This window comes from Eubalaena glacialis, chromosome 9, assembly GCF_028564815.1.
Source record: "Eubalaena glacialis isolate mEubGla1 chromosome 9, mEubGla1.1.hap2.+ XY, whole genome shotgun sequence".
NCBI classification, from domain to species: domain Eukaryota; kingdom Metazoa; phylum Chordata; class Mammalia; order Artiodactyla; family Balaenidae; genus Eubalaena; species Eubalaena glacialis.
Window position 1 is genome coordinate 56,929,836 of NC_083724.1, and position 124,298 is coordinate 57,054,133.

The 124,298-nt window shown below is 40.4% G+C and overlaps 1 protein-coding gene, 2 non-coding genes and 1 pseudogene across 3 annotated transcripts; 3 read left to right on the forward strand and 1 right to left on the reverse strand.

Moving 5' to 3' along the window:
* Positions 1 to 8,358: 8,358 nt before the first annotated feature.
* On the reverse strand, positions 8,359 to 9,506 carry LOC133097331 (thyroid transcription factor 1-associated protein 26-like; annotated as a pseudogene).
* Positions 9,507 to 11,677: 2,171 nt separating this feature from the next.
* Positions 11,678 to 11,784, forward strand: LOC133098471 (U6 spliceosomal RNA). Its single transcript, XR_009702172.1, has one exon. It is a non-coding gene; the product is annotated as a U6 spliceosomal RNA (small nuclear RNA).
* A 12,791-nt stretch (positions 11,785 to 24,575) lies between these two features.
* PDCD1LG2 (programmed cell death 1 ligand 2) lies at positions 24,576 to 120,898 on the forward strand. The gene is made up of 7 exons (XM_061199046.1): positions 24,576 to 24,599; positions 37,207 to 37,278; positions 45,708 to 46,013; positions 62,708 to 62,974; positions 70,605 to 70,742; positions 75,317 to 75,366; positions 120,767 to 120,898. Exons 2-7 carry the CDS (start codon positions 37,221 to 37,223, stop codon positions 120,896 to 120,898), a joined length of 951 nt encoding a protein of 316 aa, XP_061055029.1. The 5' UTR covers positions 24,576 to 24,599; positions 37,207 to 37,220.
* Positions 96,627 to 96,733, forward strand: LOC133098497 (U6 spliceosomal RNA). The gene has a single exon (XR_009702195.1). It is a non-coding gene; the product is annotated as a U6 spliceosomal RNA (small nuclear RNA).
* Positions 120,899 to 124,298: the final 3,400 nt, after the last annotated feature.

The following is a 124,298-nucleotide window of genomic DNA, read 5'->3' on the forward strand; positions in this document are numbered from 1 at the left end:
AGGCCTGGAGGGGCTCCATCGAATCTTCTTTTATTTATTAGCCTTTGATTAATCTAGAGGTTTCACTTTGACTAACAGGCTCAAGAACTCCCATTAGCTTCTCTAAGGTTACCCCTGATATGTATGTATGGTGTATATATGTATATTTTTTCTGATTATTTTGGGAGTGTCTGGTTGAACATAGAATCATAGATACCCATTCTTACAATAATGAAGAGAAGCAATAGTAAATAAAGGAACCCCGGAATTAGACATGAAGGTTAAACCTCAATTCTGCCATTTACCTGATGTGTGACCTTCAGCAAATTGTCTAGCTCCTCTGGCCCTCAGTTTCCCTATTTATAAAATGGGATCCACGAGAGTACCTACCTCCTGGGGTTGCTGTGAGAGTTAAATGGGTTAACACACATAAAGTTCTTGGAACTGCCCTGGCAATATTTAGGCTTCTGTGAATGTTAGCCTGTGTTACTGCGTTCCACTTCAGTTAGGAATTACTAAAAGTCGTAGCAGACCACACGCTCCACTAATTCCTCCTGATCACTCCTCACCCACACCAAGCCTGTGTGTTAGAATGTCCACGCTAGGACAGTGTCTGAGGTGGTCAGGAAGGGAGACTGGAATGAAATGGGTAGAATGGGAGATCCCTGGTTTAGGGTGGAGGGCCAGACATTTTCCTCACCTTCCTCCACCTGTAAGAGTCTGACCTGGCCCACCCTTGATGCAGTCCAGCCTGTGTCCATCTCCTTTCCACCCTCTCTTCATCTTTCATTACTCTCTGGTCAGTAGAAGGCGCTGAGTCTCATGGCCACCACTCTTGTTTGTTGCCTCACATCTCAGCTTCATTTGCTAAGGAAAATGCTCAGATCACTGGCCAAGTGATGAGGAAAGTTTGGGGCTAGGAAAAATCTTCCCCAAGCCTGATTGGCGCAAAATACCCTTGGACATTATACCCTTAAAAGGTTCCTTAAAAGTTAAGTGAGATTATCAGCCAATTGAACTTCCCTAACTGATTTCCTAGAAAAGCCAGATATTCAGAGAAATTCTCGGGCACTGGTGCTCTAACAAAGAGGTCAGTAAATTCTCCCACAGAGTTCCTTCTCAGGCCTGAAAAATTACCTGCTAGCGTAGGAACATGTTTGAAACCCGAGGGCGAGGACTGCCTCCACATATTTGCTCTCCCACAAACTGACCATTGGCCTAATTGTCCTCCCACAACAAGTTGCTGCAAAAGCCACATTCACGAAACTCCTGTCAAGCCAGCTGACTAGCCAGTCTCTTTTCTCGCAATATGAGTTACTTTACTGAGACACATGTCTTCAGGTTAATACCCTTTGATCCAGAGACTCCACTTACAGCACGTTGTCACAGGAAATAATCAGACAAGGGCCCACAGCTGACTGTGTAGGGTCATTCAGTGGTGCCACTGTTGTGCAATATCAACAATATTAGAAATAACCTAACTGACCAACACTAGGCGATGGCATAAATAAATTATGGTATAACCATACAATGAAATACTTACCAGTTTTTACAAATAATTATGGGATCTATAATTATTGACATGGAAAGATACAATATCTTTGATGAGTAATAATAGCCATTCACTGAATAGCATCCTGATACAATTCCACTTACTAAAGTTGCATTCATATAGATGTGTCCAGAGAGCTATAGAGAATTATGTTTACCAAAATATAAAAGCAGTTATCTCTGGGGTTAGGTAGGTAGGTATCTTTACTTTTTTTTTTCATTAAAAAAATATTTTACAATGATACAATGTATCATTTTGCAGTATAAAAACTAAGCTTTTTACATTTTGTGAGGGGGAAAAATGAGCTAGGTTTTAGGTTGAGCTTGGGTTGGCCACACCAACCAGGTAACAGAATAAGAATAATATAATTAACGTTTACTGAGCACTTACTACATGCCAGCAGGCCCTGTTCTAAGCACTTTCCCTGTCTCAGATCATTTAATCTATATAACAATTCTATGAGGCAGGTCTTTTATTATCCTTATTTCTTAAAAGATGAAACAGAATCCAAGAGAGAAAGTCATTTGTTCAAGGTCTCATGCTGGTACACGATGTAACAGAGATTTGGGCAGAGGTCTCTGGTCATGACCCCTGTGCTGCTCTGAGTATGGCTCACCCGCTCCTTCTCTGCAGGAAGGAGTGAGGGTGCTGAGGTCTGAGAAGGAGTGGGCAGGTGATGGGAGCAGGACTCTGTCCTCTTTCCCCTGCTGTTTCTGAAGGCTCTTCAGCCTCCCACTGTCCATTTGTTTACTGAACCCCTCTAAGCTTCATCTTCCTCTTTTGTAAAACAAGGAAGCCTTCTTAAGCCATCCAGCCTAGAATTAATTAGTCTCCCCTCTATACTGTGTACCGACCTAGTAGCTACTTCTATTGTGGCACTTATACTGCCCCCCCACTGTCACCACCAACATCCCATCTCAGGCTGAGAGGCAGACCCCGGTGTCCCCCGGTAGACAAGTTGTCAAAGAGGCTGGAAGACAGCTGCACACTCTCTGTGCCTGCATTTACCACCCTCTACGAGAATTCTGCTCATTTGTCTTCTTCCCCACTGGATGTGAACCCCTTGAGGCAGAAACAATGTCTTAGGTACCTCTGCATCCCCGGTGCCTGGAACATAACATTGTTCAATTAATAAGCATTCTTTGTGGACTGAATATGTGAAAATTACAGCCATGTGGTCTTAAGATGCCAGAGTAATAGTTAGGGAAAGCAGTGCTTGCATATTAATTTCTTTATTTTTTGTTTTCTGCTTTCTACCTCATCTGACACCAAGTTCAGAGTAAGAATGGTCATTAAATAAAAAAGTCACTAATTTTTAACATGCCACTTAAGCAAAAGGGACCAGCAGACCCTTTTTCACCTTAATCACCTAATGCAAGAAATTCTGGGTATTCTATGTAAATTACAAAATATCATTAACAGAACTCCTTCTCTTGGTTCAGGCATTTTACCACCAATGCTCAGAGCAGTCAACTCACACAGCTGGTGAGGAGTGGAGCCTGATCCAACTTTTCAGCCCCCTGTGTCAACTGCTCTCCACTTTCCACACAGTGCCACCCTCTAACCAGTTACCATGGTTTCTAAAAGCCAACCTGCTACTAATTCTGGCACCTTAGGAGAGATAAACTCATGTCTGAGTGCTTCCACTTTTCTCCCGACTGGTAACCTGAGGCTCATAATATCAGCTCTTCTTAGCAAAAGAAAATCAAAGAGGCACAGACAGACATAAGCCAGATTTATTTATTTATTTATTTAACATCTTTATTGGAGTATAATTGCTCTGCAATGGTGTGTTAGTTTCTGCTGTATAACAAAGTGAATCAGTTATGCATAAACATATATTCCCATATCTCCTCCCTGTTGCATCTCCCTCCTACTCTGCCTACCCCACCCCTCTAGGTGGTCACAAAGCACCGAGCTGATCTCCCTGCGCTATGTGGCTGCTTCCCACTAGCTAGCTATTTTACATTTGGTAGTGTATATATGTCCATGCCACTCTCTCACTTCGTGCCAGTTTACCCTTCCCCCTCCCCGTGTCCTCAAGTCCATTCTCTACGTCTGTGTCTTTATTCCTGTCCTGTCCCTAGGTTCTTCAGAACCATTTTTTTTTAAGATTCCATATATATGTGTTAGCATACGATATTTGTTTTTCTCTTTCTGACTTACTTCACTCTGTATGACAGTCTCTAGATCCATCCACCTCACTACAAATAACTCAATTTCATTTCTTTTTATGTAAGTCAGATATTTAAATAGCCACTGTTTGTCTCTGGGTTCTCACCTTCTTTTTCTCCCTTTTACTTACTTTTCTTCACAAATATTGTTGTGACCAATGTCATCAAACCTAGGGATTCCCTAATGCTGAGTCACCAATTAGGAGAGGCTGGTTAATTCAGAACCACCTGATCAAAATTTTGAAAAATACAGATTTTTGGACCCCACCCCTGGAGACTTTGAATCAGGAAGTCTGGAGTAGTGCCCAGGCATCTGTATGTTTTTGAAGTTCCCCAGGGGATTCTGCTATGCAGCCAGGTTTAGGAACCACTGATCTGACCCCAAAACATGAGTCAGCAGTCTCCTCCTGCCCCTGACTGAATTTGAAGAGATGAATCATCATGTCACTTTTTTTTTTTTCCAAACTGAATTGAAACCAAAGACCAGTGTGGGAACCTCGGACTTCCTTTATGTGACAATGAATTCAGATGTCCCCTCCACTTGGTCCAAGCACTGCATCTGCTTCCCCAGGTTCAGGCTTCAGGTGATAGATTCCCTCCTCCATTTAGTCCTGGGAACATATTGTAGTCTTGATCAGCCCTGGTTAGGAAGTCCCTAGGTGAAATGGCTGTGTGATATTGTGATTTATAATGAGAAATATATATTTGGTCTTTTGTCTCCATTTCTGGCACAGAGTTCCTAAAATTTTGGGACTCTGGGGACCCTTCAGTCTGAGTTGCAGGGACCACACCAGGTTCAACTTACAGCAATCCTATATGTCTGGGTTCAACAGTTTTGCCTCCCTCTCTCCTCCCAGAGATGAATCAGGACAAGGAAAAAGGAGAAAATTTAGAACACATGTAGATTATTTGGTTCTGTAGGTCTACCTTGTCCTTCTCCTCCCAACCACCCTAAAACGAGGTCAGGCCTAGTCGGCATGCAGCAGTAGGTAAATCTCAGGCATTTTTGCTCCTTTGTGTTCTTAGAACTGTCTGATGTAACAGAGACCCACTTGAGCAAAAATCATAATTCCACACAGGTATCTGGCCAAACCTGATGCTGGGACCACAACCCAGACTGTGAAAGGGCATGGAACAAGGACCAAGATTCTAGTCAGGGCTGTCTCTCTTTCTCGTCTGCTTCTTTCTTAGGTTCTCTCTGAACAGCTTATCTGGGCTACATGGTTGAAGATGCTAGCAACTGTTTTCTAGTAACTATTGCCAACAGTATCCCGTCAAACCTCCTAGCCCGTTGGGCAGAGAGTGACCTTCATCACATCTCCGTCCAGTTTCATAATTTGCAGATCATTTATTACGACTCAATCCAGCCCCATGTTTTCTAACAGCTTTTTAAGATATAATTTACATACCATACAATTCACCTATTTAAAGAGTACCATTCAGTGTTTTTTTGTATATGTACGGAGTTGTGCAACAATCACTACAACCAACTTAAAAACATTTTCATCATCTGGAAATGAAACCCCATACCCTTTATAAGCCATCCATCTACCTCCCCCCCATACCCCTAGTTCTAGGCAACCACTCATTATTTTCTGTGCCTATGGATTTGTCTATTATGGACATTTCATTTAATGGAATTTTACAATATGTGCTTCTTCTATTTAGCATGATGCTTCCCAGGTCCATCCATATTGTGGCATGTATCAGTACTTCATTCCTTTTTTAAGCTGAATTATACTGCATTGTATGGATATAACACAGTTTATTTGTCCATATACTAGTTGCTGGACAGTTGAGTTCTTTCCACTTTTTGGCTATTATGAATAATGCTGCTATGAACATTCATGTATACATCTTTTTTTTTTGAATTTTATTTTATTTTTTTTATACAGCATGTTCTTATTAGTTATCTGTTTTATACATATTAGTGTATATATGTCAATCCCAATCTCCCAAGTCATCCCACATACCCGCCCCCCACCACTTTCCCCCCTTGGTGTCCACACGTCATGTATACATCTTGTGTAGACATATATTTTCATTCTCTTGGGTATATACCTAGGAGTAGAATGCTGGGTCATACAGTAAATCTATGTTTAACTTTTGGGGGAACTGCTAGAATCCAGTCCCACTTGAAATTCCAATCATATATGCTTTTCAAATATCCCCCCTTGTCCCAGAACAGGCTAAACTGTGGCTCTGTTATCTTGGAGTGGGGGAGGGAAATATTCCCAGGCTCACCCTGGTCAGTCTAATGTCAGTGGTCCTGATAAGGGCCCAGGACTCCTGTGCCCCTAATTTCCCTCCCTCTGTGTCGCCTGAAGCCACAATAACTTTTGGGGTGTTCAGAGGTCACTAAAGGCTCAGGGTCCTGGAATGAGGGGTGCCTGAATTTTCTTCATCCCTGAAAACAACCCTACAGCCCTTCACACCCTCACCCCCCTAAACTCCAGTGAACCTCCCCCTTCAGAAATTTCAGGCAAGAAGCAGGTATTAATCTCTACATAAGGGCAGTCTCAAACGTCAAGGATGTGTGTCCCGCATCTCCTTCTTCTCCCCAAGAATGAGAGAAGAAGAGGACAGGACACATTCCTTCCAGGCCTTCCGGAACCTCCTCCTTGTCTTGAATCCCTCTCTTTTATTTTTCATTGTTAAAAGCCAGCGGAGCAGTTCAACTTCTCCCATACCCCTCTCTTCTTCACCCTCATTTCCTGCCCCCACCCCTGCACTTGGGAGACTTACCTGAGGAATTTGACCTTAATGAAACTTGACCTTTGTGACTTTAGTAACTTTTTTCTCAACAAGGAGCCATCTCCCCAGTTATTTCTTCTCCATTCAGTAACGTGGGGGTTGCTAGGGCAGGAAAAGTACTTAATCATTAGTTTACATCAAACCATAAAACTCTCTTTTATATGAGTGCCTTTCAGAAAGTGAGCCAAACCTGGGCCTCCTTCCTTCTAAAAACAACCACCTCAGTTGCTCTGGCCAGAATATCCATCCATACTTTCCCTTCCCTCACTTTGAGCAAAGGCCTTCTTTGGCAGGTGGAGACCACGTGGGATTCCAAGCCCAAGTATGTGACTTCTGGTATGATGGCAAGGGACCAACCTCCAGCCCCTGGGTTGACCACAACTCAAGGAAGGCCAATTTTCAGGGTGGCCCACGTGTGGACTCCTCCCTCCTCTATCTGCTCCCCTCTGCCTTGACTTTCTCCCCACCTCTGAATCCCCTATCCCCATTTTCAAGAGAGAGGGCTAGCCATCATTCCTTTTTGTCACATTCCAGATAAACTCATATCAAGAGTTTGGTTCCTGACTTTAGGAGGGTTGCTAAGGCTGGTTCTAGGTAAATTGCTGACTTCTTGTAGTTCTCACCCCTTCCTGAGCTCTTTCTCTTTGCCCATGTCCCAAAAACCCTGGGTGCATTTCTTTCTCACACTTAGGCTGTGTTCTTTTTTTTCTTCCCTGTAAGACCTAGCAGAGTGGGAGATACTGGACTTTTTTTTTGGACCTGAAATAGCTAACACTGATTTAGCACCTGCTATGTGGCAAGCACTGTTCTAGGTACTTTATGTGAGCATTTTTATTTTTATTTTTATTTATTTATTTATTTATGGCTGAGTTGGGTCTTCGTTTCTGTGCGAGGGCTTTCTCTAGTTGCGGCAAGTGGGGGCCACTCTTCATCGCGGTGCGCGGGCCTCTCACTATCGCGGCCCCTCCCGTTGCGGAGCACAGGCTCCAGACGCGCAGGCTCAGCAATTGTGGCTCACGGGCCTAGTCGCTCCGCGGCATGTGGGATCTTCCCAGACCAGGGCTCGAACCCGTGTCCCGTGCACTGGCAGGCAGATTCTCAACCACTGAGCCACCAGGGAAGCCCTGAGCATTTTTTTTTTACTTCCAGTTTTATTGAGTCATAATTAACATACCACACTGTATAAGTTTAAGGTGTACAGCATCACGATTTGACTTACATACATCATGAAATGATGACCACAATAAGTTAGTGAATATTTATCATCTCATATAAATACCAAATTAAAGAAATAAAAAAAAAATTTTCCCTTTCTTAGGATTTACTCTGTTAACAACTTTCATATGTAACATACAGCACTGCTCATTATGTTTATCATGTTGTACGTTACATCCCTGGTTCTTATTTACCTTATAACTGAAAGCTTGTACATTTTGACTGCCTTCATCCAGTTCCCCCTCCACCCACCCCTAACTCTGGTAACCATAAATCTGATCTTTTTTTTCTATGAGTTTGTTTGTTTGCTTTTGAAGGTTAATTGATCTACAACACTATGTTAGCTCCTCATATACAACATAGTAACTCCATTTTTTTTTAACATTTTATTTCATCTGAATTTCGTATGGTGCAAAAGTATTATATGCTTGAACCTGTCGCTCAAATAGGAGGTTCTTTCAGTTCTCCAGGCCAACCTTCCTTCAGATGCAAATAAATTTTTTTAAAAAGAATATTATGTAGAACATACATGGAAAATTTTCTCTTACAAAAACAAAAATATTTGGACATTTTAAATTTAGTATAGCTTAACAACCCAGTTTCTGCCGATAAATTTAGTTAATTGTTAGGAGGTTTAGTACGTATACAGAGAACTCAGTAAACAGCAGATATTTTAACCCTTGATTAAGGATGACATGTCTGACTTAATTTTGTTCTTGTATTTTTTTTAAGAAGCTACTCCATTTGTAAATTCAAGTTTGGTTGGCCTTTTATAGTCTTTTTGCTCAATATTTTGAACACTTTTTCTTCTTATTTAGAGCCTTTGAGTTTCTTCTCTCTCTTGTTTTCTACTCTCAAATTCTTGTTTCTTAGCAACACACTTAGCTTGTACCCATTCATATTCTTCCTGTGCTTTAAAAAAAATTTTTTTTTAAATAAATTTATTTATTTTATTTATTTATTTTTGGCTGCATTTGGTCTTCATTGCTGCGTGCGGGCTTTCCCCAGTTGCGGCAAGCGAGGGCCACTCTTCGTTGTGGTGTGTGGACTTCTCATTGCAGTGGCCCCTCTCGTTGCGGAGCACGGGCTCTAGGCATGTAGGCTTCAGTAGTTGTGGCACGCGGGCTCAGCATTTGTGGCTCACGGGCTCCAGAGCGCAGGCTCTGTAGTTGTGGTGCATGGGCTTAGCCATTCTGCAGCATGTGGGATCTTAGTTCCCTGACCAGGGATCAAACCCATGTCCCCTGCATTGGCAGACAGATTCCTAACCACTGCGCCACCAGGGGAGTCCCCTTCCTGTGCTTTTTGATTTGATGTTTTCTTTTATTTTTCTTTGGCATAGTAATGGAGTTTACTCTTATGCTACATTGTTTCTGGCTGAGATTGCTCATTGCTACAGTGTTCTTCAGACAATGCCTGGTCAATGTTACATTGCTCTTCTGGCAAAGGCTGATCAACTCGTTCTTCTGACAAAGGCCAGTCAACTTGTTCTAACAAAGACTGGTCAACTTTTCTAAGTTGATTCTTGAGTCTTTCGTCTTCATCTAAATAGAGATGTTTCAGATGATCAGGGTACCAATCTGTGAATTGGGACTCCTGTGTGGTTTGAGCCTTCTTTACCCTCCATAGTAATTTCTTGTAATTTTTCTGAATTTTCGTTTCGAAATGCAGACTTGTCCCTCAAGAACACTCCCCATGAAGGCTTGCAGATGGTTAGATTGCCATATCCTGTGTTTCACATTCTTATTCTTGAATCCTACCTGTGAAGCTCCTTCACGACGTGTCCCAAAATTCCCTGTCTGCCACCTTGCTGCCAGCCTCACCAGTGCCATGGCACACCAACCGTGTCACCAGAAAACCACAAAGGACCCACTCAATAGTTCTATACATTTCAAAATAATCACCATGATAAGGTCTAGTTACCATCTGTCACTGCACAAAGATATTACATAATTATTGAAATGTATTACTGTACATTTTATGTCTGAGACTCATTTATTTTGCAACTGGAGTTTGTACCTCTTAATCTCCCTCACATATTTATAATGCATAACATCATATCACATTGCATTGCATCGCATTGCTTTTGGAGGAAAATATTTTGGGAGGAAAAACCAGAAATGAACCCTGCCCTGCACTCACAAGGTGATCAGTCCTTGGTTAAGCCACGTAATCTCTCTTCACCTCAACCTTCCCTTCTAGAAAATGAAAAGGGCTTTGTAGACTGACGGTGTACACTAGTGAGATCATTATTATGCAATATTTATGACCTAAATTCCAATTTTCCATTACTAAGTATCAGTGCAGCTATGCCAAGTTCTAAAAATGTTTTCTTGTTGCTGTTGTTTAGCAATTTAACTATACTCTCCATTACTGATTTTTAAAAAATTATTTCTGTTTAAAAAGCAATGTGTGTCCATGGCAAGTTATTTAGAAAATAAAATAGAAGGGGAAAAAGAGAAAGTAAAAAAACATGTGCAAGTCCTCCACCCAGAAACGCCCCTGTTAACACCTTGGTATCTACTTCTCTAGTATTTTTTTGAGGCATGTAGATTTATGAGGCAGGAAAATGTGCTGAGATATTAGTTTGAGTTTTATTTGGGCCCTGTTGTGAAAACCCCAGGGCTTTCCTTTGTGCCGAGATGAGTCTGTTTTCCCAAGCCTAGGTGTGGAGGAAGAACTGAGCTGCCCAGAGGGAAGGGTGGAGAGACATAGACTGAGGCAGGAGGGAGCCCAGATGAGGTAGAGGAAGGGAAACAATGGGGGAGTGTATCTCCCTGCTAAAGGGGCAGGAGCTCTGGTGGGTGGTGTGTGGACCCTATAGACACTAAGCTCTTAGAGTCTTGCAGGGGACATATGCCCATTCCTCAGCCAATCATGGTAGCTGAGGAAGGGAGGTCAAGTAAGAGCAGGCAGCGCTCATTGAAACCACATGCCTGGAGTTATGGGTGGAGAAGCAGTTCCCCACACAGCCCCATTCTTGGGACCTAGGCAGCCACTCCCATTTGTAGCTACTACAAGTTTCATCCCTTCTTCCTTAAGGGATAAAGTAAAAAGAATGAGAAGGAGGAAACGAGAATGCTGCTTTTTCAGAATAAAAACAATTAGGTTGGGGGAGGACTTAGAGGCAAGGCATGTTAAGAGGACTAGAACACATTAGAGAAACATGGCTTAGAAAACCTACCCTGTCTCTTCTGACCCCACTCTTATGAGCCCAAGAGAAATGAGGAGGTAGGAATGGGATTGGTCATCAGGACTGCATGCAAGTTGGCCTTTTCTTGCCATCAGGTTTGAGTCTCACTATTGAAAAGCCTCGTGGTGTAGTGGGGCCTCAGAGGCCTGAGTTCAAGTACAACCATGCAACTGAGGAAAGGCTGCTCGATGTCAACTGTTTCCTCATATGTAAAATGGGTCTAACAGTATCTAGACCACAAGTTGCTCCAAGAATGAAATGAAGTACTGTAGCAGGTTGAATAATGTTCCCCCCAAATTCCATGTCCACCTGGAGCCTCCAAATGTGACCTTATTTGGAAGTAGGGTGTTTGCAGATGTAATTAGTTAGGATGAGGTCATACTGGAATAGGGTGGGCACTAACCCAATGGCTGGTGTCCTTATAAGAAGAGGAAAGGACGTGCAATGATATGCACAACGAATAAGATCATGAGAAGATGAAGGCAGAGATTGGAATGATCTGCTGCAGCCAAGAAATGCCAAGGCTTGACAGGAGCCCCCAGAAGCTAGGAATAGACAAGGAAGCATTCTTTCCTGGAGCCTTCAGCAGGAGTATGGCCATGTGACACCTTGATCTCAGACTTCTAGTCTCCAGAATTGTGAGAGAACTATAAGTACAGTGTCTGCTGTTTTAAGCCACCCAGTCTGTGGTGATTTGTTATGGCAGCCCCAGAAAACAAATAAAGATACCTGTGTAAAGTTCTTGGTACATAGCTAGAACATGCTGGTGTTCTTCTTTCCCTCCCCTTCTACTCCTAAACGTGCACATGTGTGCTCACTTTGGCAGCACATATACTAAAATTGGAACGATACAGAGAAGATTAGCATGGCCCCTGCACAAGGATGACACGCAAATTCATGAAGCGTTCCATATTTTTTCAATCAAGTCCAGGAATCGCAGAGAGTCCCATACAGGATAAATCCAAGGAGAAACACACCAAGACACATATTAATCAAAGTATCAAAAATTAAATACAAAGAAAAAATATTAAAAGCAGCAAGGGAAAAACAAAAAATAACAAGGGAACCCCCATAAGGTTAACAGCTGATCTTTCAGCAGAAACTCTGCAAGCCAGACGGAGTGGCAGGACATATTTAAAGTGATGAAAGGAAAAAACCTACAACCAAGATTACTCTACCCGGCAAGGATCTCATTCAGATTTGATGGAGAAATTAAAACATTTACAGACAAGCAAAAGCTAAGAGAATTCAGCACCACCAAACCAGCTTTACAACAAATGCTAAAGGAACTTCTCTAGGCAGGAAACACAAGAGAAGGAGAAGACCTACAATAACAAACCCAAAACAATTAAGAAAATGGTAATAGGAACATACATATCGATAACTACCTTAAATGTAAATGGATTAAATGCTTCCACCCAAAGACATAGACTGGCTGAATGGATACAAAAGCAAGACCCATGTATATGCTGTCTACAAGAGACCCACTTCAGACCTAGGGACACATGCAGACTGAAAGTGAGGGGATGGAAAAAGATATTCCATGCAAATGGAAATCAAAAGAAAGCTGGAGTAGCAATTCTCATATCAGACAAGATAGACTTTAAAATAAAGACTATTACAAGAGACAAAGAAGGACAGTACACAATGATCACGGGATCAATCCAAGAAGAAGAAATAACAGTTGTAAATATTTATGCATCCAACATAGGAGCACCTCAATACATAAGACAAATGCTAACAGCCATAAAAGGGGAAATCAACAGTACCACAATCATAGTAACGGACTTTAACACCCCACTTTCACCAAGGGACAGATCAACCAAAATGAAAATAAATAAGGAAACACAAGCTTTAAATGATACATTAAACAACATGGACTTAATAGATATTTATAGGACATTCCATCCAAAAACAACAGAATACACTTTCTTCTCAAATGCTCCTGGAACATTCTCCAGGATAGATCATATCTTGAGTCACAAATCAAGCCCTGGTAAATTTAAGAAAATTGAAATCGTATCAAGGATCTTTTCCGACCACAACGCTATGAGACTAGATATCAATTACAGGAAAAAATCTGTAAAATATACAAACACATGGAGGCTAAACAATACACTACTAAATAACCAAGAGATCACCAAGAAATCAAAGAGGAAATCAAAAAATACCTAGAAACTAATGACAATGAAAACACGACGATCCAAAACCTACGGGATGCAGCAAAAGCAGTTCTAAGAGGGAAGTTTATAGCAATACAATCCTACCTCAAGAAACAAGAAACATCTCAAATAAACACCCTAACCTTACACCTAAAGCAATTAGAGAAAGAAGAACATAAAAACCCCAAAGTTAGCAGAAGAATCATGAATTTCAGATCAGAAATAAATGAAAAAGAAATGAAGGAAACAATAGCAAAGATCAATAAAACTAAAAGCTGGTTCTTTGAGAAGATAAACAAAATTGATAAACCATTAGTGAGACTCATCAAGAAAAAAAGGGAGGAGACTCAAATCAACAGAATTAGAAATGAAAAAGGAGAAGTAACAACTGACACTGCAGAAATACAAAGGATCATGAGAGATTACTACAAGCAACCATATGCCAATAAAATGGACAACCTGGAAGAAATGGACAAATTCTTAGAAAAGCACAACCTTCTGAGACTGAACCAGGAAGAAATAGAAAATATAAACAGACCAATCAAAGTGTTGAAATTGAGACTGTGATTAAAAATCTTCCAACAAACAAAAGCCCAGGACCAGATGGCTTCACAGGCGAATTCTATCAAACATTTAGAGAAGAGCTAACACCTAACCTTCTCAAACTATTCCAAAATGTAGCAGAGGGAGGAACACTCCCAAACTCATTCTACGAGGCCACCATCACCCTGATACCAAAACCAGACAAAGATGTCACAAAGAAAGAAAACTACTGGCCAATATCACTGATGAACATAGATGCAAAAATCCTCAACAAAATACTAGCAAACAGAATGCAACAGCACATTGAAAGGATCATACACCATGATCAAGTGGGGTTTATCCCAGGAACGCAAGGATTCTTCAATATATGCAAATCAGTCAATGTGATAAACCATATTAACAAATTGAAGGAGAAAAACCATATGATCATCTAAATAGATGCAGAAGAAGCTTTTGACAAAATTCAACACCCATTTATGATAAAAACCCTCCAGATGTAGGCCTAGAGGGAACTTACCTCAACATATTAAAGGCCGTATATGACAAACCCACAGCCAACATCCTTCTCAATGGTGAAAAACTGAAACCATTTCCTCTAAGATCAATAACAAGACAAGGTTGTCCACTCTCACCACTATTATTCAACATAGTTTTGGAAGTTTTAACCACAGCAATCAGAGGAGAAAAAGAAATAAAAGGAATCCAAATCAGAAAAGAAGAAGTAAATCTGTCACTGTTTGCAGATGACATGATACTATACAAAGAGAATCCCAAAGATGCTACCAGGAAACTACTAGAGCTAATCAATGAATTTGGTAAAGTAGCAGGATACAAAGTTAATGCACAGAAATCTCTTGCACTCCTATACACTAATGATGATAAATCTGAAAGAGAAATTAAGGAAACACTCCCATTTACCATTGCAACAAAAAGAATAAAAAAGACCTAGGAATAAACCTACCTAAGGAGATAAAAGACCTGTATGCAGAAAACTATAAGACACTGATGAAAGAAATTAAAGGTGATACAAACAGATGGAGAGATATACCATGTTCTTGGATTGGAAGAATTAACATTGTGAAAATGACTATACTACCCAAAGCAATCTACAGATTCAATGCAATCCCTATCAAACTACCACTGGCATTTTTCACAGAACTAGAGCAAAAAATTTCACAATTTGTATGGAAACACAAAAGACCCCGAATAGCCAAAGCAATCTTGAGAAACAAAAACGGAGCTGGAGGAATCAGGCTCCCAGACTTCAGACTCTACTACAAAGCTACAGTAATCAAGACAGTATGGTACTGGCACAAAAACAGAAATATAGATCAATGGAACAGGATAGAAAGCCCAGAGATAAACCCACTCACATATGGTTACCTTATTTTTCATAAAGGAGGCAAGAATATACAATGGAGAAAAGACAGCCTCTTTAATAAGTGGTGCTGGGAACACTGGACAGCTAAACCATGTAAACCAATTTAATTAGAACACTCCCTAACACCATACACAAAGATAAACTCAAAATGGATTGAAGACCTAAATGTAAGGCCAGACACTATAAAACTCTTAGAAGAAAACATAGGCAGAACACTCTATGACATAAATCACAGCAAGATCCTTTTTGATCCACCTCCTAGAGAAATGGAAATAAAAACAAAAGTAAACAAATGGGACGTAATGAAACTTAAAAGCTTTTGCACAGCAAATGAAACCATAAACAAGACAAAAGACAACCCTCAGAATGGGAGAAAATATTTGCAAATGAAGCAACTGAAAAAGATTAATCTCCAAAATTTACAAGCAGCTCATGCAGCTCAATATCAAAAAAACAAACAACCCAATCCAAAAATGGGCAGAAGACCTAAATAAACATTTCTCCAAAGAAGATATACAGATGGCCAACAAACACATGAAAGGATGCGCAACATCACTAATCATTAGAGAAATGCAAATCAAAATTACAATGAGGTATCACCTCACACCAGTCAGAACGGCCATCATCAAAGAATCTACAAACAATAAATGCTGGAGAGGGTGTGGAGAAAAGGGAACCGTCTTGCACTGTTGGTGGGAATGTAAATTCATACAGCCACTATGGAGAACAGTATGGAGGTTCCTTAAAAAACTAAAATTAGAACTACCATACGACCCAGCAACCCCACTACTGGGCATATACCCTGAGAAAACCATAATTCAACAAGAGTCATGTACCACAATGTTCACTGCAGCTCTATTTACAATAGCCAGGATATGGAAGCAACCTAAGTGTCCATTGACAGATGAATGGATAAAGAAGATGTGACACATATATAATATGGAATATTACTCAGCCATAAAAGGAAACGAAATTGAGTTATTTGTAGTGAGGTGGATGGACCTAGGGTCTGTCATACAGAGTGATGTAAGTCAGAAAGAGAAAAACAAATACCGTATGCTAACACATATGTATGGAATCTAAAAAAAAAAAAAAAGGTTCTAGTGAAACTAGGGCATGACAGGAATCAAGACACAGACGTAGAGAACGGACTTGAGGACATGGGGTGGGGAAAGGGGAAGCTGGGACGAAGTAAGAGAGTAACATTGACATATATACTCTACCAAATGTAAAATAGATAGCTAGAGGGAAGCAGCCGAATAGCACAGGGAGATCAGCTTGGTGCTTAGTGACCACCTAGAGGGGTGGGATAGGGAGGGTGGGAGGGAGCTGCAAGAGGGAGGAGATATGGGGATATATGTATATGTATAGCTGATTCACTTTGTTATAAAGCAGAAACTAACACACCTTTGTAAAGCAATTATACTCCAATAAAGATTTAAAAAAAGAGTAGGGGCAAGATGGCGGAAGAGTAAGACGCGGAGATCACCTTCCTCCCCACAGATACAGTAGAAATACATCTACACGTGGAACTGCTCCTACAGAACACCCACTGAACGCTGGCAGAAGACGTCAGACCTCCCAAAAGGCAAGAAAATCCCCACGTACTTCGGTAGGGCAAAAGAAAAAAAGAAATAACAGAGACAAAAGAATAGGGACGGGACCTGCACCAGTGGGAGGGAGCTGTGAAGGAGGAAAGGTTTCCACACACTAGGAAGCCCCTTCGCGGGCAGAGACTGCGGGTGGCAGAGGGGGGAAGCTTCAGAGCCACGGAGGAGAGCGCAGCCACAGGGGTGCGGAGGGCAAAGCGGAGAGATTCCCGCACAGAGGATCGGCGCCGAGCAGCACTCACCAGCCCAAGAGGCTTGTGTGCTGAGCCGCCGGGGCGGGCGGGGGCTGGGAGCTGAGGCTTGGGCCTCGGTGCTAGCCGGGAGGGAGTCTGGGAAAAAGACTGCTGCTGCTGAAGAGGCAAGAGACTTTTTCTTGCCTCTTTGTTTCGCGGCGCGCAAGGAGAGGGGATTCAGAGCGCCGCCTAAACGAGCTCCAGAGACGGGCGCGAGCCGCGGCTATCAGCGCGGATCCCACAGCAACAGGGGCGCAGAGGGAAAAACGGAGAGATTCCCGCACAGAGGCTCGGCGCCGAGCAGCACTCACCAGCCCGAGAGGCTTGTCTGCTCACCCGCCGGGGCGGGCGGGGGCTGGGAGCTGAGGCGCGGGCTTTGGTCGGATCGCAGGGAGAGGACTGGGGTTGGCGGCGTGAACACAGCCTGAAGGGGCTAGCGCACCACAGCTAGCCGGGAGGGAGCCCGAGAAAAAGTCTGCAGCTGCCGAAGAGGCAAGAGACTTTTTCTTGCCTCTTTGTTTCACGGCGCGCAAGGAGAGGGGATTCAGAGCGCCGTTTAAACGAACTCCAGAGACGGGCGCGAGCCGCGGCTATCAGCGCGGACCCCAGAGACGGGCATGAGACGCTAAGGCTGCTGCTGCCACCACCAAAAAGCCTGTGTGCGAGCACAGGTCACTCTCCACACCGCCCCTCCCGGGAGCCAGTGCAGCCCGCCACGGCCAGGCTCCCATGATCCGGGGACAACTTCCCCGGGAGAACACACAGCGCACCTCGGACTGCTGCAACTTCACGCCGGCCTCTGCCGCCGCAGGCTCGCCCCGCCTCCTCCGTACCGCTCCCTCCCCCCCGGCCTGACTGAGCCAGAGCCCCCAAATCAGCTGCTCCTTTAACCCCGTTCTGTCTGGGCGGGGAACACATGCCCTCAGGCGACCTACATGCAGAGGCGGGTCCAAATCCAAAGCTGAACCCCAGGAGCTGTACGAACAAAGAAGAGAAAGGGAAATCTCTCCCAGCAGCCTCAGAAGAAGCGGATTAAAGCTCCACAAACAACTTGATGTGCCTGCATCTGTTGAATACCTGAATAGACAACGAATCATCCCAAATTTAGGAGGTGGACTTTGGGAGCAGGATATATTAATTTTTCCCCTTTTCCTTTTTTTGTGAGTGTATATGTGTATGCTTATGGGTGAGATTTTGTCTGTATAGCTTTGCTCTCACCGTTAGTCCTAGGGTTAGGTCCGTCCTTTTTTTTTTTTTTTTTTTTACTTAAAAAAATTTTTTTTCCCTAATAAATGTTTTCTTAATAATTTTTTCCTTATTTTCTATTTTTAAAAAATTAAAAAATTTTTTAATAAGTTTTTTCATATTTTTTATTATAAAAAAAATTAAAAAAATTTTTTCTTAATAAATTTTTTTCTTAATAATTTTTTTCTTATTTTTTATTATAAAAAATTAATAAATCTATTTTTAAAAATTAAAAAAAAATTTTTTTCTTAAATTTATTCTTAATAATTTTTTTTCTTATAATAGCTTTATTTTATTTTATTTTCTCCTCTTTCTTTCTTTCTTTCTTTCTATTTTTTCTCCCTTTTATTCTGAGCTGTGTGGATGAAAGGCTCTTGGTGCTCCAGCCAGGCATCAGGGCTGTGCCTCTGAGGTGGGAGAGCCAACTTCAGGACACTGGTCCACAAGAGACCTCCCAGCTCCACGTAATACCAAATGGCGAAAATCTCTCAGAGATCTCCATCTCAACATCAAGACCCAGCTTCACTCAATGACCAGCAAGCTACAGTGCTGGACACCCTATGCCAAACAACTAGCAAGACAGGAACACAGCCCCATCCATTAACAGAGAGGCTGCCTAAAATCATAATAAGGCCACAGACACCTCAAAACACACCACCAGACGTGGACGTGCCCACCAGAAAGACAAGATCCAACCTCATCCACCAGAACACAGGCACTAGTCCCCTCCACCAGGAAGCCTACACAACCCACTGAACCAACCTTAGCCACTGGGGACAGATACCAAAAACAACGGGAACTACGAACCTGCAGCCTGTGAAAGGGAGACCCCAAACACAGTAAGATAAGCAAAACGAGAAGACAAAAAAACACACAGCAGGTGAAGGAGCAGGGTCAAAACACACCAGACCTAACAAATGAAGAGGAAATAGGCAGTCTACCTGAAAAAGAATTCAGAATAATGATAGTAAAGATGATCCAAAATCTTGGAAATAGAATAGACAAAATGCAAGAAACATTTAACAAGGACCTAGAAGAACTAAAGAGGAACCAAGCAACGATGAACAACACAATAAATGAAATTAAAAATACTCTAGACGGGATCAATAGCAGAATAACTGAGGAAGAAGAACGGATAAGTGACCTGGAAGATAAAATAGTGGAAATAACTACTGCAGACCAGAATAAAGAAAAAAGAATGCAAAGAACTGAGGACAGTCTCAGAGACCTCTGGGACAACATTAAACGCACCAACATTCCAATCATAGGGGTCCCAGAAGAAGAAGAGAAAAAGAAAGGGACTGAGAAAATATTTGAAGAGATTATAGTTGAAAACTTCCCTAATATGGGAAAGGAAATAGTTAATCAAGTCCTGGAAGCACAGAGAGTCCCATACAGGATAAATCCAAGGAGAAACACACCAAGACACATATTAATCAAACTATCAAAAATTAAGTATAAAGAAAACATATTAAAAGCAGCAAGGGAAAAACAACAAATAACACACAAGGGAATCCCCATAAGGTTAACAGCTGATCTTTCAGCAGAAACTCTGCAAGCCAGAAGGGAGTGGCAGGATATACTTAAAGTGATGAAGGAGAAAAACCTACAACCAAGGTTACTCTACCCAGCAAGGATCTCATTCAGATTTGAAGGAGAAATTAAAACCTTTACAGACAAGCAAAAGCTGAGAGAGTTCAGCACCACCAAACCAGCTTTACAACAAATGCTAAAGGAACTTCTCTAGGCAAGAAACACAAGAGAAGGAAAACACCTACAATAACACAAACCCAAAACATTTAAGAAAATGGGAATAGGAAAATACATATCGATAATTACCTTAAATGTAAATGGATTAAATGCTCCCACCAAAAGACACAGACTGGCTGAATGGATACAAAAACAAGACCCATATATATGCTGTCTACAAGAGACCCACTTCAGACCTAGAGACACATACAGACTGAAAGTGAGGGGATGGAAAAAGATATTCCATGCAAATGGAAATCAAAAGAAAGCTGGAGTAGCAATTCTCATATCAGACAAAGTAGACTTTAAAATAAAGACTATTACAACACACAAAGAAGGACACTATATAATGATCACGGGATCGATCCAAGAAGAAGAAATAACAGTTGTAAATATTTATGCACCCAACATAGGAGCACCTCAATACATAAGGCAAATACTAACAGCCATAAAAGCGGAAATCGACAGTAACACAATCATAGTAGGGGACTTTAACACCCCACTTTCACCAATGGACAGATCATCCAAAATGAAAATAAATAAGGAAACACAAGCTTTAAATGATACATTAAACAAGATGGACTTAATTGATATTTATAGGACATTCCACCCAAAAACAACAGAATACACATTTTTCTCAAGTGCTCATGGAACATTCTCCAGGATAGATCATATCTTGGGTCACAAATCAAGCCTTGGTAAATTTTAAAAAATTGAAATCCTATCAAGTATCTTTTCCGACCACAACGCTATGAGACTAGATATCAATTACAGGAAAAGATCTGTAAAAAATACAAACACATGGAGGCTACACAATACACTACTTAATAATGAAGTGATCACTGAAGAAATCAAAAGGGAAATCAAAAAATACCTAGAAACAAATGACAATGGAGACATGACGACCCAAAACCTATGGGATGCGGCAAAAGCAGTTCTAAGAGGGAAGTTTATAGCAATACAAGCCTACATCAAGAAACAGGAAACATCTCGAATAAACAACCTAACCTTGCACCTAAAGCAATTAGAGAAAGAAGAACAAAAAAACCCCAAAGCTAGCAGAAGGAAAGAAATCATAAAGATCAGATCAGAAATAAATGAAAAAGAAATGAAGGAAACAATAGCAAAAATCAATGAAACTAAAAGCTGGTTCTTTGAGAAGATAAACAAAATTGATAAACCATTAGCCAGACTCATCAAGAGAAAAAGGGAGAAGACTCAAATCAATAGAATTAGAAATGAAAAAGGAGAAGTAACCACTGACACTGCAGAAATACAAACGATCATGAGAGATTACTACAAGCAACTCTATGCCAATAAAATGGACAACCTGGAAGAAATGGACAGATTCTTAGAAATGCACAACCTGCCGAAACTGAACCAGGAAGAAATAGAAAATATGAACAGACCAATCACAAGCACTGAAATTGAAACTGTGATTAAAAATCTTCCAACACACAAAAGCCCAGGACCAGATGGCTTCACAGGCGAATTCTATCAAACATTTAGAGAAGAGCTAACACCTATCCTTCTCAAACTCTTCCAAAATATTGCAGAGGGAGGAACACTCCCAAACTCATTCTACGAGGCCACCGTCACCCTGATACCAAAACCAGACAAAGATGTCACAAAGAAAGAAAACTACAGGCCAATATCACTGATGAACATAGATGCAAAAATCCTCAACAAAATACTAGCAAACAGAATGCAACAGTACATTAAAACGATTATACACCATGATCAAGTGGGGTTTATCCCAGGAATGCAAGGATTCTTCAATATACGCAAATCAATCAACGTGATACATCATATTAACAGATTGAAGGAGAAAAACCATATGATCATCTCAATAGATGCAGAGAAAGCTTTCGACAAAATTCAACACCCATTTATGATAAAAGCCCTTCAGAAAGTAGGCATAGAGGGAACTTTCCTCAACATAATAAAGGCCATATATGACAAACCCACAGCCAACATTGTCCTCAATGGTGAACAACTGAAACAATTTCCACTAAGATCAGGAACAAGACAAGGTTGCCCACTCTCACCACTATTATTCAACATAGTTTTGGAAGTGTTAGCCACAGCAATCAGAGAAGAAAAAGAAATAAAAGGAATCCAAATCGGAAAAGAAGTAAAGCTGTCACTGTACTATACATAGAGAATCCTAAAGATGCTACCAGAAAACTACTAGAGCTAATCAATGAATTTGGTAAAGTAGCAGGATACAAAATTAATGCACAGAAATCTCTGGCATTCTTATACACTAATGATGAAAAATCTGAAAGTGAAATTAAGAAAACACTCCCGTTTACCATTGCAACAAAAAGAATAAAATATCTAGGAATAAACCTACCTAAGGAGACAAAAGACCTGTATGCAGAAAATTATAGGACACTGATGAAAGAAATTAAAGATGATACAAATAGATGGAGAGATATACCATGTTCTTGGATTGGAAGAATCAACATTGTGAAAATGACTCTGCTACCCAAAGCAATCTACAGATTCAATGCAATCCCTATCAAACTACCACTGGCATTTTTCACAGAACTAGAACAAAAAATTTCACAATTTGTATGGAAACACAAAAGACCCCGAATAGCCAAAGCAATCTTGAGAACGAAAAATGGAGCTGGAGGAATCAGGCTCCCTGACTTCAGACTATATTACAAAGCTACAGTAATCAAGACAGTTTGGTACTGGCACAAAAACAGAAATATAGATCAATGGAACAGGATAGAAAGCCCAGAGATAAGCCCACACACATATGGTCACCTTATCTTTGATAAAGGAGGCAAGCATATACAGTGGAGAAAAGACAGCCTCTTCAATAAGTGGTGCTGGGAAAATTGGACAGGTACATGTAAAAGTATGAAATTAGAACACTCCCTGACACCATACACAAAAATAAACTCAAAATGGATTAAAGACCTAAGTGTAAGGCCAGACACTATCAAACTCTTAGAGGAAAACATAGGCAGAACACTCTATGACATAAATCACAGCAAGATCCTTTTTGACCCAGCTCCTAGAGAAATGGAAATAAAAACACAAATAAACAAGTGGGACCTAATGAAACTTAAAAGCTTTTTCACGGCAAAGGAAACCATAAACAAGACCAAAAGACAACCCTCAGAATGGGAGAAAATATTTGCAAATGAAGCAACTGACAAAGGATTAATCTCCAAGATTTACAAGCAGCTCATGCAGCTCAATAACAAAAAAACAAACAGCCCAATCCAAAAATGGGCAGAAGACCTAAATAGACATTTCTCCAAAGAAGATATACAGATTGCCAACAGACACATGAAAGAATGCTCAACATCATTAATCATTAGAGAAATGCAAATCAAAACTACAATGAGATATCATCTCACACTGGTCAGAATGGCCATCATCAAAAAATCTAGAAACAATAAATGCTGGAGAGGGTGTGGAGAAAAGGGAACACTCTTGCACTGTTGGTGGGAATGTAAATTGATACAGCCACTATGGAGAACAGTATGGAGGTTCCTTAAAAAACTAAAAATAGAACTACCATATGACCCAGCAATCCCACTACTGGGCATATACCCTGAGAAAACCATAATTCAGAAAGAGTCATGTACCAAAGTATTCATTGCAGCTCTGTTTACAATAGCCAGGACATGGAAGCAACCTAGGTGTCCATCATCGGATGAATGGATAAAGAAGATGTGGCACATATATACAATGGAATATTACTCAGCCATAAAAAGAAATGAAATGGAGTTATTTGTAATGAGGTGGATGGAGTTAGAGTCTGTCATACAGAGTGAAGTAAGTCAGAAAGAGAAAAAGAAATACAGTATGCTAACACATATATATGGAATCTAAGGAAAAAAAAAAAAAAGGTCATGAAGAACCTAGTGGCAAGACGGGAATAAAGACACAGACCTACTAGAGAATGGACTTGAGGATATGGGGAGGGGGAGGGGTGAGATGTGACAGGGTGAGAGAGTGTCATGGACATATATACACTACCAGATGTAAAATAGATAGCTAGTGGGAAGCAGCCGCATAGCACAGGGAGATCAGCTCGGTGCTTTGTGTCCACCTAGAGGGGTGGGATAGGGAGGGTGGGAGGGAGGGAGGTGCAAGAGGGAAGAGATATGGGAACATATGTATATGTATAACTGATTCACTTTGTTATAAAGCAGAAACTAACACACCATTGTAAAGCAATTATACTTCAATAAAGATGTTTAAAAAAAAAAAAGATTAAAAAAAATTTTTTTTTTAAACCAATAACAAAAGAAAAAAAAAAAAAGACACATGCACCCCAGTGTTCATTGCAGCCCTATTTACGATAGCCAAGACATGGAAACAACCTAAAATAAATAAATACATAAATAAATACGTAAATAAATAAATATGCACACGCAGGTCAATGGGTACTTGCGTGCAGAGAAGTGACACTGAAAGTAAAACCAAAACTTGCCAGTAGGTTGGGCTTCAGTCAGTTCCTTAGCATCAGTTTTGGTTTGAATTGTCCTCATGTTAAGAGAAAGCCTTAGATGGATGGGGATGATATCTTTTCTTCTCTTGCTCAGTGTACCTTATCCCCACAATTTTCCGTTATCTGTCCTCGTGCGTCCCTCTGCCAGCTAAAAAGAACCCTGGGTTGGAGCTACTGCTTGTTGCATTGGTCTCGGCAGCAACCTAGGTTTTGTTTTTGTTTTGGCTGTTTGTTTTGTTGGCTTCTATGAGGGAATCTAACAAAGAGCAACTGTTTGTTGTTTTATTTTCTTTTGCGTCTTTGCCTGAGGAGCCGTGCCAAGGCCTGATGTGAGTATCGAGTGGGTTGAGATTTTCTCATACTTTGAGTTGGTGTTGTAGACCATGATAAGGGTGCCATAGTTGGGTAAACATGGGCACATTTTCTCTCCACACCATTGGAGGCGGGAGAAACTGCCTCAGAAATTGTGCTCAGGGGCACAAACAAGCTAATTTCCTCCTGTCCTCAAAATAGTAGGATTTCTCTTGCTGGTCCTATGCTTGTTATTCTTGTTGAGCAGTTTTATGAGGTGAGTTTTTTTTTTTTTTCTGCACAAAATAAATCTGCACCAAAAAGAATTTACTCCTGAAATCGTCTCTCTGCTTAGAATTTAGGAGGGTTAATGGAACTTAAAAATTTGGATTTTTACATCTAACACCTGTTGTGATTATCCCTTTGGCAGGCAGTCAACATTCCAGGCTAGCCTGTGTTTACAAGCTATATTCAAGTGTAAGCTGTTAAAAAAAAAAAACAAAACTATAATTACATTAACTTATAATATAGGCAACCATTATTTAACAAAAGCGTGATTTGGGCCTACTAAAAGGCTTAATATTCTACATAAAATGATGAAAGAATGTTTAGCAAAATGAAGGAAAACTGCAACTATTGCTATTTATTGGTCACTATCCAGGTGCACATAGTAGAAAAGAGATGACAATGGATTCATGTGAGAAAGGGTTGAAGTGAGGAGGTGAAACTTGAATGAAATTACCTACAAATAAGGTCTTGTGACCCTGAAATTCTGTGGTTCTGTGGAAGGGAATGATTGACATACATGGACAAAAATGTACAGTAAGAATATTCAGTGTGAGCAGTAATCAGACAGTTGTAGCAGGAGTCAAATGCCAGTTGACCTGGATGTTTTTTAAGCTCCCTTTGAAGCCTAAGATTCTATGAATAGATGAACTATATCTCTTGCCACTTGGAACTGGTCTGTTTGCCTTTATTACCTGACTCTCACCATCAGCAGGATGTTCCTTTCCCACTCTTCAACGTGTCTTCTCGGATTTCTTCTGTCTGTGAGCCTTTCCATTAAACTGCAGCTCCTCATAGGCAAAAACCACACCTTTTAGGTTCTCTGAATCCCAAGTACCCAACACAGTGCCTCACAATATGCATGGGTGCTCATTGGGTGCTTGCTGAGTTGTTGAATTAATTGATTTGATGAAATGGCAGATGAATCACCAGATGTGGGGTATTTGCATAATATACAGCAGGCATTGGGGCTGATGGAGGTGATGCAGATTTCTCAGGGACAGTATTAGGTGTCATGCTTCAGAGCTGACTTTCTTTAAGATGCATTGGACAGTGATCCATAGGTTGTTGTGTGTCATTTTTATTCCACATGGCAATGTCCAAATATACCACATGCCTTAACTGTAGCATACTTGGGTTACCCTGTAATGAGGCAACTGCAGCCTGACCTCCTCATGTCCCACGCTGCTCTACTGCTGTGGGGCTCCCTCAGGTTGTGTTCCCCTAATTTTCAAATCAACTCACAGAATTCCAGGATAGATAAAGGAATCTGAAAGGTTATCCAGCCCCAATCACCTCAATGCCTTCCAGCCCTCTCTAATAACCCTGGGGCTGATTCCCAGTTCTTAGTCTCCTGACCTCCCTACTGTCAACCACTTCTGCTTCTTGGGATTTCCTCCCTTGGCTCTGAGATATTGTGATGGGGAAGCTTTTCACTCTTAGGATCATTTCTTCTCTGCTTTTGTCTCTGGTCTCTTACTCCTGCTCTCCAAATTTTGGGGCATTCCTCAGAGTTCAGATCTTTTCTTTCTAACCTCTCTTTTTATACTCTCCCCCTCAGAGAGTTAATTCATTCCCCAAAGTCAACTAACATTTTATTAGAAATAACTTCTTTATCTTTATCTCTAGTCCCAAATTGTGTCCCAAACTCTAGACCTACATTTTTCTTGACTGCCTTGCATTACTTCATGACTCAAACCTAACTCATCGTCTTCCCTTTAAAAATCAGCTCTTGATCTTATATTTCCTCCTCTCCACCCCCACCCAATAACATCAATATTGTTTTGATAGTCTGGCCTCAAAACCACAGTCAACTTGTTGCTTCTGTTTCTTTCCCATGTGACTAATCACTTGTCAATTGTTTTGTCAGATGTCCTGTCAATTATCTTATAGACAGGAAGTTTCTCCTTCCTCTCCCTTTCTTCCCTTTTCTGATCCTAAATCAGATGCTTTACCAAACATCTGGATGAACACTGTGACCCCCTAATCAAGTAGCTGGCCTCCAATTCCACTCTCCCTCTATTATATACTGAAAAAAAATCAAACAAACTCAGATTTAATCTTTTCAAACTTCTTTTTATTGTCACTCAGTTTTTGAGTGACTGTCACTGTTTTTTATTGGCAGCTCTACCTGGCATTAAGCTCTCAACATTCTTGTCTCAAACTATATTTCCAGCCAGGTTATGCTGTTCATTGTCTTCCTCAACATGCCCTGTGTGTTTGCACCTCTAAAACTTTGCTCCTGGGTCATCTGCTGTGCCCTCAAGAGTTGTTCCAACTCTCCAATTTCTACCAGTGCTTCAAAAACTCATTTCAAATCCCACCCATCTGAGAAGTCTCCCTTCTTCCAGGCAGCTTCCAGGGTTTTTGCATCTTCATGCAAAATATTTTACACCACTTATTAGTATTTTTCATGTGTATGAGTTTTAAACTTCTGACTATGTTATAATGTCTTTAAGGGCAGGGATCCTTTCTTAGATGAATCCTTCTATTGATTCTCCACAGTCTAATGCAAAGACTTGCAAAAAATGGCAGCTCAGTGTTTATTGACTAAAAAGTTGAGATTCAATTTGAATTTAAGTTAAATTGAAGGCTACAGATTGTCTACCTATGTCTAGATGGTTTAGATATTGAATACTGAAAGATTACTGATCCACCTCTAAAAACAGAGCCACTGTTGTTAAGATTCCCTGAAATCTCAAATGCCTGTAGGAACTGGTGGACAGTAAAATGTGTGATAATACAATAGGGAGTAGCAGGGCCTGGGGCAAACTCTTCATTACTTGCCAAAGGCATTCAAATCCAAATTATTTTAAAACATTGCTACTTACAATTCTTGCTTTAGACACTTGGCTTCAGAAACAGTGATTTAGTCAGGTATTTCAATTCAGTTTGTTGTGTATTTATCTAGGTCTTCACAGATACCCAGGGCTGTGCTAGACACTTGGGAAGAGGGAGGAGCAAAATGAGTTAAGACTGGCAATGTTCAGCAGAGAATAAAGTGTTATACAAACATGATCCTTTATGCTGGTTATTATTACACAAAGAAATTATTTGCTAGGATTCTTGAGATATTTCCATAAAGTGCCTGTGCCTTGGTTATTCTAGAGACCAGAGAATTCTGAAAGATTTGTTTCTGTCTTATTTACCTCTGCATACCAGAGCTTGCCACACAGAAACTATAGAGTAAATGTCTTGAATAAAAGAAAGAAAGAATTAAAACCTCTGTACATAATTTCAGCACCATAAATTTCATTTCATCTATAAATTCACAAATAGCTTTCAGTAGATAGGTGAAATGGCAAGAAACTGGGCCTGAAGCAACCAGAAAGTGAACCTTCTAGCACCTATAGTAATTTTTGGTTCTCTTGCAAATTTTGCTTGGAAAAGTTTTCCTGCTTACATTTTCTGCTTACAACCTTCTCCTCAGAATTTACAGAAATTTTCTTGATTTTTCTGGAAAGATACAACTTCTTAATACAATTGAATAAATTGATGTTAGTATCTTTTATGGAGAAATAAGCAGAATAAGATCTAAACATCTACTAAGCAGAAAGTTAGATGTAACCTATTAAATACAAGATAGACAAGAAGTACTCTGAAAGGTACAATAGTTCTGCAAACATTTACTTAGGAGGCACAGGGGAGTAGTCGTGAAAGAGGTGGCGCTGAGTGACTCTTAAAGACTAGGTAGACTTTACCAGGTGAAACCTTCATGGGTTAGTGAAAGGAGTGGTCATATTAGGAATTCATGGGAATTTTAGACCAAAGATCATCAGTCACCATCCTAAGTAATAATGACAATGAATGTGAAGAATGCTTTGCCATTTACAAAGTATTTTTCACATACCTTGTCCACAGTCATTTCTGTTTACTGCCTGTGGTGTGGTCAAGAGCTTCAGATATTAGAGAACTCGATGATTTCCGATTTCCACCCCTCGCAATCTCACCATTGCGAAGGTGAGAAGGGCCATTTATGGCTCTTGGACCACAGGAGCATGATCTAATCATTCAGCAAATATTAATGAGGACCCACCATGTATTAGGAGCTGTTTGGGGTGCCAGGGATATAGTAAGGAGCAAAAACAGACAGAAATTTCTGCCCTTGGGGAGCTTAATCTTCCTTGAGCAGGATAGAGAAACAGAGGAAAAAGAGAAGCAGCAGCAACAGAAGCAAAAGGAAAAGCAGAAGAAGCAGGAGGAGCAGGAGGAGGAAGAAAAAGAGGAGGGGGAGGGAGGAGAATGTCCACTGAAGCAGGAACCTTCCACTTGACGGTATCCGTAAACTCTTGAAGATTTCTCCAGGTCCACTTCTCCCTAGATGAGGACATAGCTGACCAACCAAACTTCACATTACTGGTCACTGGCTCTGCCACAACCTAGGCAACGAAGGTTATGCAACTCCCCACATTACTTTGTGTTCCTAATAACAAAGTGCCTAAATTATCAAAAGTTTAACTTTATGTCTATGTACACATTCATATATATATACACATTTATAAGTTGAAGTTTATTACTTATCTCCATGATATCATTTTAACTCACTTTCTTAAATGCCTTTTAGAGGGGAGGAGTAAAAGACTTTAGCTGGAATAAGGCCATTCTTACATATCTTAACTTTATCTTAAACACTAGTGATCAACTGTTACTGATAGGCCAATAATATTTGTGGTAGTTAGAAATGGAATCACACTTTAATATCAAAAATATTAAAATGTTCATGGTTCATCAAAAATCTTGATATGTTTCACACTTGAGTATTACCTAACATGGCGAAACAAAATGGTAGAGATTGGTTGTTAGTTGCATAGATGGTACATGGAAGGGACCTTGGAAGTCACCTAGTTCACCCCTTCTTTTGTAGAGAGTGGCGAGTGAGTTCCTAAGGCAGCAGGGACAGAGCAAAGACTGGAACTCCTGTCTCCTGATGCCTAGCTCAGAGCTGCTGCTTCCACAACACCACCAAGAGAAGCAGCTTTTCTAGTGTCCTGGGTGAGAGCCAAGGGGGCAGCAATTTGAGCAGGACTTTGCACAAATCTAAAAAGAGTAGCTTTCACTTCTTCTCACTCTCAAGCGTGATCATCTCCTGACTGAGAGGGCCCTTCTTGACTCCTGGAGCCACCAGAAAAAGTTCTTGAAGCTTATCCTATGCCATTCTGTTCCATTTTAGGTAATGACTTGTCCTCAACTGCAATACTACAACATGTTCATAGGCAGAATTATCAAGAATTACCCATAAATTCATTAAGAATTATCCAGAAATTAAGAAATTCAGCTAAACTGATCATTTGATTAAAAACTACTTTTTTCCATTCACATTCCAAAGTATTCATTAGAGGCCAGCCTGCCTGATATAAAGATAGCTACAATGAGCACCCTCTGCTTGATGAAAAAGCTAGCAAAACCAAACATGTACATAAGGAATATACAATTAAGATGAAAATGAACAGCTGACCAGGCATAGACAATAAGATATTTATATCCAAAACAAAGGTGAATTTTAAAAGGGGAGGCTAGAGAGAGATGTGGTTGTTTGAACATGTTCTTTGTATTGTGGAGAAGAGTTGTCACAATGCTCATTTGGCCAAAGGAGTGCCTTACACATGGACACTCTGTAAATGATGCATTGAGTTAATTAATTTTGGCAATGCACTCCGTAAGTTCTAAGTAAATTCTTTCAGGCCTTGCCTGTCTGAGTATGAAAGAGTTCATACTTCCCCAACATTAAAGGCTTCAAGAACCTGCTCTTTCAGAAAACGTGGTTCTCCTAAGGAACCCAGAGGGCAGAGGTCTTATCCAGATAGCCTAGTCTTTTGAGAGAGGTTGGTGAGTGGCTTGAGATACCTGTGGAAACATTCTTCTGGGAGATAATCTTGTAAATAATCTTGCTGTTAAAAAGGGATCACCTTCCACCTCTTGTGGAAACTCTTGCTTCAGCATGCACCCTTTGCTTAAACAATACCAGGGATGATGCCTCCCCACCCCATTAGTGGCCTATTGTGCTGTGAGTGGCTCCATTAGATGAAAAGTTCTTATTTGCGGCCAAAATAAACAACCAAGTTAAGGTTTCTGTTTCTCTGATAGAGTGGAGTCAAATGGGAGCCAGTGATCTCAGATTCCGGAGTATGATGCTAAATTGTCATGCACGCAAGCACTCATTCACTTGTCCATTCAGCACACAGTTATAAGGACGTAATCAAGTGCAGTCCACTCTCCGTATCTGAAGGGTTCTGCAACCCTACATGTACGGCCGACTATATTATGCAATTTTACATGAGGGACTTGAGCATCTGTGGATTTTGGTATCTGCAGAGGATCCTGGAACCAATATCCTGCAGGTACCAAGGGATGACTGTACAAAGAGCTCCTATTCTAGCCTGGAAAACAGAAGTGTAATAAATCAGCATACCAGCAATGAGTTAAGTACTTACACTAGAGGTGAGTAGCAGATACAATTGAGGCAGAAGAAATAGACTAAGGCAGTTAGGAAAGACTTATCCACTTCTGTTGAATGCATGAAATGTAAGGCCACTTAAGGAGTTATTTATGATGCAATACAATTTTTTAAGCTCATGAAGAAATTGAGATAGAAGAAAAATAAGATTAGAAAAAATAAGATGAGATTAGATGTGAGATTAGACTTCTCAAAGCACCTGTGAGGCCCTAGTCATGGAAAGCACATGTGTTTCTCTGTGGCCAAGGCAGGAGGTGCCAGATCAGGGAAGGTTTTGTAGGCCACACTAAAGGAGAACTTCACCTTGTAAATAGTGGGAGTTGTTGAAGTCTTTTAAGCAGGAGTGACATGGTCAGATTTGATTATTCAGTATTCAAGAGATTGTTCTGCCTGCTAGGTAAAGAGATAGTTCATCCAACAAATATTAACCAAGTGCCTACTTATTGCCAGACTCTGTTCTGGGGCTGAAGGCATAGTAGTAAGCAAACAGACAATGATCCCTGTCCTTTGAGTGATTATATTCTAATGGAAGGTGACAGGTAATAATATAATAAACAAGTACACTATATGGTAAGTGAGATGGTAATGAAAGTTTTGGAAAAGAAAGACAGACAAGGAGAATTGGGAATGCTGGAGGGGTGGTGCTGTTGCAGTTTTTTGCATAAGGCAGTCTCACCAGAAAGAGCAAAGAAAGCATCCAGGTGTAGGGACAGGCACACTGGCAGCAGGATCTACGCTTGAAGGGATGGAGTTGGGGAAGACACTACACAGGCCTGGAAGTGGGCTTAGGGCCATTTGGGCAGTGAATTCCAGCATCCCAAGGACCCAGATTATAATGGGTGGTGGGGGGAGGTCAAGAGGTCCAGATGACACCTCTCAACCCAGCAAACACCTCACACTGCAGGGAGGGGCATGGCTACAGTGCACTCATCTAAAGCATGGCAGGGGGACTCAAGACAGAGGCCCCTATTACCTGGGTTATTGGAGAGACTTAGGAGTTTATTCTCAGTGAAATATTGAGCCATCAAAAGGTTTTGAGCAGACCTGCTTTGACTTACATTTTTAAAGAATCACTCTGGCTCCTGTGTTGAGAATCAACTGTAGGAAGGCAAGGTTAGAATCACCACGAGACACGATAATGGCTTAGGTTGATATGGAAGCAGTGAGACATGGTCAGATTCTGGATATATTTGAAAGAAGGGCCTATAGGATGTGTTAATGAATCAGATGCTGGTGAGAGAAGACAGGAGTCAAGGATGACGCCAAGGTTTGTGACGACAAGAGAAGTATGGAGCAGAAGGAAACAAGACTAGGAGGTAAAAATGGCAGTGAGGAGGCTCTGCTATGGTGTAAGGAGAAATGACGAGAAGCTGAATTAAGGTGATGGCAGTAGGGTGTTGGGAAGAAGAGGCATAATCCAAGTAGTATCCAGGAAGTAGAATTAATAGGACTGGAGGATGGACTGAATGTGCAAGATGAGCGATGTGTAGGTTTAAGATGACGCCCCCAGGATTCCGGCTTGAAGTAGGAGTTACTATTATTGGCAGTTTAGGGAAATGGGACACAAAAAGTTTTCATAAACTGTCTAAGGTCTTAGAGGCTAATAATTTGTAGACTCAGAATTTGAACTCAGATGTGTCTGACGTTAGAACCTGAGCTCTTAACCATTGCATGGGGCACTTTATCCCTCGGAGAAAGAAGGCTGCTAGTTGGAAAGTACCTTTACGACAGTGTCTGTCTCTCAGTTGACTCAAGCAGACAGTGTGCAAGGAAAGTCCCCTTGGATGGGCAGGGAAGAAGGGGAAGTTAAAACGAGTGATGGGTGAACCAGGAGTCCTTTCTGTTGCCAGAACTGCATGTTACATGCTATCCTTTTGTACTCTAGGGAAAAAAAAATGCTGGGCAAGTGCTAGGCTGCAGGTGCAGCTTAAAATGGTATCTTTTCTGGATATATTTGCATTTTCAGTAAGGAAGAGGGTTTTCAAGTCTAGCTAAGGTGTGTCTTGAGCATTTCCTGGTAGAAGGCACTAGATTCTGTTCCTAGTTGTTATCTTCTGTAATATTTCCCTCCCTAAACTAAAAACAAGAATACAGCCCACTGTGGACCTTGCATTCGCTTCTAGCTACTGCCTCATATCTCTGCCCCCTTTTATAGCACTATTCTCTAACAAGTTGCCTATATTCTGTTGTCTCCACTTCCTTATTTCCTATTTTTATCTGTACCAGGTCTACTGATACTGTGTTTATCAGGGTCATCCATGACCTTCATACTGCTAAATCCAGTTCTCAGAAACATTTGGCTCAACTGATCACTCCCTCCTTCCAGCACTATGTTTTAAACTCTAGGTTTTATTATTATTTATTACTATTATTTTATTTATTATTATATCTATTATTTTATTATCATTTAGGAATGGTGAGGCCAACAGATCAGGAGGTGACTGCCATTGAAAAAATAGTTTGTTATACTCACAGATCCCAAGAGAAAGGGGCATGCCACACCATAGTGGGCCATACAGGCAAATACCAGGGTCACACAGGAGGCAGAGGGAGAGGGGGAAAAGTGGGCAGGAGCCTCTACTGTGGCTTCCACGGGAAGGAATGGGGCTAGTTTGTATAATTTCAGCAGACTCTGGGGGCATAGGGGTATCTGGTATCTGGCCCTAGGGTGATTAGGGCAAATAGATAGTGACCCAGAGAGTGAGAGCCCAATAAAGAGGTGATTGGAGGTAGGGCTCTGGACTGGTTGGTTTGCATATGAAAGGCACACTCAGGGGACAGTTGTTTACTGTCTCTAGGAATTGGCTAATCCTGAGGGGGCAGTCCCTCTAAAGTCAGCAAGATTCCAGATGTCAAAGCATCAGAATACAGAAAATAAAAGAGATGGTTAATTTGCCTTTATATCCCTTCTCTCAGTCTTCTTTGCTAGTACCCTCCCTCTCAAAGACCCATAAATGTTGGAATGCCCCATATCTCAGTCCTTTGACACCTTCTCTTCTCTATCTCTCTTTAGGTGATACCATGCAGCACCATGGCTTTAAGTAACACTTACGCATGGGTGACTCCCAAATTTATATCTCTGCCCCAAAATTTGGACCACCAGTTGTCCAACCACCTACTAAACGTCTTTACTTGAATGTCTAATAGACATCTCAAACCAAACATATTCCAAATACAATTTTTGATTTCTGCTCCCTAATCTGCTTCATTCTTAGTCTTCTCCTTTTTAATAAATAGTATCTCCATTGTCCTAGTGACTCAAGCCCTGAACCTAGAAATTTTCCTGGATCTCTTTACTTTTGCCAAACTACATTTCCAAGCTGTCAGCAATTCCCATCAAATCTTCTTGAGAATATAGAAGACTTAAATAAATGGAAAGACATGCCGCATTCATGGATTAGAAGACTTAATATTATAAAGATGGCTATATTCCCCAATGGATCTACAGATTCAGTATAATCCCTATCAAAATTCCAGCTGCTTTTTTTGTGTGGAAATAGACAAGTTGATCCTAAAATTCACATGGAAATGCAAGGGAGCAAGAATAGCCACACACACACACACACACACACACACACACACACACACACACACAGTCTTAAGAAAAGAAAAACAAGTTGGAAGATTCACATTTCCCGATTTCAAAACTTACCACAAAGCTTCCGCGTAATCAACAATCTGTGATACTGACATAGGATAGACATATAGTTCAATGGAATAGAATTGAGATTCTAGAACTAAGCCCATACATTTAATGTCAATTGATTTTTGGTGAGGGTGCTATGACAATTCAATGGAGAAAGAATACTCCTTTAAACAAACTATGCAGAGTCAACTGGATGTCCATGTGCAAATCAATGAATCTGGAGCCTTACCTCACACCATACACAAAAATTAACTCAAACTGGATCAAAGACCTAAATATAAGAACTAAAGCTATAAAATTCTCAAAAGAAAACATAGACGTAAATCTTTGTGACCTTGGATTAGGCAATGCTTTCTTAGAGATGACACCTAAAGCACAAGCAATTAAAAGAGAAAACAGATAAACTGGCCTTCATCAAAATTAAATTAATTTGTACTTTACAATTAAAACATTTGTGCTTCAAATAACACTACCAAGAAACTGAAAATACAATCACAGAATAGGAGAAAGTAATTGCAAATCATATATTTGATAAACAGTTTGGCAGTTTCTCAAAAAGTCAAATATAGAGTTACCATTTAACTGATCAATTCCACTCCTACATATATAATCAAGTGCTTTGGAAACATGTCTACACAAAAACTTGTACATGAATGTCATAGTAGCATTACTCATAATAGCCAACAAGTGGAAACAACTCAAATGTCCATCAACTGATGAATGGATAAGAAAGATGTGATGTGTTCATACAATGGAATATTATTCAGTCATAGAAAGGAATGAAGTATTGGTAATGTGTTACAATACAGATGAGTCTTGAAAATAATATGCTCAGTGAAAGAAGCTATACACAAAAGACCACAAGACCATATTGTATGATTCCATTTATATAAAATATCCAGAATAAGCAAATTGATAGAGACAGAAAGGAGATGAGTGAATGCCAGGGACTGGAGGGAGAGGGAAGAAGAATTGGGGGGTTTCTGCTAATGGGTATTGGGTTCCTTTTTGCAGTGATAAAAATGATCCAAAATTAGACAGTGGTGTGGGTTGCACAATTCTGTAGAATATACTAAAAACCACTGAATCATCTGTGTCTTAAACATATATGTATACACACACACATTATCCTCTATTGTATGTCAATTATACTCCAATAAAGATATTAAAAATTTTAATAAATTTAAGGGACCAATTTTAATACATTTAAAAAATGTATAAATATAAAAAACCTTCAACAGACCCCTTCTCACCTCCACTAGCCCCACCACTCTGGTCCAAACTATTATCATCTCTGCGAAAACATTTCTTACTGATCTTTCTGCTTTCAATCTTGCCCATCCCACTCTCCTTCACAACAGTAGTCTATTGTCTACACCAAAACTGAATCCTCTTTTAAAAATGTAAATGAGATCATGTCATTCTCCTGATCCAAATCCTCCACTGGCTTTCCGTTGTACTCAGAGCAGCTCTGCTTTTACCTGATTTAGATGTATGGCTCCAATTGATTCCCCTTGAAGAAATGGTTCCATGGCTAATAAAATTTTGAAAGCCTCTTTGAGGACAAAAAAAGCTGACAGTGGTATACCCTGTCCCTTTTGCCTTCAACCGTGAGAAGTCCTTGGGTGGGAAAGTTTGTGAGCAAAAGTGGAAGCACGAGAGGTGAAGCAGGACTAAGGTTTGGCACCCACTCAGTTGGGTTTGCAGTTCTCTGCAATCCCTGTCTGCACCTCTTATAACAGGTAGTTCAAGTGATGGGCACAATGGATCACAGCACTCTAAAGAGCTTGACAACTTTACCTGCTCAGTCAACTAGCAAGTATTTATTGAGAATCCAGCTCTGTTCTATTGAGCACTGAGTGTCCAACTCACAGAGTTCCAGCCCAGCTGGAAAAGATGATGTGCATTATTCATCTGATGAACAAGACTGTTTTTCAAGGGCCTACACTGAAACTATGGAAGAAACAAAGAGGTACAGATAACCAGCTGTGTGGGTAACTCAAGAGCACTGGTTCATATGAGCTTCTAATTTGGATCGATAAAGGGTGCCTCGCTTCTTCTTACCCCATCTCTCCTCTCCTTTAGGCAATCACCCTTTAACTTCTCTTCCCAGCTCTACTCCACCATGGTCCACTGCCTCCCCAAAAGATTTGTTTACCAGTCATTTCCCTGGTTTCAGAAGTGAGCAAATGACCAAATCATGAGACCCAGAAAATAAAAATCTGCAGAAGGCTCTGAGACTTTCAATTGTCTGTTTCAGATCCGGTACAGAACATGTTCCTCCTCCTGCTAATAATTTTGAGCCTCGGAATGCTGCTTCATCAGACAGCAGGTAAGAAAGGTCAAAGGGAGGGCCCTGAGAAAGAGGAATAGGCGATGACCCCTAGCTGAAGCCAAGGATGAGAGTGTAGTCCTTGAGCTGAAGGCTTTCTTTGAGAGGAAGTGTGATTACCAGCTGTTATAAGCACAGCCAAAAGAATGGTGCCCAGGGTGGCATGTGCATACCTATGTCCCTGTCTTACAGAAACAGGGACTAAGAATATTGGTCCATCTATCCCCACTTTCCAGTAAAGGTAGTAACAAGAAGACAGGACCATTCAGACCATGCACCTCGGAACTGACACAAGAGGGCATGGGTTGAGTGTCCTGAAAGGTGAGATGCCAAGAAGCTGTCCTTCTTTCTTCTGTCAGGGACAGTGAGGAGACAAAGGTCAGGGGGACACCTCCTCTTTTAAAAAGCAACAGTAGCAGCCATTGGTCGTTCACACATTAATGTGGATTACTTGAATTGGAAACTCAGAGTCTTCCTTGCATCTAAATGAATAATGAACCTTAAAGCTATGCCTTTGGATTTTGAAGAAAGGTATTCTACTGGAGGGTGTGGGTAGCAAGGAGGAAAGCAGTTTCAGAGTTTTGCTTTCCTGGGGAAGGTAGTTTAGACTATTCACGTATGCAGTCAGGACCATGAGTGCATTATAGTGGGTGAACACCAGTAGGTAAGAGAGGAGGACAGAGGTGGACAAAGGGGATTAGGTCCTCTATGATAACAGCCCCGATCCCATGGGAAGTCATCCAACATTCTGCCTTTCATTGAGAAAGAATGCCTTCTTTGGCACTGATAACTTTTTGAAGAGCTTTTCCCTCCCTTCCAGGTGATCCCAGTCACGTTCCTCCCCCTCCCTTGGGCTGCTCAGCCTGGTCTGGCACTAGAGACACTGACTTGGGGCCATCCTTGGAGAACACCCCAATATTCTGCTTACTCCAGCCCTACCTTTGCAGTGGCAGCTAAAGGAACACTTGATATTTCCTTTCTAAGAGACCCTGCCCTGCTGGGATTTTTAGAGACAGGCAAAATTAACTCTTTCCTTACTTGAATGCTCTGTGGATGCTCTACCATGTTATCTATAAAATAATTTAAAGATTGAAGTGAAAAGCTATTGGAAAATATTTTCATTTCACTTTTTAAATATTTATTTTTAAATTGACATAAAGTAAAATTTTACTCTTTTTTATAAAAGCATCTATGAGTTTTGACAAACGCATAGTCATGTAGCCACCACCACAATCAAGATCCTGAACAGTTCTATCACCAAACAAAAACCCTCCCCCAACTTTTAAGCCCAGGTACTCACCGATCTATTCTCTATCCTGTCGTTGTAACTTTTCCAGAATGTCATATAAATGGGATCATTTATTAGATATTCTTTTTGTCTGGCTTCTTTCGCTTAGCATAATGCATTTGAAATTTTTCCATATTGTTATATGAATCAATAGTTCATTCCTTTTTGTTGTTGAGTAGTATTACTCTGTATGTACACACCACATTTTGTTTATTCATTTCCCACTTGAGGGACTTTTGGGTTGTTTCCTATTTTTGGCAATTATAAATAAAGTTGCTATAAACATTTGTATATAGGTTTTTGTGGAAGCATAGGTTTTCATTTCACTTAGGTGAATACCTAGGAGTGGGATTGCTGAGTCATATGGTAAGTACATATTTAACTTTATAAGAAACCATCAAACCATTCTTAGAATCTGTACTGTTTTTGCATTCCCTCCAGCAAAGTATGAGAGTTCCAATTGTTCCACATCCTTGACAGCCCTTGGTATTGACAGTGTCATTTTTCTTTTTTAAGTCATTCTAGTAGGTGTATAGAAGTTTCTCACTGTGGTTTAATTTGCGTTTCCCTAGTACCTAGTGAGGATAAACATATTTTCATGTGCCTATTGCCCATTCATATATCTTCTTAGGTGAAGGGCATATCAAATCATTTGACCGTTATTAATTGGGTTATTTTCTTATTGTTCAGTTTTGAGAGTTCTTTATATATTCTGGATACAAATTCTTTATCAGATATGTGATATACAAATATTTTCTCCCAGTCTGTAGCTCATCTTCTCATTCTCTCTTTTTTTTTTTTTTTTGGCTGTGTCGGGTCTTAGTTGTGGCAGCAAGATCTTCGTTGAGGCATGTGGGATCTTTTGTTGCGGGGAGTGGGCTTCTCTCTACCTGTGGCATGCGGGCTCTAGGGCGCGTGGGCTCTGTAGTTTGCAGCATGCAGGCTCTTTCATTGAGGCACGCGAGCTCAGTAGTTATGGTGTGTGGGCTCAGTTGCCCCGAGGCATGTGGGATCTTAGTTTCCCAACCAGGGATCGAACCCTCGTCCCCTGCATTGGAAGACGGGTTCTTTACCACTGGATCACCAGGGAAGTCCCTCTCATTCTCTTAACAGTGTCTTTTGCAGAGGAAAGATTTTAATTTTGGAGATATCCAATTTATCAAATTTTTTCTCTGATGGATTGTCATATCTAAGAACACTTTGCCTAACCCAAGACCTGAAAGATTTTCTTCTCTGTTTTCTTCTAAATATTTTATAGTTGTACATTTTACATTTAGGTTGACCATCCATCTTGAGTTGATTTTTGTATAGTATGAAGTATAGGTTGGGGCTTTTTTTTTTTTTGCATGTGGTTGCTCCAGCCCCATTTGTTCATATACTGAAAAGACTATCTTTTCTCCGTTGATTGCCTTTGCACCTTTGTAAAAAAATCAATTGGCCATATTTGTGTGGGTCTTTTTCTGGACCCTCTGTTCTGTTCTATTGATCTATCTGTATATCCTTTCACTTATATCACTCACTCTTTTATTACTGTAGTGTTGTAGTTCAATTTTTTTCTTATATTTTCATTTCAAAACCTAAGGACATCTTGTTACCCAGACACATTTAAAGGGAAATATTTATTTTTGTACTTTGTCATGTCTTGAAGGAAAAAGTAACCCCAGTCTTACGTCTTTCATTGATGTTTCCTTCTTTCTTCATCTACCAGAGAAGAATAAAACCCAGGAAGCACATGACCAGGGTGATGCTTGAGGTCACTCTAGGGCAGGGACCACACCCTGGGTCACTCTACTTAGCCTATAGCTGACCTCCAAAACTATATCTGCTGACCCCTGAGGTATAGAAAGCAGAAGAATCAGGTTGGGGAAGGGATTTCTAATAGACAAGATGTCTCATGCAGCATTCCTGCTAAGAGGAGTGCATGCGTCAAGTGACGAGAGCAGCATCTATTCTAAACCAGGAACTAGAGCTTTCTGAAGGCTGGCTGTGTAAAGCTGTCCCCCCTCCCCTCCCTGCCTACACCCATCCTCACCTTTCAAATACCTTAAGAAGTCTGTAAACACTTAAGCTTCTGTTGTTAATGGGAAAAAAAGGTATAAAATTAGCTTAAAGAGGAAGCTATCTTGGGAGGTAAGGCAAATAAATTGTTTTGTGTTTCCTGGAGATGTGACAGGTCTGACTCCATTGGTGCCCTGACTGCAAATAAAAGGCGAACTTCCCCCAAGAACTTTCAAAAAGGCTCCAGCATTACCCAAGCCAGCTATTTTAATCTGTCTAAAGAATGTGCATGTATTAATTTTTCATGCTCTGGCCAAGTCCTTTGCCCTTTAATTTAGTCAAGATGACCAAATGAATGTTTTTTTGGCTTAATTTGCAGTTGTGGAAACTTTCCAGTTTTCTCCTTTGATGACATCAGGAGTTCAATGCTAGGTTGAAGTTTAATAACCATGTGACATATGAAATAGAAAACAAATGTCTTTTCCTTATTATAAAGCTGAAAAGTATATCTATTTCATTCATGTATGTAGTATACACATGCCAGTAGATATATAGTCCTATCTGCTAGAAGTACAAGCTTTCAGCACACAGAGATATGAATTTGAATTCCAACTCCATGAGCTCCCACTTTTTTACTTTGGGCAAGTTGTATCATTTCTTTAAGTCTCAGTTTCCCCATCTGTAAAATGGGGGTAGTGACTCCTACCTTGCAGAGTTTTGGGAACATGAAATGGTGATGTACAGTTTAGCCCAGTGTCTGGTTCATTGAGTTTAATAAATGTTATCTATTACTCTACTTCCCAGTCACAGTCCAAATGCAAACCAATGTTATAATTCTGTTTCTCAAATGTCAGTGTGCATGTGAATCACCCCCAACGTTGTTAAAATGCAGATTCTGCTTCTCTAGGTCCAGGGCATGGGCTGAGAGTCTGCATTCCTAACTAGCTCCCAAGGAAAACTGAGGACAACACTTTGGATGGCAGGATGGTAAAAAATGTTTGCAAGTGCAGGTGTTTTATTTGTCCAGCCAATGGTTTCTCAATGCTCCCTGCACATTAGAAGCTCCTAGGGAAATTTTTTTTTAAAATTGATGCTGGCCTCACAAAATAATTAGAATTTAATTTTAGAGGATCCAAAGTGGGGTTTGAGCATTAGTGTGTTTTAAAAGCTTCCCAGGTGATCCTTATGATGCAAGGTTGAGGCCCTCTCATTAGTGATTCTGATGTGCAGCCAAGCTTGAGAAAAACCTCTTCAGAGAATTGCTTGCAAGAGTGTTTTGATTTCCTCTGTAATTTACAATAAGTAAGAATATTTTAGTATTGCATTTCCTAAACTCGTCATTTTGTATCAAGCTCAAAGTAATCAAGCTCAAAGCTTTGCATGTCTTAGAAGCTTTAGTTGGGGCAAAATAGACCAACTAACATTAATCTTCTAGTTATTCTGAGCGACTCAGATATGTGATTCATCTTTGCCAATTGCTCTTTCCTCTTGTGAACATTAGATGGAAAATGTCACCTGCCTGAGAGGTAGCATACTTTATGCTTCCAACCTCTGTATATACACACACACTCTGCACAAGGCAGAGGGGAAAAGCAAGCAGAAAATGGATTTTTTTTCAAAGGCCCAGACAGTGAAGAGGGGAGTTCTGCTGTATGCTATGGGGAGTTCCAGAGGAAGTTAGAGGCGTTCCCTCTCTCATGAGAAGAAAGTGTAAGTGTGGTAAATAAATCTGCTAAATAAATTCAATAGAGACTACACCCAAAGTCCTCTGATTCTTGTTAAATCTCAGGCTCAGCAATTAACCTTCCCTGCAAGCCCCATTTCTCTTCCCTGTTTCTTGTTATATCATGTGTAATAAAATAAGAGAAGGAACTACTATGAGGAGAGTAAAAGTAGTGTAAATTCCTGAACCTGGTGCATAGAATATGGTTAATACATATTTGATGAATGAATAAATAAATATTATTCTCCAGGGCAGAGTGGATTTGGTATCAGGCAGCTCTGTTTTAATTATAAGGAGACTTAATAACTCAAGTATTTGGAGATGATTCTAATCATAAAGGAATCTACTTTAAAGAGTATCCTATTATGGAGACTCCAGTGAGAGTTATTACAAGTGTTCAGGGGATTCCACAAAATGGAATCATGCGGGAAATTCGGAAGCACGGCATCTTTTCTCACATGTATCGTCCCAGGGTCTTCTCAACCTGGCCAAGCAAATGCTGAATTGGCATTGTTTTACACAGAAGCACTCACATTATAGCCTGCCCCCACCCCCATCCTGCACAAAAGAATACCAGGCAGCTGTGAACTCCTTTTTGTATCATAGATCTCTGTCAGAAAGGCACGCTAATGTTCTAGTTGTGGTTAAAACAGGGGTTGGAGGCAAGATATAGCTCGTCATTCATTTTTGATAAAAACTCAAGTGTGTGCACTATACTCTCACGTGTGCTGGGTGGTGATTAAGAATGCCAGTTTGTGCAATTTGGGGCAAGTTGCTGTTTGATGAGAGGAAAGAAAAAGTGAATATGGGGAGGCTCATCCTTTTGTTTTCCCTCTCCCCCTTTTTGTCATTTTATGTTAAACCCTTAACTGGAATTTAGTATGTGTTAGGCACTGGAGACGCCAAAGCAAATTCAACCTGGTCACTGCCTTCAAAGATTTGCAGGATGGTAAGAGGAAAAACTCCAGTCAGAAGAGAATTGTGATATGAATCATTCAAGCAACAGAAAACCTCCAAACTATTTATACTGTGAAATCTGTTATCCAGGGTGGTCAGAATACCACTTTCTCAAGAATTAAAACATTGTACAAAAGAAAGTTTGCTGACTACCTACTACCTGCCAAAATAAGACACTTCACATGTGCCATTTTGTCTAGTTTTCCCCACAATGCTGACGGGTAGATGTTATCTTCGACCTTTACAGATAAAGAGGCTGAGACTCATAGAGTTTAAATGGCATGATCAAGATCAAAGGGCTCATAATCCTGATACAGTCAAAATTTGAACCCAGGTTCATCTGTCACTAAATCCCAAGCTCTTTCCATACCACGTTTTATGTGGAAACAACCACTCAAATAGCGTATTCTTAGAAGCCATCCCCAAATATTTGTTAAGTGGATGTTTTGACTGATTAAATGAATGGATTAATGAAGTAAGTTCTACTGACATAATTTCATCTAATCTTCTGTCACAATTCAGAAGCTACTTCGAGATCTTACACTCAGTCTTAATGACTATCCATTCATTAATAATGGAAACAGCATAATTTTGTACAATTTATCACAATTTATACATGCATACACTACTTTCATTAGTTTTGCCATGTTTGACTACTCTTTGTGCTATTGTTTTTATAGAATTATCTAAATCAACTGAGCTTTTATTTTTTGAACAAAACAATCTACCCTTGTGGTAAATGGAAAACCAGTATCACTGGTACAGGTAAATAGAGGATATGAGCAAAAATAAATGCAATGAAAGTAAAGTGGTGCTATTAAATTCTACCCAGATAATAATATCTGCCTGAGAGCTTCTTGTTTTATTAAAAGGAAAAATAGGGCTTCCCTGGTGGCGCAGTGGTTAAGAATCCACCTGACAAGGCAGGGGACACGGGTTTGAGCCCTGGCCTGGGATGATCCCACATGCCGCAGAGTAACTAAGCCCGTGGGCCACAACTACTGAGCCTGCGCTCTAGAGCCCGTGAGCCACAACTACTGAGCCCGTGTGCCACAACTACTGAAGCCCGTGCACCTAGAGCCCGTGCTCTGCAACAAGAGAAGCCACCGCAATGAGCAGCCCATGCACCGCAACGAAGAATAGCACCCACTCGCCACAACTAGAGAAAGCCCGCGCACAGCAACGAAGACCCAAAGCAGCCAAAAATAAAAAATAAATAAAGAAAAGAAAAGAAAAAGAAAAATAACCATTGTTAGAGACACGAGAGTCTAGTTGCAAATTATATGTAATTTGAAGGATTGAAATAGAATTGAAGAGGGAATAAATTCCTCTCTGAATAATCCAACTCCCTTTGGGCCTTGATTCTGCCGTATCTAAAATCATTTTGCATACTTCTAGAAGTATGTGCCTCACATTTTGGGAAATACTGTTTCAAAGACTACAGATTTTGAAGTCAACCATCTGCCTAGCTCTGAATTTTAACTTTACTAACTGTACGTCCTGGAGCAAACCTCTTTGACCCAGTTTCCTCAACTATAAAACAGTAATGATAATACATGTTTCATGCTTGTATTTTCAGTATTAAATGACTTAGGTTTTTTAAAAAAACATTTATTTATTTATTTATTTATTTATTTTGCTGCTCCGGGTCTTAGTTGCAGCGCTCGGGATCTTCGTTGCTGCATGCGGGATCTTTTTAGTTGCAGCATGCGGGCTCTTAGTTGAGGCATGCAGGGTCGAACCCAGGCCCCTTGCCTTGGGAGCGTGGAGTCTTAACCACTGGACCACCAGGGAAGTCCCAATGATATAGTTATAAAGAGCCTAGAACAGTGGCTGGCACATAGTAGGTATACACTAAGTATTAGTTCCATCCTTTCTTTCCTCTTATTGATAGAAAAGACGCTTTTACAGTAGACTTGTATGATGTGGTGGTGAAGAGCACTTGAACTTAACAATACCTGAGTCTGATCCTGGCTGTGCAATCTTAGGCAAGTTGCTTAACCTTTCTGTGTCTCAGTTTCATTTTCTAAAAAGAAGATAGCTCTACGTCACTGGCTTCCTGGGGAGACTAAAAGAGATCATGTGTTAGCAGAGGCCTAACACCTAGTAAGAACTCAATGGGTGATAGTTATTACTATCACCGGTGAGAGGAGGTAGACTTTGCAGGGAATGATGTAATTTGACCCATATGAAGAAAATGAGCCTGGATAATAGGGGGTAGGAAGGCAGTCAGCTGCACAGGTGAGGAGTGTTGAGAGGCGAGAACTACCTCAGAGCAGATCAAGAATTCTACTCTTTCCCAGAACGGATGGGGCAAAGGAGAGAAAGGAACCTTCACAAGTGCCCAGATAATGACAGGTATCTCTTGGGAAATGGGAGTGGGATGGGTCTCCTCAGATCCCACTCTGTACAGAACTGAAATGTGAAGGCAGACAATTTGAGAATGTCTTATTTTCTGTTCAGCTTTATTCACAGTGACGGTCCCGAGGGAAATGTACACGGTAGACTACGGAGGCGATGTGACCTTGGAGTGTGATTTTGACACCGGAGGTCATGTGGAACTCAGAGATTTAAAAGCCAGTTTGCAAAAGGTGGAAAATGATACAACCTTGCTCAGTGAAAGAGCCACTTTGCTGGAGGAGCAGCTGCCCCTGGGGAAGGCCTTGTTCCACATCCCCCAAGTCCAAGTGAGGGATGCAGGGCAGTACCGCTGCCTGATCATCTATGGGATCGCCTGGGACTACAAGTACCTGACTCTGAAAGTCAAAGGTGAGTAGTTTCAGGGACTGGAATACATGGAGGCATCTCTCCAACACAGGACCTGCATTAGCTGCAAGTAACAAGCTCAAGCTAAAACTGGGAGGATGGCTATAAAGAGACAGAGATACCTCAGAGAAAACAAAAGCACCTGCTCAGAAATATTTTTTGATATCTGAGTATAAAGCAGTGGAGGTGAGGGTAAATAGGGGTAGAGGGAATAAAACTGGTCTAGAGAAAGCCAGGAAAATGAGTCCCTGAAAGGCGGGAGGGTACCAAAGATAAGTTTTGCCTAATTCACAGGAACAATACTGACTTGCTATTAAACTACTCTTTCAGAGTCCAGAGTTTTTTAAACCATGATTTGCCACTCATTAACAGATTAAAATATCGTTTTAATGAGTAGCAACCAGGTGGGTGTTTTTTACCAATAAAATGAATGAACTGAATGAATAGAATAGAATATATCAGGGCATCACATAGTAGGGTTTAGTGTTGTTTTGTGAAACACAAATTATTTCAGAGGGGTGTGTGTATGTGTGTGCGCACGTGCGTGTGCATCTTGGCTCGTGGTGTGATAATTTTTTTCTCACTCTGGGTCATAGTCTAAAAAGTTTGGAAAATGCTACTCTAGTCCCAGCCTTATCTATTGCACGTGAAACAGCTGAAGTCCAGAGAATTGAAATGGGTAGCCTGAGGGAGCCAGTGAATCAATAGCTGTCCCCATTCCTCTGGGTTAAGGGCTCTCTCCACCACAACACGAGCCAAGAACCTAAATCTGAAGAGAATCTTCAAGTTGTAGTTTGTTCTGGGAAAGGTCATATGAGAAAAGACATATAACAACTGTAGAAGAATAGATTTAGCTCTGTTCATTGGCTTATGTTTTTCAGCCTTCGCTGACTGGTCCGAGTTAAACTATGCCAGTTTTTTTCTGTCCCCTCCCTATTCCACACATTAGACTCAGAGGATATGTTCTGTCTTCTGAAAGGTCTGTGGATTTTGGTCCCTAAAGACCATTGACCTTGACAGCCATGGGGTGACTTTATGATCTGGTATAAAGAAGGACAAACTAGAATAATTAGACACAAGGTTGAATGTTGTTTTCACCTGACCTTGGGCAGGTTATTTCACCTCTCTTAATCTCTCATTTTTCTTATTTGTAAAAGAATAGCAATAGTAGCATCTACCACATAGGATTATTGGAAAAATTAAAAGAGATAATGAACATAAAGAACTGAGCATGGTGCTTGGCATATGGTGAGTGCCGAGAGGTTTGGATCAAAGACCCTCAATTACTGCAGGGATGGTGCCCTCTTACATCTCAACTAATAGTGAGTCATCAGGAAAGCCCTTAGCTGGATGTAACTGCCTTCTATCTTTATTGCATTTCCTACAAACAGGCATCAACTGGGAGGAACTCCAGAGCATTGAAGTTAGTGTGAGTTCAATCAACTGGAGGAGAGAGGGCTCTACATCCTCACACTCCCCTAGTGTACTTGGGTATCTGCACCCCTAAATCACTGCCCCATGTTTGTTGATCTCTATTTGAGTGTTATAATGCACCTAGGGTCTTTGGGCAATTTGGTACCAGTCCCACTCTTTCTCGCTTGGGCTGAGGGATGTCCCAGGGCACTCTGCCTGCTTCCTCACCTAGACCAGGGATGAATCAGGTGGGGAACAGATTTATTCCTCAAACCTTAATTAATTAATTAGTTAATTAATTCCTTAAACCCTTAAACCCTTAATGATTTTCCAGCTAGAGTATATGGGATCACAAAGACTTTCTATGGGATGCATAGCATAGGCAGTTTTAGGAAATTAGTTTCTAGATCTTCATCTTCCCCAAGTACTCGTTCCCCAAATTGAGTGTGCCTGAGAATATGCCTTCCAGGCAAGGCTCTTGGGGTTCTCCTAAAACACTTCCTCTTTTATTTTTGCTTTACCCACTTCATAAAAAAGCCTCCCTTTCACCCATCATGAATACAGTGCATTGCCCTGAGGTATAAAATCCTCCATAGTGATAAACAAAAGAATGATTGGAAATATTGATACCATACCAAATTGTAATGACTAACAAATCCTTCTGCAAACCAGGAGGTATCAAATTCTCTGTTTTCAACAAAATTGAAGGAGGCCCTAAGAGAGTTAACAGCTGGTAATAAAAAATAAAGTAATTTTTTGTCATATAAATCATAAGGCTTTCAAAGAATGAAATGATATTACTATAACCGAACTTCTTCCATTCCCACCTACTTATTCATATGAGCAAGATTCCTTAGCCCTTATAGCTACAAAAAATGAAAAATAGAAATAGAATTGATGCTGAACCTTGTCTCATTCCAACCATAAGTCATATGCATCCTCAGATTCATGAACAGATTGAAAAAGAGAGCCCCATCCATCCCATTAAAAGATACATTTCCAGTAAACTTTTTTATGTTTAATAATGATCAATATTCATAATATTTTATGTTTCGATTTTACATGTACTGGTAATAATGGAAATTAGATTTCAATGCAGAAGAAAACTTTGAACACTTAAAGCCTCATGGTCACAAGAAAAAAAATTTAATTTCAATAGCTATACATGTTTTGTTGTTGCAAAGAAACAAAAGGATAATCACTAAAAGAGTGTTCAAACATGTTGCATTAGGATAAAATTCTGCAGAAGTGGAATGGGAACTGATATTCGAGGAATAAAAAGAAACAATGTAAAGTTCTGACCATTAGAGAAGAATTTTTGTATGTATTTTTCAATGGATGGTGGTGTGTATGAAAGACACCTTCTTTGATTTCTAGGTGACATTGGATGCATTTGTAAAGAGTGAAATAATTGCCTTACTAAAAATATGTGTTTATAAAGGGCTAAACATCATATATTTTTCCAATATAGAAACCTATGATATATTCTAAGAATGAACTTAATAAATATGTGAGAAGGAGCACCCTGCATCATGATTGTTTTAGAAGAAATGCAAGCAAAAAAAAAAAAAAAAAGATTGAAGACCAGCACCTAAGGATATTCTACCCAGATGAGGGGTGTCTGAAGGAAGCACGGGAGATCTGGGACCCCATTTAGGGTGCACTTACATAGAACAAGACTAGAAGAAGGATGTGCTTTGTCCTTAAAATGCCTAAGTTTTGGCATACACCTTGAAAATAGGTTTATAGCATTTTCTTTGATGTCTGGGCAACAGTTCATACTAAATATAGTGAAAAGAGAATTGATTTCATAAGGACAGGGAAAAAAATGCTAGGTAGCATGGCTAGAGAGTCTAGAAGAGACAGTAACAGAAGGCTGCAGTTTTTGAAAGGCCAGGTTGCAACCCCAAGGCAATTAGAAATCTGTCAGAAGAAGGCCAGGGAGCATGACTGAAGAAAAGAGTACAGAGGCCCTGAGAAGCCAGGGATTGAGCCCACAGGTTAAGAACTGGCCTGAGCAAGGATCCCAGAGAGACACAGAGCAGGTACTAAGAACAGAAGGGCCAAACCAGCCTGAAGGCCTGAGCAGGCTGAGGCTTACAGACGTACTTTAAATCAACAAAAAGGCCCAAGATAGATAGAGTACAACTTCAACAAGTGGAGGAAGGCGGCAGCATAGTTTCCATTTTCTCTCGCAAGAGAAATGGCCTTCACCCTAAAAGAGAAAGTCAGATGGCAGAGGGCATAGGGAGGAGAACAGCCCGAGAGAAGCAACTCGGTGGTGAAATGATGTCTGTACCTTTAGCCTCTAGGCCCAGAGAAAGCATTTGCTAAAAAAACTTACTAATGGGGCTAAATCTGCTCTCAGTGTTTTTTCTCCCTTGGGGAAACTGAAGGGAATAAGGAAACCTTGAGTTAAGAAAACAATATCCTGAATTTTGAAGGGGAGAATTTAACCTGATGTTCCTCCCCAGGCCATTTAACAGACCAATTGAGAGCCATCCTAGAAGATTTCTTTCAGTGACTACTAGAAACCTGCCAGGATTCTCTAAGATTAATGCATGTAAAACTACATTTTTTCACCTTAGTTATGATCATTATGATGATAAAGCAGATAATACTATGTGCAGTAGTAAAGATAATACAGTACTAAAACATATAGTAAAGATAATAAAGCTTATCTTTATTTCAGAAATGCTAGAGTTGCCAGTAACATTTGAATTATAGAGACAACTGGGATAACAGAAACCATTTAAACCAATGGAAATTGAAGTCAGAAAATAGTAATTCTTTTGATGGAACAGACTGAGAAGCCAAATGGGGACTAGGGAGGCAAATCACCAATTAGCAAAAGCAGGAAGCTGCTACCACACTGCTGGGCTGGAGGGACAGGGGGAAGGCAGGGTTAATGGGCCCAGGGGTGGAACCCAAGTGGGCCTGTCCAGTGGTATCTGGAGCCAGGGAAGAGCTGTGGCCGCTGCTGGAGAGGCCTTATAGCATAGAGTGTGGGGGAGAAACATTCATTCTCCTTCCTCCTGCTCACTCTCCCGTCTTCCCACTATGCCTGCTGTTGGCTGTCACGAGCCTGGGATACACAGCCTGCAGGAGTCAGCCTTCCCGCCATATAGAGCAGAAACTGAGGGATTGATCTAACGGCAAACAGGCCCAGGACCCACACAGCACACACCTTGTGTATAAAGTGGTAAAACGTGGGATGAATAATAGTGTAGTTGGCTGGATCTATAACCGACTGAACAAGTAGTAGTTGTTGACTAAGGGGCAACAAAGGTCTTGGGTCAACCTGGAGACCATCTCCAAGTGACAAGGGGTCTGTTATAGCCAACCCAGCTGGGCAGCAGATCACTCAACGAAATCGATCTTACGACCTTAGGCTGCTTTAAAACCCTGTGTTGGGCCTGAAGTGTACTCAGCACATAGGAAGTAATTAGTCACACTATACTTTGTGCTGCTTAGACAATATCTGGAATATAGGTCATGTTACGCTGGCACAAACAAAGTGCATCCAAAGACTGCTATCTGGAACTGGGGCTGAAAATTATGTCCTGTGAGATCTGGTTGAAGGAAGTAGGCATGTTTTACCTAAGAGGTGGAAAGACTACACGGGGTCTTGCCAGTGATCTTCAAATATCTGAAGGGTTTTGTCACATGAAAGAGATAATAATAATTGCCAGTACTAACTGACTATTTAATAAGTTCTAGGTACCTAACTCATTTAATCGTCCTCACACCCCTGTTAAGGATAAGTATTATCGTACCTATCTTACAAATGAGAAAACTGAGGCTTGATAGGTCACGTAACCAGCGCTTGGCTTAAGCTTAGTCAAACCTGTCCGACTCTGAAGCCCATGTTCTTAACTACTATGCTTACCATATGTTGTTTTGCTAAACCAGGCAAGTAAGTACCAATGGGTTGAAGCTACCATGAGGCAAAATTTGACTTGGCGTAAGGATGATCCTCCCAATGGAAATTTAACTTTCTTATTGTCTAATTATGGCAATGACTGCTTCTGGAAGTTAGAGCTTCCATTCACAGATGTGTTTAACCAAAAGTGAGTTATCTCGCAGGTTACTAATATCAAGAAGAAAAGTATTATTAAAGATAAAAAGGGACATTTCATAATGATAGAAAAAATCAATTCAACAGGAATGTAACAATCCTAAATGTGTATACATCTAACCATATAGCTTCAAAATATATAAAACAAAAATTGACAGACCTAAAAGGAGAAATAAACAAATCCATAATCATATTTGGAGATTTCAACTCATCTCTGTTATAACTGGTAGAACACACAAAAAAGAAAATAGAAGAGTAGAACAACACAATTAGCCATCCTGATCTAATTGACATATATAAAATTTATACCCAACAACTGCAGAATACACATTGTTTCCAAGTGCATGTGAAACATTCATCAAGATAGTTATCTAGCAAAGCTGCTGGAGAAGATACTTCTCCTTGAGCAGGAAGTTGGACTAATCAAATTTTAAGATCACTTTCACCTCTGAAATTCTAAAATTTACTCATCTTTTCCTAAGAATGTCACCCGCAGTCCAGCTTCCCCATTGTGTATTGCTGATAATGATGTCTTTTCAGCCATTTCCCTAATAAGAAAGAGGCTGTGGAGACGTCTTTAATATTACATAAATGTAGGGTGTGTGCTCCTGTCCCTCCCCCGAAACCTTGCTCATTCTTTTTTAAAAATTTTATTTTTCAAACTGAAGTATAGTTGATTTACAATGTTGTGTTAGTGTGTACAACAAAGTGTTTCAGATATATATATGTGTTCTTTTTCAGGTTCTTTTCCGTTATAGGTTATTACAAGATATTGAATATAGTTCCCTGTGCTATACAGTATATCTTTGTTGTTCATCTGTTTTATATATGGTAGTGTGTATCTGTTAATCCCAGACTCCTAAGATATCCCTCTCCCCCATTCCCCTTCGGTAACCATAAGTTTGTTTTCTATGTCTATGAGTCTATTTCTGTTTTGTAAATAAGTTCATTTTTTTTGGATTCCACATACAAGTGCTATATGATATTTGTCTTTCTCTGTCTGACTTACTTCACTTAGTATGATAATCTCTAGGTCCATCCATGTTGCTGCAAATGGTGTTATTTCATTCTTTTTTATGGCTGAGTTATATTCCATTGTATGTATGTACCATACAATGGAATCTTCTTTACCAATTCATCTGTCAGTGGACATTTACGTTGCTTCCACGTCTTGGGTATTGTAAATAGCGCTGCTGTGAACATTGGGGTGCATGTATCTTTTCGAATTAGAGTTTTCATCTTTTCTGGATATGTGCCCAGGAGTGGGATTGCAGGATCATATGGTAACTCTATTTTTAGTTTTTTAAGGAACCCCCATACTGTTCTCCATAGTGGCTGTACCAATTTACATTCCTGCCAGCAGTGTAGGAGGGTTCCCTTTTCTCCACACCCTCTTTAGCATTTATTATTTACAGACTTTTTGATGATGGCCATTCTGACTGGTGTGAGGTGATAATCTCATTATAGTTTTGATTTGCATTTCTCTAATAATTAGCGATGTTGAGTGTATTTTCACGTGCCTGTTGGCCATCTGTATGTCTTCTTTGGAGAAATGTCTATTTAGGTCTTCTGCCCACTTTTTGATTGGGTTGTTTGTTTCTTTGATATTGAGCTCTATGAGCTGTTTGTATATTTTGGAAATCAATCCCTGTCAGTCACATCGTTTCTCGCTGATTCTTTTAGTTGAACATCTCTCCCATCTCTTCCCTTATTTATATATCCCAAGTCAAAGCCTCAGCCCAGCTCCTGATTCATGGCCCTCCTACCTCTGAATCACCTATCAACTCAGCAACCAAGACCAGCATCTTGTCCTGAGCTACCTTGCTGGAGCAGGCCAAGCCCTCACCTGTAACACACTACTCCTATGAATCCATTTATTCTACTCTATGCCCCTCCAAAGCCCCAGAGCTTACAGAAATAATCTACAACATAATAGGATTAAATGATTATAAGAGGACATCAAATGAAGGGACAATAAGTGTAGATAAAATAACATAAAATTAGATAAAGTGAGTACTCAAAATGCATGCTTCAGATACTGATGGATTGCTAGAGGTAGACCAAAATTGGTTCCAAGGAGACTAGTGAGTCTAACTAGTTCAAGACCTTCAGTAGGCTGCTTCAGAACCTGATTCTCCTTATCTTCTTCTACTTCTGGGTACTTCGAAGTCCCCCTGGAAAACATATCTCTCTTCCCATGTATGTTGCTTCATCCCTAGACTTTTGCGATTACATAGAGAATCATCCTCTTGTGATTATCCCAGTGCAGAATTCAGAATGCTGTACCCATGAAGGACATGAGTTCAAAGCTCCCCAACCACCCCATATTCCAGCTGTTTCCTTATTTATTACTGGAATATGAATTTTTCCTACCTCCTAAGGTCCTTGGGTGGTTTAAGCAAGATAAGGTATATTAAGAGGATGGAGTCAATAGTTAGAGCTACTCACCCCTGCTCCTCTCTAAGTTCTTGACTAAGTGAGCTATACCCAGAGGAATCAGTAGCCAAATGGAAATGAACTCCATTTTTTTAAATTAACAACTGGATGAGCACATAATCTTTCCCTTTCCCCTCTCCCCACTTTGGAGCTTCTCTGATAATTTGCACTGGAGAACATGACTCAGAATAGGGAATTCTTGTTTCTTGCTCCCTTGTCTTAAACTGAGTCCAGGTTTGCAGATCAGTCTCTGAAGTTATCCTTCCAAACTCATAGATAAGAAAATCTGCCCCACCCACCCAGTCACAAGCAGAAGCTGGAATACTGTGGGTGGGGAAGATGTGAGAGATTTTTGAGGCAGGCAGGCCAGCAGGCCCAGGCAACTACTCTTAATGGCATGGAAAGAACTTCAAGAGAAGGCCACAGGTTATAAACAGCACTTCAAGACACAGTCACCTTGCTCTCCAGTGACCCATGACTCAGTGAGTGACTTTGGCTATAACTAATCAAATTAGCAACTCATAACATAGAGACACACAAGGGAGGTTCTCAAAAAGCAAAAATTGTGGAGAGGGAAATGAATCTTCCTTCCACCTCCACAGAATGTAAAAGCACAGGGCATGAACTCAGCATCTAGAAAACACTTAGTAAATCATACATATTTGATATTTTCCACATGGCTGTTAGCATTATTTTAATATAAAATCGCTTTTCACAGTTTGTGCTCATTTATACTCCTCCCAAAAATTTAACAAAAAAAAGTTTCATCATATCTGTGCCATATATACATCTTTACTTCAAAGATCTTATTGAAATTCTTTCTTAAAGAAGTATTTCCTACCTGATGAGAGCTAGTGCTCACTCCCTCTTCCTTTCACCAAAAATCAACAGGTTACTTTTCACACTCCCTGGTATCTGCGTATGTGGTTAATATTTATTTATTTTTAGCTATCATCTAAGATAATTGGACAATTTGTCCTTGTGTCTTCCTGGTGCTCTCAATGTCACTTGTGTCTATTTTAGATCTCAGTTTTCTAGAGGGCAGGGAGGCATATCTGATTAATTCATTCAGCATCCACTGCACAGAAGGGTGTGTGTGTGTGTGTGTGTGTGTGTGTGTGTGTGTGTTAGAGAGAAGTATAAATATACTCAGTTCTTGACTATTTATAGGCAGAATCTAGGTCTTTAAAAAAAAAAAATAGCATTTATCAAGTGCTTACTGTGTTCCTGCCCTTTTCTGAGCACTTTACATGTATTAACTCATTCATCTTCAAAGTGTTGCCAGAGCTGTTCCAGGTCTTTGCTCAAAATGCATCAACCCCCACCTTTAGCAGGAATAAACATAAATCTTTAAGTTAAGGTGTCCAGATATAAGAAAGGAAGCTACGAACAAAAACAAAAAAACCAAACCCAGAGGACCTTCAAGATGGTGGAGGAGTAAGATGTGAAGATCACCTTCCCCCCAAAAAATATATCCAAAATACATCTACATGTGGAACAACTCCTACAGAACACCTACTGAACGCTGGCAGAAGACCTCAGACTTCCCAAAGGGCAAGACTCTCCCCACATACCTGGCCGTATGGCTGACAGGGTCTTGGTGCTCCTGCCGGCTGTTAGGCTAGAACCTCTGAGGTGGGAGAGCCGAGTTCAGGACATTGGACCACCAGAGACCTCCCGGCCCCATGTAATATCAATCAGTGAGAGCTTTCCCGGAGATCTCCATCTCAATGCTAAGACCCAGCTCCACTCAATGACCAGCAAGCTCCAGTGCTGGACACCCCAAGCCAAACAACTAGCAAGACAGGAACACAATCCCACCCATTAGAAGAGGGGCTGCCTAAAATCATAATAAGTTCACAGACACCCCAAAACACACCACCAGATGCGGTCCTGCCCACCAGAAAGACAAGATCCAGCCTCATCCACCAGAACACAGGCACCAGTCCCCTCCACCGGGAAGCCTACACAACCCACTGAACCAACCTTAACCACTGGGGGCAGACACCAAAAACAACGGGAACTATGAACCTGCACCCTGCGAAAAGGAGACCCCAAACACTGTAAGTTAAGCAAAATGAGAAGACAAGAAATATGGAGCAGATGAAGGAGCAAGGTAAAAACCCACCTGACCAAACAAGTGAAGAGGAAATAGGCAGTTTACCTGTAAAATAATTCAGAGTAATGATAGTAAAGATGATCCAAAATCTTGGAAATAGAATGGAGAAAATAAAACAAACGTTTAACAAGGACCTAGAAGAGCTAAAGAGTAAACAAACAATGATGAACAACACAATAAATGAAATTAAAAACTCTCTAGAAGGAATCAAAAGCAGAATAACTGAGGCAGAAGAACGGATAAGTGGGCTTCCCTGGTGGCGCAGTGGTTGAGAATCTGCTTGCCAATGCAGGGGACATGGGTTCGAGCCCTGGTCTGGGAAGATCCCATATGCCGGGGAGCACCTAGGCCTGTGAGCCACAGTTACTGAGCCTGCGCGTCTGGAGCCTGTGCTCTGCAACGGGAGAGGCTGCGATAGTGAGAGGCCCACGCACCACGATGAAGAGTGGCCCCCGCTTGCCGCAACTAGAGAAAGCCCTCGCACAGAAACGAAGACCCAACACAGCCATAAATAAATAAATAATTAAATAAATTAAAAAAAAAGAAGATTAAGAAGGCTTAAAATCATACTTGAAAACTGGGATAAAAAATAAAATAAAACATACTAATTTAAAAAAAAAAAAAAAGAAGAAGAACGGATAAGTGACCTGGAAGATAGAAGAGTGGAAATAACTACTGCAGAGCAAAATAAAGAAAAAAGAATGAAAAGAATTGAGGACAGTCTCAGAGACCTCTGGGACAACAGTAAAGGCACCAACATTCAAATTATAGGGGTCCCAGAAGAAGAAGACAAAAAGAAAGGGTCTGAGAAAATATATGAAGAGATTATAGTTGAAAACTTCCCTAACATGGGAAGGGAAATAGTCAATCAAGTCCAGGAAGTTCAGAGAGTCCCATACAGGATAAATCCAAGGAGAAACACGCCAAGACACATATTACTCAAACTATCAAAAATTAAATACACAGAAAAAATATTGAAAGCAGCAAGGGAAAAGCAACAAATAACATCCAAGGGAATCCCCATAAGGTTAACAGCTGATCTTTCAGCAGAAACTCTGCAAGCCTGAAGGGATTGGCAGACATATTTAAAGTGATGAAAAGAAAAACCCTACAACCAAGATTACTCTACCCAGCAAGGATCTCATTCAGATTCGATGGAGAAATTAAAACCTTTACAGACAAACAAAAGCTAAGAGAATTCAGCACCACCAAACCTGCTTTACAACAAATGCTAAAGGAACTTCTCTAGGCAGGAAACACAAAAGAAGGAAAAGACCTACAATAACAAACCCAAAACAAGTAAGAAAATGGTAATAGGAACATACATATTGATAACTACCTTAAATGTAAATGAATTAAATGCTCCAACCAAAAGACATAGACTGGCTGAATGGATACAAAAACAAGACCCATGTATATGCTGTCTACAAGAGACCCACTTCAGACCTAGGGACACACACAGACTGAAAGTGAGGGGATGGAAAAAGATATTCTATGCAAATGGAAATCAAAAGAAAGCTGGAGTAGCAATTCTCATATCAGACAAAATAGACTTTAAAATAAAGACTATTACAAGAGACAAAGAAGGACACTACAGAATGATCAAGGGATCAATCCAGGAAGAAGATATAACAATTGTAAATATTTATGCACCCAACATAGGAGCACCTTAATACATAAGGCAAATGCTAACAGCCATAAAAGAGGAAATCAACAGTAACACAATAATAGTAGGGGATTTTGACACCCCACTTTCACCAAGGGACAGATCAACCAAAATGAAAATAAATAAGGAAACACAAGCTTTAAATGATACATTAAACAACATGAACTTAATAGATATTTATAGGACATTCCATCCAAAAACAACAGAATACACTTTCTTCTGAAGTGCTCCTGGAACATTCTCCAGGATAGATCATATCTTGAGTCACAAATCAAGCCTTGGTAAATTTAAGAAAATTGAAATCGTATCAAGTATCTTTTCTGACCACAATGCTATGAGACTAGATATCAATTACAGGGAAAAATCTGTAAAAAATACAAACACATGGAGGCTAAACAATACACTACTAAGTAACCAAGAGATCACTGAAGAAATCAAAGAGGAAATCAAAAAATACCTAGAAACAAATGACAATGAAAACACGACGACCCAAAACCTATGGGATGCAGCAAAAACAGTTCTAAGAGGGAAGTTTATAGCAATACAATCCTACCTCAAGAAACAAGAAAAATCTCAAATAAACGACCTAACCTTACACCTAAAGCAATTAGAGAAAGAAGAACAAAAAAACCCCAAAGTTAGCAGAAGGAAAGAAATCATAAAGATCAGATCCAAAATAAATGAAAAAGAAATGAAGGAAATGATAGCAAAAATCAATAAAACTAAAAGCTTGTTCTTTGAGAAGATAAACAAAATTGATAAACCATTAGCGAGACTCATCGAGAAAAAAAGGGAGGAGACTCAAATCAACAGAATTAGAAATGAAAAGAAGTAACAACTGACACTGCAGTAATACAGAGGATCATGAGAGATTACCAGAAGCAACCATATGCCAATAAAATGGACAACCTAGAAGAAATGGACAAATTCTTAGAAAAGCACAACCTTCTGAGACTGAATCAGGAAGAAATAGAAAACATGAACAGACCAATCACAAGCACTGAAATTGAAACTGTGATTAAAAATCTTCCAACACACAAAAGCCCAGGACCAGATGGCTTCACAGGCGAATTCTATCAAACATTTAGAGAAGAGCTAACACCTATCCTTCTCAAACTCTTCCAAAATATAGCAGAGGGAGGAACACTCTCCACCTCATTCTACGAGGCCACCATCACCGTGATACCCAAACCAGACAAAGATGTCACAAAGAAAGAAAACTACAGGCCAATATCACTGATGAACATAGATGCAAAAATCCTCAACAAAATACTAGCAAACAGAATCCAACAGCACATTAAAAGGATCATACACCATGATCAAGTGGGGTTTATCCCAGGAATGCAAGGATTCTTCAATATACGCAAATCAATCAACGTGATACATCATATTAACAGATTGAAGGAGAAAAACCATATGATCATCTCAATAGATGCAGAGAAAGCTTTCGACAAAATTCAACACCCATTTATGATAAAAGCCCTGCAGAAAGTAGGCATAGAGGGAACTTTCCTCAACATAATAAAGGCCATATATGACAAACCCACAGCCAACATCATCCTCAATGGTGAACAACTGAAACCATTTCCACTAAGATCAGGAACAAGACAAGGTTGCCCACTCTCACCACTATTATTTAACATAGTTTTGGAAGTTTTAGCCACAGCAATCAGAGAAGAAAAAGAAATAAAAGGAATCCAAATCAGAAAAGAAGTAAAGCTGTCACTGTTTGCAGATGACATGATAGTATACATAGAGAATCCTAAAGATGCTACCAGAAAACTACTAGAGCTAATCAATGAATTTGGTAAAGTAGCAGGATACAAAATTAATGCACAGAAATCTCTGGCATTCTTATACACTAATGATGAAAAATCTGAAAGTGAAATTAAGAAAACACTCCCGTTTACCATTGCAACAAAAAGAATAAAATATCTAGGAATAAACCTACCTAAGGAGACAAAAGACCTGTATGCAGAAAATTATAAGACACTGATGAAAGAAATTAAAGATGATACAAATAGATGGAGAGATATACCATGTTCTTGGATTGGAAGAATCAACATTGTGAAAATGACTCTACTACCCAAAGCAATCTACAGATTCAATGCAATCCCTATCAAACTACCACTGGCATTTTTCACAGAACTAGAACAAAAAATTTCACAATTTGTATGGAAACACAAAAGACCCCGAATAGCCAAAGCAATCTTGAGAACGAAAAATGGAGCTGGAGGAATCAGGCTCCCTGACTTCAGACTATACTACAAAGCTACAGTAATCAAGACAGTATGGTACTGGCACAAAAACAGAAATATAGATCAATGGAACAGGATAGAAAGCCCTGAGATAAACCCAGGCACATATGGTCACCTTATCTTTGATAAAGGAAGCAAGCATATACAGTGGAGAAAAGACAGCCTCTTCAATAAGTGGTGCTGGGAAAACTGGACAGGTACATGTAAAAGTATGAAATTAGAACACTCCCTAACACCATACACAAAAATAAACTCAAAATGGATTAAAGACCTAAATGTAAGGCCAGACACTATCAAACTCTTAGAGGAAAACATAGGCAGAACACTCTATGACATAAATCACAGCAAGATCCTTTTTGACCCAGCTCCTAGAGAAATGGAAATAAAAACACAAATAAACAAGTGGGACCTAATGAAACTTAAAAGCTTTTGCACAGCAAACGAAACCATAAACAAGGCCAAAAGACAACCCTCAGAATGGGAGAAAATATTTGCAAATGAAGCAACTGACAAAGGATTAATCTCCAAAATTTACAAGCAGCTCATGCAGCTCAATATCAAAAAAACAAACAACCCAATCCAAAAATGGGCAGAAGACCTAAATAAACATTTCTCCAAAGAAGATATACAGATTGCCAACAAACACATGAAAGGATGCTCAACATCATTAATCATTAGAGAAATGCAAATCAAAAGTACAATGAGGTATCATCTCACACCGGTCAGAATGGCCATCATCAAAAAATCTACAAACAATAAATGCTGGAGAGGGTGTGGAGAAAAGGGAACCCTCTTGCACTGTTGGTGGGAATGTAAATTGATACAGCCACTACGGAGAACAGTATGGAGGTTCCTTAAAAAAACTACAAATAGAACTACCATACGACCCAGCAATCCTACTACTGGGCATATACCCTGAGAAAACCATAATTCAAAAAGAGTCATGTACCAAAATGTTCACTGCAGCTCTGTTTACAATAGCCAGCACATGGAAGCAACATAAGTGTCCATCAACAGATGAATGGATAAAGAAGATGTGGCACATATATACAATGGAATATTACTCAGCCATAAAAAGAAACGAAATTGAGTTATTTGTAGTGGTGGATGGACCTAGAGTCTGTCATACAGAGTGAAGTAAGTCAGAAAGAGGAAAACAAATACCTTATGCTAACACATATATATGGAATCTAAGAAAAAAAAAAAAAGGTCCTGAAGAACCTAGGGGTAAGACGGGAATAAAGACACAGACCTACTAGAGCATGGACTTGACAATATGGGGAGGGGGAAGGGTAAGCTGTGACAAAGTGAGAGAGTGGCATGGACATATATACACTACCAAACGTAAAATAGATAGCTAGTGGGAAGCAGCCGCATAGCACATGGAGATGAGCTCGGTGTTTTGTGACCACCTAGGGGGGTGGGATAGGGAGGGTGGGCAGGAGGGAGACACAAGAGGGAAGAGATATGGGGACATATGTATATGTATAACTGATTCACTTTGTTATAAAGTAGAAACTAACACACCATTGTAAAGCAATTATATTCCAATAAAGATGTTAAAAAAAAAAAAGAAGATGTGGCACATATATACAATGGAATATTACTCAGCCATAAAAGGAAACGAAATTGAGTTATTTGTAGTGAGGTGGATGGACCTAGAATCTGTCATACAGAGTGAAGTAAGTCAGAAAGAGAAAAACAAGTACCGTATGCTAACACATATATATGGAATCTAAAAAAAAAAAAGGTTCTGAAGAACCTAGGGACAGGACAGGACTAAAGACACAGACGTAGAGAATGGACTTGAGGACACGAGGAGGGGGAAGGGTAAGCTGGGACGAAGTGAGAGAGTGGCATTGACATATATCCACTACCAAATGTAAAATAGATAGCTAGTGGGAAGAAGCCGCATAGCACAGGGAAATCAGCTAGGTGCTTTGTGTCCACCTAGAAGGGTGGGATAGGGAGTGTGGGAGGGAGATGCAAGAGGGAGGGGATATGGGGATATAAGTATAGGTAGAGCTGATTCACTTTGTTATACAGCAGAAATTAACACAACAGTGTAAAGCAATTATACTCCAATAAAGATGTTAAAGAAACAAAAACACAAACCCAGATGGAACAATCTGGGACGAAGATGGCAATGAATCTGACCTCCAACAGATATCTAGGTCCTTATTTTTTCTCCTCCTAATCTTAAAGAGGACAGAGGAAAGGAAGACATGGAAAGAAAATTTTCTCCTGAAGATGTTAGAAAAAGTACTAAATAAAGTGAGATGTGGGGGTTATCTAGTGATTTAGTTTATCCAGCCTCTCTTTTCTCCAATCCCCAATTGTAAGATAATTTACATTAATACGGGATGCCACAGATTGTGGTAGGGTAAAGCACCATTGAGATTTGGAATCAAACCTCGAGTGTGCATAAGTTGGCTCCACCAGTTAAAAGCCCTGTGCCTCTGAGTGAAACACTCGACCTCTCTAGCCTCAATTACCTTCAACAAAAATTGGGTATATTAACAATGCTGTTTTACTGTATTGTAAAAATTAAATAATTCAATGTGTGTAAAATAGCATGATATCTGGGACATAGGAAATGTTTTAAAAGTTAAAACTATTAGTACTTAATATTGATAATGATAATTTTACTTCACATGGCATCGAGTACAGAGATCTACGGGAATCAGAAAAGAGAGACTTATTTCTTTTTCTTCTTCTCTTGTCCAGCTTCCTACAAGAAAATAAACACTCGCAATCTTAAGGTCCCAGGGACAGATGAGTTAGAGCTCACCTGCCAGGCTGTAGGCTATCCCCTGGCAGAAGTGTCCTGGCCAAATATCAGTGTTCCTACCAACACCAGCCACACCAAGACCTCTGAAGGCCTCTACCAGGTCACTAGTGTTCTGCGCCTAAGGCCACACCCTGGCAGGAATTTCAGCTGTGTGTTCTGGAATGCCAATATGAAGGAACTCACTTCGGCCATCATTGACCAAGGTAAGAGCTGCCTAGCTTACCAGTCAGGGTTCAGGCAAGAAATGGATGGCACATTCAGAATGATTAATCTGAGGAGGGTGTAATAAAGGGACTATTTATGAAGGTGGGATTAGGATTTAGAGAAAGTACTAAAGGTAGTGCAGGACACCTGGGGCTTCAAAAGTCGGGGAGCAATTACCACCCTGGAGAGGCTACTGGAACCTGGAGAAGGGAGCTGTGGCCTCTGGTACAGGGATGCTGCCACCTGCAGCAACTCCAAAGAGCAGAAGCTGATGAATGGATACACAACCTCATTCTCCTCCCACCCTCCAGTCTCCTGCTGGTGCTTCCCATTGGCAGAGCCCAGGTGGAATTCCACTGACATGTTCATAAAGTCAACCTCTCAGAGCTCAGAACCGATTGTTGGAGTGGAGAGAATGGATCCAGAGAGGAAACTGAAAATACCCAGCATAAAGGCTCATCATTGTGATTCAGGCACAGTGCTACGAGTCAGCAGTATGAATATTACTTTGCTGCCAGCCAAGTGGTTTTAGGGTTTTCCAGGAAAACTGACCTCTTAAAAATATCATTTAGAGCCTTCACTGGCTATGCTGAATCCCATACTTTAGAATTTCGTGCATCAGCAAAATTTCTGACAATTTTGGTAGTCTGACAATTTTTTTATCTGCCAAGAACATTCATTTGCCAAATAAGAGAGTTAACATCTAGTATCATAATCATTTCATAAGAGACAGGTCATTTTATCACCAGAGACATAAGTTTCCTATTGTTCCTATTGTTCCACAAACATCATGGGCTTAACCTCACTCTTCTGGAGGTCAGAAGTCTGAAAAGGGCTTCACTGGGCTCAAATCAAGGTGTCGACAGGATTGCACAGACTCTAAGGGAGAATTCATTTTCCTGATTTTTCTGCCTTCTGGAGGCCACCTGCATTCCTTGGCTCGTGGACCTTTCCTACAGCCTTCAACACCAACAACTGCATTACTCAGATCTCTGCTTCTGTCATCACATCTCTTTCTTTAACTCTCTTGCCTTTTAAGGACCACCTTTTCCACCTTTTAAGGACCCTTCCACCTTTTAAGGACCCTTGTGATTACATTAGATGCCTCCCCGCAATACATACCTCAACCTGATAATTTAGGATAATTTTCCCATTTCAAGGTCCTTAATATAATCACATCTGCAAAATCTTTCTGCTGTGTAGGGTAACTCATTCACAGGTTTCAGAACATGGACATGTTTGAGGGGAGTCATTATTCTGCTATCATACCTATAAAGGATATAATCTCCAAATAAAGAACAGTCTCTAGTTATGACAAATTTGACTTTATAGAAGATTTGCTATGTTGTCATTATATTTCACTATTTGCCCTTTACCTTAGTTAGATAAAACAGAGCCTATGATAAGGACTTGTGTGGCATGCAGGTATTTAGGTGATGACCCCAGGGAGCAGAAGTGAGAGGTTTAGGAAATCAAGACAGGAAAGAAGGAAAAGCAAATAGAAGGGTGCATTATCAAAGTTGTTGGTGTGGACAATAGAAGCTTAAATACTCAAGGACCACCTGAGAAGTGTATAGATCATCTCCTAAGATGTTTACTCAGAGGGCTTCAGGTGGAAGGACTAATCCATCTGCTTTTACCCCCAGTGGTTAACAGTTGTCCCCAGGAGTGTTAACTTCCTTCTGCTGTGAGCTATGCATGCATGTGGGCTGAGTGAGCTCCCCCCAGCATCTATAGCATCAAAGTCATTCCAGGGCAGAAAGCAATGTATCCACTTGAGGTAAATCACTGACCATGAAGTGAGCCAAGGCCCACCCCGAATTCTACCCAATCTGTGGCTGAAGTCAGAGGTGAAGCTGAGAGGAAGTGAGGCAGGACTACAACAGTCTATCCCTTGTGCTGCTCAAGTCCATCCATTCATGCCCTACATTAAGTCCACTGTTCCCGAGCCTTCAGGAAGGGAAGTAGCTACAATCTCTGCACAAGATGCATATACGAGAGTTCATGGAACAAGTTACAGCTCCTGCTGCTGCAACTGATCCCAAGCCATAATTGATGTTTGTCATTTCTCTCATCCACCATACATTCTAGATTTCCCTCACTCAGCATTTCAGATGGAATAGTTTGTTTGCCTGGAAGGTGGAGAGAAATAGGGGTTGGGGGTGACTCAGACTTTCAACCCTGAGAGACATGAGCCCGTAGTCACCTTGCCCTTAGCAGACTGAAGTTGCTGCAATTGCCTTTTCATTGTTATTACTGGGTATGGAAGTAACAAGACTCAGAGACTCAGTGGATCCCTGAGTTCCAGACATAGTCTTCCTTGCCTCCATTATGTAGCAGCATTTGAGTTCTTCCTGGTAATCAAGATTGATTACTCTACCAGTGCAATGATTCTTTTCTTTGCCTGCTGGTCTGACAGTGGGTAGAGCTCAAGCTGACTAGGCAGTATCTAGATGCAATAGAACATATCCCTTGGTACAGCATCCTTTGGTAGAAGCACTTGCCACTAGGAAGCTGGACCTTTAATCCAGTGGAGCCTAAATTTGTGGAGATGAGAAGCAAAAATTCTACAAATGGGTCACTGGAAGTAGTGATGAAAGGGACCAACCCTCAGCATTGGGGGAGCCCTGGCATAAAAGTAGCACATGGTTGAGGCAAGACTGTCTGGGGGAAGTGAGTTAGAACCTGCACAGAACCATCCATCATTCAGCCACATTCAGCCATAGCTGAAATCAGGGGTAAGACAGGCAGAATATGAGTTGGGGCACCAGAGATACCTGCTGTATCTCAAATTAAATTTTATCATGGATTGGCACCAATCCACAGACCAGACTGAGAACTTTGAAGTGACTCAATGCCCATCTCATCATTAATTTCCTAGCATTTTTTTTTCTAGAAGAAAAGAATCCTCCCTGATATAGTTTTCAGAGGCAGCCAGCTCCGTTGTCGTCTTCAAACCCCCAACTCCCCACTTCCCCACCTATCCACACTTGGCTACCCAATTCCAGCGCTAAAGTTAGCCCAGCTTCTTTCTAACTAAGTTATTATGACGAAGTGAGGAAGTAAAGAGAGGATTCATGCTAAGGATTCGAAAGAAATGAAGACATTAGAAACTTACCATTCTTAGGGCCAACTTTGAGTGAAAATAGTGAATTAGGCAAGTTTTGACCTTTCAATATTCTCTACCTCTTTTTTTAAGCACAGCTAAGACCACCAGACTTGTCACCTAATAAAAATTGAGCTATAAGTAATTCGTACCAGAGGTCTAGAGTCTTACATATTACAATCCCAGGGGAATTATTTATTTCCAAGAATTGTTAGTAAACTCTCCTTTGTTATGTGGAATTTTCTGCCTGGTTAATTTTTGGCCAATACTTTGGATGAAATGTGGTTTTCTAGAATGACACTTATATAAGAAGCTTTGCTGGGAAACAGGGGCCTGGATAAGATGAATTTGGAAATAACTGGAATCTACACTTCACATCACTGATTACATCAGTATTTTTTTCTTCATGGTAGAGAGGTGGAAGAGCAGACTAACCATTCTTCTGGAAGCCTTGAGGCGGTGAGAAGTTAAGAAAGAAGTAAGCTGGCTCTTCTCTCCAAGGGAGCCAACAGAGCTGATGGAATAGTCAACAATCGTGGGAGGGACCTGTGGGGTCTGCATCAGAGGTTGGGAGCTCTTAGGATAGCACTCATGAATGCGGCTGGCAGGGAAATGGAGGAATCTTTGTGCAGTCAGAGATTTTCAACCAGTCTCTAGAGATAGGTTGAGAATCCTTCCCAGCTCTATATTCATCCTATCCCCTGACATGGATCCTCTGCTCCAGGCAGCTCCCCTTCCTTTCCCTGTACTCTCTGAACCTGCTTGTACCTCTCCCATCACCATGACTTCTCTGCTCAGAAGTTTCTTCCACATAAAATATTATTATTCGCCCTCTTCACCAGTTCTCCATGGCAGGTCAGGTAACTCCAGGGTACAAGGCATCTTTCCCTCATCTTGCCTCCTAAAACCTATTGCCTGTACCATTTCTTTGTTTGCCTGTGACTGTACTTGTCTTTTCTCTTTCATTGGTATTTTACTTTCCATGTATTTTAATTGTTCACATGAGCCTTCTTTATGTCCAAACTAAAGCAAAACCTCAGTGCTCTGCCCATGGTAAGTGCTCAATAAATGTCAGATTAATGGGTTGGAGACTTAGTCTTGGATGACCCCAGTCCCATCATCCCAGCTGCTAGTCTGTGTGGAGAGCCAGAGCAGAGCAGTCAAATAATCTCCTAGTTTGTGATACAAATACCAGCAACAAAATAACCAAAGTCACACATTCTCCCACAAAGGCATTCTTGCTTCTGTTTCACAAAGGCATTTTTAAATTGTCTTATGACTGTCCCCTTTCTACTCATTCTCATAAGTTGAGCTGCTCACTGCTGACTTCTGTGACCCACAACATGCTTCTCCAGAAGTCAATGAATAAAACAAATATAGCAGTGAGAGTCTGGGGTGGGAGGTGCTCCAGTGGCTCTAGAATAGATGACTGAACATCCTAATTTTCAATCAGAAATGAAGGAGCAATGAGACCATTTTCCCTTTGAAACAGGGTTCCTTCCACTAAGGCAGTGTTGCATTTTCATCAGGAAATGTAATGAGATTGGAACAAAGGAAATAATTGTAACAAGACCCTTGCAGGGCTGGCAGAGAAGTTCTCCCAGGAGACTTGGAAGTGACTCTCTGGCAGTGGTCAGGAGCATGGGCTCTGAAGTCAGATGGACTTGAATTTCAAATCCTCTCTTTGCTACCTACTAGCTCTGAGAACATGAACATATGACTGTGCCACCCTAGAACTCAGCCTCTCATTTGTAGAATGAGGGTAAATAATGGTAGATATCTAATAGCGTTATTGTAAGGATTAAATGAAATATGTTTGTAAAGTCCTTAGCAGTCAAAAAGGATGGAAACAGGAAAAATAATATGGTACCTTTAGCGAGAGGCATGACTTCCTTGTGAGTGCATGAGGCTGTGGATAGGATAAATCCAATGTTTTTCCCATTGCCTCATGACATCATTGTTAAGTAATGCAATTACTATAAAACAATCTAAAAGAAGATGTATTAGGATTTAGGTTAAGTAACCTCAAAATACAGCGACTCAAATAAAGCAGGAGTATATTTCTCTCTGATGTCACATTCAGAGATAGAAGGTGGTTCAGAGCAGGTAAGTCACTGTATTCCATAAAGTCATTCAATAATCCAGGTTCTTTCCACGTTGTTGCTCTGGCACTCTCCAGGATGTTACCCCTGATGAATTGTCACAGCTGGGTCACTGCTACATTCATGTTTCAGCCTTCAGAAAGGAAAAGAGACACATTCAGTGTTTGAAGGCCAAGACTCAAAAGACCCATTCTCTAGTCCTGAACTTAGTTCACGTGGCTGGCCACACCTAACTGCAGGGGAGGCTTAGAAATGTACTCTCGGAGAAGCCATGTGTCCAGCTAATCCCTAGCTAATACTAGAGAAGAAACGGAGAATGGATTTAAGGGATAAGCAGCAGTCTGCCACAAGGTAACTAATGACAAGGAAGATGGGGCAAGGTAGAGTAGATAGACAGATGGTCAATTCAGCCCAACAAATCCTTATTGACACCTTTCATGTAGCTGGCACCTGGCTCTATAGGGGATTCAGAGATGACTTAGAGAAAATCCTTGCACTTCAGATACTTACAATCTAAGCAGACTGATGTCCTGTTGGATGTTCAATGTTAGAAAGTCTTCAGGAATAAGTAGAGTTTGTGTGTGGAAGGGACTATGAGGGAACCTGCACAGGACAAGGGTTTGCATAAAGGCACTGAAGTAGGGACCTCTTCTGTTGTGGGGACAGTGAGAACTCCTTGACTTATGGTGCTACATGTAGCAAGTGCTTAATCAGCATTTCCTAGAAGATATTAATTAATATGTGTTATGTATGGTAAGGGAGGTTAACTAGACGTATTGTGGTGATCAGTCACAGTATATACAAATATCAAATCATTATGTTGTATACCTGAAACTAATATAATGTTATATGGCAATTATACCTCAATTAAAAATTTTATCTATGGATTATCCAATGTGTAGATGAACCAGACTTCTTAATGCTTTCTTTTCTTAATGTTCACCACAATCTTAAGGATAGAGACAAATATCTGTGGGGCCTGAGCTTTGGATCAGACAGATCTAGGTTTGCAATCCTGGCTTTGTCCCTTATTTAGCAGTGATGACCCTATAGATAATTTAGCATCTCAGAGCCTTACTTCCTCAACTGTAAAACGAAGGCCTCACATTAAATGATATCTGATCCCTTCTCAGCTAAAACTGTCTGTGATTCTCAGACAGCACTATGATGGGGGAGGGGGAGGGCAGTTGGCAGGACTGAGCCCTTCTTCATGAGCAGTTTTGCCAGGTTTTTCTTGGACCAGGCTGTTATGTTCTTTTTTCTCTTTTTGACCACGCCGCGCAGCTTGTGGGACTTTAGCTCCCCAACCAGGGATTGAACCCGGGCCCTCAGCAGTGAGAGCACACACTCCTAACCACTGGGCCTCCAGGGAATTCCCTGTTATGTTTATTCTTTATGAGTTACTCCATGAGGCAAAATTCAGCCTTTTGGAAAGGGCACAGTTTACCCTGGGTACCCTTCCATCTCCCTACAGTGGACGCCCCTCCAGGCCTGCCCTTTGTCAGTCTGGGCCCCTCATTCTAACCAGTGCTCTCCTTTACAAGGCTTTCCCCCAACCTCCAAAATTACTCTTCTCATCCACCTCTCTACTAATTCATCTTTTCCTCACTGTCAGACCTTGATTAGCTGAGACAAGGAAAAGGGCTAGTTGTAGTGGTTCACACTAAGGTATGATATTCTATTTTTTCAAAAGGATCCTGTTAATCCTGGAGATTGAATAACTGATGGTAAAAATTCTAAGCACCATGAGTGCTTGGCAGTGGAGCGGGGAGACATATTTGGGCTGAGGGACTATCCTACTGGAAAAAGAGAGATGAGGAAGGAGGAGAGAAGGAGAGAGAGAGAGGAAGAAAGGAAAGAAAGAAGAAAAAGGAAGCAAGGAAGGAAGGAAGGAAGGAAGGGAGAAAGAAACAAGGAAGGAAGGAAAGAAAGAAAGAAAGAAGGAAGGAAGGAAGGAAAGAAAGAAAGAAAAAAGAAAGAAAGAAAGAAAGAAAGAAAGAAGAAAGAAAAGAAAGAAAGAAAGAGAAAGAAAGAAGGAAGGAAGATATAATATGATAGGTGTATCAGAATGATGAAAAGCATGGGATCTGGAACCAGGCAGCCTGGATTATATCTCAGCTATGTCACTTACTGTATAACTTTGGGAAAGGTCTCTGTGCCTCACTTTCTTCATCAGTAAAATGAGGGTCATAGTAGAGCCTGCCTCATAGGGTTGTCGTGAGGAGTAAAAGAGCTAATACATACAACATTCATATACATACAGCATTCATATATATACAGCATTCATAGGACAGTACCTGGCATGGAGTAAATGCTCAATGCAAGTTGGCCATGTTGGTCATAACCCAGTCATTTGGCCAACTTGTTGGTTTACCTCTAAGCTAACATGTAATGGGATTCTGGTGCTTTTCTTTCCTCCAGGTGATATGGAATCCCCCGAGATCCCTCCATCTTCACTGCTTCATATTTTCATCCTCTCCTTCATCATTGCTTTAATGTTCATAGCCACAATGATAGTCCTAAGAAAACGGCTTTGCCAAACGTTTTATTCTAGAAAAGGTAAGTGAGTTTCATTCATGGTAACCGAGTGGACTGGGTATCTGCAGTGTGAGGCTCTGCTTGGCCTCACTGGCCTACAGCTTCCCAGCTTCAAACTAAGTCCACTCAAGGCTTATGAATTGCTTTGGGCTTTTCCTGATGATTTTACCCCCAGAAAAAAATGGCTCCAGTCTTCAGTGAGCTGGAATCTTTACACTGAATATTTTTAAAGGAATGTTTTGTTCCTGTGGCCAAAATTGTTTGCTGTGATCTTTGAGCCAAGAAAATGTCATTAGCCTCGTGAGATCAGTGTTATTTTCGCAATACAGATGACTATGTGGCCAGAGTTCACTCGTGGGAGGATGCCAGGATCCTTTATGAGAATTCCTTTAGTTCTTATTCCTCCTTTCTCCATTCTGGGTCTGAGTTGGGCTGGGCCCTCCTCCTCCCCACAAGAATCTGAATCTTCTGGTTGGGTAAGGAAAGGAAAAAAGTATGAGGCCATCTGGGGGTAGGGAAAGCACATGATTGGTGGTGCCCTGAGGTTTTTCAGCAGCTCCCTCCTCAGCCTGTCACATGCTCACCAACCCATTCCTATTCTCTTGTGACAGCTGGGACAGAGCATGCCTGTGGCCTTTGAGCCCATGCCAGAATACCTGCAGGCCTATCTGGTGCTTTCCAAAACTGTTCCTTTGTCAGCACCCAGTGAGTTCCTCCCAAGATCTAAACATGGCCTATAGAAAAGGAAAATGCATCTGGGAATAATTCAGTAGGAATTTGGAATGGTCACTATTTGAGAATTGGGGGACTTTTAGGTGATTGTTATCCTACATCTACAATCTAACTTCTATAGTCTCATCTGTCATGAAATATTGTCATAATTTTTCCTTTGACGTATGTGTGCATTAGCTTGGGTATTAACCACAAAACCCTCTACTATGGAATCCAGGATCCAAGAACTATTGTCAAAAGAAAGAGGGGGGTTGGGGAGGAAGGAAGAAGGGAAGAAGGGAGGGAGGAAAGGAGGAAAAATGGGGTGGGGAGAGAGAGAGGGGATAGAAGTGGAAGGGAAGGGCAATTCACCATAATGGAGGAATTACAGGGTCTTGCCCCAAAGAACTTTGACTAAACAGAATCACTTCTGCAAATCTATGACCTCAGAGAGTCATGACAGATGCAGCACATCAGAATCTTACCTTCTGCATTCTTTTATTACCTCCCTCAAACGTACCTCTCAGAAACAACTTTATAACCAAGGTTCCAGACCTGGGACCTGAGAGCCCATTAGTTGCCTCAGAAATGAGCAGCAGAGTCTTCTGTCCCTACTCTCTTTGGGAAAATGAAATGGAGCCACATTTCTTAAAGATAGAGCAGAAAAAAGAAATCCTCCCCTCATCCCCCATTCCAATCTCAAGAGTAAGTGAAGCTATCAGTAGCTTCAAGCTGGGTGCAAGTCTCAGGCAACAACTGGAGTGGGAGAGATTTGTTACTAATAAGAGGTAAGTGAATACATTTTCAAATGATTCCTTTTCTGTTTTTAATGAACGATAGTGAAATCACTGCTGCCTATGTAATAACCCCCCTCTCTAACTCTTGTGCTTTGGGATCTGCTTTCTTGCAAGGGAGTACACGTTTACACGTGTGGAAATGCGTCTGCCATGTATGCAAACTCACGTCACAGAAGAAGCTTGAGAAGTTCTGGTACTGTGGATAGAGCTTTAAACCAGTGACAGAAGCTAGGTCTGGACCTGGTGCTCCCACATATTGGCTCTATGATCTTGTACGAATCACTCAACTTCTTTGAGGTGTTTTTTCCATCTGATGCAGGAAGCAATATGAGAATAACATTTTCCAGCTTATTGATTCAACCTCACTGCCACGACTGTGGTTCAGCCTGGGCTAGAGCAGAACCTTCCTACTTGTCTCCCTGCACCCACTCCTGCCTCTCAATTTAGCTAGAACAGGCGTTTAAATTCTCAAATCTACCACGTCTCCTCTGCTCACACCTCTTCCGTGGCTTCTCACTGCTCACTGGGTGAAATCCCAACAAGCCCCTGGTCATATGACTCACGTCTCGGCTTTGTACCCTCATTTTCCAAGCTCTAGCCGTACAGAATTGTCTGGTCCTCAGAGGTATCTCATTCTTGCAATTCTGAGTTTTCTCATATAATATTCACTCTTTCTAAAATACTTTCTTTTCTTTGTCCACCTGAGTTGGAGTCATCCTTTGAATCTTAGCTAAGCTGTCACTTCATCAAGCTTTCCCTGATTCTACTCCCACCCCTGACTCTACTCCCTCACGACACCCATTACTTCAAATCCCCTTGTTAGATATTTCCATAGCACCTACTTCTCCTTTCAATACACTCAGCACACATTCCATACATAGGGCCTGTTTTAATAGCTTGGGCTATAAATGGAATTGCATCCCTTTTAATTTTCCAAATCCTCAAGTACCCACCTGCCTACCTCAGCAAGAAGTCCAGTGTCTCCCTCTTACAGTATGTACTTCCCCACCTCCCACAGACTGTCAGGAGGCTTGCTTAGCCCCCAGGGTCAGTGCTGCTTCAAAACGGGCAGGAAGGCTAATGGGGGGCTAGGTCAGTTCACCAGAGGGCACTGGTTTTGAGCTGCAGCTGTTTCTACTGCCGTGCAACATCTCTGTTCCCTCTGGGTATCTCTGTCCACCACACAAAGGTACCCTTGCCAGTCCAGATCCCCACACAGACCAGAGTGATGCAGGATGACAACTCTTCTGGCTCCCCTCACACGTTCTGCCATTGCTCCTAAAGCAAGATTCTCATGGGCTGGTGTGGCAGAAGGGGCTTCCTGCCTTAACAGCAGCTGTGCCCAGCCAGCCTCTTCTGCACTCAGCCTTTGTATTGAGCCTGGGATGTCAGTCCTAACTGCCTTATCTTGAGTTCCTCTTGGCGACATTGCTGTCCCAAACTTCTAAATCTATCAGAGTCAAATAAACGTGTCCACCCGGAAGGCTCTTTGGCTCCTAAAATTTACCCACCTATGTCTCAGCAACCAGCTCTGCACACCAAGGTGTATAGGGAGGCTGTTGACAGTCCATAAAGGGTTCTGTTTACCATCTCCACTTAAGAGGAACCATTCAGTAGTTTACGGCTCCAGGGTGACTTGCTGGGTTCCAGAAAAGAAGTTGGCCTTCTATTACAAAAACAATGTCAAGTTCTGCTTCATCTGCTAATCTTTAAATTTCCTGAGTTCAGGGACTGTGTTTCCCGTATTCATCAGTATATGTCCAGTGTCTAAAACATTGCCTGGCATATATAGATGTTCAACAAAATTTTAGACATTTAACCTCCCATGTGCAGATATGTATGCTAACCTGCTCTGTACAATGTAGCCATATGTGGTTATTTAAATTAAATAAAAATTCAAGTCCTTAGTCATATTTTAAGTGCTCACATATTGTAGGTGTTCAATAGCCACATGTGGCTAGTAGCTACTCTATGGGATAGAGCAGTATTTCCAATTTCTACTGGATTCAATAAATATAATATATTTCAATAAATATATTTCAATAAATATGATCATTGAAAAACAAAACATATTAAAAGAATTTCTATAAAAATTTCTAAATGTTTATACTTGATTTCTAAATCTATCTCATCGTGGACTGTTAACAATCAGTTCACCCACTGGTACCAGCCCACGGACCACATTTTGAGTGGCACTTGCCTAAAAGACTGAGCCAGGACTTTGCAGGGATTTAAACCAAAGGCCAAATATGCTGGCTAATGCTTGCATGAGAACCACAGAGAATGACAGCACTGACCTCAGGCATTAGAGGCCTTCACTCAATCTCCAACATTCAAGGGCAATTTCTATAGGCTAACCATTGGGCTCCTTTCAAATACAAACACTCTTGGAGGAGATTGCAATGTGGGGTAGAAGCCCTCTAAGTCCAGGCCAAGGTCAGGATGGTTATGAGGGAGTTACAAAGAATCTGATGCACTGAGCAAAAGCAGAATTAGGGATGGATTGAGTTCAGGAACCCAGGCAACTGCAGGACATGGGCATCAAGCCCTGGAAGAAAATCAGAGTGGGAGGGAACATGTGAAATCAGCGGTTGAGAAAGAGATGAAACCAGGGAAACGGTGGTCAGCAGCATCCCATCATGTGAACTTGTGCTTCTGCCCCAGGAATTACTTTGAACAAGTATGTCATTTATACCTTAGAGTAAATTAATTGATCAGACCTTCTGCTCTGTTTAGGGAAGACAGGAAGGAAGTGGTATTCAAGACTAAAGCAGAACAAGGAGAGATAATTTCAGAGACATTTCCTGGGCTGAATACCCAAATTAGCAGCCCCTCAGCCTCTGAGTACCTGGGGGCCAGAGGCAGACAACAGAATGGGAAGTAAGTGGGGGCCTTCTTTCTTCACAATTTTCTCCTAAGAGTATGGTCTTACGTCGTATTCAGCCTGAGGTCTCAAACCACGGTGGACATTTGGACTTCTATATGTGGATTTATTTGGATTTACTTTTTGTTCTGCCATTGTTTAGCCTATAAACAGAACTATTTCCTTGTTAATCTTATCCCATCCCTGGATTTTTTCTTTTTCAGGCACAACAAAAAGATCTGTCACCACGGTAAGGAGAGAAGTGGACAGAGCTGTGAGTAATCATGATTTTTCTTTTCTTTTTCACCCCCTTTCCTCTCCCATCGTGAATTAAGAAATAACCTCTATTAATGCACCAAGAGCAACTGAATAGTTTAGGCTCGTGCAGAATCTTCCTGTTAGTGGCATTTTTAGCCCATTTTTCTTGCAAGGTGTTGTTCCATACCTTTCTTGGAGAACAAGATGGTGTCTTGTATAGCCACAGAAAAACTATGTAGCCTTTCGTCTGTCTGTATTCCTAAGTACCCCTAGAAAATAAGGCACAGGACATCTGGGCTCACAAAATTAGATGCATGGTTAAATTTAACAGTAAGGAGAAGATATTCAACTGTGGCACAATCAACAGCTGATGTTTTTGCAACAGTTGTTAAGTACACTGTTGGGGGCTGTGTGTCAAGGGCATTGCTGGGGATGTAGAAGTATGTCATGAGGTTGACAGGCATGGAGCTGGACTTTGTGGAAGACAGAGGACGTGATCTGGAGGTTAGGAGAAGTAGGGTTGCTGAAATCATTCAGGCTCGTTGGATGAAAAGCTTAGACCCTGGGGAAGTGGTGTGTTGGGGACCAACAGGCCTGGGTCTCATTGTAAAATGGGTATTTCTGGCTTTCTTGGGAAAGCTGCCTTTCCCTGTAATCTAGGGATCACATGGTGTGACACACAAGTTTATGAGTCACCAAAATAATGATAGGCAATTCATAGAAATGTCTAAATAACTATGTATCAGCTAGTCAGAATATTCAGAACTGTTCATTTTCGAATTCTGTTGAATATATCCCCAAAATTCCAGAGGCACCAATTGTGAAAATAACCCTAGAAAACCTTCAAATACCAGGGTCTGTGTCTGGCTTATGCATCAGACATGGCAGCTAATAAGCACAAAATAAAACTTAAAAGAATGAAATGAAAAGAGGCTCCTGCACCCTCCCCGTCTCCACCACTTCCCTGAAAGCGATTCTTGAAACTACATCCTGTGACTGTATACTCATCCCTGGGCACAGCACCAGGAAAGAATTGCAGCTTAGGCCAGACTGTACTTGATGTCCTGTTACCCTGAGCTTTTCTGAATCAGCAACAAGATTTTCTTGACTCAGAAAACTTTCAGATCAACACTGGCAGGCCTGATGGAAACATTCATTTCTTGAGAAACAAAAATCCTATATTCCTATAAATTGATCTGCTTGGCCTACATGTGAGTTTCCACGGGAGAGGCCCAATATTTGTCTGAATTTCACGAGGTCAGGGTGTTTGTATAAGCGACTCCTTCAATGGCTCAGCATAAGGAAGAAAGCATAGTGGAAGTCCTGAGCACAGAGGTAATAAACTCAGATGCCTACTAGGGCCAGGCAGGTGATGAAATGAGTATACACTGTCTAGTATAACCTGATAGGAAGTGGGGGAGGGATTTCAACAAATTGGAGAGTATATTCCCTGTCAATTTAGCACTAGCCTAACATTGCCTGAGAATATGGAAATCCAGATTTTTATATAAAAACGACCTAATTACTAAATGCTGGCTCAAAGTATTTCAAATACCAAACAAACTAAATAAAACCTGCCCTTAGGCTAATTGAGCCAGTCAATGACCAGTTTTCAAGCTCTTTCCTAGAGAGAAAATATTGTCAGGAAAGAACCTAGGATCTGAGTAATGAACGCAGAAACACCTATTTGAAGAACTGAACACTCAAAGGCTTGCTGCCAACCTAAATGTCTATCCTATGGCCTGCCACATGGTCTGAATATTGCACTGTTATAAAGTGACTTCTTTGGATTAACAGTGTATCACAGTCATTTTTAACCAGTACAGCTCCTTATAAACAGAAAAATTCCACACCGTCTTTTAATCGTGTCTGAAATTCAAAATAGAGTAACTATCTTGATCCAAAATCAAGTTAAAGAAATGGGACTAATTCCCTCCTCCCACTGCCCGGCCCCCCACCCCTCCACAATTATATATAGTCACAGTCTCTACCTTTTAACCTGGAGGAAGGGAGAGTCAGGGAGGTGAGAGAGTGATGCTTCTCCTCTTTCTCCCTCACCCCTCCTTGGCACTTACCTGAGAATATGTGGTACAGTGTAAATAAGTCAGGACCACTTACATATACATGATAGAAGACATACATAGGAATGTACCTGGTACTATTACTTATAATAGCAACAAATTAGAAATAATCAAATATGAATCAATAGGAGAAAAGATGAATAGGAATACTAGACAGTAATTAAAATGAAAGCACCAAAACTAGATGTTTTTTTGAGATGAATAAATCTGAACAATATAATTTGGAGAGGAAAGACAGATACAGAAAGATACAGATAGCATATTACCAATGACAGAGAGTTTAAAAACATGCAAACAACCCCTAAGTAGTGTTTATGGGAAACAGTCATGTGATATAAAAGTACAAAAATAGCATGGAAGTGATAAACATCAAATTTAACCTCAAACTGGGTAGTGGTTATACAGATGTTCATTACATTATTCTCTATACTTTATTTTATGCCTGAAATATTTATTTTTATTAAAAAAAGAGGTCACAATTAAAATTCAAGACATTTAGATTTAAGTTTTTCTGTGAGCTAGCTACATAATCTTAGGTAAGATCTGCCCCCTCTCTGTGCTTCAGTTTTGTCGTCTGTAAATTGAGAAAGTTGGACCAAATCCAGAAGGGCAAACAGGCCTCATGTCAGGTGCAGGGAATGCCTAAAGCAGAGATAAGGATGGTTTGGGAGACTATTTCTAGATGGAAAGTGTGGTAATTGATGAATGAATAATGTCTGCCTTGGGTGTGGGGTGGGAAAAGTCATGGTCCTTGGCAATATTTTTTTTTTTTGACAATATATTTAAAAAAAAAAATTATGCGTTTATCTGTATTTCCATTCATCTTTGTCATGTACATACATACATGACATTATTTTGTGTTCTACATGTTTCAATTGCATTCAGAGTTATTTTCAGATTGATCCAAGTCTTTGTAATCATGTTTAGAACTGCATAAAATGTAGAACTTGACTGATGATCACTAGTGATGAAGTATTAAAGGAACAAATTACTCATTTTTACTTAGCATAATGTTTTATGGTTTTGTCAAGATAAATACCAATGTGTTAGATTTTCAGTAGATGCTTTTTAATTTTCTCCCTAAAAAGTTGCTCATCAGTTATTAACTCTTTATTTAGAATGGATTTAATGCTTTGGATAATATCCCCTGGGAAGAAGAGGGAGCCAGACATGGAGATACTGATTTGAGAAATAGGGAGAGGCTAGGTCTGGGGCCCAGTGTTTGGACAGCCAAGAAAACTTGGTATGTGTTGTTGGGGGTGAGGGGTACCTCAGGCTTCTCCAGAGAAACAGAACCACAGAACCACTAGGAGACCAAAAAGTATGAAATCTGTAGGGCAGGCTGGCAGGCTGGGAACTCAGGTAAGAGTTGAAGGTGCAATGTTGAGCCCCAGATCTATAGGTCAGGCCAGCAGGCTGGGGACTCAGGTAGGATTTCTACATTACAGTATTGAGGCAGAATTCCTTCTTCTCTGAGAAACCTCAGTTGTTGCTCTCAAGGTCTTCAACTGTTTGAATGAGGCCCATCCACATTATGGAAGGTAATCTGCTTTATTTAAAGTCAGTGGACGGTAGGGACTTCCCTGGCGGTCCAAGTGGTTAAAGACTTCGCCTTCCAATGCAGGGGGTGTGGGTTCGATCCCTGGTCAGGGAGCTAAGATCCCACATGCCTCAGGGCCAAAAAAACCAAAACATAAAAACAGAAACAATATTTCAACAAATTCAATAAAGACCTTAAAAATAGTCCACATCAAAAAAATCTTTAAAAAATAAAGTCAGTTGACGGTAAATGTTAATCACATCTACAAAACACCTTCACAGCAACATCTAGACTAACATTTCACCAAACAACTGGGCACATTAGTCTAGCCAAATTGACATATAAAATTAACCATCACGGCATCAGGAGTTGAGGGGAACATTTTGCCTGGAATAAGTCAAGTTATCAGACCTCTCAGAGCCTTTAAAAATAGAAGTATGTGGCCATCTATTTTCTGGTCATTGGAGTTGTCCAAATGACCAGGGCTCTGTCTAATACCTGCTCATCCATGTAGCTGCCACCCGGATTTTCATGCAGACTAACTATTTAGGGTTTTTTGTATATTTCAGCAGGATTTTTTTCTCAGCTCACTGCCTCTCAACCTTTCAGCAACAAAAGAACATCTGTGGCATCAGACTCTGCCACTTTATGTATTTTGAAATAAAGAATATCTGAGTAGATCTAGAGGGGGGAAAAAAAAACCAAACTTGTAGCCAAAAATTACTTGATAAAATCAAACTACAGTTTTTGGAAATTACTTCTCAGTAAAATGAAGAGATTACATGAAATAGATTTGACTTATCTAATATCTTGTTTCCTTACCAACACCCAATGAGAAATTTTAAAATGTATAGATAGCTTTGGAAAGTCCCCTTGAGTGGAGCTGGCACACTCTGTGAGGTCCGATTCCCCCCACACTGTTTTCATCATCATGCCAGTCTCCTGTCTCTAGACTAGATCCAAACTCCTTTGCATGGCTTTTCAGGGCATCCTTCTCCCTATCCTGTTCCCATGCCAAGCTCATTCCTACCCCTGTGCCTTTGCTCACGTTGTATCTTCTGCCTGGAATGCCCTCCCCATTCCTTCTTGCTGACCCAAATTCAAACTTCTTGCAGGATCTATCTTAATATAGAATAATAATTAGCATTATTATTGTTATAATGCCAGACCACTGTTCTAAACACTTTAGAAGAACTAACATTTAATCCTCACAGTAGCCCTATGAAGTATATACTTCCCCCCGCCATCTCCAATCTTAGAGATGAGATACTTGTGCAAGGCCATATGGCTAGTAAATACAAGGTCCAGTAAATGGACCCATGTATCCCAGTCCAGAGCCCACGCCTATACACTACACTGTACTCCCTTTCTTAATCTGTAAGACTCTCTCCCCCAACTCACCCATCTTTCTTTTTCCCTCTGCATTGTACACACAGTCTATACTACTCTTAAGCACATGGTCACAGCATTATTTTCTGGCTGCTTCCAAGTGTACATATTTTATGTCTACTTAGTCAATGCAATGAAGTGAGATATTACTGTTAATGAAACTATTGGGTATTTGGTGTTTGTTTTATTGTCCATTTGTCAGTACTTCTTTTAGTTTATTCTGTGATAAATTTAAAGAAGGTGACTGATTTTGACCAAATTTGGCTCACTACTAAAAAATCTTGTTTTAGTTGAGTTTGCCAGCTCAAAAAAGAATAACTTATCATGATTTCTAGAACATCTGTAGTACTTTTAGTAGGCACCTATTAATGAGAATCAACCACAGTTAACACTCTACTATCCTACCTTTTTACCTAGTTTACCTACCTTTTCTTTGTATCAGCAAAAAAAAGGTAGGTAAACTACAGCCAGGGGGTCAAATCCCCTCTTGTTTTTATAAACAAAATTTTTATTGAATTTTTATTGAAACTTAACCATGCTCATTGTTTTCATATTGTCACCAGCCCCCCCCAAATTTCACACCCCTTCCTCTGCTTCTGATGGCAGAGCTGAGTAATTGCAACAGAGACCGTATAGCCCATAAAGTTTAAATTTTTTATAATCTGGCCCTTTACAGAAAAAGTTTGCTGACCCCTGACCTAGAGGCTCTTCCAGGCTTTGCACCTCCTCCCACCTCGATGTACTTTTTCCTGTACTAAGCGACCTAAGGCCACCCCTCACTCTTACCTCAGCTTCATGAAGTCTGAAGACAGAGCCCACCGGGAATTGCTTAGGCCCAGCCAGCTCGGGGCTGTCACTCTCCCACACGCATTCTCTGTCACCCCAGCTCTGCCTCACCCCCAAAACCACCCCTGTGGGGACAGTGTTAGGTTCCAGGCTTTCCAGGAGCCATCCTGGGCCCTCACGTTCTTACTCAGCATCACCTCAGGAGATGAAGTCTGGGGACTTGCTCTGAGCATGTCCTTTGGACATACTTCATTTTTTTAATTTTAATTTTAATTTATTTTTATTTAAGTATAGTTGATTTACATTATTGTGTTAGTTTCAGTTGTACAGCAAAGTGATTCAGTAATACAGATATATATACTTTTTCAGATTCTTTTCCATTATAGGTTATTACAAGATATTGAATATAGTTCCCTGTGCAATACAGTAAATCCTTGTTGTTTATCTATTTTATACATAGTAGTGTGTATCTGTTAATCCTGTACTCCTAATTTATCCCTCCCTCCTGCCCCTTTGGTAACCATAAGTTTGTTTTCTATGTCTGTGAGTCTGTTTCTGTTTTGTAAATAAGTTCTTTTGTATTATTCTTTTTAGATTCCACATATAAGTGATATAATATGACATTTGTCTTTGTCTGACTTACTTCACTAAGTAAAATAATCTCTAGGTCCATCCATGTTGCTGCAAATGACAATATTTCATTCTTTTTATGGCTGAGTAATAGTCCATTGTGTGTGTGTGTATATATATACATCCACACATACCACATCTTTTTAATCCATTCATCTATTGATGGACACTTAGGTTGCTTCCATGTCTTGGCTATAGTGAATAGGGTTGCTGTGAACATTCGGGTGCATGTTGCACATACTTCTGGCAAGACTTTTATCTCTTGCTCTTGTGTACATACTAGGATTGCACTTCTCTGTGATTAATTAGTAGTTAAGTGTGGTCATGTGACTTGCTTTGGTCAACTAAGTGTAAGCAAAAGTGATCTTTTTTACTTTGGGGTAGAAGATATAATAGGTAGTGTGTGCCTTGCCATATTTTCTTTTTCCATCTGCAACATTCAAGGTAGTGATTGCTACATCAGCCTGGGTTTCTGAGTAACGACAAATAACAGGGCCCCCTGCTGACCCTCAGTGGACATGGAGCATGAGCAAGAATAAATCTTTGTTTATTATATTGAGATTTAAGAGTTGTTTGTTCCTGCAGCATAATTTAGTCTATCCTAACTGATACAACAGGGAAACAATAGACCATATGTTACCATTTAACATCCTATTTCTGAGAAATAATAATACGGAAAAATGCTTTCTATATTAAAAAAAAAGTAAGGTATAAAAATATACTCACCATATAATTAATGCTCTATTTAAAAAATGTTTTAAATATACCCATCACACCCCCTTTCTCCCAAAAAAGTTACGTAAAAACATTAAAATGTCCATGATCATTGCCTTTATGTCCTGGAAACTTGTATTGTTTTCTTCTTTTATGTTTCCTGAATTTTCTTTGTACTTTAATACATTTTTAAATATCCCAGTATCACTTTTAAGTACCCAGGGGTGCCTGTTAGATAAAGAAAGATGCTTTCTGAAGCCCTTTTAACCATCCCACACTCACCTCTCTGTATCTCAGTAGTCACATGCATTATATAGGGCTCTTCACTGGGTCCTCATCAACTTGAGGGAGAGAAATGCTATACCCCCCTTTCAGGGACACATACCAATGTCTTTGTTTCCTTTCGGAGATTCTTTGCCCAGCCAAGCTAGAAGGGATGGATACATGCTCCAAGAATGTAAGAGATGAGGTGATTTGCACAAGGTCATCTTATAACTTAGTGATGGAACTGGAGTCAGAGTTCAGGCTTCCTGAGTCCTCGTCTGTAGCACACTGCCCTTTCCATTTGTGGAAGTTCTTCTTGCAGCTAACTTTACTCACTTGTGATGCTGTTCAGGCCCATGGCTTCTTGCTATTATGCAGGCAACCAAGCTGTCAAGCAGTATAACTTGAGGAGTGGATTCTGATACCATAGATATGTATCATGCTTCCTTTAAAAAGAAAAAAAAAAAGAGTTATTCTAGTCATCAAACCATGCTTTCTTAGAGCTTCCAGACCATGTAGCCTGACTTCTCCACTTTAGAGATGGTGAGACTGGGGCTAAGGGATGTTAAGTGACTTTCTTGATGAAATAATGACAAAAATAAATAAATAAAAGATCTTGTGATCCCCAGTATAACACTATTTATTTATTCATTCATTCATTCACTCTAAAACATGTATTGTGTCTGCTATTTGAAAGACTCTGTGTCAGGTAGGCCATGTGAGAATTATAAGGATGAATTAAGCACATGAGTCATCCAAGAGTCTTACAATGAAGTATTGGAGATGAGGTACTCAAAAAACTGTTCTCATTGCCATAGTTTGGGTTAAAATTAAAATAAAAGAGGCCGGCTTTCTATATACCCCCTAGTAATTGATCCAATCTCTACATTTTGTTTTATTTTGTTTTTTTACTTGAGTCTCTTGTCTTCCCCCTAAGAACTTCCACCTGAGAACTGACCACAACCTTGGCATTCTGTCATGGCACCATGGATGTGTCTCCTTTCCCCCTTCCTACTCCAGTGGTTCCCAATCTTTTTTTATAAGCCTTTAAAAAGGAGATATTAGAAAGAAAACCTATATATACTGAGTAGGAGAAGTTTGAGTCATTTTCCTATGTTCCTCCTTTACTCTCACACTACTATCACACTCAAACACATCTGACACCAGATGTGTGGAGGTTTTCCCCACACCAAGCAATTCTCTGCCTCACCAGGTGAGTGTCCTACAATTTAACTCAATTCTGACACTATCTACCTGGTGATAGCATGAGATCCCACAGGTTAAGGGCTCAGTCCCACAAGACTGCTCCCACCCTACTTCAGATACCAATCATGAATTCAGGTTGTCACCTGTACTTCTGACCAATCAGCTATAAATCTGAGATTCTCACGCCCTTCTCCTTGGGTTCAACTAATTTGCTAGAGCCGTTCACAGAGCTCAGGAAAATAGTTTACTTAGGTTTACCAGTTCATTACAAAAGGATATGATAAAGCATACAGATGAACATCCAGGTGGAAGAAATGTGTAGGGCAAAGTACTTGGGAAGGGGCACACACGGCTTCCATGCTCTCTCCATGTGCCACTCTCCCAGCCCCTCCACATGTTCACCAATCCAGAAACTCTTCACAACCCTTCCTTTGGGGATTTTTAATGGCATGATGAATCATTAACTCCATTTTTAGCCCCTCTCCCCTCTCTGCAGAATAGGGGGTGGCACTGAAAATTCCAAACTTCTAATTATGGCTTGGTCTTTGTGGTGACCAGCACCCATCCAGCAGCCCACCAAGAGTCACCTCATTAGACCAAAAGACACTGCTACCACCCAGGAAAGTCCAAGGGATTTAGGAGCTCTGTATCAGGAACCAGGACCATATATTAGAAGAAAAGATGCTCTTAGTGCTCTTATCACTTAGGAAATTATAAAGGTTTTAGGAACCCTGTGCCAGGAATCGGGGGCAGAGACCAATATATATATATTCTATTATCTCACAAAAGTAGATTAAAACAGTGGCAGAATTGGGGTAGAGGATATAAAGACCCTTCCACAGGTCCCTGCAAAGACTTCTAAGGTACCTCGTGCTTCTTGGAACATATTTGGAAAATCATGTAGTAGAAGTGATCTTCTATGATCACTTTATTCTGAAGCCCACCTTATTTATCTAGCCACAGAATCCCCAGAAATGCCCACCCCACATCATGCTTCCTTTCCACACAGAGCACAGCTGTCCCAGGGAGGGAGGAGGGGCTGGAGGCATCAGGAATAGCCTCACTCACCGGTTCTCATAGATTTTTAATGGTGTGAGAAGTCTCTGTGTTTTTTATGGTTCTCTATGGCTTTCAAGAGGTACACATAATGCACAAAAGTTCAGAGACGGGGAAAAATACCACTTTAGGCTGGGGATAATCAGGGAGGAGGAAAGGTTTCATGGAGGAGGTGACATTTGAGCCAGGCAGAAACAGAAATAGCAGACTATTCTAGATAGAGGGGACATGGGAGGGAAGGCAGAGAGACCAGAAGACATGAGGCATCTGAAGGAAAAGGCATGTGATCCTCATTTGGCAAGAGCCAGGTGTAGGGGCTTCCCTGGTGGCGCAGTGGTTGAGAATCTGCCTGCCAATGCAGGGGACACGGGTTCGAGCCCTGGTCTGGGAAGATCCCACATGCCACGGAGCAACTAGGCCCGTGAGCCACAATTACTGAGCCTGCGCATCTGGAGCCTGTGCTCCGCAACAAGGGAGGCCGCGATAATGAGAGGCCCGCGCACCGCGATGAAGAGTGGCCCCCACTTGCCGCAACTAGAGAAAGCCCTCGCACAGAAACGAAGACCCAACACAGCCATAAATAAATAAATTAATTAAATTAAATTAAAAAAAAAAAAAAAAAAGAGCCAGGTGTGGGATAAGGGGAAATATTGTTGGGGGCCATATCGTGAGCCGTGAATTCTGGGCAAAGGAGATTAGATTTTACTCACTGGACGTGGGTGCCTTGGTCAGGTCTCAGCAGGAGACAGAGGGCACATACGGGGGGGTAACTGAGGCAAGTTTACAAGTTTTTACCTTTACAAAGACATGAGCAGGATGAGGGGAAACCAGTGAGGGATACTGGGCATCCTGAGACTAGCAAGAGCAGGGACCAGTGACTGAGCCTCAGCCTGAAGGGGAAAGGGGAGGGAGCAGTTACCAGAACACTGGTGAGAACAGCAATGGGAAAGGGCTGCCCACTGGAGCTGTGGGCTTCAACGGAGGAATAAAACTGACCTGCAAACTGTCCAGAAGGTGGCTGAGGAAGAGATGCTTCAACCTCACCCTCCTATCCCCGATGCAATCTCCTTTCTCCCCTGAACTGAGGGAATGGAAACCAGAGGGAGGAAGGCCAGTGATGCAATCCTGGGGTATGAACAGGACAGAGCAGGGTGGAGAGAGCATCTGCAGGAACAAACAGAAATATCTGGCACAATCGGAATTCTAAAAGGTCTGAATAGGGAAGCCCCAAGAACTTTGCTCCAGTATTGCTGAGCTGACTACAGCCCAGAGTACGGAGGAGAGAAGCCTCTTGCCACAGGTCTGGAGAGAAAGGCTGAAGATTTGGACTAGGGCAATGGTCAAGGGGGTGGAAAGAAAGATTTAAGCCATGCTGCCTTTTGAGCGTTTTTTTCTAACTCCAGTTTTCTCACTCCAATCTGATTTTGAGAGGTTATATATTTTCTAGTCAGAAAAACGATTTTCCTATTTGTGGACTTTTCTCCCCAGATTTGAATCTGTGGCCTGATGAGCTGGAGTGACCTGACGGGACATCCTCAAGAAACTTCTAGACTCTGAACAAGAATCCCTTGGCCTGCAGAGCTTGTTGTGTGCACTTTTCAAATGCCTTTGTGTGAGCCAGCACTTTAATCTGGAGACTGCAGCAAGACTAGGCAGTACCTGCCAAGGTGTACTTAACAGAAGTCAGGCAGCCACCTCTCCACTGATCCGGGATCTCACTCCTGCAGCCCGTGGCTCCAAGCACACACTACTGCAGTTTAGAAAAAGACCACACTGGATGCTGGACCCCAGTGAGTGTCCTCAGGCTCTTTGTTGCTTCTGGACGGGAAACAAAAGGAATTATTTCCCCCTAAGTTTCCAAAGTGATTTCCAGAAGCAGAGACCAGTGGAAATTTCCAGTTACAGAAGTGGACAGATTGCCAGTAGTTACTTTTATCTGTAGTTTCCTCTGGATACTGGACAAGTCTATTGAGATGGCGAGCTCACAGACAGGGCTTTATACAAAGTCAAGCCATAATTGACATGTTTTATGGCTTACAGGAATCTTGAAAGCATCTGAGTTGTTCTAATGAAGTATTTAAGCATTTAAGTACACAGAGTGGTCAACTACAAATTGTGGAAAAAAGCCACTGAGTATTATTTGTGAGGTCTGAATCACAAAGCATTGGTTTTAACCTGTAATGGCACCATATTGAATGGTGCTTTTTTTTTTTTAACTACATCCTTCCTTCAAAAAATTCTGTCTCCTTAACCTCAGAAGCCAATGATACACATTTTAAATTTTGGCATGCTAATATGCTATTTCTGCAAACATTTCAGATGAGTAGCCATGATGGTCAAAGACCCAGACTAAGTCTCCTTTCCTAGCCCTCTATATGACTTTAAACTTAACCTTTCAGTGGCTCAGGTTCTAGGTCTGTGATACAGTGATACTCACTAGCTGAGGCCTTTGATGGTCAGCACTAGAAATCCTGTGAGATCCCATTATGGGTGTGTCAAGGAGGAGGGTAACTGGACATGGTGACATCAAGCTAATCATGTTAAATTTGGTCTTTGTGCTGGGACCACAAAGCTCAGGACATTAGTTGACCCCTAAACTATCCAAATGTAAACATTATCAAGCATAACAGATGGATGAGTGGGCCTGAAGCATACTCTTTAACTGGTGTACAGACTAAGAATAATTTTAGGTTTATGGGAATGAAGGGGTGTGAAAGTGAGTAACACACGAATAATATAACATCTCAGTTTCTTCTATACACATCAAAGAATGCCGCTGAAGAATAAAACTCAATTGTTTATTCTTCAGCGTGTTCTGATGTTCTACTTTTGGCTAAGTGGTTTCCTCAGGGCCCATCCAGGTCAGTAGGTTTAATGTTCCATCAGGCCAGCTGGCTCCCATAGGTTTAAAAGCCTTTGAGGCACACTCAGATGCCCTCTTCAGAAGGCAGGGTCCCATGTTTTGGTCTGGGGTCCTTGCTGGAGAAGCAGTACCTCCTAAGGCTGCAGAGATCAGAGCAGGCAGACAAGGTCTTCTCCCTGAAGAAGCAAGTCTCTCCATGCTGGGCCCCGCCTCCCCACAGGTATGTGGTTGGCATGCTGCATCCTTAGGTGGTAATATTTAACTCTATTAGGAACCTGGTGGCATAATGGTTTCTGTCAAAATACCACCATCTTTAGTCCTAGATTGGGGCTATTTTCTAAAATACCAAATAGAGACAGGGGTCCCTACCTCCAATATCCCGAAATTCAGGGTTCTTTGGGGAAGAAGACCATTAGGCATTGTGTCCTAGTGGGAGGAACCTTCTACACTACAGCCTACAGTCATAACGTCTAACATTTACCAAGTACTTACTATATGCCCGGTATTGTTTAGCGTTTTATACATATCATTGGAATGCATTCTCTCAAAACCCTCTGAAAAAGGCACTATTTATGTCTCCATTTTAAAGATAAGGAAACTGAGGCACAGAGAGGTTAAGAAATTTGGTTAAGGCTGCCTGTTTAGTTTGGAAGGGATAGAGCTAGGGCAATGAAACCATATTCATTATACCCCACCATGTGTCCTGATTTCCTACCCGATGGGACTTTAAGGTGGGATTTTGCTGGTTACATACACCATGTGGTCTTTTTTTGCTGGCCTAGGATTAATTTCACTCTTACTTTTTCCAAAGAGGCACTACAGGAGGGTGGGTGGAGGAGAGGCTCTGACATCAGAGATTCCAACCCCAACTCAACTATATACGAATTATACAACTTTGCATGTATCATTTGATCTCTGTAACCATCAGTTTCCTTATCTAAAAGGTGAATACAGTCGTCCCTCGGTATCTGCAGGGGATTGGCTCCAGGACCCCCTCAGATACCAAGTCTGTGGATGTTCAAGTCCCTTATATAAAATAGTGCCGTATTTTTGTATAACCTATGCACATCCTCCCATATATTTTAAATCATCTCCAGATTACTTATAATACCCAGCGAATGTAAATGCTTAAGTGAATAGCTGTAAATACAAAGTAAATGCTATGTAATAGTTGCTGGTACATGGCAAATTCAAGTTTTGCTTTTTGGAACTTCCTTCAATTTTTTTTTCTAATATTTTCAGTCCTCAATTGGTTGACTTCCTAGATAATGGAACCTGTGGATATGAGGGATCAGCTGTAAAATAAGAAAGGTAGTTAACATCTTCCTTTATCAGGCACTTAGCTTATACAGCATATGGTAAATACCTGTTAAATAACAAGTATCATCGGTAATCCCTGATGTACCAGCCACTATTTCTTGCCAAACGGGCAGTGTCCTGACACTATTAAGCTAATCTGTCTGCAGGATATTTCTCCTGAATCCTAGCCCTAGGGGAGAAGTGAGTTATGCTCTAAGGATTTCCAGCCAAGGGGTTTTGTGTCCCCAGGCTCTTCCGTACATGCCGAATTCTCCAGCTAAGTCAAAGGGCTCACCAGTCCTCCAGTATGCCTTGTGCTGTCCCCTTCACCTAGAATATCTCCTTTCTGGGACCTCAATTCTCCCTTGCAAAACCCTATCCATCTGTCAGATGCCAGCTCTGCCAGTGAATATTTTCTGTTTTTCTCCAGTTGAATACGAGCTCTCTTTACTTTGGGCAGAGCAGTGTTTTCTTTGTCCCTCTCTAAAGCAGTTACCTTTTTCAGTTTTGAATCATGAGGACTTGAGCACATTTTATATCTTCCCCTTAGACTATAAGCTCCTGGAGGGCAAGGAGAGAGTGAGATTTTGTCATTCCTGCAGCATCTTGTATGTGATAGATGCCTCATGCATGATTGGCTCTGAGACTCATTATAATATTAGAGAAAATGGCTACACTTCATATTCTTACTTATTATGACCTTACTATGATTGGCTGAAAAGTATATGATGGCAATCCTCAAAACAAAAGAGGTAGATGAGTTCTAAGTCTTTTTTGAAAAAGTACCTTTTACAAAGAAAGCAAAAATAGCATTTGGGAGAGTTTGAGGAATTGAGAAAGATCAAACAAACAAAAATCACCTATGATCTCATCATCCAAGCACAAGTATTTTCATTTTTGTTGTTAGCATTTGCTCTTCGTCCAGACATGTACATAATTTTGGCTATCATTGTTAGCATGTCATTTTCTGTCCTTTTTTTCAAGTTTGTCACTGTGTATAAGTTCACAGCTATGTTGCTGACTAGTCTTCCTAATTATCATTTTTAATGGCTGCATGGGTTACAGATCCATGACGAACTGGAACTGGACCCAAACACCACTTATCACCTGATCACTCTAAACCCCTATTTTGACCCCTGGATCACAGTGGTATTTGGGGTTCCTAAGAATTAGTGTCATTTCAGAGCAGTGTTTTGGAATTCCTGAGAAGTTTGGGTATTTCCATTTCCCCCAATGCACAGACACCTTAGTAAATGACTTTACATTCCTTTGGGGATGGCTTGGAGGAAGATCTATGGCAATTATTTGCAACATTGTTGCACGGTCCTTTCTTAAGGGGTCCAATTCTCCTCTTCATCCAGGAGCTTCAGATCTGTGAACTGGTAGGGTCTGGGAATTGGGGAAGAAGCTATGATTCTCAGTTGTAATAATTCAAGTCAGATTTCTATCATATAGATCAAGTAGTGCTTTGGTAGTTCAGCCACCTATGTCTTAGCCACCCCCCACCAAAGATTTCTGTGAGTAAAAAATTCTGATTGCCACTCTGGGATCCCATCATCTCCACTGAAATCAGGAAGCCCATCTCAAGGGCAGCATTACCCAGCATTAACCTCAGCCTACAGAAAAGAGCTACCTGCTGGGGCTCCCTCACTAATGCATTTCTCAATGCTTTAGAGAAGGAAACATTCCTTGGACCCTCTCAAGATGAGGAAAGACACTCAGGTTACACATGATAAATTACTCCATTATTCCTATCTCCCTAAGCCTTTAGAATCCTTCCTGAACATTATTCCAGAGAAATTCTATCAAGTCAACATCATTGAATATATTGCTGATCACAGGTTTCAGCCAGCCAACCAGGCAAACACAGCCACTCCCATCTTCTCAAATTCATACATTTGTTTCACCTAGCTTTTGCTGTATAACAAAACTTAGTGGCTTATTTTTATCACTTATGCTTTTATGATTTTGTAGGTTAGCAATTTGGGCTGGGCTCAGCTGGGGCACTTCTTCTTTACATGTTGTCAGCTGGGCTCACTCATGCGTTTGCAGTCAGTCTGGCAGTTTGACATATTGGCTGGAGGATGCTTGTCTGAGCTGGCCTTACATGTCTTGGAGTTGATGCTGGTTAATTGGGCCATGCGTCTCCAGCAGGTTAGTCGAGGTTTCTTCAACATGGAATCTGGTCCAAAACAGGAAAAAAGAGGCAAGCCCCAACATGCAAGGGCTTTTCAGGTTTCTGTTTGCATCACATTTGCTAATGTTTCAAAACAAGTCAAAACAAGTCAAACAGCCATGCCAAAAAATCGGTGTGGAAGGGGTTACATGAGGGCATGATATACAGAATGGCATGACTCTCTGGGGGCTATTGTTGTAACGATTTACCATAGCATTAAGTCCAAAAATCTATAGAAAGTGTATTATATCAGGGCTACATAAATTTAGCCCCAACCCAATGTTATATTCTGTTCTCCTTGGTCTGATACCTTAGAATCCATCCTCTGTTACATTAGATAGGTTTCTTCTGATATAAATTTAACCAAATCATGTTATTCTTTTGGAGTATAAGCTTTTTCCTCCTGAACAAGACTCTGCCCTTCTTCCCCTGAATAAGCTGGGATCTGACTCTAGATAAAAGACTGAAGGCCATGAGAGTTGGGAGCAAAAGAGTTTAAAATGAATAGGGATCTCCATGCAAGACAACTGCCTCATATATGGTCATTACAGGTTTTCAAGCAAAGGAAGGCTAGTATCATCAAATAGGAAAGGAGAGGTTTATTCCACTATCAAGGGAAGCTCAGGGATACATGGGGGATTCAAGATTCTCAGCTTCATCCAAGTCCACTCAAATGTTTCCATTCCTACTCTCACAGTCCTATCCCTTCCAAATTACTCCCTAAACTTTGACATGTGAGATTTGGCCAGTCTGTGGATGCTTAGTTTGGGTCTGATTTCTTTAGACATGTCTGTCCTTTGTGTAGAGGGAATAAGAGATACTCTTAGGGGCAAGCTTAGGAGCCCTCTGATGCTCTGAAGATGATTTGAGCTGAAAGATCTGCACTTGTTATTTTCTTCCTGCAAGCACCATAGCACAGTCAGAAGTAGCCGTCTCACCTTACATTCCTTACAATCATCTTAACAGCCATAATGATCACACGCAGCAGTTATTGATCTCCAAAAGCCAGCCTCCCAGTGGCACTCAAACCTGGGAAGAATAGAAGATAATTTAATAAATCATGATGCCATTACATGCCATAAATACCACTTCCCATTTTCCATTGGTGAAGAGCTCAGCTCTGAGTTCAAAGTGAATCAATCCAGAATCCTGGTTTGAAAGTCTGTTTCCTAGGACCACTCTTAGTATCAAATACTGTATCAGCCAGGGCTCAATAAGGAAAATAGGGTGTACTTAATATAAGGAATTGGTTATAAACATATTAGAAGGCAGAAAGAGCAAAAAGTGATACCAAAGAAACCCAAATGTTAGAACTGCAGAGAACAGCTACCTTTCTGCTGTCTGCTGCTACAGACACATTCAGGAACTGGAAATAAGAGGGAATTCTCCCCCTCCCACATTCCAGTCCCCTAGGATTTCCCATTTATTGAACAGGAAGCCAGCTGACAACGAAGGCTGATAAATGAGGTTTACTGAATCAAGGCCCTAGCACCGACAGAGCAGAGTAGAGGAAGGTAGGCTTGGAAATAAGAACAGGAGGTAAATAAACAACCTGTTCCTGAATCAGAACTTATCTGGGTAATGGAGATGTATTCCTTGAGAGAGGAAAATACAGAGATGATGAATTCCAATTAGAGTGTAGCACAAGGAACTTTCTTAAACTTTGTGGCATCTCACCATGTAACAAGGGCCTATTATATATTTCTTGATTAATTGAAAAGAAAATAGCAACTGGGAACTGCTTTGGCCGTGAGTTTTGGACAAAATTATTTTTAAATGTACTTTGTAGAAGAATTTATATCAGTTTTACCATTTGGTTACAAGTGAAAGAAAACCTGATGCAAACTGGCTTAAATTAAAAAGCAGAATGTGTCAGCTTATGTTAACTGAAGAGCCAAAGGTGCAGCTGGGCACAGGGGTCTAATAAAGTCTTCAGGATCCAGGTTCTTTTCATAATCTCTTCACACTGTTTCCTTTTTTGTTGACTCTACTTTCGAAAAACGTCTCCCCCATGATCGCAAGTTGGTTGCAGTAGTTACTAAACCTTCCATGTTCAAATCCACAAGAAAAAAAAAGCCATTTTTTCCAGCATTCACAGCAAATTCAAATATTAACTCTGGATAAGTTTATGTCATATGCCCTCTCCTAAACCAGTCACTGGAAGGACAAAAAAGAATATGTGAGTGATGTCTTAAGTCTGGAGCTCCACTCAGTACATATGAACTGAAAGTGGGGAATGCAATAGGTCCCCAAATTAGGAATGGCTGCTGGAGAGGAAACATCAATGTCCACTATCAAAGCCATTTATTTAATCAGTCAACAATTGATGAGCTCTTACTATCCACAAGGCTCTGGGGATTTAAGATGGCTAAATCATGGTCTTTATCTTCAAGGAGTTCACCACTATGCTGGGAAGACAAAGATGAATGTAACCCTGGTGTCTGCTAGATGTTGGGACAGATGCATAAGAATCCTAGTGATGTCCTTTGTGCTGAGATGTTGGAAGTGCCCAAATGTATCTGTGGGCTTTTCCTGGAATGTATAGCATAAGACGTCAGAAGCCTATTCTAAGAAAAGTATTACTATCATATAAGACCTTTGAGGAAAAATACTTCCAAAACATCACATTTTTAAAAGTTGATCATCCTGCCTTTTCTGATGATATACTTCCTACCTATATGGGATTTAGATGTGTTAAAATGCTGGGAAGGGTTTGGACTATATGTTCCTCCTTGTGTTGAGCTTGAAACATTAGATTAACCATGTCATAGTGCCAGTGGCCATCATGAGGTTAATTATTTGTCATTATAGATAACTTTCAAACCATGTGTCAGACATTGTTCTATTTGCTTTACACGTATCACCTCATTTAAAATTCACAATTCAATGAAATAGAGACAATTAATGTCTCTATTTTACCCGCAAGCAAACTAAAGCCCAGTGAAATTAAACAAATTGCTCATGTCACATAGCAGAGCAAGATCTTAAGATTCTGCAAGCCAGCCATGATCCTAGACCTGTAACACAGTCAAGCTCTCATCATATGGTATTTTGTAATTACATATGTGTTTGGTTTTCTCCAAAAGCCTGCATCGTACTTAGGAACAGGAACTGGATTTTTATTCATTTATGTAGTCCCAGAACCCAATACAATATTGGCACATAGAAGATACTTAACAAATACTGTGGAATTGAGTTGAAGGCAAATGCATGGAGTCTAGGAAAGAGAGGCCAATGTGGAAAAGTGTGATGGTGAATCCCAAGCACATCCAGCGGAAAGGGGTCCCTGTCCCTCCAGCACATGCATTGCTACCACCTGTCTGGTCTATCCCTCCAGTGGTGATGGATGCATCCGATTCACATAGCTTGATGACATCAGCCATTAAAATCATCCCAGCCACCGTCCCCCCTTCCTACCCCATCCTGATTCTCTGGTTACTGAGCAAACTGATTATAATTTGACTTTTCATATAGATTCTCTATGGGAATAGAATGTTCTGAAGCAATTTCTGATCTGCACATTAATAGTATTTCTTATTATAGAAAAGTCCTAGAAATTTGGTTAGCATGATCCAGTTTTTTAGTCTGATTCTGAGTGTACTGACAAAATCAGTTTTCTGGACCTTTAAGGTAAGACCTTGGTGATGCCAGTAAGAAATTTTTTTCTGTAAGGATGCTTATGGTGGTCATCAGCTGCATCTTGTCTATAACTGTGTATTCTCAAAAGCAGGCTCCACTTAGGAGAAGCAAACTCAAAGACAGCAGCATGTTTTCTGCTCATTTCTGTTTGTTCTATAAAAATAGAATTCCATTTTAAAGCAGAACAGCTGCAAGAAGTACAGAGGAAGCAACTGATGCCTGAAATTTTGTGTTGTGCAGATTGAAGTGGAATATAATCAGGCTGCTGGTCAAATCAGGCAAGATGCCAGTGTCTCAGTTCTCCTTGCTTTAAAATTCAAAAAATGAAAGGCTCAACTTACAGGTCATTTAAAATTTAAATCAAAACAAAACTTAAGTGGGCCTTTTAAATCATTACATTGGCAAAAGGTTTTTAAAATTATAATGCATAATGCTCCAGAACACGTTAAATTGATAGTCTCATAAGTTGTTAGTGGTCATATAAATCAGTACAATTTTTTTTGGAAGGTGATTTGTCTACAGAACAGAGGTCTTACAGTTTGTCATACCATTTGTTCGAGGAATTCTGCAGTATGTAACTCTACTCTAATCTGAGAAAATAGTCAAAAAATATAGAAAAAGTTATAGACGTGGAGAGGTTCATTGTAAATATAAATATATAATTTTTAAAAAAGCTTTGCCATAACACTGAGAAAAAAAGAAACGTACAAAACTCTATACTTGCTTAGATTACTCTTAAGTTTTAAAAAAATGAACTCAAAAAAAAAAAATAGTGCTTGGATATATAGCAAGATTCATGTCAAGATTCATACTTTTACCCCAAAATACCATTCCAAGGATTTTCTTAAAGGAAATCCATAGACTAAAGTGAAATAGGTATTATATGAAAAAGTACATTACAGTGTTATCTATGGCCCCAAACTGGAACAAACCTGTCAAACAAAACAAATGAATTAGTCATAGTGATTGGTATTTGCATTACAGACTAGATAGTAATCTAGTCATAAAGATGACAGTTATAAAGATTATATAGAAATATGAAATAATTATGATATAATTTTAAGTAGAAAAATAGTTTCTATATATTGAGCACTTACCATGAGCCTGTCACTATGTTGCTCATTTTATACACATTATCTCTTTTCGTGCTCACAGAACCTGAGGAGTAGGTAGAGTGCTATCCTCAGCGACAGAGAAGAAAATTGAGACAAAGTTGCTTAGTAATTTTCCCTAGTTCACAGAGTTCATACAGCTGGTATTCAAACCTAAGCTAACTGATATCAAAGCCATTTCTCCTTATCCAACATGCTGTAAAAGCCCTAGACACCTGAAGATAATAAGCAAAGGTTAATATAATATATATATGGAGAGAGAGAGAAAAAAATCAGAGTGGAGCAGTGGTGTGGGTGGTCTTATAATAATTGTTTCCTTTCTATTACAATGTTAAGTCCAAACAAACAAATAAATAAATAAATAAAATTTTAAAAGTGAGAATGGGACAAAAGGCTGGAAAGAAGTATACTAAAGTATTGATAGGGTTTTGTTAAAGAGGTAGAGTTTGGTGTAATTTCCCCCTTTTCTCTATTTTGCAAGAGTTTTTGGTAATGTATAGTACTTTTGTAAAATATTTTAAGTGCTCACTTCAGCAGCACATATGCTAAAATTGGAAAGATTCAGAGAAGGTTAGCATGGCCCCTGCACAAGGATGACACACAATTTCATGAAGCATTTCATATATAGATCGATATCGATATATATCGATATATATCTATATGTCCTCTGTGATATGGAATCCAGAGCTCTGTAAAGCTTATTGATCATTGAAACACTGTGATGTTCAGAAACAGCAGTGGTATTCCTGGCAGTATAAGTGTTATTAGGAATACAGTATATCTGTCATTCCTTTCAAAAATTCTGTGGGTTAATTTCCATAGAGTCCTTTTTTTTTTTAAAGGTTTGAGAAGAAAATCTAAAAGCTCATGTTCCTTCCTTCTTTTTCTTCCTTCCTCACCTTTGCTTTCTTAACTTTAAAATTAGTATGGTGATAACAGTAACCCTCTCTATTGATGTGATGAGTATATGGGCAATTTTTATTTTCATTATATTCTTCCTGTGTTTGAAAGGTTTTGAAAGACATATTTAACAATTTTAACCTGAAAAATAATCTTTAAACTTAATGTTTTAAATTATTAAATTTAAATTAAATTCAAAAGATTTTAAAAATATTTTGAAATTTTAGAAATTCAGTGTTTATTGAAAATCAAAATGTGGCACAAATACCAAGTATAATGGTATTTTTGGCAAAATTCTTATATGCGCGACTCGTGTTTTTCTTCTTTCTGGTACAAGCTTTCACCTGTGTTTTAAAGAGACTCTAAAGAGAAACTAAAAGGAAAGTTTACTAAGTGAAAGTTTGAGCAGGTTCTGGGGTTGCCAGCATACTGCCTGCTTCATTGAATGTCACATTGGCCTCTGCACACAACGCATGACTGGGCTGTGACAGAGCACATGACACACATGTGACAGGACGGGCTGCTCACGTCCTTTCCAAGTAATGCTCTGGGGAGTAGTCCTCAAGAACCACTCTCCTAAAGGCAGAAAATTCAGGGGTGGGGAGCAAGAGGGGTCTTTCCAAAAACACAAAAACTTTTCTGAGTGTTCTAAAAATGAAGAGAAGGAAAGAACAGTGAGTACTAGATGTTAAAATGTGACATTTGAAAGCTGTTAGGAAAAATGCCAGGCTGACAGGCTCCAGCTATATCCCCCAGAGTCAAAATGAAAAGTTCAAGCCCAGGCTGACAGAGGCCCTACTTTTCTGAGTGTTCACCAGTGAGATGGGGAATTCATCGGACTACCCAGAAAGCATCTCCTCCCTTTCTGAGCTGCTGGGAGTTAAGGTTTAATCCCCAGTATCTATCAGATTCTGTCTTGGAAGTTAAAACCCCAGTCAGCATTGTATGAGATGTTGTGAGGGATACAAAGTCTATATTAGATATGCTTCACCCTGGGGAATTTATAGGAAGTGGGAGGAATACATCACACACAGGAAAAGTTATGTAAAAAACAAGGCCACGTATAATTAAGTGTCTTTTTAATTTTTAAAAAATTCTTATTGGAGTGTAGTTGCTTTACAATGTTGTATTAGTTTCTACTGTACGGCAAAGTGAATCAGTTCTATGTATACATATATCACCTCTTTTTTAGATTTCCTTCCCATTTAGGTCACCACAGAGCACTGAGTAGAGTTCCCTGTGCTATACAGTGGGTCCTCCTTAGTTATATATTTTATACATAGTAGTGTATATATGTCAATTCCAGTCTCCCAATTCATCCCACCCCCACTCCCCGCCTTGATATCCATAAGTTTGTTCTCTACATCTGTGTCTCTATTTCTGCTTTGCAGATAAGTTCATCTATACCATTTTTCTAGATTCCACATATAAGCGATATTATATGATATTTGTTTTTCTCTTTCTGACGTACTTCACTCTGTAATGAGTGGAACAGATCATAAGACAAAGGAATTCAGAGTGGGTGAAGGAATTCAGAGCTCCCATGGGAGGGAGAAGGACAAGAGACCGGAGTCGGGGGCGGTGATGAGAAATGCACAGGGCCTGGAGGATTTTCCATGATGGGTAGGGAGTAGCTAAGTCATGGGGGCAGGGATGATATTAAAAAACCACCAACTTGCTCAGCAGTGGCCCTGGTTGATCAGAATGGATACTGGTCCAAATGCTGGAAAAGCATCCTGGAAGCTCCTTGCTGAGCCAGGAGTTACTTCTTTAGTTGTTAGATTGTGGGAATATCAGGGGGGTCCTGGAGGAGCAGGGAGTCCTGGGACATGGCCAGGGTGGTGCTGGGGCACTCAGTGTGCTTGAGGCAGTGGCTATTTTCTATTCAGTTCTATCCGCTACAATGATGCAACCATACCTGTGAGTATCTGCTGAAAATCAGCCTTGAATGAGGGCAAATGGTATAACAAGAACATTTACAACTTGCTTTTGCATATGGTATTTCATTTGATCTACCTATCTCTCAGTCTATCTATCTATCTACCCATCTGTCTAACTAGCCATCTATCTGTGTCTCTCTGTCTGTGTATTTGTTAATCTGTCTTTCTGTCTGTCCATGAAAGAATGAAAACAAGCTCTGTGTCCCTGGGTGCTGGACCCTCAGCTGGGTACCAAGTTGAGGAGCCTGTCCAGAGTTGCAGTTGTCACATGGACCTTTCATTTAATTTACCACTGATTTAGTGTAAGCACTATACTAGGCACTAGGGATACAGAGATAGTAAAACATCATCCCTGTCCTCAAGGGGCTTGCAGGTCACAGAAACCCTCTTTCTAACCTTTTACACAGGTGATATTGTATGCAAAAAGAAGAGATGTCACAAGATGATTAAAATGGGGAAAGCAGCTTGGGTATGTGTGGGTGGAGCAGCCCATGGAAGGGCCTTTACCCTGGTGATGATGCCAACCCCTTTAGTCACTAAGGGGAGTGGCCAGAACCTGCTGGTTTGGCCAATGGGGGGCACCAAACCAAGGGAGGGAAAAGTAATTCTGTAAGGACTAGAAGGAAGTCAAACACAACCTCTCAGCCAAGTGTTGGGGCCATGAATTTTTGCTGCAAGGTTTTATGTTTTCTGGAGGCCATTTACAGAATTAAGTAGGAGTCACCCTGGGCAATACTGGTAAGGGCGAAGAACTAGAGTTCTCAGAAACTTTCTTTTGGAGCCTGAGACAGAAGAAAGCAGATGAGAGAAATAGCGTGCTGTGGTGGTTCTCAGACTTTTAACCTCAAAACCCTGAAGGATAATTCAAACCTCTCCATTAGTAACAGCAGCTGACTTGTGCAGATATTCACAACCATTAGGGGTACGTGGCAGAATACTGTGGAGAAGTGGGAAATGGGATGTAATTTCATAAAGTTGCCTAGTTGAGTCTATATGTCTATATTTACAACCAGCCTTGAGGCTCAGAAGTATAGGCCTGAGTTGAAGGCAGCTCTGCTACTAACCAGCTACATCATCAGAGGCAGTTCACACTCTCTCAGCCTTAGTTTCTTCATATATAAAATAATGAATCTTAACTGGCAGCATTATTGAAGGGATTCAAGATAATAAACTAGGGACTTCCCTGGTGGTCCAGTGGTTAAGACTCTGCGCTCCCAATGCAGGGGGCCCAGGTTCGATCCCTGATCAGGGAACTAGATCCCACATGCTGCAACTAAGAGTTCTCATGCTGCAACTAAAGACCCCGCATGCCGCAACGAAGATCCCGCATGCCACAACTAAGACCCGGTGCAGCCAAATAAATAAATAAATAAACATTAAAAAAAAATAAATAATACACTAAAGTTCCTATCACAGTTAGTATATAGCCATAGAGCCAGAGCTTAATGAATGATTAGCTACTAGTATAAGTAATTTGTCTTAAAAGCTGTATTGGGGGATAACAGAGTCTGCTCAGCCAGCCATCATGCAGAAGTGAAAATCCTGGGATTTGCAGGACATACGCTCTTAACAGTAAATGCCCTCTGTAATGAGGTATACCAGCTTAGACTTGGGGGTAAATATTTCATGAAATGTTAATTGCTAGAAAAAGAAAGATGGGTGCAGAAATGGGGAGAAGATGCTATTTCAAAGCTAGCAGATTTTTTTTTTAGTTGTTCTAGAAGGAAGATTTTAAATTTGCACTTGAGATTGATTATTTCAGGGTAAAAAGGTTAATAATTTTTTTAATCACATAAATGTAAAACCAGTTCCTGATCTGGAACAGGAAGGTTGAGACCATTCATTCCTTTATTCACTCAACAAATATTTATTGAGCACTTGCTACATATATTACACAAGGTACTATACATAAAAGGCACTGATTATGCAAAAAGGTTGTCTTTACTGTGAGTAGAATTGCAGCCCTGAACCTGCGTTTCCTTGGGTCTGGGAAGAGGAGCCATGGTTAATGGACTCTTGTCTGTAGGAAACTTGATCCCTCCCACATGGCAGCAGGAAAGGGACTGAGGGAGAGATACCCTTCCTTTGAGATGAGGGTAGGAGATGTTGTGGAGAGCCCAGTCTGATATTTTTTTTTATGCATTGTCTTTTTCTTTCTCCTTCAGTAAAGTTATATTAAATGTTGCAGTCTGTTCTCTGTTGTGGGGGATTATGAGATGGGCTATGCTTGGGGCTCCAGGGGGTTGACTGATATAAGCATTCTTTGGGAATTCCCAGAAATTTTGGGGGAAGAGAAGTCAGGGACTGGCTTCCTTGCAGTCACGTGAGAGGTGAAGCTCAGTTATTTGGGCATTAATTAGAGGTGTGATTCTTTGAAGGCAGGACACCACTGTTACACATCTGTCCTTGTGGGCAGCTTGAAAGATCCTCACAAAGCGACTGGACACACTCCCATGACAGCAAGCCACTGGGCACAGTTTCCAAGAACATCAAGCCAGAGCAGCTCACTCTCCACTAACTCAAATAACATGAAACATGCAAGTTACTTCACATGCTGGGGTACAAATGTCCTGAGCATGTGGACCAGAGATTACTAATCCAAGACTAATTCCTTTTATTCCTCTCTTATTCTTTCTTACCTACCATCCATGCTTCTCCCAAGCTCGCTCTTGGGCCCTGTTGCCCAAGTGAAAGCAAAGAAGCAATTAACACTTATGGGAATCTGCTATGCTAAACACTGCATGTGCTGTTCTGCATAAACTGTGTCATTTAACCCCTTACAACAATTTGGCAAGATAGGTAAGATTATCCCCTTTCTCTGATGAGAAATGGAAGCTGAGAGTCCTATGTCCAAAGTAACACAACCAACAAGTAGATAACAGTTCTGGGGTCCAAGTACAGGTTTATGTAACTACAAAGTTCTTTACACCAACCACAAAGGAAAATGTATTTTGGGGGCGAAACATAATTAAAAAGAAAAACGTATTGGGAGAAATGCTTTCTGCTTCCAAGCAAACGTAAGTAATTGCCCATCAGTGGACACTGACCTCCAGTTGTAACTGAAACCCGAGATGCAGAGGGCCCAGGTTCAGACACTTCCTCTCCACTTAGAAAACTGTCACAGAGGAAAAAGAAGTGGTGAAAGGCAGTTTCAGACAGATCATGACAAAGTCGACTAAGTTTTCTTGGGTGATAGGAGTAAAGAAGCCATATCTATCTGTCCTGGGGAATCAAACAGTTGCCTAGAACGTTAATATAAACCTGTTGTTTAAAACACAAGTTGTTTTATACATCTGGCCCCGAAATTTAAGCTTAAAAAAATATCCCTCATTCATGCAAAATCATGTTGACATATAAAGGCACATCTGTGGTCTACAGTTTGATCATTCATAGCCCTCTTATAAAGCACTGACCACACAAGCCTTCGCAGACCAGTAACAGTTGGTGGGTGGGCACAGATGCACGGATCACACTTTGACAGCACTGATACTTTCACTTTCAGTTACAACAGCCTTACCATGGGTTACTTCTAAGAAAAATCGAACCATTTGAACCTCAACACGGTCTCCACGTATCAAATAATTGCAAATTCTTTCCTTCTTCTTTCTCTTTTTGCCTTTTTTTAAACTCAAGCAACCCATGGGGCTGCTTAAAGCAGTCTTAAGTTCCTGTAGACTTTCTGAAGGAAATGAGAGGTATTAGGAGGTCTAGATTATATTTTCTTGCCGGTGATTGCTGTATAAATCTGAGTAAGACTGTTATTTTTATCATCTCAGAGATTAAAGTTGCCTCGGGCAGCACAAGGGTGGAATCTCGATGTTTGCATGTTTTTTCCCCTGTTTTTCTCCTCTCCTGATCCTGCACCCACACATAGAGAAAACACATAAGCAGAGCCACTTACTCATGGAAAGCATCTAAACTGGTCTTCTTACAGTCTTATTGTGGAATCTGTTTTAAAAACCAAACCACACACCACCATACCAACCCCTTTACCTTTCCTTTGTCATCCCTGTTTTGTGGGAACATGGTTTTCTATCACAGAATGATGACACTATTACCTTATGGGGTTTCTATGATGAATTCCCAGAAAGAGTTTGGGGAAAAAGTGTTATTTCTCTTTTGCTTCCCCTACCCCAAAGGTCCCTTCTGTGCACCTCAAACTCTTCAACCTACTCTTCTTACGAGGGGAAATCAGTCAGTGGCTCATAGGGATATACCCCAGCTCTGACCTCAGTGGCTTACCAAAACCAGAGCCAGTCCCTCACTCAGTCAAGTCTAATAATGATCTTCCACAGATGCTGAAGCCCCACTTGAACCTGGATTTTTTCCCCCTTAGGATTCCTCTTGGAGAAAAAGAATCAGGAAAGCCACAGGCAGAGGGTTGAGCAGAGAACAGAAACCCCAGAGCCTTCCAGCTTCAACTGTTCCTACTGTCCTGATGAACCACCTGGGACTGGAGAGGAAGAAGATCTAGCACAGGGAAGAGAGTGGCTTTTAGAGGATTGGGGAAGGGGTCTCTTGGGATCTTTCAAGAGATCTGAAAGTGTGTAGAAAGCCCTGCAGTTACCAGAAAAATGCAGATATCAGTGCCTGACAAACAGTAGGTGCTCAATATATACACTAAGTAATTGAATGGTTGAATGAATAAATAGGCAAAAGGGAAGAAGCAGAAGAGAAGAGGTAAAGCAGTGCTTCATAGATGACTTTCACCTGCCTTTCTTCCTGGGCTCTTTTTTACAGTTGTTTTTGTTTTTCCCAGTTGCTCCAGGATGATGCTCAGGCACCACCTCCAGTCTGAAGCCTTCTCCATCATTTCACCTTTCCAACCTTAGTGACTGCTAGACCATGAGTTCTACACCTCCCAAGCAGAGGCTTAAGATAAGCAAACCTGGATAGTAAGGAATAAGAGAGGAAAGGGAAGGGCAAGCAGAGGAATCTGCCTTCTCTTCCTTCTGTTTTAATTTGCTGGTGGTTATGAGGTTAACTTCCTTGGGCATCTGTTTTCCTTAACTCTGAATTATAGGTACTGTCACTGAGACACCCTGAAGGTAGATCTATTGATGGTAGATTTGTGAAAACATAAGGAAAACACCATGTTTGGTAATATCTAGAGAATATGCCTTCGAAGCAAACCCTTAGTTCTCATCAGCTCTCACCTAAACCACTGTTATTCAGACTTTAATGTGCACATGAACCACCTAATTAAATATTAAGCTTATTACAATTCAGGTTCAGATTCAGTAGGTCTTGGTGGGGCCCAAGATTCTGCACTTCTAAAAGGTTCCTGGTAATGCCAAAGCTGCCCTGCAGAGGAGTCTAGAACTTTGAGGAGCAAGGACCTAGACAATTGCTACAGTGTCGTCCAGCTTCAGTTCTTGCCAAATCTCTCCCACCCTCATCACCCCACTCGGCACTGTGCCATCATCAATGACTTGCAGAGCCTCAGGCGCGCCATGCTCTTCAAACCTGCGTGGCTTTGTACATCTTCCCTCTGCCCTTCACCCCCCTTCACTGGATGAGCTTCTCCGTGTCTCAGCTCACATGTAAGCTCTTCTATGAAAATTCTCCCGGCTCCCCATCCTACCAGATGGCCATGCCCTCTCTCCTCTGTGCTCATCACACTGTACTATAACATGCTGTCTTCACGTCCAGGGCTGTTGCATAGGGTTGCTCAGGTTGTGTCCAGGGACAAGGGCCCCTGGTCAAGGCAGCAAGAGGGGCTTGAAATCCATCCTGTTCTCCACTTGCCCATTGGTGGAGCCCTGGTGCAGAGCTGCCTCCACCAAGAGGGAGGGATGACCTCTTCTAATTCACACAAAGGCACCATATGGGCTGATTTTCTGTCTTTTCTACCAGATGTGGGGTCCTTGAGGAAGGAATCAAGTCTCATTCATCTTTATGTTTTTATCTGCTAGCATAGTGCCTGTCACTATTCAGTGTTCAATGAAATGTTTGTTGAATGGATAAATGATGAGAAAAAGAAATGAGCTACTGAAAGCAATGCACGGACAATAATTTCATTCAATTCTAAAAGTAAATTAACTGAATTGTAAGCAAGAGGTCTGGGATTTGCTAATGTGCTGCTAAAAAGGCAAGGTCTTCAAAACCCCATTTTACTAAAAGGATTATAATAGGTATTAGTGAAAAGATGTAAAGGCTACAGTCAGCACCTTTAGAAGACTCATCAGTACCAGCAAAGACATAGGCTGCCCAGAATCAATACTAAATTGTCATGTCTTTTCAGACCTAGGGGAGGATGAGGGAGATTCTGATGATATTATTTGGTCATAAGATTTAGAGGCTACTAAAATCAGCAAAAAGGTCCTGAGAACAAGAAGAGGTGATGACAAAACCATGTATTTACACAGAAGGGCTGAAGTCAGAAACAAAACAGAGAATGTGTTGGATTGTGAAAATGAGGATCCCACAACTTCTAAGGGCCTGGGCTTTGTTGAGAAAGGCACAGCCCAGATGAAAAAGTGTCTTGATACAAATCTTTAAAATGGGGTTCGTTTGATCTTCTTTGCATGAGTTCCTCAGGTGTTTCCCAAGAGAGTCTCTCTGACAAGACTGTAAGCTCCCAGAAGTTGGGACCAACGCTTAGACACCTTTTATCTTCCTGAGAGTGTGTGATACTCCGTGAAATGAAGTAGGTGCTGAATTTGCAGGGAGTTTACAGCTGTCACTGATGATAAAATAAGCAAGCACAAAGTGCTAATCATCCTCAGCCGAAATATCCAGAATTTCACCTCAGCACTGAGAAAGAGATTCCTTTGAGAAATGTCCTGATACGTTGCAAAAACCCAACCTGGGCTTTGCCTTCTTACATCATCTTATTCTCATTAAGGCCAATTTCCGAAGATACAGCTGTGGTTCTGCAGTAAGGGGAACTGAGAATCTTGAATACTGTATGCTACCACATGACTTCAGGATAAAATGTTATTCAAAACAAAACCTAATTTAAACACACACACACACACACACACACACACAAAGTAGGCTAAGATCACCAGACTTCCATTTACCTCTTACCAAAATTTAATCCCAGATCTCCAGCAAACAATTGGGAGGCATTTGAGAGCATTTGGGGCCTTATCTTTTCATCTAAGGGACCAGCATTTGTGATCAGGGTGATAAGGAGTCATTATCAAAAAGAATAGAGATGAGGTCTTTCTGACACATCACCATCATGAGACTTACCACTGATAACTGCCCAGGACCCATGGACTATGCTGGAGTCAAGAATTGGGTAATTGCAAAGTTTCCTCTTTTTAGAGCAATAAAAAGTGCTGACTTCATGCCCTTATTCCCTGGGTAATTTCTAGAAGAAAGGCAAGCTAGTTAATTTTTTTTTTCATAAGAAAATAGGCCAAATAGCAAATACTCATTTTTAAAAGTCTTTCGATTCTTAAAAAATGCATTCTCATTTTAGAAAAAATTTTCAAGCATAAGAGAAGTCACCCCCCCCCACAAAAAAAGGATCCCTCCAATTGCCACCAACTAACACAACCTTACCAAAAGCTTACTGTAGCTTTTCAAGCCATAGAGAAAATCAACACATGAAAACTGTGTTCATACGTTTACTAAATGAACCAAACGCAGGCTATGTTCCTACACTCTGAGGATCAGTGGAATTGTGCAAGTAAAATAATCTGGAAATCTTAATGTCAAATTCAAAAATTAAGAAAATATGTGAATATTGATCACTTCTTTCAATGGATTCGAGTGCAGATTTCCTGATCTGTCACATGACTTTTTTTTTTTAACCAAACAGGAAAGGTTTTGACATCCTTGTTTGCTGTTTCTGCATCTCGGAGAAAAGCTGAAAGCACCTTCTCAGATACTGGCTGGCACACACAAAAAAACATTCAGGAAAGTTAGAGAAATCCCAGAATGTTATTTATCAAGCAATTCAGACGTATCCTTCTGAAAAAGATTAACTCTGGAAATTTTATTACTTAGAATGTCACTTATAAGATATTACAAGACATTTCTTCTGTGTCCATAACATTTTTTACTTCTTTTTTTTTAACTAGAGTATAATTGCTTTACAATGTTGTGTTAGTTTCTGCTGTACAATGAAGTGAATCAGCTATATGTATACATATATCCCCTCCCTCTTGGACCTCCCTCCCACCCCCCAATCCCACCCATCTAGGCCATCACAGAGCACCGAGCTGAGCTTCCTGTGCTATACCACAGGTTCCCACTAGCTATCTATTTTACATGTGGTAGTGTACATTTTTACTTCTTATATAGCTCTTTTTTCTTAGCTCCTTTACCCAGTTCTCAGAAGAAATCTGAAGTGATCTGACTCCTTTGGATACCACATAGTAGGCTGCTAAATTTCTTACTCAATGATATGGAATTGCTTTCAAGCTGAGTCCTGAAGCTGTAAGCTTCAAACCTTGATTTAAGCACCAAAAATGTTTGGGTCATTATGTGTGGCTTGGCATATAAAATAACTGCAACAATAACAGTCACAAAGATCTTACCGTGTGTCAGGAACTATTCTTTGTGTTTTACAACTACTACTAACTTATTTAAGCTTCATAATAAAATCCTCACATTCATCCTATGAGCTAGATACTACTATTATTCCCATTTTACATATGAGGAACAGAAAGCAATTTGCCCAGAGTCAAAGAGCTGTTAAGTGGCAAAGCCGTGATAGGAACCTGGCCATCTGTCTCAGAGTCCACACCTCTAATCTCTATACTTGACTGTCTCAACTAGCAATCTACACCCCCAGTTGAAAAATTACATTGACTCCTTCTAGCCACCCTCCTCCAACATTATACCCACTTGAGTAACTTAACGCCAAGTTCAATAAAGCTGCATTCTCTAACAACCCCCTTTCCCAAGGTCCACGGGAGGAGCTGGCTATTTGCCCGTGAAGCCTGTTCACTCCCAATCTGAAGAGGCTTAATGGAGACTAACTCTGTCTGTGCTACTGGAGGGAGGAAGGTGAGTTTTCTTGTTCATTTAGCATGAAAAGTCTCTTAAATTGAGGCGTTTCCTTCCCCTTCCATCTGCTGCCGCCAGCTACAGGTGAGAAGGTCTCCTGGGTATCAGTTTCACATGACCTGCCTCAAATAAAGACAGGTCATCTGCTCCCAAGAAAGGCAGCAACTTCTCACCTCAGCTTTACTGCTAACTGCAGGTTTCATCTACAGGAAGAGTTTAAGGGAAATGAGCAGGAATTATAAAAACTTTGCTAGTTGGTGACGCAGATAAACCTCATCAACTTTCATTTTCTCAGCTGGGAGTGCAACCAACATGATTAAAGCCAAGAAAGAAACCCTCAAGTTATCGTATTAACAATTCTGTCCTTTAGATGAGACAACATAAAACCTTGGGAGGGTAGAACTAGAACTTAAGTTCAACATCATTCCCCACATTTTACGGATAAGGGAACTGAGACCCATAGGGGACTCCTGGCATGCTCATGATAACACAACTAATTTGTGACTTAAAAATATATGTTACCTTTTTGGATTATTTTCTTTAAAAAAAAAAAGAAAAGAATAGAAACTAATCAGCCTCTCTGGCCTTCTAGAAATGGCTCATAGCATAAGGCTCATGACACGAAGTCAGAATTCTATTGCCTTACACAGAAGAAATTGCAATTACTATCCCCAATCCCAGAATGGGTCATTCTAGGCCCTAGGGCTTACATATTGGCATGAAAATGGAGAAGTGTCTGGTCTTTGGTCTCTTAGCTACTGTGCCTCTCACTATCCATTGCTGGCTGGTCCTTTAGCATCTGTTGGGTCTTTTGCCCTTGGCAGGATACAGAGATGCTCCCACAGTGTTTCTCTATTTTGATCACAGGTCTGCTGTAAGGGATTCTTGCCACTGCTCTTGGGGCCGAAGTGCTCAGGGCAGGCTACCACAGGCATGCATCCAAGCTTCCCCCACCAGAGGTCTCATCCTCTATGGAGTAATATGGAAAATTGCAATCAGATCCCCAGCTCTTTATAGAGCCTACTGCAAATCTCTTCCTCCCAGTTCCCTATCCATGCCAGTCTCATGCATTCTCCCTTCTCCTAAGGGTCAAGCCACTTCCTTTCCCCTCCTCCTGCAAAACTCCAGTTCTTACCATCCCAGACGCTTTCTAAAGCAAGGGTTATAATGCATCCCTGAGACTCGGAAGCCCTGACCTCCTAGAACAGAAAGCAAGATCCCTGTCATCGTGAACAAATTATTTGTGTATGTTTAATGTCTGACTCTCTCTCCAGACTATAAATTTCATGAATTAAGGATTAGGATTAGGTTAAAGTTAGAGAGAGATTTAGGATCCTTCTGTCTTGTTCACTTTTGCATCCCCTCTGCCAGCTCAAGGCCTGGTAAATAATGGTCATTCAATACATATTTTCAGAGGGAAGAAAGGGAGGGACCAGGGAAGGGAGGGAGAGAAGGGAAGGAGAGAGGGAGAAGGCTGATTACAGCGGCCCACTGAAATAACAAGAGCCTGATTTAAGGTAGTCTCAGAGAACATAGAGAGGAAAGGGTGGGAATGAAGTTGAAAACTATTAAGAAGAAGTAATTTACAGGGTTTGATAACAAATTTGCCATGAAATATGTGAAATACAGCAGTCATAGATGATTCTGAGATTTTTTTACTTGACTTACCTAAATGTGCTGTGGGACTGTGAGAGAGAAAGACTGGGTTGGTTTTGCTGGTAAGAGTGGAGGTTGGTGGAGGGCTTGTGAACAGTGAGTCTAGTTTGGAAACTGTAAGGTGTCTGGGGAGGATGTCCAGCAGGCAGATAAACCTGTGTGTCTCACTGTTTTAAGTACATGTGAACAGGAAAACCAAAATCAACTTGTGAGGTGGGCAAAATTATCTTTAGAAAGTCCCTTCTCTTTTAAGACCCATTTCAGGCCCCAAGTTCCCTAATTTTTTGCCTATCTTTCTTCATCTATGTCTGCTTTTAAGAAGTGATCTGATAATCTCAGATAATCTCAGTTTAGAAGATAAACTATTGATGAGACACAGTGAGTTAGCCCTCTCACGTTGTACTGGGAACATTGCCTCAAACCAAAGGAATGATAATAACACCACTAGTAAGAGCCAGTGCTTATGTTGCTCTTAGCATATGCCAGGCACTGTGCTAAGCACTTCATGCTCTCAGCAACACCATGAGGTAGGAATCATTTTAGAGATGCGAAAACTGAGACACCGAGAGGCTAAGTGACTTGTCCAAGGTCGCACAGCCTTCTAGTAGGGAAGCAGGAAACATACCCTGGTGCTGTGGCTCTGGAGTCCATTCTTGTATAAGGGTGGAAATTTAAAAGAGTGGAAATGTGCAGTAAATTTTGTGGGGGGACCCTAGCAAGATTCAGAGCCCATTGTGCAGGTCACTGCAGTTTCACCCTGTAAACTGATGACCATGATGACACAGGCTCTGCCAAGAATTAACCTTAGACAATGTACTTAATCTCTTTCAGTTTCATTTTCCTCATGGACAAAATAAGGAGAAATGACCCATGTAAAAGGTTATTCCTTATAGCAGCATTTGTAATAGCAGATAACTGGAAACAACCTAAATGTCTACTGAGAGGAGACTGGCTATAAAAAGGATTGTACCCCTATAAAATGGAATATAATGCAGCCATAAAAGAGTGAGGTAGAGCTCTATATGCTGTTTAGAGTGATTTCTAGGATATATTGTTATAGAACTGGGTATAGAGTATGCTACAATTTGAGTAAATAAGAATGATAGGAATATATATACATTCTTTTAAGCTTGTATGTTCATACATACAGGAACCCTATAGAACTGGTTGCTTCAGGAGAACTGGGCAGATGGGGCACAGAGATGTGAGGAAGAAGCCTGTACCAGTTAGGGTACCAGCAGGAGTACACGGCACACTCAAAAGCGTAATTAAAGGGAGTTTAATGAAAGAATGATTTACAACAGTGTGGACAGGGGTAAGCACCCAACAAAGGATGGTGATGTGTCCACTGTTGGGCTAGCTACAGAGAGGAGTCATTACCATGCCTGGGCCCTATGGACAAGGGGAATAAGTGGTTACCTGGACCCAGAGGGAGAACTGTAGGTGTAGAAGGAGCCACTGGACAGCAGACACAGCCTTCCCCAGATGAACCCACAGCCCAGCAGGGAAGGAGCTGGGGTTTAAATAAAGACCCTGACCCCATTCTTCTCCTGCCCTCCGATCTCTTGCCAGTGCTGCCCCAGGGAAAACCCTACCAGAAGCCTGAGGGCAGAGGACACTGTAAGTGTACCCTTAGAGAAGAGCCTCTTGGGGCCCAAGGCAGGTGGCAGTGGATCTGGAGGGCAGAGACTATCCACCACAGAAACTGCATGCATAGCCTTTATCTTGTACATTTAGAACTATGTGAATATATAACTTATTTGAAAAGTAATACATTTTGCACACACAAAACATAAATTAAAAATTAAACGTAAAATGAGGGACTAGAGCAGATGGTTGCAAAGTCTCTCCCCCCTCTCCAAATTCTACCTATTTCTTTGACGTGTGACTTTTTCATCTAATCACAATCCATGGCTCCACCTAGTGTCAAAGCAATGCTTCACTGAGTTCAGAGCACAGACTCATTCAGGAGGAATTCGGGGCAGACATGCTCTCTGCCCCAAATCACTGGTGTGTGTAAGCAGTTTTCATTGTGAATTATACCCACGTGGCGAATGATCTTATCCCCTAAAAGTAGAAAATAATTATTTTGAAACACAGAACATTTGTTGTTTTTTCTTTTAAAGAGGTAGTGAACCTTTACTTAAATTCACTTTTGAACTAAATAGTTAAGATTTTCCCCCCCATATTTCAAACTGTTAAATACACTTAGAGGTAAACAGCATGTGATCTAAGATAGTAAATCTTCCATAGCCCACTTTTGAGCTTGTCACTCCTCTGTTCATATGTCCTTAACGCAGCAATTCTCAACCCTGGCTATAGAAAATATCCCTTGGGGAGTTTTAGGAAGCTCCTACTGGAGATTCCAATTTAATTGGTCTGAGGTGGGACTCAGGCATTAATTTTTTTTTTTTCAAGATCACCAGTGTGTGTCATGGGCCGCCAGGGCTGGGAGTCCCTGATATAATGATTCATTACTGCCTATGAGGTGTATTTCCCTCACTACTCAGAATGTGCTCCTTTCACTTTAGACAAATTAGGTCACTTGTAAGACAATTTTCCACTCTCCATGCCTTGCTCATGCTACATCCTCTACACTGCTCAGGCCTTGAACGTTTTGCTCCCGCTCCCCCCACCCCCCCGCCCCGCTCCCACCGCCTGCATCTCGACTGCCATAGTTTTACCTATTATTCCTGACCCTGCTTAAGGGCTACCTCCTCCAAGAATTACCCTGCCCCTCATTCCCAAACAGATGTTTCTTCTTCTTTTGAATCCCTGAAGATTTTTAAAATAACTTCTATGATACTTTTTTTCCTTTATAGAAAACTAACACATTTATAGAGTATTCTTTTTTCTTATCAAATTGACAACAATCAAAAAGTCTGATACAGGACTTCCCTGGTGGTCCAGTGGTTAAGACTCCACGCTTCCAATCTGGCTGGGGGTGGGGGGGAGGGGAGAGGGGAGGGGGCGGGGGTGTGCAGGTTTGATCCCTGTTCGGGGACCTAAGATCCCACATGCTGTGCTGTGTGGCCAAAAAAAATTTTTTTTAATTATTTAAAAAATTTTTTAAAAGTCTGATACAGTAGTACCCTCTTATCCATGGTCGCTTTCCATGCTTTCAATTACCTGTAGTCAACCACAGTCCGAAAATATTAAATGGAAAAATCCAGAAATAAACAATTAATAAGTTTTAAATTATGCACCCTTCTGAATAGTGTGATGAAACCTTGTACCACCCTCTCCATCCCACCTGGAACATGAATCATCCCTTTGTCCAGCATATCACACCAAATAAAATGCTAATTTTAAAAAACCCAAGAGTTCATTTTAAAAAGATAAAATATCGTAAACAATTTGGGTTTATCCAGAAATGCAAGGGTAGTTAAACATTAGAAAATAAACAAATATAATTCACTACATTAACAGATTAAAGGGGAAAGAACATACGATCATCCAAAATATGCCGCAAACAGTATTCCTAATGATGAAAAACTGAGAAGCAGACCCTAAGAATTCAGGAACAAGATAAAGAAGTCCATTTACTTCTATTCAGTATTATACTGGATTTCCTAACAAATGCAGTAAGACAAGAAAAAGAAATAACAAAGCACAAAGATAGGAGAAGCAGTACCTGGTAGAAGTATTGGAATGGTCTTTTTTCATAAAGATATAGTCGTCTACATTCCAATGTATCTACAGGCAAATGATTACTAATAATAGTAGAGCTCAGCAACATGGCTGAATAGAAGACCAATACACAAAATCAAATATATTTCTAAGCACTGGCAACACAGAGTTAGAAAATACAATTTTGAAAAAAAATGCAGTTTACCATAACAATAAAAAAATATAAGCTACCTAATGAAAGTTGTATAAGGCCTGTATGGAATAAATTCCAAAACTCTATTTGATGAACATCAAGGAAGACCTATCACAGAATACATGGTGGAAGATGTTCAATAGGAAGACTCTATTGTAAATTTGCCAGTTCTCCCCAATTTGATCTATAAATTCAATGTAATCTAATTCCAAATCCCAGTGGGATTCCTCCCCCCACCAAAAAAAGAAACTGATAAGCTGATTCTAAAATTTGTACAGATAAACAAATTTCATTATATAACTAAGACTCTTTTGGAGAAGAATTAGGTAGGAGAACTTGCCCTATCAGGTTTCTAGATTTTAATTATAAAGTTATAAGAATGAAGAGAGTGTGGTACTGATGCTGCAATAGACAAGTGGATTAATGGAATAGTGGAGATTCCAGAAACAGATCCACATATTTGTGGACATAATATATAAGAGAAGTGGTATTGTATGTACTGTGGAAAGGGAGAATTACTCAATAAGTGGTGCTGGGGAAATACAGGGAAAAAAGCAAAATCAGATTCCTACCCCACAGGTACATAGGAAATCAATTCTAGGTGTATTAAAGACTTGGATGGGAAAGCTGATATTTTTAAACATCTAAAAGGAAAATAGAGAATAGTATCTTTATATCTTTGGGGTAGAGAAGAATTTCTTAAACAAAACACACACAAAATCTTTTCCAAAACTGAAAACTGAAAAGATTGACAAACTTGACACTACTAAAATTAAGGATTTCTGTTCTTCAAAAGACCTCACAAAAGAATTTGCAGACAAGCCACAAACCAAGAGTAGATATTTGCAACATATATAACTAGTGCTGTGCTTGTAAATGTTTTAAAACTAGCTTTCCAAGGGAAAAAGCCATGATTTGTAGGGTTTGATGATTACCATGGAGGAAATAATCCCACCATGGCCTATTTCAAGCTATCAACATGATGTCACTACCCACAGTTTGGAAGAGAAGCACAAAATCACTCTTGTGAGACTGTATAAGCCAGCTCCAGCACACCACAGCATATTACCCTAAAGGATTTGTTTCCAGAATGTATAAAGAACTCTTTCTGTATATCAATAATTAAACATCAAACAGTGCCATACAAAAATGAGTAAAAAAAAAAAAAAAGAGAGAAAAACAAATACCATATGCTAACACATATATATGGAATCTAAAAAAAAAAAAAAAGTTCTGAAGAACCAAAGGCGCAGACATAGAGAATGGACTTGAGGACACGGGGAGGGGGGAAGGGTAAGCTGGGACTTAGTGAGAGAGTGGCATGGACAAATATACACTACCAAATGTAAAATAGATAGCTAGTGGGAAGCAGCCACGTAGCACAGGGAGATCAGCTCTGTGCTTTGTGACCACCTAGAGGGGTGGGATAGGGAGGGTGGGAGGGAGACGCAAGAGGGAGGAGATATGGGGATATATGTATACGTATAGCTGATTCACTTTGTTATAAAACAGAAACTAACACACCATTGTAAAGCAATTATACTCCAATAAAGATGTTAAAAGAAAAAAAGAAAAATGAGTAAAAGACATGAATAGTTGTTTTACAGAAGAGAAAATGTGGAAAACAGAAATATACAAAGATTCTCCACCTTCATTAGTAATCATATTAAGATTAAACATTAATCTTAATGTTAATTAAGATTTCAATAAGAAACCGTATTATACTCTACAGGTGGGTTAAAATTAAGAAGTACAACTATACTAAGAAATTGCAAAGACTTGGATCAAGAGGAGCTCTTAAACAATGCTGGTGTGAGTATAAACTGGCACAACTACTCAAGAATAAAATTCAGTACTATCTTATAGGTTGAATATTTGAGTACCCTACAATCCAGAAATATGTACTCTTAGGTATCTATTATAGAGGAATTCTTGCACAAGTGTACCAGAAAACACAAACATGAATGTTCATAGTGGCATTTTTATAATAGTAAAAAAAAAAAACAAAAACATTTTCAACCCAAATGTATCAGTCAGGGTTTGTTCAGAGAAGCAGAACCACTGTGAGAAATGAACACAATAAGGGATTTATGACAGGGAGTTGACTGTATGCAATTACGGAAGCTGGTTGTACCATCTATGTGAGGCTGCTGTTCCTGTGTCTGATGCTAGAGCTGACGTGCGCAGGACAGGAAGTCAGGATGTGAAGTGGGGGAAGCAAGGACACACTGGAACCCACAAGGATGGACTGGAATCCACACTAGTCTCTCCCCACTCCCACATCCCTGGTGCCATTCACCGTGGAGTTAAACACACACCTTACCCAAGAGTTGGAGAAGCTGAGCAGACAATTTGAAAGGAGTTGGGTGAGCTATAGGCCTGCAGGGACATCCTCAGTGCAAGGAAATAGGGCCACTCCTTCACTGCCACTTCCGTAGTGGGCACAAAATGTCTCTTGTCTTTTCACACAAGTCTGAGAGGCCCAGAGAAATGAAGCGACTTGTAACCTAGAAGTCTATTTTTAAGAAATATCCTTATGCATCTGAAACTCTTCTCAAGAGAGCTCATGTCAATATTTTGGATCTGAGTACATGCCATTCCTCCTCTCCAAAAGACATTCCTGACGCGTGTCCTTGTGCCTGTTGCCTCTCATGATACCATATAAGCAGGTTTAGGTAGCTTTGCAATAACAGATCTATTGATACTTATATTATTAGTCTCCAAAGGAAGTTCCTCATTCCACTGTAAATACATGTCATCTTAGGACTGATTTCCTCCTGAATCTTTTTAACATAATCTTATCTAAATTTGAGCACTGCATCCAAATGTGCATTTTATTTAAATGTGAATTGCTGGCTTTGAGCTAAGGACAAGTTTTCAATCCTCTATCCAAATCTGGTACCAAATTATCCATGGTTACTTTGCGACTACTAATCTAGGGGGAAAAAAAAAACACTCTTTGGCAGAAGAGGTTAAGTAAGTTCCCAACCTTCATTTCTCTAGTCTTAAAGACTTCCAGAATGAAGTTTAAACCCATTACCAAAACATAGCGTTAGGGACTTCCCTGGTGGCACAGTGGTTAAGAATCCACCTGCCAACGCAGGAAACATGGATTCGAGCCCTAGTCCGGGAAGATACCACGTGCAGCGGAGCCACCTCAGTGAGAAGCCCATGCACCACAATGAAGAGTAGCCCCCGCTCACAGCAACTAGAGAAAGCCTGCGCGCAGCAATGAAGACCCAACGCAGCCATAAATAAATAAATAAATATTTTAAAAAACAACAAAAAAAGTAGCATTAGAATTAAAATTATTTAAGGGAGAGAATGATAAGTCTTCGCCAATGCATTTATTTTGAGCAATAATAATACAATAAAGTTGCAGTACTGGGAAAGAATTTGGCTAATCTTAAGAGCAATATCAATATATAACTTGAAGTGACTTTTTCTCCCTCTCTATCTAAAAACATTGGGCCAAGAGCAGTTAATCAGAGATGAATGCAATTTTACATTAGATGTTTTGCTGTGGCTTTAGATTTTGAGTAACAAATACTTTAAATCATTTCAGTGAGTGAAAAATCTAGTTTCATAAAATAACAAATTGGAAGCTGGTGATTTAAATTTGCAATTTTTTCTCTGCAAAACTATTCGTCATAAAAATCTGTAAATGGTGAGTTCTGCTACTGACTTTAAAATATAATTTAATTCACCAAAATGTGATTCATAGTCCACTTTTTCAGGAATGTATTTTTTTTTACAAAGCGAGATATATCAGTACTTCTTTCATTTCTAAGTCTCTTTCTCTATTCTTTTTTTGCTAATTTATTTTTACTCTATTTCTAATACAGTTTAAAACAAAACGTCCCCACAACCCACATTTTTATAAATATGGTACTTATTAAATTATATTCTGATATGGTTATTATTCAGAGACCTCAAAAGAGAGAGATAGGCAAACTTCCTCCTTCAAGGGAGTGATCGATCACTAAAACCACCGATCAACCGAGCATGAGAAAGTTCTACATACAGGCAATAATAGGCTGCTTTGACTTTCTCTTCCTATACTCCTTTGGGTCTAGACTTGAGGAGTTAAGGTGTCTAGATATTTGCACATGGGTTGTGGGTACCTGCCACGAATTGGGTTCCCAGGGAAGCAGACTCTGAGACAGAGATTAGGGTACAGGAAGTTTATTAGGAAATGCTTTTGGAACCAAACCAGTCTACTGCCCTGGCTTAGGCCAATGTTAAAGAAGGGAAAAGTGCCCTCCACCCAGGCCAAGGGGAAGATATAAGATCCAGCTATTCCTTTCCATGTGGAGATTCTTTTTCGAGTGTCGACTTTGGAGGATATGTGTTTCCTTTAATTAAAGAGGGCAACGTTTTTTATCAAGCGTCTGTAAATATTAGTGGCTAAACATTTTCAAAACTGGAATTTCAATTACAGTCTTCATTATCAATGAGCGATTTAGAAAAACACAGCATTGTACTGAAACAAATTTACTATATTTTTCAGACACTAAAGAATTGAAAATTTTGGTGTTTTTTGCTTTTTGGAAAATATGATATGTGTTCCTCTCAAAGTTTCCTTTTGTTTTCGTCTTTATGTGAACTCACTCTCCATGCCCTCTGTATCTCTTCCCAAAAATCTGTTCTTGCTGTCAGGTAGAGATATTTAGCCACAAAGAAAAATCTAAGTAAGACCCACCCAGCTTTTATATCCTGCATGGCTGAACTTTAATGAAAGTTTGAGTTTTTCCAAAAGTCTGGTCTTCACTGACTGAGAGGAAAAACAGTTGGAAAAAAATGCCTTGGGCATGTGAACCATGTAATTTCATTTGAACTAAGGAATTCCAAAAATACTTGCTTATTGAAAGGGCAGTTATATTTTTGTGTTGGAACTTGTTAGGGAGAAGGATAAATACTAGTTCTTTCCTCCCCTACTTTTTGTCATAAACATAAAAAAAAAAAAATTTAAAGACTGTCTGAGTGGCTGGGTAGACAAATAATGTGGAGAGGATGAGTTGGACCATGTCCTGCCCTGGAACCTATGCCTTCCTTGGGAGATCTATTTTGTGGGATCTATTGAGCCCCACTCAGCTTCAGAGAACCCTCTCCCCCTCTGATGAGAATTCAGGGCTCCATCTGGCCAGGTCTTCAAGACTAGTTGGATTGAAACACAGAGGTTTTGCCAGTTCTGTTCACTGACACCAGCGTAAATGCTGTGCCAATAGCAAGACTGGAATTTTTGGGTTCCTGATGGGCAAACTGGTCAAGCAGAACATTTTTAGGTCTGGTCTGGTTTAAGGGGATCTGGTGTTAAGAATAATATTAATCACTAGCATTTTGGGGAGTATGTACCATGTGCCAGTCACAATACTGGGTACTTTTACATGAATTACATTATTTAATCCCCACAACAATCCTTCGTGGATTTTTGAAGCTTAGTGAGGTTAAGAACCCAGATTTTGAAACCGATCAGTCTGTCTCCAGAGCTTTTGATCTTCTTCCCTATTCAGTGAGCCCTGACTTTTGATAATGGGTCTCCGTATACTAGATTGGAATCTCAGACACTAGTGTAGCAGGTGCTATTGGTGCACCATGTCTCCCTGGGGCCTTACCAACTGCCAGCAACTGCACCGCCTTTCAATGGCTTTCTCTAGTGGCTAGAGATCCAACTGTGAGCATGGAGGCTGGGTGTGCGGAGATTTAATGCCTCCCAGGAGCAGCCCTTAACTAATGGTTGGTAAGAGTTGGCGCATAAATCTCCAGCTCCCTTGCTTCTCAGGTGCAATAACTCAGAGGCATGGGTTCTACACTGGTTCCCAAAATTCCCCAGAGGGACTAAGCACTTGTTACCCATACTGCTAATGTGCTTGAAAACACTCCCCTTATTGGCTGTCTTCCCTCCCTTGCTTATTTCCCCTGCTGGCATTTCCTGTTACCAACACCCAAATAAACTACTGGCATATGTATCCTTGTTGGCTTCTGGGGGAACAAAACGAAGACAAAGGGTAAAGGAAAGGTGGGTCTACAAAAGAAGGAGAACCCAGGTGGAGGAGGTGCTGCATTGCTGGAAGGAGAGCACGGGGTTGCTTCTTTAAGAAGCAGCCTCATAGATGGTTCCCTGTTCTTGAAGGTGACAGTGTCTTTGGGCGACAGGAGAGAAAGGTTTTGAAGGATTATTGAATATTGACACACTAGATGGTTCTTTTACTGCTTTGTTGGTGGACCTTTTTTCAGAAGTCTCTTTTGCTCCATTCCTTTCAAATTTATATTTGTCTAAAGTTTTAATAAGAAGTAAGAGAACCCAGGAAATACATCCATTAATAAGTGGAATAGTGGAACAGGTATAAATGCAAACATGTTCTCAATAGAACATTGAGGAAGCAATCATAAGTAAATGAAAGATAAAAAGTACATATATAATTTTGGAGGATTTATAGCTTACCCATGGCCTGAATATAATAATGTTACGTACTGTGTTTCGTAGTGACAGATTCTTTCACCAACTTGTGACTCTATGGCCTTTGTTGATTAACTGGACTTCCAGTGGTGTCTAATGTTTTCAGGGACTAACATGGGCTTTGGGAAACTCTTGCTTTGTTAAGGTTAATGACATTGTAAAGTGTTAACTATCGTGTTCACACATTTTAATTCCTTGACTGTCTTTGATTTCATATACTCAACTTCATGTCTGCATTAACTGAGTTTTGACATCTTTAAAATTTATTGTATGGTAGTTATATGGTCTGAATAAGTTTGTTTTGGAACTTTTGCTTGGGGGTATTGTTATTAGTGCTTTCAAGGTGAACAAACTTAGAAATGCCCATAGTTGTTACAAAATCTGTAGAGTAAGAGAGGATGATACAAACTTGAGTAGTTTTTTTTCTAGTGACTACTTTAGCCACAAGAGGGAACTGTATGAGCAATAATAGGATATTTAGGGATAAGCTTTAGAGGATCTCAGCACCCATTTCCCCATTCCTTGAGTCTTGGAGCTTGCCCCATTTTAGACAAACAGACTTTTCACCAGAGATCTGGGTTACAGAGCTGGATAACTCTTTCTACTTTTTAACAGACATTAACAGGTAAACTTTTTTATTTCTGTGATAATGGAAGGATGTGGGCTTAATAACAAAGTATATGCAGGCAATGGCCAAGTTCCTTTTCTAATCCACACACTTGGCTGATATAAACCCATGTGTTTCCTTCCACCTGGTCAAGGTAAAAACCTGGAGAGAGCTGTTGCCATCTTTGTCAATTTTTTGTCTTTACTGCAGAGGAATTCTGAGACAACCTCTGAAAACAATGTGCTTGCCTGGGGTTGGGGAAATGTAGGTTGAGGGGAGAAATTGGAACAATATGCTCCCTTTCGCAGGGTCCTGCTGAAGATTCATCTCTATTGGGAAGCCACAGGCAGTGCAGCACATGGCAGGAACACAATCAAATCCTAAGGACCTTCAGAGGAAAGAGCCTGCAGTGCATTCCAATGGGCATTTTTAGGAAGTGACTTGGGTAAGGGGAGAGTCTTCCTTTGGTGAATCATGTATTGAATGATGTGGGTGGGTTAATGTTGTTAAACTACTATCCAATTGTTAAAAGACTAACTCCTTGATTCACTTTATAGCCTTCAACATCCTACCTGAGTGATGTGATTTCTTCTTCCCTCTCTTCTGTCCACTGCTTATTTTTAAGAATTCACATGACCTTTTGGATAAATTATCGTTTTCATTTTTGCTTAAGATACAAATGATGTTATTTGCCAGGTGAATGTGAAAATGCCAATTTCATTCATTTTCTTAGCAATTTTTCTGCATGAAGGATTAATAAAAAATATTCTTAGGAATTAAAAAAAATAGTTAATAAGTCAGCCTGACATAAAATATGTATATTTAGTTAGTGAGAAAATAAGTTTGTAGAAAGAGACAGTATTGAAGTTGTTAAGTGTTTGGGTTCTGGGTTCAAGTTTTGACTCCACCACTTCTTAACTCTGTGAACCTTGAGTCTTTCTAAGCCTCAGGTTCTTCACCTGTAAAATAAGGATAATAATAGCTACCTCATATGATTGTTAGGATGATAAAAATTAAGTGCTTAGAGCAGTATCTAGCACATAATGAGGGCTGAATAAATACTAGTTGTTGTTGTTGTTATTATTATTACTATTATTATTATTATTCGTGTAATAGCATTAATCATTAGGAAGTTCTTTGTGTCTAATCCAAAATATACTGCTAAGGGCACGGATTACTCTGAGCTCTCGGTTTCCAGCATTATGAAAAAAAAAAAAAGAATCTGGTAAGATAGGTATTATCATTTCCACTCTACAGATGAGGAACAGTTAAGTGTAGCTCAGAGGGCTAGGAGGGCAAAACAAATGTGATGAGCACGGGCCAGGTAGTCCATAAGCATGGGCTCAGCTCACTCATGATGATTGCTATTGAATGACCTAAGGTCACTTCAATCACTTGGTCTCATCTGGCCTCTACAGCAGAGTTGTTAAACCCTTTGGATAACTCTTTCATCAGGAAATCAAGAAAATTCAGATTTGCTGGAAGAGGGTTCATGCCCACACTTCCTAGGGATCCAGTGCACCTGGATTCTGACTTGTTTGCATGCTGACAGGAGAACTGGAGATTCAGTGCAGAGATTCTAGCCCACATATAGAGTACAAACAAGAGGCACTTTAGCTTTTTAACTCCTAATCAACTCTTTATCAACCTTATTAATATGCATGAGAATCATGAGGGTATTTGTTTAAAATGCTAATTCTTGGGCCACACCATCAAGGAATTCTGATTCAGGAAGCCTGGGACTTGGCCAAGGAATCTACATTTTATTTTTGTGTGTGTGGCAGATTCTCTTTTTAATTTTTCTTTGTTTAATTGAAGTATAGTTGATATACAATATTATATGTTACAGGTATATAATATAGTGATTCACTATTTTTAAAGGTTATACTCCATTTATAGTTATTATAAAATATCAGCTATATTCCCTGTGTTGTATAATATATCCTTGTAGCTTATTTTATACATGATAGTTTGTAGATATCTGCATTTTAAATGTATCTCCAGACAATTCTGATGCAGGTGATGAGTAGACCACAATTTGGGAAAACTTATCTCCTCAATAACAAATTAACATATTAAAAAATAGCACTTACTATTTTTCTGTTTATAAAAGAAAAAAACCCAGAAGTGCCGAGAATGAAAAAGAAAAGAAAAACCATTCATAATTATATTTTCTAGAGATGACTACTGCAAATATTTTGATGGCTGTCCCTTTAATTTTTTCTATTTTTTAAATATGTAGCCACTTTTCTGTATCTCTCAGGTACTTACAATCAAGTGTATTGAGTGTTATTTCATAGATATGTTCGTTTTATATTAATTCTTTAGTGGTTTTATAAATTATTTCTATGTTTTAAATATATGTAAACTTACTCTATGAAATCCACTTATATTCTTATCAGGTCTAGAGATTGGACTGGATATTATTTAAGGTCCATTCTAAGATGTCATACTTGTAAGAATCCTGCAATTCTCTGAATGTAAGGATTAACCACATTCAAACTTGATGGAGAACCTAAAATACATCCTCCAAAACTTAAGCTCAAAGATTTGCTCTTGAGCTTTGTCTTTCTGTGCAGACCTGCTGATGTGACATTGTATCAAAGCTAATAATAACATTTCTTCAAAGATGATATACAAATGTCCAACAAGTATACAAAAAGCTGTTCAACATCACTAATCATCAGAGAAATTCAAATCAAAACCCAAAGTGAGATATCATCTCACATCCATGAAGTTGGCTACTATTAAAAAAAAAACCAGAAAATAGCAAGTGTTGGTGAGGATGTGGAGAAATTGGAACCCTTGTGCACTGTTGCTGGGATGCAAAATGGTGCAACCTCTATGAAAAACAGTATTGGAGGTTCCTCAAAAAATTAAAAATAGAACTGCCATATGATCTAATCATCCCACTTCTGGGTACATATCCAAAGGAATTGAAAACAGGGACTTGAACAGATGTTTGTACACCAAAGTTCTCAGCAGCTTTATTCACAGTAGCCAAAATGTGGAAGCAACCCAAGTGTCCATCAATGGATGAATGCATAAACAAAGTGTGTTTTATATATATATAATGGGATATTATTCAGCCTTAGAAAGGAAGGAAATACTATCACAGTCTACAACATGGATGAACCTTGAGGACATTATGCTAAGTGAAATAAGCCAGTCACAAAAAAGACAAACATTGTATGATTCCACTTATATGAGGTGGAAACTAAACTAGTCAAACTCACATAAACAGGAAGTAGAATGGTGGTTATCAGGGGCTGGGAGGCAGGGGAAGAGAGAAGTTATTGTTTAATGGATATAGAGTTTCAGTTTTGCAAAATGAAAAAGTTCTGTTGATCTGTTTCACAATAGGGTGAATATACTTAGGCTACTGAACTGTTCACTTAAAAATAGTTAAGATGGTAAATTTTATGTTATATGTTTACCACAACACAATAGCTAAACCATTAAAAAAGGTAATAAAAAAAACGAGTGTTGCCCTTTTATAACATTTTGAACTGTTACAAAACATAAGTTATACAGTTAATATTAAGGTTTGGTTTGATAAAAATTTTTCATGTAAACTGTTAAGTTTCTAGAATTGTACTCACTTGGGGTTTATAATTCTCAAAGTTATCAGATTAAACCTAGTGGGAAACCTAAGACTAATGGATGAGAATAGCGCAGAAGACAAAACTATTATATACCAGAATGGTTTGTTACACCTGGGCACTAAACATGACTCTAAGCTTACTGGTAAATACAGGCAATAAAAAAGATAATGCAATGAATATGAATTTTTCTCCAAATTAATGAAGGGAAATTTCTCTGAATATAGAGGGAAAAGAA

Bases quoted from the DNA above. Each gene is read 5' to 3' on its own strand.
- PDCD1LG2 (XM_061199046.1), top strand. From the start codon at position 37,221: ATGTTCCTCCTCCTGCTAATAATTTTGAGCCTCGGAATGCTGCTTCAT. The intron at 62,975-70,604 runs GTAAGAGCTGCC...TCTTTCCTCCAG, and splicing joins TTCGGCCATCATTGACCAAG to GTGATATGGAATCCCCCGAG. The intron at 75,367-120,766 runs GTGAGTAATCAT...TCCCTTTCGCAG, and splicing joins GGAGAGAAGTGGACAGAGCT to GGTCCTGCTGAAGATTCATC.